Source organism: Sus scrofa, chromosome 3 (genome assembly GCF_000003025.6).
Source record: "Sus scrofa isolate TJ Tabasco breed Duroc chromosome 3, Sscrofa11.1, whole genome shotgun sequence".
Classification (NCBI taxonomy): domain Eukaryota; kingdom Metazoa; phylum Chordata; class Mammalia; order Artiodactyla; family Suidae; genus Sus; species Sus scrofa.
In genome coordinates, this window is record NC_010445.4 from 17,969,371 (window position 1) to 18,087,261 (window position 117,891).

At 53.8% G+C, this 117,891-nt stretch overlaps 9 protein-coding genes across 13 annotated transcripts; 8 read left to right on the forward strand and 1 right to left on the reverse strand.

Annotated features, from left to right (window-relative positions):
* SPN (sialophorin) lies at positions 9,361 to 12,852 on the forward strand. The gene is made up of 2 exons (XM_005655097.3): positions 9,361 to 9,491; positions 9,890 to 12,852. The coding sequence occupies exons 1-2, from the start codon at positions 9,376 to 9,378 to the stop codon at positions 11,163 to 11,165; spliced, it is 1,392 nt and encodes a 463-aa protein (XP_005655154.3). The 5' UTR covers positions 9,361 to 9,375; the 3' UTR covers positions 11,166 to 12,852.
* QPRT (quinolinate phosphoribosyltransferase) lies at positions 17,853 to 32,342 on the forward strand. The gene is made up of 4 exons (XM_003354556.4): positions 17,853 to 17,937; positions 29,492 to 30,027; positions 31,397 to 31,528; positions 31,600 to 32,342. The coding sequence occupies exons 1-4, from the start codon at positions 17,925 to 17,927 to the stop codon at positions 31,816 to 31,818; spliced, it is 900 nt and encodes a 299-aa protein (XP_003354604.1). The 5' UTR covers positions 17,853 to 17,924; the 3' UTR covers positions 31,819 to 32,342.
* C3H16orf54 (chromosome 3 C16orf54 homolog) lies at positions 42,032 to 44,911 on the reverse strand. 2 transcript variants are annotated; one of them, XM_003354555.4, is made up of 2 exons: positions 44,757 to 44,911; positions 42,032 to 44,008 (listed from the first exon to the last, which is right to left on the reverse strand). In XM_003354555.4, exon 2 carries the CDS (start codon positions 44,006 to 44,008, stop codon positions 43,343 to 43,345), a length of 666 nt encoding a protein of 221 aa, XP_003354603.1. In that variant the 5' UTR covers positions 44,757 to 44,911; the 3' UTR covers positions 42,032 to 43,342. The 2 variants fall into 2 exon arrangements, with proteins under 2 accessions (XP_003354603.1, XP_005655153.2); XM_005655096.3 differs by having other exon boundaries at positions 44,232 to 44,909.
* ZG16 (zymogen granule protein 16) lies at positions 49,496 to 50,131 on the forward strand. The gene is given in 2 exon segments (XM_021088371.1): positions 49,496 to 49,557; positions 49,729 to 50,131. Coding segments are annotated over 2 exon segments (378 nt in total). The 3' UTR covers positions 50,045 to 50,131.
* On the forward strand, positions 53,734 to 72,362 carry KIF22 (kinesin family member 22). The gene is given in 14 exon segments (NM_001243019.1): positions 53,734 to 53,826; positions 63,128 to 63,323; positions 65,529 to 65,656; positions 65,742 to 65,896; positions 66,108 to 66,317; positions 66,399 to 66,629; positions 66,767 to 66,920; positions 67,045 to 67,180; positions 69,380 to 69,548; positions 70,061 to 70,229; positions 71,000 to 71,067; positions 71,783 to 71,995; positions 72,075 to 72,134; positions 72,223 to 72,362. Coding segments are annotated over 14 exon segments (1,992 nt in total). The 5' UTR covers positions 53,734 to 53,771; the 3' UTR covers positions 72,271 to 72,362.
* Positions 73,662 to 78,161, forward strand: MAZ (MYC associated zinc finger protein). Its single transcript, XM_003354553.4, is given in 7 exon segments — positions 73,662 to 73,704; positions 73,707 to 73,867; positions 73,941 to 74,797; positions 75,223 to 75,286; positions 75,565 to 75,736; positions 76,546 to 76,770; positions 77,067 to 78,161. Coding segments are annotated over 6 exon segments (1,485 nt in total). The 5' UTR covers positions 73,662 to 73,676; the 3' UTR covers positions 76,749 to 76,770; positions 77,067 to 78,161.
* PRRT2 (proline rich transmembrane protein 2) lies at positions 79,244 to 83,111 on the forward strand. Of its 3 annotated transcripts, XM_021086428.1 has the most exons (4): positions 79,244 to 79,442; positions 80,135 to 81,111; positions 81,524 to 81,656; positions 81,837 to 83,111. In XM_021086428.1, exons 2-4 carry the CDS (start codon positions 80,203 to 80,205, stop codon positions 81,845 to 81,847), a joined length of 1,053 nt encoding a protein of 350 aa, XP_020942087.1. In that variant the 5' UTR covers positions 79,244 to 79,442; positions 80,135 to 80,202; the 3' UTR covers positions 81,848 to 83,111. The 3 variants fall into 3 exon arrangements, with proteins under 3 accessions (XP_020942087.1, XP_020942085.1, XP_020942086.1); XM_021086427.1 differs by having other exon boundaries at positions 79,269 to 79,442; positions 81,524 to 83,111; XM_021086426.1 differs by having other exon boundaries at positions 79,265 to 79,442; positions 80,135 to 83,111.
* On the forward strand, positions 83,309 to 87,550 carry PAGR1 (PAXIP1 associated glutamate rich protein 1). Its single transcript, XM_013987719.2, has 3 exons — positions 83,309 to 84,266; positions 84,429 to 84,511; positions 87,131 to 87,550. The coding sequence occupies exons 1-3, from the start codon at positions 83,785 to 83,787 to the stop codon at positions 87,328 to 87,330; spliced, it is 765 nt and encodes a 254-aa protein (XP_013843173.1). The 5' UTR covers positions 83,309 to 83,784; the 3' UTR covers positions 87,331 to 87,550.
* On the forward strand, positions 87,178 to 111,799 carry MVP (major vault protein). 2 transcript variants are annotated; one of them, XM_021086425.1, is made up of 16 exons: positions 87,312 to 87,983; positions 89,123 to 89,289; positions 94,841 to 94,987; positions 95,154 to 95,349; positions 100,489 to 100,612; positions 100,720 to 100,851; positions 101,763 to 101,857; positions 102,120 to 102,356; positions 104,716 to 104,997; positions 106,612 to 106,856; positions 106,933 to 107,130; positions 108,352 to 108,738; positions 109,720 to 109,836; positions 110,018 to 110,144; positions 110,640 to 110,828; positions 111,499 to 111,799. In XM_021086425.1, the coding sequence occupies exons 3-16, from the start codon at positions 94,863 to 94,865 to the stop codon at positions 111,745 to 111,747; spliced, it is 2,703 nt and encodes a 900-aa protein (XP_020942084.1). In that variant the 5' UTR covers positions 87,312 to 87,983; positions 89,123 to 89,289; positions 94,841 to 94,862; the 3' UTR covers positions 111,748 to 111,799. The 2 variants fall into 2 exon arrangements, with proteins under 2 accessions (XP_020942083.1, XP_020942084.1); XM_021086424.1 differs by lacking the exon at positions 89,123 to 89,289 and having other exon boundaries at positions 87,178 to 87,983; positions 111,499 to 111,794.

The following is a 117,891-nucleotide window of genomic DNA, read 5'->3' on the forward strand; positions in this document are numbered from 1 at the left end:
CAGCTGTGGTGTAGGTTGCACCTGTGGCTGGGGTCTGATTCCCTGGCCTGGGAACTCCATACGCCGTGAGATGGCCAAAAAGAAGAAAAAAGAAAGAAAAAAACCCCAAAAAACAAAATCACGTCTTTGCTGGTCAATACCTGGGCAGCCATGCCCCAGCGTTCAAAATCCAGTATTTTGACTCTTCCCACCTGTGGCTTTGCAAATCACGCGGCTCTGCCCTGTCTCTGAGTGTGGGATTCCCAGGAGACTTCCACACCCAACCTTGAACTACTAATTCTCTAGCTCTTCTCAAAGCTCAGCTGAGGAACAACCTAGAGCTTCAGAGCCTGAACGGACACCAGTTAAATCCTCTACATATTCTAAATTAGAGCCCTGGGGGGGGTTCCCATGATAGCTCTGTGGTAACGAACCCAACACGTATCCATGAGGACATGGGTTTGATCCCTGGGTTAAGGATCCGTGGGTTAAGGATCCGGTGTTGCTGGGGCTGTGGTGTAGGCCGGCAGCAACAGCTCTGATTCAACCCCTAGCCCAGGAATTTCCATATGTCATGGGTGTGGCCCTAAAAAAGAAGACCAAAAAAAAATATGTATATATAGCCCTGGATCAAATTAGAACAACAGAAGCCCACACAGATGATTCTAAAGGAGTTCAAAAAGATTTGAACTAGGACCTGGTTTTGAATGCTGATTCCACCCCTTGTCAGCTGTGTGATCTTAGGCAAGTCGCTTAATCTCTCTGAGCCACCATGATCGTCTCTGTAACTGAAGTAACACCCATCTCACATGTCAGTGCTGATCCTCTTCTCTTAATCAGCACCCACTCTTTTTTTTTTTTTTTTTTTTTTTTTATCTTTTTAGGGCTGCACCCACGACATATGAAGATTCCCAGGCTAGGGATCCGGCCATAACAACAGCGGATCCAAACTGCATCTGCAACTGACACCATAGCTCATGGCAACGCTGGATCCTTAACCCACTGAGCGAGGCCAGGGATCGAACCTGCATCCTCATGGATACTAGTCAGATCTGTTTCCACTGAGCCACAATGGGAACCCCTAGCACCCGCTCTTGAGGTGAGCTCATCCAGACTCGTGGCTTTAAACACCATCCGTGTGCTGATGGCCCCCAAATTTACACCTTCAGTGTGGGACTCTGCTCTGAGATCCTTACTTGCTCCCAGAAGCTCATGGAGAATTCTTACCTGAAACCTCCACTCAGGTGTCTTATGGGCATATCAGACTTAGCGTGTCCTCAAGTCAACTCTTTATCTTCTCCCCCAAACCTGTCCCATCCCCAGTGTCCCCATATCAGTAAGTGACAATTGGCTCTTACGGTTAGTTGGGCCAAAGCCTTGGTGTTGTCAGGGCCCCTATCTCGTTCCCCTACATCCAATATGGCGTTCCCATTGTGGCTCAGAGGAAATGAGCCCAACGAGTATCCATGAGGATGCGGGTTCGATCCCTGTCCTCACTCAGTGGGTCAAGGATCCAGCATTGCCATGAGCGGTGGTGTAGGTCACAGACGCAGCTCGGATCCCTTGTTGCTGTGGCTGTGGTATAGACCAATAGCTGTAACTCTGATTGGACCCCTAGCCTGGGAACTTCCATATGCTGCAGGCACAACCCTAAAATTAAAAAAAAAAAAAAGAGTAAAAAAGGTCAGGAAAATGGACTCAGAAGTGTGCCCAAGTGCACATGGTCATGGCATGGGGTCGCCTTCAGGCTAGTCTGTCTGCCTTCAAGGCCCAGACTCCTGTCTGACATGTTGTCTGTGGGCCTGTACACCCACCACATCAACCCGCATCAGGGAGGGTCTCACATGAAAGTTACTTTTATGAATGAGGGCCAGGAAAACTCTGGGCTCTTCTGAGCAGCTACTGTGTTTCTTCCTTTGTGACTAAGAGAATTCATCATGTGACTTTTCCCTTTGGGAGTCAGCCCTGGAAGCTCAGAGTCAGATGTGGCCTTGGGAGTTCCTATTGTAGCTCAGTGGTTAACGAACCCGACTAAGAACCATGAGGCTGCAGGTTCGATCCCTGGCCTCGCTCTGTGGATTAAGGATCCGGTGTTGCCGTGAGCTGTGGTGTAGGGCACAGACATGGCTGGGATCCCAAGTTGCTGTGGCTGTAATGCAGGCTGGCAGCTGTAGCTCTGTTTCGACCCCTAGCCTGGGATCCTCCATATGCCATGGGTTCGGCCCTAAAAAGTGAGATCATAGAGAAATGGGGGGTGGGGGAGGTGTTTTGTTCTTTTTTTTTTTTTCCCAGCTGCAGCCCCTGCATACAGAAGTCCCTGGTCCTGAGCCAGGGCTCAGCCCCACACCATAGCAGTGACAATGATGGATCTTTGACCCACTGCACCACCAGGGAACCCCAAGTGAGATCATATGGTATTTGTCTTTATCAGATTTATTTCACTTAGCATAATGCCCTCAAGTTCCAGCCATGTTGTCACAAATGGCAAGATTGCCTTTTTATTTTTTGGCCTTTTTTTTTTAGGGCTGTATCCATGGCATATGGAAATTCCCAGGCTAGGGGCTGAATTGGAGCTGCAGCTGCAGGCTACACCACAGCCACAGCAACGCAGGATCCGAGCCAGGTCTGCAACCTACACCACCACTCACAGCAACGCCAGATCTTTAACCCACTGAGCAAAACCAGGGATGGAACCCGCATCCTCATGGATACTAGTCAGATTCATTTCCACTGTGCCACAATGGGAACTCCCAAGAGTCCTTTTCTACTTGCTGGGTGGGATGCTGCCAGATTCCTGGGTCATTTAATAAAGCCCATTCGATCTGCAAATATACTCAGCTGCATCGTGTTAACAGGTCGCTGACACTGTTCTCAGTGCGTCCCATGTCCTTGCTCACTGAATCCTCAGGAGGAGGCTCATCTTTCTTACGGATCAGCAACCTGAAGCACAGGAAGGTAACTTTGGTTGTCCAAGGTCACACAGTCAGTGCCTGAGTCTGGGTGGGGCCCCAGGAAGTCTGGCCCCAGAGGTCCCTCCTTCAACCACTGTGCCACCACACATGACAACTTAGACCAAAAATGACCATGGAGAACTATTACCGGCAGCAGCAAAACCCACTTTATTTAGAGAGTTCCTGTCATGGCTCAGTGGTTAACAAACCCGACTAGTATCCATGAGGACATGGGTTCAATCCCTAGCCTCACTCAGTGAGTAAAGGATCTGGCATTGCCATGAGCTGTGGTGTAGGTTGCAGACGCGGCTTGGATCTGGCGTTGCTGTGGCTGTGGTGTAGGCCGGCAGCTACAGCTCTGATTCAACCCCTAGCCTGGGAACCTCCATACACATGGGTGCGGCCCCAAAACGACAAAAGACAAAACACAACACAACACACAAGTTTAGTTAGAGTTACAAAGGGCCTAAAAAGAGGGATGGAGCTGACCTGGGAAGTGAGACAGGGCCGGTGGGTCAAATGCGCTCCTCTTGGAACCGGCAGCCAGTGGGTTAATTATAGGCCTGATGGACACACCAAGAAACAGCAGAATTAGAAGGTCCCTGGTGGCTCAGTGGGTTAAAGATCTGACGTTGCACAGCAGTGGTTCAGGTCGATTCTATCCTTGGCCCGGGAACTTCCACATGTCACAGGCATGGCCAAAAAAAGAGAGAAAGAATTAGCAGAATTAGCATACTGTTGAGGGAAGTGGACCCACCCAAGAACCAAGACTAGAATTAAATTAAAAGTGTACCCGAAAGATGTTACCAGAATCCGGGTTCTTGTTCACAGAGCCGAAGACTGAGCTTTGCCGACACGCAGGCAGTGAGCGAGCAAAAGTCTCTACTACAGGAAAGCAAAGAGCTCCCAGCACAGACACTGGGAAAGGGAGGAAGAGTCCCCCTCTCTATTGTCCTATAGGGGTTTCTATCCCTTAAAGCTAGGGTACCAACATGGGGTCCAAGAAAGATGTGTGTTTCTCCCATTGGCCTTGTCCAGTTGCCTATGTCAGTCCTTGTCCAATAGGGGTTTCAGGGGCGGAAATGCTCCATAAGTTTTATGGTTTCTTTGCTCTTCTCTTCTTTAGACTGAGAGTCGCCAGCCTTTCATCCTTTTCTATCAGTTGAGAAGTGGGTTAGAAATTAATGTCCATCTGGGCATAGGTACACTCCCTATGGTAAACCAGGCCTGTGGGGATGCTACTCCCTGGAGCCCTTAAGCCACAGACGTTAATCAATGGCCCTACCAAAGAATGCGTCGAAACCCAGGCTCCTACACTTACTGCCTGAGTTATTATCCTGCCTCAAAAGGACTAAAAAATGGTTCCTTCCCAAGACCACGACTTGCGAGGGAAAAGGGAGCAGTAATGCCATTTGTGATAAACACTCTGTGCTTCTAATATGCATCACTTTGATAAAAATTAAGAAGCCATTATGTTCAGTGATAGATTAGTGCATAAACATCTCTCTGACCAGATGGAAGCTCCCGGCGGTGGGGTGGGATGGGGGAGGGCTGCCTGACCAGTCAGTCCTGCTCCTGGAGAAGGTTGTGGATGGCGGGAGAGGGCCCCCTGCTTTGGAGGCTCGATGGGAGGGTCGGAGGGTCACAACTCATTTCTGGAGTTCCCGTCGTGGCCCAGTGGTGAATGAACCTGACTAGTTTGTATCCATGAGGACGCGGGGTCGATCCCTGGCCTTGCTCAGTGGGTTAAGGATCCAGCGTTGCCCTGAGCTGTGGAGGAGGTCACAGACGTGACTCAGATCCCGCGTGGCTGTGGCTGTGGTGTAGGCTGGCACCTACAGCTCCAGTTCCACCCCTAGCCTGGGAATCTCCATATGCCATGGGTGGGGCCCTAAAAAGACCAAAAAAAAAAAAAAAAACCACCCAAAAAAACCCTCATTTCTTTTTTAAAATTGTAGCCCTGCTCCTGGTCTGCACTTCCCAGCCCTGCTCCCACCCCCGATTTTTCTAGGGCACTTCTCACCTAATATACTGTGTCATTTACTTTCTTCTTTTGTTTTGTCTTCCTGCCCCCAGTACGGCGTAAGCCTCTAGGAAAACATGGGTGTGCATCTGTTTGCTGCTGCACCAGCGAAATTGCTTGGTAGGTGCTCCGTGATGTTTATGGGCGAATGAGGAGTTCCCTGGCTGGGAGAGGGAAGCAGGCGTCAGACTGAAGGATGTGCCCTTGAGGTCAAGGAGGCCAGAAAGGGCCAGGCACGGGTGGGGTGCACTGGGGGTGTCTGAATCTGTGGGGGTTCCATCGAGCCCACAGACTTCCAGGAAGTCTCTCCCAAGGTCAGCAGAGGTCAGCAGGTGTTCTGTGAAGATATTTCTCCCTCCCCAGGGTTTGGCTTTTTCAGCTCTGACCTGCAGGTCTTTGAGGGGCTGTTTCCAGGCAGACATCAGAGCAGACAGGAGTCCTCCCTGCCCCTAAGCCCAGGCCAGGGAAGCCTCAGCAAGGGGTTTGGGGCGCCAGAGCTGCATCACCTTCTGTCTTTGTGGCCTTGGGTCAGTTATGTCATGTTTCTGCCTCCGTTTCTTCAGCTGTAAATAGGGATAATAATAGGGAGTTCCTGTTGCAGCTCAGGGGGTTAAGAACCCAACTACTATCCATGAGGATGCCAGTTCGATCCCTGCCCTCGCTCAGGGGGTCAGAGGTACTGGCGTTATCATGAGCTGCAGTGTAGGTGGCAGACATGGCTCGGATCCTGCATGGCTGTGGCTGTGGTTGTGGCCGGTGATTCGACCCCAAGCCTGGGAACGTCCATATGCTGCAGGTGTGGCCCTAATAAATAAATAGCCAGGCAGAGCCATATTGAGAAGCTAACATTTGGGCCATTTCAATATTTGGGTGTGAAGAGCCTTAGATGGCACAAAGACGCCAAGCCTCAGATTCTCCAGGGACCACCTGGAAGCCTGAGGGGCAGGAGGAGAGGGAACGGGGGCAGTAGGGAGGGGCAGATCAGGGTGGCCTTGCTGTCCATGGGCTTTTTCTCCGAGTGGAGTGAGAGGGAGCTGTGTCAGGGTTTAGAGCCGTCTCAGGGGAGGGATGTGACCAGATATTTGATCCTGGTTCCTCTGGCTTCTCTGTGGCTGAGAGCCCAAAGGCAATGAGGAAAGACAAGGCTTAGGTGCTTAGACAGGAGGTGGGGGCATGGGGGGGCACGGGGGGGTAGCAGTGAAGGTGGAAAAGAGTATTCAGATTCTGATTCTTTCTTTTCTTTTTTTCTTTTTTGTCTTTTTAGGGCTGCACCCACAGCATATGGAGGTTCCTAGGCTAGGGGTCCAATTGGAGTTACAGCTACCGGCCTACACCACAGCCACAGCAACTCGGGATCCGAGCCTCGTCTTCGACCTATACCACAGCTCAAGGCAATGCCTGATTCTTAATCCACTGAGCGATGCCAGGGATCGAACCCACATCCTCACGGATGCTAGCTAAGATGGGAACTCCCTTTGCTCACTTTCTATGTTGTGAGCCACACAGTGGGAAGTCCCCTCTGCTCACTTTTTAAAACAATTTTTTTTTTTCTTTTTTGACCGCCCCTCAGTATCCGGAGTTCCTGGGCCAGGGATCAGATCTGAGCCAAAGTTGTGACTTAAGCTACAGCTGTGATAATGCCAGATCCTTAACCCACTGTGCTGGGTTGAGGGTCCAACCTTCATCCCAGCGCTCTCAAGACACTGTGGATCCGTTGTACCACAGCTGGAACTCCAGATTTTTTTTTTTTCTTTTTTTTGTCCTTTTAGGGCAACACCTTTGGCATATGGAAGTTCTCAGGCCAGGGTTCAAGTCAGAGCTGCAGCTGCAGCTGCAGCCTAAGCCACAGCCCAGTGACGGCAACACTGGATCCAAACCACATCTGTGAACTATATCGCAGCTTGTGGCAATGCCAGATCCTTAACCCACTGAGCAAGGGCAGAAATCAAATCTGCATTCTCACAAGACAGCGTCAGGTCCTTGACCCCCTGAGCCATGATGGGAACTCCCCACTTCAGTGATCTTTTTTTTTTAAAGGTTGAGAAATTGGGTATCTTTACGCAGTCTTACAACATTTTTGTTTATTTTTTTGAATTAAAAAAATTTATGTTGGACTTCCCGTTGTGGCTCAGTGGTAACAAACCCGACTAGTATCCATGAGGACGCAGGTTCAATTCCTGGCCTTGTTCAGTGGGTTAAGGATCTGGCATTGCCATGAGCTGTGGTGTAGGTCACAGATGCGGCTTGGATCTGGTGTTGCTGTGGCTGTGGCAGAGGCTGGGAGCTGCAGCTGCAGCTGCAATTCAACCCCTAACCTGGGAACTTCCATATCCCGCAGACACGTCCCTAAAAAGACAACAACAAAAATCCATTTAGGAGTTCGATGGTGGCTCAGTGGGTTAAGGATCCAGTGTTGTCACTGCTGTGTCTCAGGTTGCTGCATGGGTTCGACTGCTGGCCTGGAACTTTTGCATGCTACTTGTGCAGCCAAAAAAAAATTTTTTTTAAACCTCCAATTACTTTGCAGCCAATTACTTCTATGTTTCTTTCTTTCTCTCTTTCTTTCTTTTCTTTCTTTTGGTCTTTTTGTCTTTTTAGGGTAGCACCCACTGCATATGGAGGTTCCCAGGCAAGGGGTCCAATCGGAGCTGTAGCCACAGCAACGCAGGATCTGAGCCACATCTACGACCTACACCACAGCTCACGGCAATGCCGGATCCTTAACCCACTGAGCGAGGCCAGAGATCAAACCCGTGTCCTCATGGATGTTAGTCAGGTTCCTTAACCACCGAGGCACAACGGAAACCCCTACTCCTACATTTCTGTTTGCAGGAGCAAAATGTTGAAACAACGTAATGTCTGACAATGGAAAGGTTTCCTCCCTCCCTCCCTTCTCTCCTTCCTTCCTTCTTTCCTATTGTTCCGTTTTTTTAAAAAAAAAGTGTGGAGCAGTATGCATGATAAAACCTAATACTAGCCTATACATGTATATGAGAACAATGTCTAGTCACTTATGATGGAGCACGATGATGTGAGATAAAAGAATGTACACATGTACGTGTAACTGGATCACCGTGCTGTACAGTAGAAAAAAAATAATAACGTATTGGGGAAAAAAAAGAATATGCCTGTGTATATGCATCCAGACTTATCGTTACTAGGGCATAGCTGGCGGTGGTGGTAGAGGAGCTTTGTCACTTTTCAATTCCTGCCTGTTGGGAAAGCCAATCCACCGCAGCCCTGAGCAGCCCTGCACACTCCTGCTCCTCTGCCAGCAAGGCACGGTCCCAGATGCTCTCTATTCAGGGGGTTGCTCAAGATTGTGTTCGCAGTGAGTAACTCTGAGGATGAAGTAACGTCTCCTTTTGGGACAAAGAGCAGGCTTGCTAACCACCTCCTCGAAAAGAGGAAAATTCTCCAAGCTCAGCTGCCGTGCAAACCCCTCGCCGTCACCCCTGTGGGACTCAGAGGCAAGAGGAACTGAAGCAGACACGGTGCTTCTGCTGCTTGCTTAGCCATGAGGCGCGGATGCCTGCGTCTCTGACCTAGGAATCGCACATCTTTGTCGGACTAACTCTTAGCTCATGAGTTCGGTTCGATCCCGGGCTGTGACATTGGCTTCTTTTAATCATCTCTCACGGACATGTATTATTACTTTTGTGACATAATCGGTTTTGATTTTTTTCGAGAAAGGCAGAATACAAAACAAAAAACCACACACGTACCGAAAGCCCAAGCTTACACGTTCAACGAAAGTGAGAAAAGAACAACTATCCAAGGCAGAAACTAAAGAACTCCCTACCCAGACGTACCCAAAGAAACGTGGTAATACCTCAGTAGATACCTTTCCAGACTGTCATCAGTGTTGACTCCCACATTTTTATTAGTCTTCTGCAAAAATAAGATCGTAGCGTATAGCGTGCTTAAGAACCACTTCGATTTAGTCAGGCATCCCATGACTGGGGGCCACTGTGGTGACACCAGCCCACTCCAGCTTCTCGAGAAGTCAAGAGCCCACCAGGATTTTCCTACAACCTGCGAAGGCTTTCACTGCCCCCAGCCAGAGGGAGGGAGTTCCTCGCACCCTGGTACTTCCTGGGAGCTCTTGGGGCAGAAAAAGTGCTAGCCTTGGGTCCTGGCCTAACAGCTTGGGGACCACAAATGCAAAGGAAACCACCTTCCCCTCCCAGCTCCTCCTCCGCACCCCCCATTCTCAACCACACAGTTCCACCCCTCCACCCACTCTCACCCCTATCCCAGCTTCACCCTCTGCTATCACATTTCCCAACTGAGAACGAGGAACCCCATTCCAGATCCCACCCACCATTCCCACCTGCCCCAGAGTCCCCCACCATCTCAGACCCTGAAAAAGCGATGCCTTGCTCATAGCCCGCCAATGTAGGAGCAGGAGGGTGGGGCAGGATGCTGGGGTGGGTGGAGCCAGGGCCATTTCCTTTCCCCCTGGGGCCCTGGCCACCAGTCTTGCCCCAGCTTCAAGAGGAGTTGGAGCAGCCTGGCCGCAACCTCGCCCTTATCAGGTGAGCTGGTAAGGGGTGTGATTTGGTGGAGCAGCAGCCCCAGTGCACCTGGGGATGTGCTTCTGGCTTGAAAAAGACCTTGATGGATAATGGAAAAGGAGACTGTGGAGCCACTGAGGCTGCCCACGGTTGGGACAGGTGGGGAGGGGGTGGCCTTTGCTGGAGCACAAGCTGCCAAGGCAGGCTGAGGGGACCTAGGGAGAGAGTTGATGGGGGAACCGCCAGCATCTTGTACTTTCTGATACGAGTACAAGCAGGGGTGGAAAAAGCCGTTGAACCGCAGAGTTCGGCCTGGCAGTTGGCAGGGAAGTGGGCAAGGGCGGGGAGAGGGCCTGGCTAGGTCCTCCCCCCACCCCAGGTTCTTATGTGTTCTCTTTCTCCGGTTTCCCCACCCTCAGGTCCCAACTCCTGCTCATGCCTGTCGCCTTGAAAATGATCCCGCTTTTCCTCTTCTTTGGGAGCGTCTGGGCCCCAGTGGCAAGCCTAGAGCTTCCAGAGAGCACGACTGCTTTGCAGATGTCTGAACCCGCAAGGTCCCCTTTTCCTTTGGTCTCTGTCTCTGGGACCCCCGAAATCAACTCAGAAGCATCCAGTCTTTCAACAACTGAGCTCCCTGAGGAAAGTAACAGCCCTGGGCATCAGATCTTCCTGCCTTCCTCAACTCCCTACCCAGCTGAAGAGGTGTCCTCCCCCGGGATTTCCATTGCTGCCAGCAGTGGCCTTCCTCTCCCCAGGTCAGTACTCTCCCAGGAAGTTTCCACCAACAGGAAATCCATGCTCCTGGAGATCTCTGATGCAGCCAATACACCTGCTGTCTCAGGAATGAGCTCCCTGGGGTTGCACACTGTGACTGGTAAAACCATGACCACCAGCTCTCTGGAGACCTCTGATGGGACCAGTGGACCTCCTGTCACCACGGCAACCAGCTCTCTGGAGACCTCTGATGGGACCAGTGGACCTCCTAATACCACGGCAACCAGCTCTCTGGTGGCCTCCAGTGGAACCACTGGACCCCCTGTCATCATGGCAACTAGGTCTTCGAAGACCTCCGTTGTGACCCGTGGACCCCCTGTCACCATTGAAACTGGCTTGCTAACGACTTCCAAGGGGACCAGTGGACCCCCTGTCACCAGGGAGACCTCTATGAAGACCACTGACCCCATCTTTGGGGTAGGAATATCCACCGTAGACACAAGCAGTAGCTCCCCCCAAAATTCAGGTCAGAGGACAAATGGCACCATGCTGGTAGCCGTGCTTGTGGCCCTGCTGGTGGTCATTGTCCTCGTGGTACTACTCCTGCTATGGCGCCAGCGGCAGAAGCGGAAGACAGGAGTCCTGACACTAAGCAGAGGTGGAAACCGCAATGGGGTCGTAGATGCCTGGGCTGGGCGAGCCCAGGTGTCCGATGAGGAGGCCATGTCACCAGAGGGAGCATCTGGGGGCAACAAGGACTCTGGGGCTCCCCAGGGGGAGGGGCCTGGCCAGCGACCCACGCTCACCACTTTCTTTGGGAAACGGAAGTCTCGCCAGGGCTCCTTGGCGCTGGAGGAGATAAAGGCTGGGTCAGCCGCCAAGCTGAAGGGTGAGGAGGAGCCGCTGGTGGGCAGCGAGGATGGGGCTGCGGACGCCTCTGCTTCTGATGGGCCAGAAGCCAGAGAGGCGGGGGCCGCTTAGGGCTTCATGACAAGGATGGAAGCCAGAGTCACTCCCTCTTTCATCACCCTCCCTCCTACCGTTACATCCAACTTCACTGTCACCCAGCTTTTTCACCCAGCACCCTTTGGATGTGCACGCAGCATCTTCACTCTGAGTCTTCATTCGGCTTCTTGGCCCTGGATCATCCCGCCAGCATCTGCACTCAGCACCTAGACCAGGGCTGGCACCCACTGAACGCCTGTAGACAGAATGAGCAAAGCTTGAATGAGCAAAGCTTCCTCGTGGACCTCACTGCTCCCCATCACAGTTTCTCTATGTTTTTGTCCTCGACCCCAGCTGAGTCTCCCTAATCCCAAACTTTTTGGACCTTGGATTTTTCAGAGGATGCTCCAGGGATCCCAGAGTCTGGGAAGATGACAGAAAAAGCAACCCAGGAAACTCCTCCTTAGGATGACTCTGGAAAGTACACTCGGCCCCACAGACTAGAACAGTTGACCCTTCTTTTGACTCTGCGCCCAGGAGCGCTGTGCCGGGCCAGCCTGGAACACGGGCTGGGTTGGTGTCATCGGGCTGCGCTCTCGGGTGCGTGTGTGACAGCCCCTGGACTCTAGGCTGGCCCACTGTCCAAGCCGCCACACTCTCCCTCACCTCTGGCCTGAGACAGCCAGAGGCTTCAGCTGTTTCCCCTCCCCCTCGGAGGTGAGAAGAATTTCAGGGCAGGTGTCATTCTTAGAAGTCTCAGCATCTGTGTGGGTCCCCGTATGAGGGCGGTTTGCGCGAGCGAGCGAGCGGGAGAGGCGAGGAATCCGTGATGTTTGTGAAGGGCGGGGGTGAGGACAGGGGCGGGGGTGGGGGCGAGGGCAGGAAGGGCTGCAGAGGCTGAGGAGATGCCACCCTTGTTGCTGCCGAGGCATAGGCGCCCTCATCTTTGCTCAGATTGGGCAGAGGTAGATTGAACTCCGCCTGTGGCCGGCCCTGAGGGGAAAGACCGCATGCGTGACGACTGAGTGTGGTTCCTCAGCTCAGCCACTCGGTCATCTCTTCCTCAAAGACCCCCCCCCCAGCCCCCGCACACACCCCCCCCCGGCCCCCGGCCCTGTTCCAACACTCGCAGGAGACCCAGGGCGGGTCTTGCTGATGCTGTTACAGGTTGGATGTGTTTGCATCTCCTCTTCCATCCTCCAAGGGAGTCAGTCAGAGTGAGACGTGACAGGCCCCCAGGGGATGGCCAGGAGGGGACAAAGCCTAACTGAGCCATCTCTCTGGGACCAGCCCAGGACAGAGCACCGGGCGCCTCCTGGACCGGAGGCCACGGACCAGAGGCTGTTGGTATTTCCCCAGGGCAAAGAGGAAATGTGCAAAGAGGAAGTTGTTGAGTCAGAGAGCAGACACATTGACCTGCAAAAGGAGCCGCCAAGGGCCGCGTGTGAGTGTGCCGGCCAGGTGGCCTGGAATGGAAGGGACATGGGGAGACAGGGAAAGGGCCTGGGGGGGGGGTTCCCGTTCACGGGGTGGGGGAGGAGAGGGATGGGGAGAGAAGGAGCGGAAAGTGGCCACGGATCTGCCAGGAGTTGGGCCACCTCTGCCCGGTCTGTGGGGGACGGGCTGATAGGGTAAGAGTGATTTTTACTTTATTCACCCTCTTCTGTAGTATCCAAATTTTATATATCCATTCCTTTTACAATAAAAAAAAAAAACAAAGGAACAAAAAGGTGTTCACTGGTGGGTGGGGTGTCGGGTTTGAGGAAGCTGGAAGGAAGGTTAGAGCCACGCCGTGAAGGGCCCCACTCTCTCCTCTGGCCTCCGTCCCCAGGTGCCTGGTCCAGCTGATTCTCCCTGCATGGTCCCTGGGAGCCCTCTCGTCTCTCTAGGCCCCCATCCCGCCTGGCCTGGGTCCTGCTGAGACTGCCCTTTCGCTTTCCTGACCCCTGACCCTTCCACCCTTCGCCTGTGTTGGTCCCAATGACCCGTGTAAAAGGCTACTCTGTCCAGATGAACTATGCACCCCCTAAGGCTGTCAGGGGGCGCCCATCTTCCTTAGCATGGAGTATAATACCCCTTCAAGATCTGGCCCTGGAGTTCCTGTTGTGGCTCAGTGGGTTAAGAAGCTGACTGGTATCCCTGAGGAGGGTCGGATCCCTGGCCTCACTCAGTGGGTTAAGGACCCGGCATTGCTGTGAGCTGTAGCATAGGTCACAGATGCAGCTTGGATCCTGCGTTCTTGTGGCTGTGGCGTAGGCCTGCAGGTGTAGCTCCGATTGGACCCCTAGCCTGGGAACCTCCATATGCCGCGGGTGCAGCCTTAAAAAGGAAAAAAAAAATTTTTTAATAAAATACTAATTTTATCCAAATAGTAAAATCACATTTTTTCCTCTTTTGCCAATGTTAATTGCCAGCACATTCTCGTCTCTCTTACACACACAACCATATGCAGCATATCATTCTTCATCTTATATTTTAAAATGCATGTTTCCATTTGACTTTCAAAGTGCACATTACGCTCATGGTTACAAATATAGCTCTGTCATCCCAAATGCAAATTCCAGATGGAAGAAGATTTTGGATGGGGAAATTTTTGAGAAATCTATTTATTCACTTTGCAGCTAGGAAAGGGGCTGCAAAGCCTGGATCCAAGGACATTCCATTTCTGAAAATGGACATTTATACCTCATTTTCCTCTACATCCCTATTTCTGCCCCTGTTCTGGGGAGGTTTGGGGTTGAGGCATTAGCCATCAGAAACCCCGGGGTACAGCTTCAGCTTATGTGGAGACTGCAGCTTGGATCTGCTCCCAGGCTGGGGAGCTCCAGGTGCTGAGGGGTAGCCGAAAATGAAAAAGAAAAGAAAAGAAAAAGAAACCCAGGGTACTTTGTAGACCATCTATTTGTCCCCAGCAGTGAGCTGCCAATGGGTGCTTGTGTGCCTTAGTCCCCTGGGATGCTCAGCACCTGCCTGCCCAGTGAGGGGCGTCATGACAGCCTAGCCGGACCATGAACTGCCGGCCAGTGAGGGCGCTGCGTACTCACCCTTGGGTCTGCGCATGCCTGAAGCCAGCCCACTGCCCTCTCGACTCACCACGTACACATCTGGACTTCCCGCCAAACTCCTCCCCCACTGTCAAAATGCAGCTCCAATGTCCCTGCCTTTTTGATGCTGCCTTTGCTGCCTCCATCTCAAACAGATATGGTGGTCTTTCTCCTACTCTCCTACAGCGCCTGCTGTGACAGCAGGAACAACTGGAATCACGTGATGATGTCTCTCATTCATTAGAGTGTAGCGCCACCAAGTACACATGTCATCTTTGTGGCTCCAAGTCCAGAGCCTGGCATGTCTACCTACTGTGTGTTTACTGACTGGAGGGGTAAATGAATTACCACGCAAACAAATGATGGTTTTCAAGTAAACGTATGGAGGGATCAAGTCTGTTTTTTGAATGAAACTGGGCTCCAGGAGGATGGCCCGAAGGCCGTGTGGCCCCAGATGAGAACAGTAGTCTAGTTCCAGTTCGATGTGGTGGGAGTCTGGCCTAAGGCGAAAGAAGGGGTCAGGTTTGAAATATATTTATTCAGAGAATAAAAATTTTAGAACTAATTGACTGTTGAGGTGGGGGGGGGAGAATGAGGTTAGACTCCAGGGTTTCTATCTAGGGAGGCTGAGGAGATGCTGATATCATTATGTGGAAATCCAGAGAGATGAGCAGTTTTAGGGGAAAACGTGAGTTCATTTTTAGAACTGTGAGGAGGGACATTAGAAGTAGAGACTGGGGGAGTTCCTGTCCTGGCGCAGTGGTTAACAAATCCGACTAGGAACCATGAGGTTGCAGGTTCGATCCCTGCCCTTGCTCAGTGGGTTAAGGATCCGGCGTTGCTATGAGCTGTGGTGTAGGTCGCAGATGCGGCTCAGATCCCGTGTTGCTGTGGCTCTGGCATAGGCTGGTGGCTACAGCTCCAATTCGACCCCTAGCCTGGGAACCTCCATATGCCGCGGGAGCGGCCCAAAGAAATGGCAAAAAGACCAAAAAAAAAAAAAAAGAAGAAGTAGAGACTGGGGACTTCTCATTGTGGTGCAGTGGAAATTAATCCAACTAGTATCTGTGAGGATTTGGGTTCGATCCCCGGCCTCGCTCAGTGGTTTGGGGACCTGGCATAGCTGTGAGCTGTGGTGTAGTGTGCACACACGGCTTGGATCCCACCTTGCTGTGGCTGTGGCATAGGCCAGATTTGGCTCCTAGCCTGGGACCCTCCATATGCCACAGGTGTGGCCCTAAAAAGCAAAATAATGTAATATAATATAATATAATATAATATAGTGGCATTGATGAATAAATGTATAAACCCTTTATCATTCACTGTGTAGAGTGAGAAAGGGAGAGAGCTGTAGAGAATCTTAGTGTGTTAGTTAGGGTAGCAACCAACCTTCAAATTTCAGGGGTATAACTCAAGAGAAGCTTTTTCCTTGCTTATGTAACAATTTAATGTTGGCATTTGGAGGGTGACCTTCCATGAGGTCATTCAGGGACCCAGGCTCCTTCCATCTTGTGGCTCTGACATTCCTAGGGAGGATCATGGGAGGACTTTCACAGGCAGGTCTGGAAGTGGCATGTATCACTTTTGCTCACTTTCCATTGGACATAACTCAGTCACATGGTGGCCTCCATGCAAAGGAGGCTGGGAAATGTAGTTTAGCTGTGTGCCCAGAAGGAAAGAGAAATAGTCCCACCACACATAGGGGCCACCACAATTCAAGGGCTGCCTGTAGGAAGAAAGACCTGCAGGAGATGGAAAAGAGCCTTTAAGAGAGAAACCAGGAGGTCACAGATGCAGCTTGGATCCTGTTTTGCTGTGGCTGCGGTGTAGGCCAGAGGTTGTAGCTCCGAATCGACCCTTATCCTGGAAACTTCCATATGCCGTGAGTGTGGCCCTAAAAAGCAAAAAAAAAAGAGAGAGAGAGAGAGAGAAACTAGGAGGGAGTTCTCTTGTGGCACAGTGGGTTAAGGATCTGGCATTGTCACTGCAGCGGCTCGGGTTGCTGCTATGGCGTGGGCTTGATCCCTGACCAGGGAACTTCCACATGCTGCAAGTGCAGCCTAAAAGAAGGGGTGGTGAGGGAGAGAGAGCGGAGAGAGGAGAGAAAGAGAAAGAGAGAGAAACCAAGAAAATGACATCTAGAGAAAAGAGGGAAAACTCAATCTTTTTTTTTGTTTGTTTGTTTTTTTTTTGTTTTGTTTTGTTTTTTAGGACTGCACTTGCGGCATATGGAAGTTCCCAGGCTAGGGGTCTAATTGGAGCTACACCTGTTGGCCTACATCACAGCCACAGCAACGCCAGATCCTTAACCCACTGAGCGAGCCCAGGGATCGAACTTGCAATCTCATAGTTCCTAGTTGGATATGTTTCTGCTGGGCCATGACGGGAACTCCGAGAACTCTTTTGAAGAAGGGCTGTCAGAAGCTGGCCTGGACCAGAGGGCCGAGGTGCACGATGGAGCTTAAGAGTGAGGCCTCCTTCAGTTTTGTGCCTCAGGGCCTTTGCTTGCCTCACTGGAGTTCCAGTCCTGGCGGGGTCACCTATTGCAGGGAAGAGGGAGAAGGCCTGGAAAAGGCCCCGGTTTGTAATCAGCGGTCCCAGCAACTTTTGTAACAAGTTCCAACACAAGTTCCGACAGAGCCCCCAGCACTTCTGGGACAAGAACTTGCCTGAAGTCCCAGTCCAATGATCTGGTTTTCCTCTTCAAAAGCCTGACTCTGATCTGCCCCGGGGCCCTTTGAAGTAGTACCTTGGGAAGAGGGAAGGGAAGGGAAGTGGATGTTTGCTGAGTTTCTACTCTGTCGCAGGCAGAGTTTTCTCACTTGATTCTCAGTTGAAGCCTTGAGGTTGGTATTGTTCCATTTTACAGCTCAGGAAACAGAGGAGGTGCAGCAAAAGATACAGAGGTATTTGATAGAAAGATAGAAGCAGGATTTCCCCAAGTGTTCAAAAAAACTGTCCAGGGACTTTCTGTTGTGGCTCAGCAGGTTAAGAATCCGACTAGGAACCATGAGGTTGTGGGTTTGATCCCTGGCCTTGTTCAGTGGGTTAAGGATCCGGTGTTGCTGTGAGCTGTGGTGTAGGTTGCAGACGTGGCTCAGATCCCCTGTTGCCGTGGCCCTGGCTTAGGCCGGCGGCTACAGCTCTGATTCGACCCCTAGCCTGGGAACCTCCATATGCCACGGGAGCAGCCCTGGAAAAGGCAAAAAGACAAAAAAAAAAAAAAAAAAAAAAAAAAAAAAGAATCCGACTAGTATCCATGAGGATGAAGGTTCGATCCCTGGCCTCACTCAGTGGGTTAAGGATCTAAATTGCTGCAAGCTCGGGCCTAGGCCACAGATGTGGCCTTGCCGTGGCTGAGGCCGGCAGCTGCAGCTCTGATTGGACCCCAAGCCTGGGCCTTTCCACATGCCACAGGTGTAGCCCCTAAAAAAACAAAAACAAACTAACACAAAGCTGTCCCACCTTCCCAGGGAGCACACCCTGGGACAGGGCGGTGGCGGGGGGTCGGTGAGTGGAGAGAGAACGGGGCCTGCGCTTGGAGGATGGACTCTGCCTTCGGTAACTGGAGGCGGGAGGGCGCCCCAGCGAGCGGCGGGAGGGCAGGTCAATCTCGGCGGGGCCGGTCAGCCCGGCCCCTCCCTCCCCTCCTGCCGGCAGCCCCACCCCCACCCCGCCCCCAGCCCCAGCCCCAGCCGCTCCAAACACTGGAGCAGCAGCAGACGCGCCATTCGGGCAGCTCCGCGCTATCATGGACCCTGAAGGTAAAGGACCCTCTCAGGCCTCCCCCGCCCCCAACCCGGGTCCCGGCAGCACCCCCCTTTGGCCCCGTCTCCTGCCCATCCCCCACCTCCCATCTCCTCTCCTTCCTCAGCACCCCCCTCCTCCCCGGCTCCCTCCAACCCCTCTGAACCCAAGCCCTCCTTCCCCCTCCGTCCTCCAAAGGCCTCTTCTCACTCTTCTTTGTCCATCTGCATCGGGTCGCCAGGTGAGCTCCGGAGAAGAAAGGGGCTTGTGCCCCTGGATAGGTCTGGAGTCACCTGGAAAGGGGACACATCTCCTGGGGGTTGGGGAGCTGAAGGGCTGAAGGGGCCGGGGCCGCGGGAGGCTGGACCCGGCGCAACTCTGGACTTTGCCACTTAACTAGCAGCTAGAGCTAGAGCCAGGCCAAGTCCTGCCCCATCCGCCGCGGGGGCAGGGGGAAGGGGACCCGAGTCCTGGGCGGGGGGAAGGAGGCTGGATGCAGGATGATAGGGGCCAGGCCCTGGGGTCAAAAGCCTCGCCCGTTTGAGGAGTTCCCGCTGTAGTGGCAGCCTCTTGGGAGTGCTGAGACACAGGTTTGATCCCAAGCTGGCACAGTAGGTTAAGAATCTGGCGTTGCTGCATCTGCGGCTTAGATTGTAACTGTGGTTCAGGTGTGATCCCTGGCCCGGGAACTCCATATGCTGGGGAGCAGCCAAAAAAGAAAAAAAAAAGGGAAAGAAAGCAAGAAAAAGGAGTTCCCGTCGTGGCGCAGTGGTTAACGAATCCGACTAGGAACCATGAGGTTGCGGGTTCGGTCCCTGCCCTTGCTCAGTGGGTTAACGATCCGGCGTTGCCGTGAGCTGTGGTGTAGGTTGCAGACACGGCTCGGATCCCGCGTTGCTGTGGCTCTGGCGTAGGCCGGTGGCTACAGCTCCGATTCAACCCCTAGCCTGGGAACCTCCATATGCCGTGGGAGCGGCCCAAAGAAATAGCAACAACAACAACAACAAAAAAGACAAAAGACAAAAGACAAAAAAAAAAAAAAAAAAGAAAGCAAGAAAAAGAAAAAGCTCCTGTTTGCATCTGAGCTCCACCAGGAACAGATTGTGTGACCTTGAGCAAGTCATCTGTTGTTCCAGAGCCGCATTTTCTTGCATCTGCAAAATGACATAATAGCTCCCTGTTCACCCGGTTGGGGGTGGGGGTGGGACAAATGACACCAGCACCAGCGTGGAGGGCTCTTTGCAGTTTCACTGTCCCCTCCCCAGGCTTCTCCTTCCCCAGCTCTGACCTCCCTCCCCTGGTCCAGGGCTTCTGCTAGCACCACACGTGCCTCCTTGGCTGTGGAACCAGCTGTGGGAGGTCTAGACCACTTTTGTGGGGGGGGTTTTTTGTATTTTGTCTTTTTAGGGATGCACCCATGGCATATGGAAGTTCCCAGGCTAGGGGTCCAATTGGAGCTGTAGCCTCCAGCCAGAGCCACAGCCACAGCAACTTGGGATCCGAGCTGCGTCTGTGACGTACGCCATAGATCACAGCAATGCTGGATCCTTAACCCACTGAGAGAGGCCAGGGATCGAACCTGCGTCCTCATGGATGCTAGTCTGATTCGTTTCCGCTGAGCCACGATGGGAACTCCCCCAATAGCCTCACAGTTGCTGTGACCTATGGATTTCCCTCCCTGGAGTCACCGGAGCCTCTTTTTCTGTTCCCATCTCCCTGCAGGTGGTGGTCAGTGGGTGGTGGGGGCCTGGCTTCTTCTGCCCGGCAGCCTTCAGGCACGTGATGGGGTGACATGGATGTTTACCTCTGGACTAAGCAGGAAGGTGCAGGAATGAAGCCCAGAGGGAGTAGTTGAGACAAGAGGGTGAGGCAAAGGCTAGGGAAGGAGGGGTGAGGACAGAGTTGGGTAGGAGCAGATGGCAAGCTGGTGGCCAAGGTGTGAGGGGGTGGGGCCAGGGCTGGAGCAGCAGGTCTAGGGGTGCGGGTGCAGGTGGTGGTCCCCTTACAGATGCCCTCCCCTTAGACTTGACCCCTGCTTAGTGCTTTCTTGCCCAGGCTGTTGCACCAGCTTCATGGCTTACATCTTTCAAAACCCCTAGGCATCGTTTAAATATTATACCATCATTTAAACATTATACTTAAAAGTGCACATTTGGAGTTCCCATTGTGGCTACGTTGTGGTTACAAACCCAACTAATATCCATGAGGATGCGGGTTTGATCCCCGGCCCCACTCAGTGGGTTAAGGATCCAGCATTGCTGTGAGCTGCAGTGTAGGTCGCAGACTCTGGCTTTGCTGTGGCTTTGGCCTAGGCCAGCAGCTGCAGCTCCAATTCAACCCCTAGCCTGAGAACTTCCATATGCTGTGGTGCGGCCCTAAAAAAGCCAAGAAAAAAAAAAAAAAAGGTGCATTTTGTTTGTGTGACTTCTGATCCAAAGTTTTATGGCTTGGAGTTCCTGTTGTGGCACAGCGGAAACAAATCCGACTAGTAACCATGAGGACGCAGGTTCGATCCCTGGCCCTGCTCAATGGGTTAAGAATCTGGCGTTGCCGTGAGTTGTGGTGTAGGTCACTGACATGGTTTGGGATCCTGTGTTGCTGTGGCTGTGGTGTAGGCGGGCAGCTGTAGCTCCGATTCAGCTCCTAGCCTGGGAACCTCCATATGCCTCGGGTGCAAAAAAAAAAAAAAAAAAAAAAAAAGTTTTATGGCTTTACTGGCATCCTCTGGTGGCTCAACAGGTTAAAGATCCAGTGTTGTCATTCTGTGGTGTGGGTTGATCCCTGGCCTGGGAACTTCTGCATGCCGGGGGCAAGGCCAAAATTTTTTTTACGAGTTTTCCATAGCTGATTGAAGGAGACCCTCATTGTTTTCTGTCTTTCTGTCTTTCAAGACCTGCTCCTTAAGTGGTCTCTCTCTCTTTTTTTTTTTTTGTCCTTTTTAGGGCTGCACCCAAGGCATATGGAGGTTCCCAGGCTAAAGGTCTCATTGGAGTCACAGCTGCCAGCCTACGCCAGAGCCACAGCAACACGGGATCCGAGCTGCGTCTGCGACAGGTCACAGCAACGCCGGATCCTTAACCCCCTGAGCAAGGTCAGGGATCGAACCTGCAACCTCATGGTTCCTAGTCAGATTCATTAACCACGGAACCACGACGGGAACTCCTCAGAGCCAGCCTTTCTGAGCCTTCTCTTATTGCTCGTATCTTAATGACAGGTCAACTCTCCTCGCTCTGAAACCCTAGAGATCATTTACCCCTTGTGTGATGGGCAATCTCCTTGGGCTCTATTCGGAGGTCATTTCTCCTCTCAAGGGAGAGAAGGGGAAAAGAAAAGAATATTCAGCTGGAAGCTTCAGTGCTCACCAGCCTCTGTCTCCATCTGGTGTTTGCCAAACAGATCAAGAAATGAATAAATGGGAGAACAAAGCTGCCAGAGTCAGATCCCTGGGTTTAAAGGCACCTGGCGGGTCATTGGCTGCGGCTTTACATGACTCACCCCATTCTCTCCTCATCCGCAGCCCTGTGATTTCCTCGTGAAACTAACTTTCAGAGAGGTTAGGGAATTGCCTAAGGGTTGCCCAGCATATGGGCGCTGAAACTGAGATTTGAACCAGTCCAGGGGCAGAACGCTGGAACCCTGGGTGTGGCTTGTAGAACTTTGTGAATATTGATTAATAAACATATACATTTAAAATATAATTTAATGCTCAGTGTAGTGATGTGGGCTAAGTGAGGGGACTCTGGAGCCAGCCTGCCTGGGGGGTGATGGTCCTGACTCCATGTTTCCCATCTGTGCGAACTTTGGGCGAGTTACCTGCCTTTTCAGTGCCTCAGTTTCCTTATCTGTAAAATGGGGATAATAAGAGTCCCCACTTCGTGAGGGTTGTTGTGAGGATTAAATGTGTTAATATATATAAAATGCTTGGAACAGTGCCTGGGAAGGACCATCAAAGTATTAGCTGTTTATTACACAGGATGTCTCTCCAGATTCTATTATAGACAAATGGTAGCAGGCAGCACCGTTTTAGCAAAAACTTACAGGGAGTTCCTGCTGTGGCGCAGCGGGTTAGGGATCAGTGTTGCTGCAGCTGTGGCGGAGCAGCTGCAGCTCAGATTTTGATTGCTGGCCCCAGGGACCTTCCATACACTGCAGGTACAGCCAAAAAAGAAAAGGAAAAAAAAAAAAAAGAGGTAAACTTATCAAAGCAAAACCTTGAAAACTATGTCTATCTATTGAAGTTAATTTTTTTTTCCTGTAAATTGGGGAAAACCATCATTACTTGCTATTAGCTGGAACACTGTGTCAGCCTCATATACATGTCACTGTTGCTGCAAGCACAGGTTACACATGGTTACACACCAAATTAAGAACAAAAACTCGTGATACTTGTTTTGGGTGCATTTGCAGAAGCTGCCTTTGTGCCCATCCATCAAAGGCATCAACAAGGATTTATTAAATGACTGAAGGAAAGATACAGGGAAAGAAAGATACAGGGGGAGTTCCCATCATGGCCCAGTGGTTAATGAATCTGACTAGGAACCATGAGGTTGCGGGTTCGATCCCTGACCTTGTTCAGTGGGTTAAGGATCCAGCGTTGCCATGAGCTGTGGTGTAGGTTGCAGACGTGGCTTGGATCCCGAGTTGCTGTGGCTCTGGTGTAGGCCAGCAGCTACATCTCCAATTTGACCCCTAGCCTGGGAACCTCCATATGCCGCAGGAGAGGCCCTAAAAAAGACAAAAAAAAAAAGATACAGGGATGAAAGCTCTGCTTCTGGCCCCGTCCCTTCACATGTGGAGCCACTGTTTAGTTAGGGCAACATAGAGACACAGGCAAAATCAGTCAGCAATCCAGATTGCTAGAGTGCCAGTTGAGGTATGGGAGGCATCTTCAAAGATTATGCCAGAATCCGTGGGTTTTCTTGTTGATGTTCTTCAGGGCTGCACCTGAGGCACATGGGGGTTCCCAGGCTAAGGCTCAAATCAGAGCTGTTGCTGCCGGCCTACACCACAGCCACAGCAACACCAGATCCGAGCCGTGTCTGCCACCTACGCTGCAGCTCATGCCAACACCGGATCCTTAGCCCCCTGATCGAGGCTAGGGATCAAACCCCCATCCTTACATATCCTAGTCGGGTTTGTTAACCCCTGAGCCATGACGGGAACTCCCAGCATCTTCAGTTTATCTGTACCTTTTGTTGTTCGGCTGCACCCATGACGTACAGCGCCAGGGATCGAAGCTGTGCCACAGCAGTGGCAACACCAGATCCTCAGCCCCTGGAGTCACCAGGGAACTCCTATCTGTATCGTTTTACCTCCTTTGTAAAGAGAGACATGCAGGCAGTTCCCCTAGATGCTTTGGATCCCTTCAAAACCAGAGAGGCCAATGTTAATAAAATTCTAGAAAAACCAATTAAGAAAGTATGGCCTTGAGAGATCATAGTTACACCCCACAAGAGAACACTGTAATCTCCGAAGTCTAGGCCTTTGGAGAGCGTTTTTACATATGACAACGGCAAAGATAAAAAGGGGACCAGCTGTTACAGTTGTTTCCTCTGTGCAGAAGCTTCTCCTTGGGCAGCTGCAAAAACAGCCCTGCACCACCCCCACCCTCAGTTCCTTTCAGCATCAGTGGCTAATCAGGAGAGCCCTTCTTTTCTTTCTTTTTTTGTTTTTTTTTTTCTGTCTTTTGTCTTTTTCCACAGCATATGGAAGTTCCCAGGCTAGGGGGGGGTCACATCAGAACTGCAGCCACCAGCCTACACCACAGCCACAGCCACTCGGGATCCAAGCCGCATCCTCGATCTACACCACAGCTCAAGGCAACGCCAGATCCTTAACCCACTGAGCGAGGCCAGGGATCGAACCCTCGTCCTCATGGATGCTAGTTGGGTTCGCTAACCGCTGAGCCACTAGGGGAACTCCAAGAGCCCTTATTTTTGAAACTTCCCCCAGGCTTGCCTTTTATTGGAAATGCATGCGAGTCGGTGCCTAAAGCAAACCAGATGTATTTATTTATTTTTCACAAATGGAACATGGAGCTTTATTTCTTTTTGGTGAACGTTTCTGCCTCTCCAATGGGGGATCAGGACCGAAGACTTGAAAAGGATGCAAGAGAGCTAACGCCTGCTGGTGGAGGCGGTGTGGTTCTAAAACTACCCCTCTGGGGACCGGAAAGACCAGGGCCCATGCTGATCATTTTCTAGCTCTGCTTTTTAGGTAATTTCCCTTTGTGTTTCTCTGTTTCTTTCTTTCTTTTTTTGGCCTGCGGAAGTTCTGGGGCCAGTGATCCAACCTGCGCCACAGCAGTAACCTGAACCACAGCAGCGACAATGCCAGATTCCCAACCACTAGGCCACCAGGGAACTCCTCCCCTTTGCCATTTCTGAGCCTTGGTTTTCTGCCATGAAGCCTTGGTCTCTACCCTGAAGAAGAGCAGGTAGGATTTGTGACAGTGGATAGTAAGTACTCTGCATCTGTAGGCACCAAGGTATGGCAGCTTTTTTTTTTTTTTTTTTTGTCTTTTTAGCACCGCACCTGCGGCATATGGAGGTTCCCAGGCAAAGGGTCCAATCGGAGCTGTAGCCGCCAGCCTACGCCACAGCCACAGCAACACAGGATCCAAGCCGCATGTGCGACCTACACCGCAGGTCACGGCAACACCGAATCCTTAACCTTGTATGGTAGCTCTTAGTCTCTTCCTGCGCTTCAGAAGCTCTCAGCTCTGCTACAAATTACAGCTGTTACCGGAGGGAATTCCCATTGTAGCACAGTGGAAACCAATCAGACTAGGATCCATGAGGATGTGGGTTCGATCCCTGACTTCCCTCAGTGGGCTAAGGATCCGGCGTTGCTGTGAGCTGTGGTGGAGGTCAAAACTGTAGCTGTAGGCTGGCAGCTGTAGCTCTGATTCAGCCCCTAGCCTGGGAATTTCCACATGCCATGGGTGCAGCCCTAAAAGGACAAACCCCTGGCTCTACCTCTTCTTAGCTGCCAAGTCTGGTATATTCTACCTCAGAAAGAATGCTCCCGTTTGCCCCTGCTCTCTCTTCCTCTCATTACCGCCCAATGCAGGGCTTCATCACCCTTCATCTGGGCCCGTTGCCCCAGCCTCCATCTGCCTCCCAACCCCTCTCCAGTTGGTGGTCGAAGTGACCTTTCTAGAACAAAATCACCACCGCACCATTCCCTTGCTTAAAACTCTGTCCAGGAGTTCCCGTCGTGGCGCAGTGGTTAACAAATCCGACTAGGAACCATCAGGTTGCGGGTTCGATTCCTGGTCTCGCTCAGTGGGTTAAGGATCTGGCGTTGCCGTGAGCTGTGGTGTGGGTCACAGATGTGGCTCGGATCCCATGTTGCTGTGGCTCTGGTGTAGGCCAGTGGCTACAGCTCCAATTTGACCCCTAGCCTGGGAACCTCCATGTGCTGGGGGATCGGCCCTAGAAAAGGCAGAAAGACAAAAAAAAAAAAAAAAAAAAAAAAAAAATTCTGTCCAGATGCCTTAGCTTATTAGTTTAGTCTTTTTTTTTTTTTCCTACCCTGGCCTCCCCTCGTGACATTTCTCCCCTGAATCCTCCTCAGCGCCCCCCGCCCCCCCAACCCATCGCCTCTCTGTTTTCTTGCTTTTGAACCTTGAACACTCACTCTTTCAGTCCGAAATGTCTTGTCCTTCCTCCTCCTCCTCCTCACCTCCCCACCTCTGCTGGCAAACATTACTCATCCTTCAAGGCCACTAAACCTACCCCGTTTCTCAGGGACGTTTAGTCATTTCTTCCTCTTTCTCCCACGACTCTTGGGAAACGCTTTGGGCACCCTGTCGATAAACACGCCTCCTATGTGCCCGCTGGTGCTCTCGAGGGCTTTGCAGATATTCACTTCCTTAATTTTCACCACGAGCCTCTGAGGCTAGGACCAGTGTGAAGCTGGGACACCGAAGGGCCCCCGCAAGGTTGCGTCCCTTGCCCAAGATCACTCAGCTAAAGGTGACAAGAGGCAGTGCTGGGACCCAGCTCGAGTGGCCCCTTTCACTGTATGGCCTCTCTGCTTAGATAGGTACCATCAAACATTTTGCATTAAACTGAAAAATATGGGCGTTCCCGCTGTGACACAGTGGGTTAAGACTCCAGTTGCAGGAGTTCCTGTCGCGGTGCAGCGGTTAACGAACCCAACAAGTATCCATGAGGTTGCGGGTTTAATCTCTGGCCTTGGTCAGTGGGCTAAGGGTCTGGAGTTGCTGGGAGCTGTGGTGTAGGTCGCAGATGTGGCTCGGATCTGGCGTGGCTGTGGTGTAGGCTGGCAGCTCTAGCTCCAATGGGACCCCTAGCCTGGAAACCTCTATATGCCTTGGGTGCGGCCCAGAAAAAAAAAGAATGCAACTGCAGCAGCTCGGGTTGCTGCAGAGGTGAGGGTTTGGTCCTTTACCTGGTGCAGTGGGTTAAAGGATCTGGCTGTGGCTCAGATTTGGTCACTGGCCCGGGAACTTCTATATGCTGCAGGTTCGGCCATTAAAAAAAAAGTAAACTAAACAATATGAAATTGCCAATATTTGACATTGACCTGTGCAAGCAGCACATGTGTCTGGGTCAGAATGCTCGGCACTTGGGTTGCAGCAGAAAACTCAGTGGAGGAGTTCCCCTTGTGGTGCAGCAGAAACAAATCCAACTAGGAAGCATGAGGACGCAGGTTCGATCCCTGGCCTCGCTCAGTGGGTTAAGGATCCGGCATTGCAGTGAGCCGTGGTGAAGGTCAAAGACGCGGCTCAGATCCTGAGTTGCTGTGGCTGTGGTGTAGGCCGGCAGCTACAGCTCCAATTGCACCCCTGGCCTGGGAACCTCCATATGCCTCGGGTGTGGCCCTAAAAAGCAAAAAGAAAACTCAGTGGACCTCGTGGCCCCAGAGAGGAAACGCCAGCAGAGGATGACATGGAGGGTAGGACAGGAGCTGGGGGAGCATGCGACCTGATGTAGGGGGTCTGTGACAGCCCCCTCCTAGGAGTGAGGTCTAAGATGGCCTGAAGAGGAGTGAGAGGTGAAGGGGGAGTCTGGGGTGAGGGTGAGGGAAGGGACTTCCAGGCAGAAGCACAACCCTGGGACAGCAAAAGCAAAGCCCTACAAGCTAAGAGAAAGAACTGCCCACTCCTGCACCCAATGATTCATACCTGGTACAGAGCAGGTGCTCAACAAAGATTTGTCCAAAGAATAAATTAAAAATGGATAGAAGTCGAGAGAGTTGCTAATACAATGAAAGTGAGCTTTCTTTTTTTAAAAGTGATTCAAATTCACTTTATTGTTTGTTTTGTTTTCATCTTTTTAGGGCCACACCTGCTGCATATGGAAGTTCCCAGGCTAGGGGTTGAATTGGAGCTATAGCCACTGGCCTACACCACAGCCACAGCAACGTGGGATCCGAGCCGGGTCTGCGACCTCCACCACAACTCCTGGCAATACCAGATCCTTAACCCACTGATCAAGGCCAGGGATCAAACCCGTGTCCTCAAGGACACTAGTGGGTTCGTTACCACTGAGCCATGACAGGAACTCCTCAAATTCACTTTAAAAAGCAAACATTGGAATTCCTGCCATGGCTCAGCGGAAACAAATTTGACTAGTATCTACATCCATGAGGATGCAGGTTCGATCCCCAGCCTGGCTCAGTGGGTTAAGGATCCAGTGTTGCCATGAGCTGTGGTGTAGGTCTCAGATGCAGTTCAGATCTGATGTGGCTGTGGCTCTGGCATAGGCCAGTGGCTATAGCTCAGATTCAACCCTTCGCCTGAGAACCTCCATATGCCACAGGTGTGGCCATAAAAAGACCAACAATAATAATAACAAATAAGCAAAGATCACTACACCTGGTCTGAATGGCTGGAGAGGGGCGGGGGCTGGTCTGTGAATGGTGGAGGAGGAGACTCCATCTTTGTTCCTATCCCCGACTTTGTTCCTAGCACCTGACCAGGGCACAGCTGGCTCCGATTGAGGACTGGAAGTCACTTGGGGGCAGTTGTGGGACAGAAGGTGGGGAAGGAGGGGCAGGTGCAATCCCTGAGGTCTGTGGCTGAGGGCGGGGCGGCAGGTTCTTGGCCTTGGGGAAGAAGGGTTGGACAAAAAAGGCCTGCTTCTGAGAACAGAGCAATCCAGAATGTCTGGCCTTAACTTAAACTTGGAGCTAAAGTGGGGGAAACAAGACAAAGCTTAAACAAAACCCCCTCACAGGCTGCCTAACCCTCTCTTCCCCAGGAGGCCAAATCCTTCTACGACCCGCTCCTGAGGCTGCAGATCTGCCCTTGCCCGACAGATGGCGATGTTGCACCGTGCCTGAGCTCAGCCTCCGCGGTCACCCCATTCATTTCAACAGGCCCAGGGGCCCCCCTGGACCACCTTGTCTATATCGCTTCTTTTACAGACAAAGGGTGTAGAGAAATGACAGTTTTTAGAAACATCAGGTGAGGGAGGGGTCTTCAAGCTGGAGGGCAAAGATGGAAGGACAGATGGCCACAAGGCCTGGCGGATCTCGCTCTGCCATCAATTTGCTGTGTGACCTCAGCAGACTTGTTTTCCTCTCTGGTCCTCAGTCTTCACATCTGTAAAGAGCTGAACTTCTGGTTTTAAAATTCTTGGAGCTATGGAGATGACTGGGATGGAAAAGATAGATTCTCCTGGGGGCTTCTCCTAGTAAACGAAGGATGTTTGGGAGTTCCCGTTGTGGCTCAGTGGAAATGAATCCCACTAGTATCCAAGAGGATGTGGGTTCAATCCCTGGCCTCACTCAATGGGTTAAGGATCCGGCATTGCCATGAGCTTCGGTGTAAGTCGCAGATGCGGCTTGGATCCCTCCCTATTTGTGGCCGTGGCTGTGGTGTAGACTGGCAGCTGTAGCCTGGGAACTTTGACCCCTAGCCTGGGAACTTCCATATGTCACATCTGCGGCCCAAAAAAGCAAAAAGCAAAACAAAAAAACCTTACACTTACATGCAAGGCAAACAGAAAGGCTGCAGAGTGACTTTCAGGCAGCTGGATTTTCTCTTCTAGTTGGTGAATAGCTGTTGATCCAGCACTAGGTTTAGCAGATAAAATATAGGACATTCAATTAAATTTGACTTTCAGATAACTGACAGATAATTTTTAAGATTAAGTAGGTTTTAGGAGTTCCCATCATGGTGCAGTGGAAATGAATCCGACTAGGAACCATGAGGTTTCGGGTTTAATCCCTGGCTTTGCTCAGTGGGTTAAGGATCTGGCGTTGCTGTGAACTGTGGTGTAGGTCGCAGATGCAGCTCGGATCTGTCGTGGCTGTGGCTCTAGCGCAGGCTGGCAGCTACAGGTCCGATTAGACCTCTAGCCTGGAAACCTCCATATGCTGTGGGTGCGGCCCCAAAAGGAAGAAAAAAAAATTATGTTTTAGGAGTTCCCTGGTGGCTTGGTGGGTTAAGGATTTGGCATTGTCTTTGCTGTGGTTCTGGTCACTGCTGTGGTGCAGGTTCAAACCCATGCCGTGAGTGCGGCCAAAAACAATGTTTTTTCTTTGTCTTTTTAGGGCAGCCAGAATGTAACATTCTTCTCTCTCTTTCCCTCCCAGGCCTGGCACTCCTGCTGCCTCCTGCCACTCTGGCCACCCTGGCAGACAGCTGGCTCCGCGAGGACTGCCCGGGTCTCAACCCCGTGGCCTTGGTCACGGGGGCAGCCCCCTCACAGGCAGTGCTGTGGGCCAAGTCCCCCGGGGTACTGGCTGGGAGGCCCTTCTTTGATGCCATCTTTGCCCAAGTCAACTGCCAGGTCTCCTGGTTCCTCCCGGAGGGATCCAAGCTGGTGCCTGTGGCCAAGGTGGCCGAGGTCCAGGGCCCAGCCCATTGCCTGCTGCTGGGGGAGCGGGTGGCCCTTAATATGCTGGCCCGCTGCAGTGGTGTCGCCAGCGCTGCCGCCACCGCTGTGGAGACTGCCAGGGGGACCGGCTGGGCCGGGCACGTGGCAGGCACGAGGAAGACCACGCCCGGCTTCCGGCTGGTGGAGAAGTATGGGCTCCTCGTGGGCGGGGCCACCTCCCACAGGTACGACCTGGGGGGGCTGGTGATGGTGAAGGACAACCACGTCGTGGCGGCTGGTGGCGTCGAACAGGTGTCTGTCTATCCAGCTGAGCCCCTACCCTGGCCCTGCTCCAAACCCCCATTACAGCCCTTCCCCTCTTCCAGGGACACCCCCGGCCACTCCTTGGTGAACAGTGATGGCCTGGGGGTTGGGGGATGCAACAGTCCTTGACCCCTCAGCACTTCCCTCTGGAAAATGAGGGGTTGCTTCGTCACCAGCGTTTTGAGGGCAGGTGTGATGTCGCAGGCAAAGGACCAGCTACTGGGAACTCAGTGTTGATTACTCCACGAGCTTGGGCAGGTCGCTCTAACTCTCTGAGTCTGTTTGTCATCCATAGAAATGTTCTCAAAGACCCTTCCAGGCTTTTTTTTTTTTTAGGGCCTCACCCGCGGCATAAGGAGGTTCCCAGGCTAGGGGTTGATTCAGAGCTGTAGCCACTGGCCTACGCCACAGCCATAGCAACGCAGGATCTGAGCCGCATCTGCGACCTACACCAGAGTTCACGGCAACGCTGGATCCTTAACCCACTGAGCAAGGCCAGGGATGGAACCTGTGTCCTCATAGATGCTAGTCAGATTCGCTAACCACTGAGCCATGATGGGAACTCTAACCCTTCCAGTCTTAATATTCTGAGACCATTGAACTCATGTCCAAATGTTGAATATTGCTGAAATTGGCCATTTGGGGAGTTCCCGTTGTGGCTCAGAGGATTAAGAACCCGGCTAGTATCCATGAAGGTTCGGGTTCAATCCCTGGCCTTGCTCAGTGGGCTAAGGATCTGGCATTGCCACAAGCGGCAGTGAAGGTCCCGGATGTGGCTCCGATCCAGCATTGCTGTGGCTGTTGCTATGGCATGGGCCGGCAGCTGCATTTCTAATTCGACTCCTAGCCTGGGAACTTCCATATGCTGCAGGTGCAGCCCTGAAAAAAAAAAAAAAGAAAAAAAAAGAAAAAATTGGCCATTTGGGGAACCCACAAAAATGGTAATTTCACCTGGTTTCACCTAATATGCAGGAAGCCATTTCAATGCCTGGTTTTCTCATGAACCCCAAACTCGTTATCCATCTGGAGCCTTCTGCTTTTTTTTTTTTTTTTTTTTTTTGGTCTTTTTGTTTTTTAGGGCTGTACCTGTAGCATATGGGCATATGGAGGTTCCCAGGCTAGGGATTTAATCAGAGCTGCAGCTGCCGGCCTACACCACAGCTCACAGCAATGCCAGATCCTTAACCCATTGAGCGAGGCCAGGAATCGAACCCGCAACCTCATGGTTCCTGGTCAGATTCGTTTCCACTGCGCCATGACGGGAACTCCGATCTGGAGCCCTCTGAATGCCAGTCCCAGCTCACTTGGTCCTGGCCAGGTGCCACCCATTCTCACTCTCACCCTCGGGGCCTGACAGGCGGTGCAGGGGGCCCGGCGGGCAGCCAACTTCGCCCTGAAGGTGGAGGTGGAGTGCAGCAGCCTGCAGGAGGCTCTGGAGGCGGCCGAGGCAGGAGCTGACCTTGTCTTGCTGGACAACTTCAGGCCTGAGGTGAGGCGGGGTCTGCTTCCTGGGAAGGGGCTGTTGGGGGCTCTCACCTCTCCCTGGCTTGTGTCCCGCAGGAGCTGCACCCCACGGCCGCGGCGCTGAAGGCTCAGTTCCCGACCGTGGGCGTGGAGGCCAGCGGGGGCGTCACCCTGGACAACCTCCCTCAGTTCTGTGGGCCCCACATCGATGTCATCTCTCTGGGGATGCTAACCCAGGCAGCCCCAGCCCTGGATTTCTCCCTCAAGCTGTTTGCCGAAGGGACCACTCCAGTGCCCTACGCGCGCAAGTCCTAAAGCCGAGGAAGATACACTGGCAGCGGGATAACACGGTTTCAGGGGACCCTCAACGTTTCACATCTCCAAGTCCAGTGGCCATTAGGACACTCTCAGTATTAGTCTGCACTAAGGTCCGGCTCTGCCACATACTGCTTGTGTGACCTCAATGACTGACTTTACCTCTACTGACCTCAGTTTCCTAATCTGTAAAATGGGTCGAATCAATCTCATGGATTTCTTGGGCTGATAATTAACACAGAGAAAGTGCTCAGTATATGTTAGAAATGACCACCGGTTTGAAGCTATGCTACACCCCCACCCACCCCCCGCCCACACACTACCTTCTCTGAAGTCATCATTACTCAATGGTGTCTAATGATCGCTGTCAGCCAGGTATCGGTTGTCACGTGGCCCTTGTGGCCCATGCGTGCCACTTTGTAGATACAACGTGATCACAGTCTATGTGAAAATAAATCCCAAAGAACTCTTTCAACAAGTATCAAATGGAAATTGCACGTGATAAAAAGAAAGCATTGGTTTGACAATTTTCTTTTTTTTTTTTTTTTGCTTTTTAGGGCTGCACCTGCGGCATATGGAGGTTCCCAGGCTAGGGGTCTAAACGGAGCTACAGCTGCCAGCCTACACCACAGCCACAGCAATGCCAGATCCAAGCTGCATCTGTGACCTACACCACAGCTCACGGCAACATTGGATCCTTTACCCACTGAGCGAGGCCAGGGATCGAACCCTCAGCCTCATGGTTCCGAGTCGGATTCATTTCCACTGCGCCATGAAGGGAACTCCAACAGTTTTCTTTTTGAGTGATCATATGTGTATTTCACAGTCAATGGCATCTTAGACTTGAGGACATAGGGCATCGGATCTGATATTCAGCTGGACTGTTACACCTGGTTGGTGCCCTTGTGGGACTGGTTACCAAGCACTCCACCCCTCACCTCTGGCTACTGTCACCACCTCTTTGGTTGAAGGTAAGAATGTATTCATGCCTCACTTCTGGGGTCCCCAACAGACTTCACAACTCATCTTTCCCAAAATGAACCCCCTATTTGGCATTGAAGACTTTTTTTTTCCCCAAGGCTGCAGGTGTGGCATATGAAAGTTCCCAGGCTAGGGGTCAAATTGGAGCTGGAGCTGGAGCCTATGCCACAGCCACAGCAATGCCAGATCCGGAGCCGAGTCTGTGACCTACACTCGAGCTCACAGCAACACTGAATCCTTAACCCACTGAGCGAGGCCAGAGCTCGAACCTGCGTCCTCATGGATACTAGTTGGGTTCATTTCCACTGAGCCACAATGGGAACTCCCTGAAGGCCTTTTAGCGTTGGGTTCCATGGGGATGCCATTCATTGGGAGAGGAACAGAGCAGCCGGGGCCAGAGCAAAGGTCAGTTAGAGAGAAAGGGAGGGGCTGGGTGGGGGTCCGTGTTCAAATGTCAACTTCCTTCTGTGCTAAGTCAGGACTCTGAGGTCTAAGCAGAGGATGTAAATCCATCCCCCCAAACACACATGCACACACCTGAAGTCTTGCCTACCTGAGCGGACACTCCCACCCTCCCCTCCGACCTTCCGAGTGGCTCTGGGAGGAACGCCAGCCTGAGGGCACCCAAGGTGGCCCCCAAGGTAACTCCTCCTGGGAGAGCTTCAGTTTGGAAGCTGCCTCTCCCCTTCTAGAACTCATTCTCAGAGTTCCTATTGTGGCTCATCAGGGTAAGGACCCAACGTAGTGTCCGCGAGGATATGGGTTCGATCCCTGGCCTCGATCAGTGGGTTAACGATCAGATGCAGCTAGGATCCGTGTCGCTGTGGTTCTGGCGTAGGCTGGCAGCTGCAGCTCTGTTTCAATCCCTAGTTTCCATATGCGACTGTAAAAAGAAAAAGGGGGGAAAAAAAAGGAAAGAACAGAACCCACTCTCTTCTTTTCCCTTTGCCAAGAGGGGAGAAAAATGGGTCCATCCACAGAGTCTCCTTCTCCAGGGAGATCCAGGGGCCCTGGTCGATCTTGAGGGAGCTATTTGACCCCTTTGCCCCTTTCTCAACCCTGGAGGAGACCAGCAATGTGGGATCCGGACCACTTCTGCCACTTACACCACAGCTCACGGCTATGCCAGATCCTTAACCCACTGAGCAAGGCCAGGGATTGAACCCACATCCTCAGGGGTCCTAGTTGGGTTTGTTAACCGCTGAGTCACAAAGGGAACTCCTAGCTTATCTCAAATTTAAAAGCTCCACACCAGCCAAGACCCTCATCAGTGAGCACCAAACATGTGCCAAGGACCTGAGCACATGGCGGAAATTCTTCTAGTGGAGATGCTGGCAGAAGCGCACACTGCCGGGAGTTCCTATTGTGGCCCAGTGGGTTAAGAATCCGGTATTGCGGGAAGCTGTGGCGTAGGTTGCAGATATGGCTCAGATTCCCCTTGCTGTGGCTGTGGTCAGGCTGGCGGCTGCAGCTCTGATTCAAACCCTAGACTGGAAACTTCCAGATGCCGGATGCCTGTGTGGCCCTAAAAAGACAAAAAATGAAAAAAAAGAAAAAGAAAACATCTCCCAAGCTGAGTCTCAAACTCACCCTGGAGCCCAGAAACGAAACAGCCCTACGGGCTGATCCTAGATCTGAGTGCTAGGAGGGGATTCCAGTGGAAAAGAAAACAGATCCTGCGCAGGCAAAAGCAATCCATGCCCTCCTTACAGGGGATGGATTTCCGGGCAGTGGAGGCTGCATGAGCAAAGCTTCAGAGGTGGGAAATGGCTTGGATGTTTTGGTGTAAGGTTTGAAGCTGGGATCAGGGGAGGAAAGATGACTAGGAGCTGGGCTGGGGCCAGACCACAAAATGTTAGGTCAGAGGACTTGGCTTCTGTCCCGAAAACAATCAGATGGAAGCTGGAAAGTGAGATAAGCCTATTTGCAGGAAGATCTATTTGAGGGGCCAGAGAGACCTAGCAAGCAGCCTGAGAGGAGGCTGATGCAGCCACTCAGAGGGCTCCAGTGTGCATCGTGGCAATGGGTTGGCAAGAAGGGCAGTCAGCCAGGAAAACAGCATCTGAAAAGGCTCAGAGAGCATATGGAGCCCGATGGGTTCAGGGCGGTAGGAAGAGTTGAGTGTGGCTGTGGTGGGGGAGGGGAGGGTGGCGATGGGGCAGGGGTGGGGGTGAAGGGCAGAAGAAGGATCTCACATTTCCCCTGGGACTAGGCTTGGATGCTTTCCCCAGGCTGCCTCCCCTCCAGGGTAAAGCTCACGCCCTTTAGAGCAAATGTGTCCATCAGTTGTGCCCGGTATACAACACATGATCCATGCTGGCTGGTGGGCAAGAAGGGAATACATATTTGATTGAGTGTCCTTGCCCAGTACGTGTTGGTCTTTTTCTCAGTTAATGCTCGTGGGGGCCGGGGTGTTAGCATCTCCATTTTAGTCACAAGGAAACAGGTTTTATGAAGTTAAAAATGCTGCTTGGGGTCGTAGATCAATAAAGTGATAGGGCAGGATTCAAAATAATATTTGTTGAACACCTACTATGTGCCAGACCCTCTTCTAGGTACTGGATATACAACAATGAGTAAACAGTGAAAATCCCTGTCCTCATGGAGTTTATATTCTAGAGGGGCTGTCTCTGCAGCTGGAGGGGGTGGGGATAGACAATGAAAAAAACCCCTAAAAATGCTGTCAAATCCCCTTATGGCCACCAGAGGGCACTGCAACCACACTAGTTCTATTCTCTGATTCCCTCTCCCTTCCAGGTTCCAAACATACTAGCCTATGAATGCTAAGTGTAGCCTCTGCTCCAGACTGAAGGCTGAGAAGGAGTGGGCAGCAGTCCTTTCTTCCACCCACTTTTCCAGCTTAATCTCGCCGTCAGATCCCCATTCAACCACCCAAGGTATTTCAGTGACTTTCAACGCCCCCTGTAGTCCAGAGAGCCATCATTAAGACTCAGGCGAATGGGGAGTTCCCATCATGGCGCGGTGGTTAACAAATCCGACTAGGAGCCATGAGGTTGCGGGTTCGATCCTTGGCCTTGCTCAGTGGGTGAAGGATCCGGCATTGCCATGAGCTGTGGTGTAGGTCGCAGACACGGCTCGGATCCTGCGTTGCTGTGGCTCTGGCATAGGCTGGTGGCTACAGCTCCGATTTGACCCCTAGCCTGGGAACCTCCATATGCTACAGAAGCGGCCCAAGAAATGGCAAAAAGACAAAAAAAAAAAAAAAAAAAAAAAAGACTCAGGTGAATGGGTTTACTCAGCAACACCCTACTAATACTTACCTTCTGCCCATGCACTCCCCTTCCAGCTACCCATCCCCCCCCATCCCCTCCACCCACCCATCTCCTGGGGCTCTCAGTCTAGAGGGTGGAGGAAGGCGGGAGGTCAAACCAGGCTGGCAGAGAGTCCATGAACTCGGTGGGCATGAGTTTCAGTGCACCAAGGCCAGTGAAAGCTGAAAGCATTTAAAAAAGGGCAAGACATTATTAGCAAACCAAACTGTATCTGAAAACAATTCAACGCTGGATCTTTAAAAAATCCCACTGTGCTATTATGTGGTATGGACACATCTATTAATTTATTGCTAGCCCTTCAAGACAGTAGGGTAGGTAAAATTCCATAAATGTTTCAGGACCTCTGTACTTTGCTCTCGTCACTTCCTGAGTGATAGAACATTTTGGCCATAACTCAGTAAGTAACTGCTTTTAAGACTTGCTCTCGGGGAGTTCCCATCGTGGCACAGCGGAAACGAATCCAACTAAGAACCATAAGATTGCAGGTTCGCTCCCTGGCCTCGCTCAGTGGGTTAAGGATCCGGTGTTGCCGTGAGCTGTGGTGTAGGTCCCAGACACGGCTTGGATCCCACGCTGCTGTGGCTGTGGTGTAGGCGGGCGGCTACAACTCTGATTGGACCCTAACCTGGAAACCTCCATATGCTGCAGGTGCAGCCCTAAAATAAAGGCTTGTTTTCAGAGGCGCTAAGTAACTCAGTTTGTAAGACCAAACTACAAAGATCTGCAGAGACGCTGACCGTGAGGCCGTGAATAACATCCCCATTCATCGCTGTGAGCATCGCATAACCCACATAATGTGGGCTTTCTTTCCTTCGGGTAGGTGGTGCTCTGTAGATCCCTAGATCGAGTACAGCACACTTAGAAAATGACCAGAGCCAGAGAGACTCAGATATAGCTCTAGTTTGCTGGGTCACTGGGTAACCCATTTCCCTCCCAGCTCTTGAGCTAAAGTTTTCAGAAGACTTAGCACCAACAAAGAGCTATTCCATGCGTCACTGGCTGCTGCTGTTGCTGCTGCTTCTTTTGCTTTTTAGGGCTGCACCGACGGCATATGGAAGTTCCCAGGCTTGGGGTCAAGTCGGAGTTGCAGCTGCCAGCCTACGCCACAGCCACAGCAACTCAGGATCCAAGCCTCGTCTTCCACCTACACCCCAGCTCACGGCAACACTGGACCCCTGACCCACTGAGCAAGGGCAGGGATTGAACCCACATCCTCATGGATACTAGCCAGATTTGTTTCTACTGTGCCACAATGGGCACTCCCCACTTGCATCATAATATTTGGCTGCTTTTTAACCAAAGCGAATTCTTTTTTGGAATGCTACATCAGTATATAAAGATCAATGTGAATTTCTTTCTTTTTTTTTTTTTTTTTGGTTGTGCCCATGGCATGCAAAAGTTCCCAGCCCAGGAATCAAATGCACACCACAACAGTGACCAGTGACTTGAGCCTCAGCAGTGACAGTTCCAGAGCCTTAGCTACTAGGCCGCCACGAAGCTCTCAGTGCTGGTTTCTTTCTTTCTTTCTTTTTGTCTTTTGTCTTTTCAGGGCCGCACCAGTGGCATATGGAGGTTCCCAGGCTAGGGGTCTAATCGGAGCTATAGCTGTCGGCCTATACCACAGCCACAGCAACTCAGGCTCCGAGCTGCATCTGCAACCTACACCACAGCTCATGGCAACACCGGATCCTTAACCCACTGAGCGAGGCCAGGGATCGAACCCACAACCTCATGGTTCCTAGTTGGATTTGTTTCTGCTGTGCCACAACGGGAACTCCTCTTTCCTTTTTTTAATGGCCACACATGTGGCACATGAAAGTTCCCAAGGGTGAAAACGGAGCTGCAGCCGAGGCCTATGCCACAGCCAAGGCAACACTGGATCCAAGACACATCTACAACCTACTTTATAGCTTGCGGAAATGCCAGATCCTTAACCCACTGAGCAAGGCCAGGGATCAAATCCGAATCCTCATAGACGCAACGTTGGATCCTTAACCCAATGAGCCCCAGTGGGAACTCCTCAACACTGATTCCACCCCTCCCTTTTTTTTTTAGGGTCACATCTAGGACATATGGAATTTCCCAGGCTAGGGGTCAATTGGAGCTGCAGCTGCCAGCCTATGCCACAGCCGTAGCAACGCCAGATCCGAGCCACGTCTGAGACCTACACTGCAGCTCATGCAACGCTGTATCCCACTGGGCAGGGCCAGGAATGGAATCTGTGTCCTCATGGGTACTTGTCAGTTTCTTTACTGCGCTGAGTCACAGCAGGAACTCCTCAATGCTGACTTCTTAAAGTCTGGATAAAAATCACGCTTGCCACATTAAAAAAAACAAAAATCAAACCCCCTTCACTATAATCTCACCAAGAACCAAAAGTATCTTATTTGTATTTTTGGCACAATTTGCTTTGTTTTTTCTCAGAATGTGAGGAGCCAGAAGGGAAATTCATTGAGATTTGTCAGCTTTTTAGGTAAAGGATTGTACTAACATATTTTTTATATTATTGGTATAGGAATTACCCAAATGGATGGAAAATTTCAAGAGCTAGACCAACCTTTGCATTAAAAAAATTCCAATCTAATTAATTCTAATGGATGAAAAGTCCATAAGGGAAAAGATAGAAGAGGCAAAAGAATTGTTTCTGTGACCTGAGGCAATCATTCAGTGCTTTGTGTACAATAATTAAAATAGAACCACAGCAGTTCCCATTGTGGGGGAGCAGAAACAAATCCAACTAGGAACCATGAGGTTGTGGGTTCGATCCCTGGCTTCACTCAATGGGTTAAGGATCCAGCATTGCCGTAAGCTGTGGTGTAGGTCACAGATGAGGCTCGGATCCTGCATTGCTGTGGCTGTGGTATAGGCCGGCAGTTGCAGCTCTGATTCTGGTCTACCCCTGGCCTGGGAACCTCCATATGCCTTGGGTGTGGCCCTAAAAAAAAAAACAAAACCAAAACCAAAAAACTTCAGGTTATGATTTGGGGGTAAAGCGGTTTCTTTTTTCTTTTTAGGGCCATACCCTTGGCATATTCCCAGGCTAGGGGTAGATCAAAGCTGCAGCTGCTAGCCTGCGCCACAGTCACAGCAACGCAGGATCTGAGCCAAATCTGGAACCTACGCCTCAGGTTGCAGCAACACCGGATCCTTAGCCCACTGAGCGAGGCCAGGGATGGAACCCACATCCTCAAGGACACTAGATCAAGTTCTTCACCTGCTGAGCCACAACAGAAACTCCAGAAAGCAGTTTCTGGAGAGTCCTGGAAGGGTATAGAAGCCTGCGGCAGGTTGCAGAGTGACAGGGAGATGAGAAATGTACACTGCTAGGACAGACAGCTCTTTCCAGAAGGTTAGCTGTGAAGATCTGAACTCGGTTATAGAGGAAATTGTTTGGGGGGGGGCTGGGTGTTGTGAATGATATCACCTGACCAGCATCTCGCTGCCGTGAAACATCCAGAAACGCTGCACAAAATCAAGCAAACGTCTTTTGCAACGTACAGCTGGGTTTCAAGAAACTAAGGGGAACCCCCAGAGCCACAGATGAAGAGGAAATTGAAAACCAGGGTGAGGGAGCTGATGCATAGTTGTTGGTCTCGGTAAAGGAAAGGGCTTGGGTTTATATCCATCTATTTTGTCTTCTGCTTTTTTTTTTTTTTTTTTTTTGTCTTTTTGTCTTTTTGCCTTTTCTAGGGCCGCTCCCATGGCATATGGGAGGTTCCCAGGCTAGGGGTCTAATCAGAGCTGTAGCTGTCAGCCTACACCAGAGCCACAGCAACTCAGGATCCGAGCTGTGTCTGCAACCTACACCACAGCTCATGGCTACGCTGGATCCTCAACCCCACTGAGCAAGGCCGGGGATGGAACCCTCACCCTTGTGGTTCCTAGTCGGATTCGTTTGCACCACACTACTATGGGAACTCCTATTTTGGAGATGAGGCTTTACCTGGGGCCTTAAAAACAGACACTAATATACAGCTCAGCCCCTTAAAAGGTGAGACCCTCAGTGAAAAAGCAGAATAGAAAAAAAAAAAAAAAAGAGCAAACTTGCCATCAGCGAAGGGAGCATAAAAGAAACTTGTGGGTCTCACCCTGAGATCTCAGAATTCATCACCAAAGGAGTTCCCTGGTGGCCTAGCAATTAAGGATCTGGCTTTGTCACTTCTGTGGCTCAGGTTGGATCTCTGGCCCGGGAACTTCTGCATGCTATAGGTAGAGCCCCCTCCTCCCCAAAAAAGCAAACCAAGGTGAGCCCTTATTTAGGTTTGGGGTTCAAATTTACACCATTCTCATAGTCGCAGAAGCCCAAATAAAATGAACAAATAATGTGGTCCAGGGATGGTAATTTCCCTGAAGCATCCTTGGCAGGAGCTAACACAGAAACTCTCTAAGAGACACGTGGATTCCCACTGATATGGCCTTGCTGAAGCTGAGTTCACAGCCCCAGCTTAGAACACATAAGAGGAAGCCATCTGTCACGAAAGGGAGCAGACACAGGCCACCCTAGACCTTGGAACTCCAAACAAGGAGTTATTGAGTAACTCAAAAATGCATTGAGCAAAGGGCCATCCAGGAGGGTTTTTTTTGGTTTTGTTTTTTTGTCTTTTTAGGGCCCCATCCGAGGCATATGGAGGTTCCCAGGCTAGGGGTCCAATCAGAGCTGCAGCTGCCGGCCTACACCACGGCCACAGCAACGCAGGATCCGAGCCACATCTGTGACCTTCATCATAGCTCACCTCAACGCCAGAGCCTTAACCCACTGAGCGAGGCCAGGGATTGAACTGCGTCCTTATGGATGCTAGTCAGATTCGTGCCCCCTGAGCCACGATGGGAATTCCTCCCCAGTGGACCGTTCACACTTCATCGGCAGAGTCCCCATGACCCAGTCCTGTCAGCTGATGGTGACAACAAGAACTGACATATAGTTACTGGCTGGTGAGTGACAGAGATGGGCCAGCAGCCCTGATCTCTCCCTGTCTCAGTTCTGTCTTCCTGTCTTACTTCACCTCCCTCCACCCCCGCTGCTGCCAATAGAGACGGTGAGCCCCAGGGGGCGGGGCCAGGCCTGTTTCCTCCCACCCAGGGCCTGGCTCAGCGGCGGGTGTTCAGCAGACAGGCTGGATGAGTGTACCTGGCAGGGTCGGGGTGGGGGACGCTCCGCCTAGGGGCTTCGAATTGCCTGGCTGCTCCTCCAACCTCTGGGATCCAAGGGGCAAGAGGGGAGGTCCAGGCCCAAGGGCTCCCCAACCCTCCCGAATAGGAAGAGCTGCGTGTTGGCCTCTGCCAACCATAGCATTTCCAGGGTGTGGGTGAACTTGGCGGGGGGCGGGGGAGGGGGCGGTGCTGGAGGGCATTAAGCAGCACAGGATGACTACTCCTGGCCAAGGCTCATGTCAGTCCCAGAACTTCTGGGGGAAGGTCTCAGAGTGGCGCTAGAATATCTAACACTTTCCTAACACTTGCTGATCCATCCATCTGTGTCCTTTTTTTTTTTTTTTTTTGTCTTTTTTGTTGTTGTTGTTGCTATTTCTTGGGCCGCTCCCGCGGCATATGGAGGTTCCCAGGCTAGGGGTTGAATCGGAGCTGTAGCCACCAGCCTACGCCAGAGCCACAGCAACGCAGGATCCGAGCCGCGTCTGCAACCTACACCACAGCTCACGGCAACGCCGGATCATTAACCCACTGAGCAAGTGCAGGGATCGAACCCGCAACCTCATGGTTCCTAGTCGGATTCGTTAACCACTGCGCCACGACGGGAACTTCAACATCTGTGTCCTTTTAACAAAGAAAGAGCAGATCTTAAGGTCAATGCCTCCCCCAGGGAACAATGTCTATGTAGAACTTGATATCTTTGTTTACATTATGTCTATTCACATGTTTTACCTTCTATTTCTGGCAAGGGATATTTGATGTTCCACTGACAGAGTGACACGAAACAGAGGCCTTGTCAAACAAATTTATTAAGAAAACAGTAAACCAATTTAAAGAAAAAAATGTGCAGGTGGTACGCTGATAGGGCAAACAGCCTAACATTCAGGACCCAAGTTTGGGAAGTCAGACCCCAGGGAATGGAAACTCCTTTGCCTCCCCCAACCCATGGCTCCTCGCCCAAAGGGGAGGTCAGCTGATACAGAGACTAGGGCTCCGTTTCTGCGGGGTGGGGCGTTGTAAGTAAGCCCGTCTTGGTGCACATCTGTTTCTCTGGACCACTCCAGCATGCTGGGGTGGAAGATGGCCAGAGGCCCCGTTTGGGGAGCTGCCCTTTCCCGGGAATGTGTCCCTCTCCATACTGGACCAAACCTAGCTCTCCTTGGCCCAGGGCCACCCTCACTGTGAAGGGTAAGATCCAGAGGGCTCATGGGTTGGTGGCCTCAAGAGAGGACACGACACCTGCTGGGCTTTTCAGACTCCAGGCCCCAGCTGCAGGCAAGAGAGGGCCTCTTGGGGAGTTCCTGTTGTGGCTCATCTGTAAGGAATCCGACTAGAAACCATGAGGTTGCGGGTTCGATCCCTGCTCTTGCTCAGCGGGTTAAGGATCCGGCGTTGCCGTGAGCTGTGGTGTAGGTCGCAGATGCGGCTCGGATCTGGTGTGGCTGTGGCTCTGGTGTAGGCCGGTGGCTACAGCTCCGATTGGACCCCTAATCGGCCGCAGGTGCAGCGCTAAAAAGGGGGAAAAAAGAGAGAGAGGGGACCTCTTTTTGCAGGGTGGGGGTGAAAACCACGGTTTGACGGTAATAAGATGCTCTTTTGCCTGGTCTTGAGCTCTCTGTCGGTGTTGTTCTGGAGGGGCGGCGTGGCTCTGGGAAGCTGAATATCTGTCATTTCCTGCTAGCAAGGCTGACACCCGTCATTGCCACACTCGACGAATCTTCAGCATCCATGGTACCCTTCACAACGCGGGCATCTTAGGTGCCTGCTGAAGGAGGGTGGATGTGCTATTTCCTGCCTGTCTGGTACCTTGAGTTCTTAATTCGGAATGTGATTTTGGCAGCTTCAGGCCCAGAGCTGGCCCCAAGTCCAGTTCTCTGTGCCGCAGCCCTTGGCAGCTGAGCAAAGGCCACTCCAAGCTTCTCTGCAGCACAGGCTCCATCCACACCCAGGCTGCCCAGGCCCAGATCCAAAGGAACTGAAACCCCCAAAGTAAACAGCCTGGGAGAGGCATTCTTGCCTGGGGTGGGGATGCCCTCAGGTGTGGGCTCGGGCTCTCAGAAGTCTCAGAGGCCTCTGGGGGCCAGTCCTCCAGGCCCTGGGGGTCAAAAACCCACGCTGGTCCGGCCTTCACGCCTCCAGAAAGCTGAGATCTCCTCCAGGGTGACCCGAGGCTGGAGGCCCCACTCGGGATCAGGGCTTCCTGGCCGCTGCCTCCGGGCCTGGGGGCTCCCCAGGTACCCACTGGCCTCTGGCCTCTGTTCAGGCTCGGCCCAGCTCACCAGGCCTGGGGCGTGGGGCCTCTCTTCCCAGACCTGGGGCCTCCAGAAGGTGCTGCGGGCTGGGGCCTGGGGCGGGGTCTGGGGGACCAAGGAGTTGCGAGGGGAGTTGGGGGCAGGTGGAGCTGTAGCTCGTGCCTCCAAGGTGCCCCCCAAGGTGGGTGGGTCTGGGGCGCGGTCCATCAGCAGGGGGACTGAGGAGCCATACCAGTCCTCCGAGCGCTCTCGGGGGGTGCCTGTGGGTTCGATCCACAGTTCTCCCCCCGGGCGCCAAACCAGGGTGGGCGCGAGGGTCCCCGGGTCTGGGCGGAGGGAGCGGCGGAACAGGCGTTCGGCCAACACGGCTGTGGTCAGGAGGAAGACGGCGGCCAGGGCGGCCAGGACCAGCATGATGGGGACGCAGGGCCCACAGGGCAGCGGGGGCCATGAGGAGGCTGCCAATGCCAGGGGCTCCTCCATGGGCCCGGAGGGCTGCTCTGGCGTCGGAGGCATCTGGAGAGGCAGAGAGAGGAGAGACAGGGCAGGAAGCGTGTGAGACAGGCTTGGCACATCTTGCGGAGGAGGGGGCAGCGGGTGTGCACAGAGTGAGGAGAGAGACAGCGGGGAGCAGGGCTTGGGGACGGCTGGCTGAAGAAACCACCCCAGGCAGACAAAGGAGCCAGGAGGACCCCGAAAGGGCAGGGGGGAGTCAGATGGCCAGAAAGATGGGGCTGACCTGGGTCTGCAGCCAGGCCCTCCTGCTCGGCATCCTCAGCCCCGTCCCTGAAGCCGCACGGTCCTCCCAGATTCCAGGGTGCCTCAGACAAACGTCCAAGGGCCCCAAGGTCTTCGTCCCTCCCCCTGCCGGCCCCACCCCCACCATCTCAGCCCCTTCGGGTCTTCTTAGAAGAGGAAGTTGCTGAGTGAGGAACTGAGAGCCTCCATTCCCAGCTCTGCCCAGCATGTGTGTCCCGCTCCTGGCCACTTTCACCTCCTCCACCTCGGTGGCACCCTGGACGCTCCTTTGCCCTCAAGTCCCTCGGGAGTTGGTCTTGCTCTCTGCAGAGGCTCCCCAGGTTTGCTGTGGTGCCTGGTCTCAGGTGCCACCTCTGCTCCTGTCCCTGCCTCTCCGGCTCTGCCCAGTCTCTGCCCAACTCTGTCTCCCTTGTTTGTCTCGGATGGCCTCTCTCTGGCCCCAGCAACTGCCGCCCCCCCACCCCCCGGCCGCATTTGCAGGGGCCTCCTGCCCGTTTCACCTCACCTCCAATGGTCCCTGAGCTCCTGGCTCTCCCTCAGAGCCACCCGTGCCTGTGTGAGCGGAGGACGCCGGGCAGTTGCCTTAGATGAGGGCGGAAGGGAGGGCACCACCTGTTGCTGGGCAACTGTGCCCTGGATCCCCCAGCCACCCCCGCGGAGCGTTTCCAAGGCAACCTGGGGGGATGTGGTCACCGCTGTGGGGAGGTGTTTCCTGGCAAGAGGTGGGGCCGGAATGGGCAGCGGCTCTGTGAACTCAGTGTCACCCCATAGTCAGGTCCCTGGCCCCAGGACATCTGCCTGGAAGCCAGGAAAGAGAGACAGCCCATCCAGGCCACCAAGGTGCCTCGTTCTGCCTGCTCGCATGGGGGTGCCCTGTTCCTGCCCCGCACAGTCAGCCCCACCAAATCCACTCCTGCTCTCTGCCCCCCATGCCCTTGTGCATGCCCCGCTTTCTCCCTGCTTTACATAAACATACATCTCCTTGTCTTCAAGCCTTTTAGCCACAATTTTGGTTGGAAAATGTCTGTGAGATAAGGCTTGGGTAGCAAAATATCAAGCCTCTAGGAAGGATGTAGGCTAGAAAAACATGCTTAGGGAGTTAAGAACCCAACTAGGATCCATGAGGATGCGGGTTCCATCCCCGGCCTTGCTCAGTGGGTTAAGGATCCAGCATTGCTGTGAGCTGTGGTGTAGGTCACAGACAAGACTCAGATCTGGCGTTGCTGTGGCTTATGGTCGGCTGGCAGCTGTAGCTCCAATTTGATGCCTAGCCTGGGAACTTCTATACGCCACGGGTGCGGCCCTAAGAAAAGCAAAACAACCAAAAAAAAAAAAAAAAAACCATGCGTAGGCCTATCTCCAAGACCCTGAACATTTGCCATCTCAGCTCCTTTCTCCTGGCGCTAAAGGTCGAAGGAGCTGGGGCCGGGGTGGGAGGAAGAGCATCCGAGCCTGGATTGGAGGCCTTTCAGAGATGATCTCCTTCCACTCACTCCCTGACAAGTGACCAGTAAGCCCCGAATTAGGGAGGTGTTGTGCCCTAAGTCACACATGTCAGAGGACAGGGGATGCATAGACATGAATTATTCATCTGGCAAATAACCTCTACATAGCACCGGTATTCCTAGGTATTACTTTTTTTTTTTTCTTTTTAGGGCTGCGCCTGCGGCACATGGAGGTTCCCAGGCTAGGGGTCAAATCAGAGCTACAGCTGCCAGCCTACGCCACAGCCACAGCAACGCCAGAACCAAGCTGTGTGTGCGACCTACAGCACATCTCCTGGCAACACCGGATCCTTAAGCCACTGAGCAAGGCCAGGGATCGAACCCGCATCCTCATGGATCCTAGTCAGATTCGTTTCTGCTGAGTCACGATGGGAACTCCAATATTTTTTTTAAATTGGGTGTTCGTTGAGTTTAGGCTTAGGTTTCAATCCTTTTTTTCTTTCTTTCTGTTTTGGTATTCATATTTTGTTGTGCAAAATGACAGCCAGAGAATGTAAAAGGCTACCAAAAATATGTGGCTGTGTAAATGTCTCTCAAAAGAGGGTCACAGGAGTTCCCGTCAAGGCGCAGTGGTTAACGAATCTGACTAGGAACCATGAGGTTGCGGGTTCGATCCCTGGCCTTGCTCAGTGGGTTAAGGAACCGGTGCTGCTGTGAGCTGTGGTGTAGGCCGGCGGCTGCAGCTCTGATTTGATCCTTAGCCTGGGAACCTCCATATGCCGCAGGAACGGCCCTAGAAAAGGCAAAACAGAAGAAGAAGAAAAAAAAAGAGTCACAAGGGCAGCCTGACTCAGATTGCTCCATCCTAGTGGTTTGGAGGGAAGGACCAGAAGGAGCACAAAGGGGCCGGGGGTGGGAGTAGGAGGAAGGGTTCGTCCCAAGGCTCTGTGTCTTGTGACATCTGCAGAAACGTGATGAGATCAGATTTTGATGAGATTATAAGCCTTAAAATAAAACCTGAACGTAATATCACTGCAGTGGACACTTACAAATGGCTAAGGTGGTAAATGTCCCCTCATGGATGCCAATTGGGTTCTTAACCCAATGAGCCACGAGGGGAACACTTCCACTGTTGCACTTTCTTTTCTTTTTTTTTTTTGGTCTTTTTGCCATTTCTTGGGCCTCTTCCCACGGCATATGGAGGTTCCCAGGCTAGGGGTCGAATCGGAGCTGTAGCTGCCGGCCTACGCCAGAGCCACAGCAATGCAGGATCCGAGCTGTGTCTTCGACCTACACCACAGCTCACGGCAACGCCGGATCCTTAACCCACTGAGCAAGGCCAGGGATCGAACCCACAACCTCATGGTTCCTAGTCAGATTCGTTAACCACTGCGCCATGACGGGAACTCCCACTGCTGCACTTTCTACATGTGGCAAGACTGGCCGGCCAAACTTACTTTATTATTATTTCTATTGAGCTATCCTTCGCATACTATACATTTCACGCTTTTACTTTGTACCCTTCAGTGGTTTTTAGTGTAGTCACAAGGATGTGCAACCATCACCACTGTCTAATTTCAAAACTTTTTCATTACCCCAGGAGGAAACCTGTACCCATTCCTTCCTCCTGCCAGCCTCCGGTAACCACGACCTGCTTTCTCTCGCTACGAGTTTGTCGATTCTGGACATTGCATAGAAATGCAGCCATATGATTTGCGGCCTTTTGTGTCTTGCATCTTTCACAGAGCGTAATGTTTTCAAGGTTCATCCATGCTATAGCATGCATCAATACTTCATTCCTTTTTTTTATAGCTGAATAAATATTATCCCAGCATATGGATAGATATTTTCCCCACTATCCCAAAGCAGAGCATTTTTTTTTTTGTCTTTTTGTCATTTTAGGGCCACACCTGCGGCATATGGGGGTTTCCAGGCGAGGGGTCGAATCAGAGCTACAGCTCTGGCCTATACCACAGCCACAGCAACGCAGGATCCGAGCCGCGTCTGCGACCCACACCACAGCTCATGGCAGCACCGGATCCTTAACCCACTGAGCAAGGCCAGGGAGTGAACCTGCAACCTCATGGTTCCTAGTCGGATTCGTTTCCGATGCACCACGATGGGAACTCCAAAATAGAGCATTTTTACGAGAACTTCTGTAAGCCAAAACAGTGTAAAATGAAGACGCAATCATCTTAGGATACATCTTGCTAACAGATGCACAAAATAAACTGAGATAAAGCACAGATGCTCACAGACACAATTCCTGCAGCCCTGTTTGCCTTGACACTTTCCTCCTGCAGTGACGGAGTGTATCTTCCACTGCTCATCCAGCCTCATTCAAAAGTCTCTGTTCCAGAGTTCCTGTCGTGGCTGGCTTAGTGGTTAACGAACCTGACTAGTATCCACAAGGATGCAGGTTCAATCCCTGGCCTCGCTCAGTGGGTTAAGGAGCCAGCGTTGCTGTGAGCTGTCGTGTAGATCACAAACGCGGCTCGGATCTCGTGTTGCTGTGGCTGTGGCGTAGGCCAGCGGCTACAGCTCTGAGTCAACCCCTAGCCTGGGAACCTCCATATGCCGAGGGTGTGGCCCTAAACACACACACACACACACACACACACACACACACACACACACACACACACACACACACACACACACACACACAAAGTCTCTGTTCCTCACAAGCTACTCTTCGCAGCCATAACTGACTCTGTGTCCTTCCTCTAAGTGCCTCGAAGTTTACCGAGTACATTTTTCTGTCTCATTTAATCGTCTAAAATAACACTTTGAGGAATTCCTTGGTGGCTTAGCCATTAAGGATTCAGCATTGTCACTGCTGTGGCTCAGGTCATTGTGGTGGCACATGTTTGATCCCTGGCTTGGGAACTTCCCTTTTTTCTTCTTTTTCTTTTTAGGGCCACACCCATAGCCTAGGGAAGTTCCCAGGCTAGGGGTTGAATTGGAGCTGTTGCTGCCGGCCTACGCCAGAGCCACAGCAATGGCAGATCTGAACCCCGTCTTCGACCTACACCACAGCTCGCAGCAACACTGGATCCTTAACCCACTGAGCAAGGTCGGGGATCGAACCTGCAACCTCATGGTTCCTAGTTGGATTTGTTTCCACTGTGCCATGATGGGAACTCTACTTTTACCAGATTTCTTGATTCCACCTGTGACCAGGGAGCCTTTCCCCAAGGCCTTTGCGCTTAGCTCCTCAAGTTTCTTCTGCTCCCCCTTCTCTTTCTGCTTCAATGCCTAAATCCAGCTCCTTGGCCTGCATCTTGGGCTGCTCCAGGGGCTTCTTCTTGCCATCTTCATGGCCCATATGGCACCTGCCGTGCCTTCCCCAGCCTCCACATGAAGTTTAAATCCCTTCTGGCACCCTCTATTTTTGCTTGACGCCTTTCCCAAAATACATATCCTTTTGCTCCTGGATCTGTGTACCCTGGCACAGCACAGACAAGTGTCTTTCTTCATGGGATGTCCGAAAAATTCCTTTTCTTCTTTTAAGTAGGGAGTAGGGGCCCAGTGGGAGTATAGACTTCAAATTCAAGCTCTGGGGGCTCCCGTGGTAGCTCAGCAGAAACGATTCTGACTAGTACTCATGAAGATGCAGGTTTGATCCCTGGCCTCGCTAGGTGGGTCAAAGGATCCTGTGTTGCTGGGGCTGTGGCGTAGGCCGGTGGCTGCAGCTCCGATTTGACCCCTAGCCTGGGAACCTGCATATGCTGCAGGTGTGGCCCTAAAAAGACCAAAAAAAAACAAAAAAAATCTAGCTCTGATAGTTACTGTCTGGATGACTCTGGGCAAGTCGTCTTCCCTCTGTGAGCCTGTTTGTCAGCAAAATGAGGAGTTGAGGTTCCACGCCTGATCTCCAAGGGCTCATGCAACTCTCACATTGTGTGGAACTGGCAGGACACCTGTCACCCCTGTCACCAGTTTGAAGGTCTCAACGTGGAGGCCAAGAGGCCCTGAATTCTGATCCCCTACTCAGTGTGTCCCTTCCTCCTCTCCTCACCCTGCCCCTAGGCTCCAGGTGCGCTGCGGCAAGGTGTGGAGCGACTATGTGGGTGGCACTCAGGGGGACCTGGAGGAGCTCTTTCTTTACCCGGAGGAGTCGGTGGTCCAGGTGTCTGGCAAATACAGCTCCTACCTGAGGAAGCTGGTCTTTGTGACTGACAAGTTCCACTTCCTAGCTTTTGGGAAAGACACAGGCACGAGTTTCAATGCTGTCCCCTTGGACCCCAACACTGTGCTACGATTCATCAGTGGCTGAGCTGGGAGCCTTATTGATGCCATTGGCCTGCACTGGGACTCCTACTCCAGGGACTACGAGAACTGCTGAGTTACACGGCACCCCTGCAAGGGGGGGGTGTGGGAACCCCGAGATCACCAACCACCATCTACATGTCTCAATAAAGAAAAATACATGGACATGGCTAAAGCTGGTGTGTGGTGGGGCGTCTGCAGCTGGGATCCACCCCCGGACTCTACGTATGGATGCGTGAATCTCCTTTTTGGCTACTGGTCAGATGTCAACCCAGGGAAGAGTGGGAGGATAAAGGAGAGAGGTATACACATCCTGGGTTTTGGGGCTCCCATCATGGTGCATCGGAAACGAATCTGACTAGGAACCATGAGGTTGCGGGTTCGATCCCTGGCCTTGCTCAGTGGGTTAAGGGTCCACTGTTGCTGTGAGCTGTGGTGCAGATCACAGATGTGGCTCAGAGCCCACGTGGCTGTGGTGTAGGCCGGCGGCTACAGCTCCGATTGGACCCCTAGCCTGGGAACCTCCATGTGTGCCACGGGTTTGGCCCTGAAAAAGCCAAAAAAAGAATTCTGGGTTTTTCTTCACAATTTATCAAGAGGAGGTAAGATTCTGGCCTGTAGCCCAGTTCTCTTTTCAAGTGTTGACCCAAACTCGAGTTCTGAGGCCAAGAAGGCCTAGTTGTGGATAATGACTTGAACCACATCAGTTCCACTCTCCGGCCCTTGTTTTCCCCTCGAGACAGTGCCTCGCCACCAAAAGGCACCTCACTCCCCTGACCTTAACCCACTGGCTGCACGTGGGTGGCCTGGGCCATCTTCCTTTGTTCTTTCCCAGAACTCACCTGAGTCCCAAAGTTTAGCCTAAGTTCCTGCCAAGGACTCTGCCTATTACTGCGGCTTTCCCACCTTTACCCACAAGCGCTGGGGTCCTTGCTCAGCTCTTTGAGAACCGAGGTTCTTTCCTTAGGAAGTCACCATCTCCTCAACAGCTTCTACTCTGCCAGCCCCATCCTTAAAAAAGGCATTCGGGAGTTCCCGTCTTGGCGCAGTGGTTAACGAATCCGACTAGGAACCATGAGGTTGCGGGTTCGATCCCTGGCTTTGCTCAGTGGGTTAAGGATCCGGTATTGCCGTGAGCTGTGGTGCAGGTTGCAGACGCGGCTCGGATCATGCATTGCTGTGGCTCTGGTGTAGGCTGGTGGCTACGGCTCCGATTAGACCCCTAGCCTGGGAATCTCCATATGCCGCAGGAGCAGCCCAAGAAATAGCAAAAAGACCAAAAAAAAAAAAAAAAAAAAGGCATTCCAAGGAGGGTGGAGATTTCCATCATGGGTTGCCATGAACACAGGGGGTTGGCTGGGGCGACTGGACATATATATAAAAGAAAATTTGTTGTAAAGAATTGGCTTATGCAGCTGTGGAGCCTGGCTAGGCAAATCTGAAATCTGTATGGAAGCCCAGCAATCTGGAAACTTCTGGGCAGGAAGAGATGCTACAGTCTACAGATGAAATTTCTTCTTCCTCAGGGAAACCTCAGTTTGGCACCTCCCCCCACCAAGATTAATTTATTAGGTTATAAAAATCTATACTCTTAGTACAGTTTGACTTCTGTTTTGTTTTGGCTGGGCCCATGGCATGCATAAGTTTCTGTGCCTGGGATCGAACCAGAGCCACAGCTGTAACCAGAGCCACAGCAGTGACAACAGTGATAACCTGCTGAGCCACAAGGGAAGTCAGACTTTATTATTTTAGATTCCACCTATAAATGATACCATGCAGTATCAGTTTTGCTCTCAAGACTTGTAATTGACTAGATAAGGAATATCCAGGATAATGTCACTTATTTAAAGTCAAAGGCCTGTAGACAGTCACCAGGTCTACAAAATATCTTCACAGCAATACCTAGATCAGTTTAATGAAATACTATACTATAGTTTAGCCCAAGAGACACATGAACTACCTGTTGCACCTGATTAAACCTAAGAGGGCTGAGGTGGGGATTCTGGATAATGACAGGGAGTAAAGGAGTTTGCTGACCAGTCAGGTAAATGGATTACTGAGTAATAGTGGGAACCTCACTGTCAAAGGTCAGAATGAGTTGACAGTGTACTGCACAGGGACTTAGGAAACTGAAGTTCTAGCTCTGCTCAGGTATATGACCTCAGCCAAATCTCTTAACCTCTTTAGATTTCAATTATCCCACCCCCCCCTTTTTTTTTTTGCCTTTGCCGCTCCCACGGCATATGGAGGTTCCCAGGCTAGGGGTCGAATCGGCACTCTAGCCGCCAGCCTACGCCAGAGCCACAGCAACATGGGATCCGAGCTGAGTCTGCAACCTACACCACAGCTCACGGCAACGCTGGATCCTTAACCCACTGAGCAAGGCCAGGGACCGAACCGGCAACCTCATGGTTCCTAGTTGGATTCGCTAACCACTGCGCCACAAGAACTCCTCAATTACCCCTTTGTAAAATAAGCTTAATTTGGTCAAATGCTCTCTAAAGCCTGTCACACCTAGAAATCTGAATTCTGGACTTCCTTTGTGCCACAGTGGGTTAAGGATCCCACATTGTTACTGCTGTGACCAGAGCAATGCATTAATAAATATTTTCAACTTGTATTTATTTCTAACACAGTAAATGTGGATTGATAAAAATCAGAAGATATTTGGGGTCTCAATTTTTAAGAATGTAAAGGGATTTCAAGGCCCTCCCCAAAATATTAGAACCAGTGGTCCAATATTTGTTTTGTTTAGTTTATTATAGTTTGACATAATGTCTAAACCAGGGCCTTACCAGGAGCTCAAAGATGGGATGGTCACGCCTGGTTAAGCTCCAGAAGGGATAGGGAACTATTTTACAGATGACTGAACTCGTAGGACATGGGCGAAGTTGACTAACAGATTGAGCATGACTTTCACGCCCACTCCGCCGCCTAGAGCTCTGTTACAAAGGAAGGGACATCCCAGCTGGGATCCTCAGCTCAGGCATGTGACATAAAGGGACACACATGTCACCTGGCCTCTGCACCTCATATAGTGGCTTTGGAATCAGCAGGACCTAACTGTCCACAACCCAGCCAGCAGGGTCCTGATCTAAATAAGTGACCAGACGTTAAAGCACCGTTGACTGGCCCCCCGAGGTCAAGTCCGGAAAGCCACAAAAGGATCCCCTCCCACCAAGCTCGAGAATCAAATTCTGAGGCAAGAAAGTGTAAAACTGAAGATCACTACCAGTCGTTTAGAATAATCCCATGCCCATGCATCTTTCTTATCCCTATAGTGTGCCATATTCTGCCACGAAAACAGCGAAAACTGTATTTAGTTCAGAGAAATTTTCGGATAAATCGATTAACTATCTCGGAACACCGTCTGCTTGATTTCGTACCAAAAGTCGCAGTTTGAGAGGGGAAAAAAACAAAAAACAAAAAACAAAAAAACCGAGGCGAAATGTCTACACCTAAGATAAATCTACGCCTCGAAACCCAGAAGGTAAAAAGAGCCGGGGGCTGGCGACGCTCACCAGCACCCCCGACGGCCACTGTCGCAAACGCCTCCGGCGGCAGCGGAGTTTGCGCGGGAGGGCCTGCCCGACGTCAACGGCCGGGGAGCGGATGCGCGCGCATGCGTTCTCGGCCCAGGGAAACTTTCTTGCAGAACCCGGAGGCGAGCCCTAGAGGGCGGGATAGCGGCGAGGCACTAGAAGGGGCTTCCGGCGGCAAGTAGCCGTGATTGGTGGAGCCCAGGAGAGGGGGCGGGGCAGTGAGAAATTCGAACAGAGAGGCGGGCCCAAGGAGGGAGTGGAATGGACGCGGGGCTCCCGGCGCGGAGGCGACGCGAGATGGCGGCGGCGACCTCGGGTACTCGAGCCTGGGCAGGGCGGGGTGCCAGAGTCTGGAGCTTTGTGGGGCGACGCGTCCCAGTCGGGTCCGGGCCCCGCGAGTAGTCCGGGAGACGCCGGAATGGCGCGGCAGCGGGGAGGGGAAAGTGGGAGTGTGGAAGTCTCAGGCTGGTGCCTTCTCACTGTTTCCTGCTCTCGGCGCGGATCAATAGACCGGGGTTGAGACCCAGTTCCGGTGCACTTTTGAGCCTAGCGCCTTTTTCCTCAGGGAGCTTTAGTTTTGTCTGTGAAGTGGGGACAGTGACCCATCTGAGAAGATTACATGAGTAAGCGAGCGAAAAATAGCTACTACTCCAACTGTAAGGACAAAAGAAAGGGAGCTGGATGCGTCTTTGGGGAAAGAGCCCGTGTGTGACATGTTGTTTGGGTGCGGGGAGATCCCTCAGAGAGGCAAGAGTTTCAGACAGGCTGCAGCTGGGTGTGAATTGTTGGCATAAGATGTGCTGAGATCACCGAAAAGGGAAAGAAGGGGTTGTTTCCTTTCCCTCCAGCCGTGGAAGTCAGTACTCTTTTTAGGGTTGGGAAGGCTTTTAGGACATTCAGAATCTTGCTCTCTGCTCTCTTCTTGTAGACTGAATTCTGGTTAGTGATTATAGCGGGTACCACGGATATTTGAGTCTCTTACTGTTTGTCAGGCCCCGTGGAGAAACAAACCTATTTAGTAGAATGTCAAACACATGTTGCAGCCTTGCTTGGTGCCAGGCACAGCTGGAAACACTTTATGCTGATGAATTATTTAATCTCCTCAATGCGGTGAGGTGGGTCTGTTACTGCCTTGTGTTTTTGGTTTTTTTTTTACTTTTTTTTTATTACTCAAATGAATTTATCACATCTGTAGTTGTATAATGATCATAACAATCTGATTTCACAGGATTTCCATCCCACAGCCCAAGCACATCCCCCCACCCCCCAAACTGTCTCCTCCAGAGACCATACGTTTTTCAATGTCTGTGCGTCAGCATCTGTTCTGCAAAGAAGTTCAGTCTGTCCTTTTTTCAGATTCCACATGTCAGTGAAAGCATTTGATGTTGGTGTCTCATTGTATGGCTGACTTCACTTAGCATGATAGTTTCTAGGTCCATCTATGTTGCTAAAAATGCCGGTATTTCATTCTTTTTAATGGCTGAGTCATATTCCATTGTGTATATGTACCACATCTTGATCCACTCCTCTGTCGATGGACATTTAGGTTGTTTCCATGTCTTGGCTATTGTAAATGGTGCTGCAATGAACATCGGAGTCCATGTGTCTTTGGGAGTCGTGGTTTTCTCTGGATAGATGCCCAGGAGTGAGATTGCTGGATCAAATGGTAGTTCCATGTTTAGTTTTCTGAGGAATCTCCATACTGCTTTCCACCGTGGTTGCACCAATTTACAATCCCACCAACAGTGTACTAGGGTTCCTTTTTCTCCACACCCTCTCCAGCACTTATTGTTTGTAGACGTTTTGAGGATGGCCATTCTGGCTGGTGTAAGGTGGTACCTCAGAGTGGTTTTGATTTGCATTTCTCTAATAATGAGTGATGTTGAACATCTTTGCATGTGTTTCTCGGCCATCTGTATGTCTTCTCTGAAGAACTGTCTGTTTAGATCTTCTGCCCATTTTTGGATGGGGTTGTTTGTTTTTTGGTATGGAGCTGCAGAAGTTGTTTGTAAATTTTGGAGATCAATTCCTTGTCAGTTGATTCACTTGCAAAGATTTTCTCCCATTCTGTGGGTTGTCTTTTCATTTTGTTTAGGGTTTCCTTTGCTGTGCAGAAACTTTTAAGTTTGATTGGGCCCCATTTGTTTATTTTTGTTTTTATTGTCAATACTCTAAGAGGTGGATCTGAGAAGATGTTGCTGTCTTTTACGTCAGAGAGTGTTTGGCCTATGTTTTCCTCTAAGAGTTTTATAGTGTCTGGTCTTATATCTAGGTCTTTAATCCATTTGGAGTTTATTTTTGTGTATGGTGTCAGGGGAGTGTTCTCATTTCATTCTTTTCCATGCGGCTGTCCAGTTTTCCCAGCACCACTTATTGAACAAGCTGTCCTTTCTCCATTGTCTATCCTTGCCTCCTTTGTCATAGATTAGTTGGCTGTAGGTGCGTGTTACTGTCTTGTTTTACAGATGAAGAAACTGAGCCATAGATGAGTTTAAAATCTTGCTTAGGGAGCCCCCACTGTGGATTAGTGGTAATGAACCTGATTAGTATCCATGAGGACGTGGGCTTGTGGGTTTGATCCCTGGCCTCGCTCAGTGGGTTAGGGATCCTGCGTTGCCAGAAGCTGTGGTGTAGGTCGAAGATGCTGCTTGGATCCTGCGTTGCTGTGGCTCTGGTGTAGGCCAGCAGCTACAGCTCCAATTGGACCCCTGGCCTGGAACTTCCATATGCCGCACGTGCAGCCCTATAAAAGCAAAAAGCAAAAAAAAAACCAAAAAAGCAAAAAACTTGCTCAAAGTTGGGAGTTTCCACTGTGGCGCAGCAGGATCAAGGTTGTCTTTGCAGCAGCTCCGGCTGCTTCAGAGCAACAGGTTCGATCACCCGCCTGTGCAGTGGGTTAAGGATCCAGCATTGTTGCACCTGTGGCTATGATTCCATCCCTGGCCTGGGAACTTACATATGACACTGGGCTGCCAAAAAAAAAAAGGGCAAAAAAAACCTTGCTTAACGTTAACACACAAACCCAACTGGTATCCATGAGTACGCGGCTTCGATCCCTGGCCTCGCTCAGTGGGTTAAGGGTCTGGCGTTGCCGTGAGCTGTGGTGTAGGCCTCCAGCTGTAGCTCTGATTCGAGCCCTAGCCTGGGAACTTTCATATGCCCTGGGTGCAGCCCTAAAAAACAAAACAAAAAAAATTATGCCCAGCACATGATATTTACTCTGTCTGAGCACAACCTCCCCTCACCCTTCCAAGATCTACTGTGTCTGGTACATAGTAGTTTTCATAAAAATGCTTGAATATAGAGTTCCCGTTGTGGCTTAGTGGTAATGAACCTGACTATATCCATGAGGATGCAGGTTCGATCCCTGGCCTTGCTCAGTGGGTTAAGGATCTTGCGTTGCTGCGAGCTGTGGTGTAGGTTGAAGATGTGGCTTGGATCCCATGTTGCTGTGACTGTGGTGTAGGCCAGCAGCTGCAGCTCCAATTTGACCCCTAGCCTGGGAACCTCCATATGCTGCAGGTGCAGCCCTAAAAAGACCAAGAAATGAGAATAAAAATTACTTGAATGAATATTGTCACTTCCCTAGAGAAGCTTATAGTCTGTTTCAGTAGATAGTCATGTAAATATATTGAAAAGCAATAAGAGATATGTATAAGCTGCTATAGGGAGTGCAGAATCTAAGATAAACCCTTGGTTATTCTAGGAAGACTACATTAGGGAAATGAGAGTTGAGGTGAATTTCAAAGGTTGGCGTTTGCCAGGCCTTGGTGGGACCAAAAGACCACCAAATGATCGATTTATTTATGAGGTAAAAAGAGGCCAAAGACGCTCTCTTTGGCACAATTTCCTCATCAGTAAAAGAAAAAAGCTGAGTGGAAGTTGGGAATTATGGGAGAGGGGAAAATTAAAAGAAATCAGTGCTAGCTTCACCCGACCTCAAAGTTGCTTTCATGATGAAAGGGGCAGACTCTTGGACTGTCGGCAGCTGTGTGCCTGTGCCTCTCTTTCCCTGGACTCTGAGCTTTGGAGCATGAGTGCCAATGTTCTATGTTCGGTCCTTCATCAAATCTTAGTTTGTTCAGCAAATACTCTCTAAGAGCCTACTCTGTGCCAGATATTGGGAATGTAAAGGTGGGCCCAGTAAGACTTATTTTCACTGAGTTCATAGTTAAATGGAGAAGGCAGACACATAGGCAGTTATGGTGAAGTGTCATGAGTGCTTGGAGAGGCTCACCTAACAGAGCCTTTGGGGCAGTCATTTTACAAGGGAAGGGTTTTTGTTTGTTTGTTTGTTTTTGCCTTTTTGAGGGCAGCACCCGCAGCACATGGAGGTACCTAGGGTAGAGGGCAGTTGGAGCCACAGCCACAGCCACACCAGATTCAAGCTGCCTCTGCGACCTACACCACAGCTTTTGGCAACGCCAGATCCTTAACTCACTGAGTGAAGCCAGGGATCGAACCCGAAACCTCATGGTTCCTGGTCAGATTCGTTTCCACTGCAGCACGACGGGAACTCCTACAAGGGCAGGTTTTTAAGAGGAAGTAAGATGTAAGGGTTTACCTCAGTCCCTGGAGGCAGGGAGGTAAGAAGATACCCCAGGGAGAGGATAGCGGGTGCGAAGCCCCACAGATGCGAGAGAACTTAGCCTGTTGCAGAAACTGAAGGAAATGCATCACAGGGAGAGAATGATTTGGAAGGAAGTGAAACAAGGAGACCAGTTGGGATGCTCTCTCTCTCTCGAGATGATGATGATGGCCTTGGCGAAGATTGTGCAGTGAGGACGGGGAGGAGTGGACTCATTAAAAAAGTAGAATCGACAGATGTTAATAAAAGCCCAATGTGGGAAACGAGAGAGAAGAAATTAAGACAGACTTTCCCATCTTTGGTTCCATTTATTTATGTTAGCACAGAAGGAAGATGGAGTTGCAGACAGATGGGGAAGGGATTCTGTTTAAGATGAGTTTAGAGTTCTCTTGTGGCGCATCGGATTAAGGATCTGGCGTTGTCACTGTAGTGGCTTGGGTTCAGTCCCTGGCCTGAAGTTCCAAATGCCAGAAATAAATAAATAAATAAAATATGGTTGGAATTTGAATTACTTGAACCGCGTAAGAGGAGATATCAGGGCAGCAGCAAGGAATGTGGATCCAATGCTCAGGAGAGAGCTCTGGTGGGGGGTGTGTGTGTCAATTAGAAGTCCTCAGATTTGAGGTGGTAATTGAAGCCAAGAGAGCCGGTGACGGTGACCATGAAATTAATTACGAGTGGTTCTCAACTGGGGGCAGTTTTGTTCCCCATGGGGCCACCTGTGATGTCTGGGGATATTTTGGGTGGTTACAATGCTGTTCTAAGCACTTCTACATAAATTACCTTATTTACTGCCTTAACTACCCAACAAGTAGTTATTTTTATTTATTCCCAACTTTATAGGTGGGGAAATTGAGGCACAGGAATAGAAAGTCATTCCCAGGGTGGGGGCAGGGGAAATGCTGCTACTGGTATAGTGTTTAGCACAAACTCCTTTGTGTTAAACTTCCTGCAATGTACAGGACAGCCCCACCACAAAGACATATCCAGCCCCAAATATCAATAGGACAGAAACTGAGCAACCCTGATCTAGAGAGAGGACACGGGGAGCCTAGGAACCACATTTAAGGCTGGCAGAAGCTGAGAAGTGAATAGAGGGCTGGTGGGGACCTGGAAGCTTACAAAAAATTATACTTCATTAAGGAAAGCAGATCAAGGGTGTTGAATACTTCTGGGAAGTCAAACAGGATGGGGACTGAGCTTGTCTTTTGGACTTAGCAGTAAGGAGGTCATTAAGTGACCCTACTGAATGGTGTGGGCAGAAGTGAGCTGCTGCCTTGAAGGGCCTGTGTAAGGGGAGAGAGAATGTAATGATGACAGTAACAACAGCTGACCCATGCTGAGTACTTACTGCTGGTACTGTGCTAAACATTATATGTACATTATTTCTTTTGACTCATAGCGGTATGAGGGTAGATACTGTTATTTTTATAAAAAGAAACTGAGGCTGGAAGAGGTTCGGAAACCTTCCCAAGGTCACACAGCTACTAAGTGGAATTTGTCTCCAAGGCCCATGGGGATACAAAGATGAAGGGGTTGAGAAGGCCCAGAGAGTCACATAATGAACTTTGGAGTTAGCCCTTCATTTGAAGCTCAGTCCGTGGGCAAGCCAGCAAACCTATCTGTACTGAGGTTTCCTCACTGGGAAAATGGGGGAAGATAAAATAAAACCCTTACTAATGTAGCATTGAGAACTATGTCTAGATACTTACATCGCAACACAACAATGGGAGGAAAAAGTATGTATACATGTATATGTAACTTGGTCCCCGTGCTGTACAGTGGGAAAAAAATAAAATCAGATTTTTTAATAGGAAAAAAAAAAACAAAACACCTTACTGAGCTTTTACCAAGTACAATGCTGTTCTAAGCACTTCTACATAAATTACCTTATCTACTGCCTTAACTACCCAACAAGTAGTTATTTTTATTTATTCCCAACTTTATAGGTGGGGAAATTGAGGCACAGGAATAGAAAGTCATTCCCAGGTTATTTAGTTAGTTGTAGGTATCAGAGCTGGGATTTGAGTCCAGACCATCTTCCCTTGACTTTTTTCTTTTTTTTTTTTTTTTTTGTCTTTTTGCCATTTTTCTTGGGCTGCTCCCGCGGCATATGGAGGTTCCCAGGCTAGGGGTCCAATCGGAGCTGTATCCACTGGCCTATGCCAGAGCCACAGCAACGTGGGATCCGAGCCGCGTCTGCAACCTACACCACAGCTCACGGCAACGCCGGATCCTTAACCCACTGAGCAAGGGCAGGGACCGAACCCGCAACCTCATGGTTCCTAGTCGGATTCGTTAACCACTGCGCCACGACGGGAACTCCCCCTTGACTTTTTTCTAATCTTGAATTACTACCAACCTACTATGTACTAGTTTCTCTGTTGACATTTTACATGTTACTTCTTTTCATCCTCATTAAGCTCCAGGCCCACCCCACCCCAAGGAAAGTGGGGCACATGGATGTTAAGTCCCTTGCCCAGAGTCACACGCTAATATATGTTAGAGCTGGAATTGAAATGCAGCTCTGTTTAACCAGAGTCTCTACTCTCTGCATCACCAGACTTCCCCTTCACCCTGTACCATCACTGAACTTCCTTAAGTCCTTCCATAGCTGCCGTCTTTCTCTGTTCTCACACACTCACAAACCCCTGGGAAAGACGGGCAAGGAGAGGCTCCTGCACACATTCTTGATAAAAGTCAGTCAGCGTCCTTGCTTCTTAGTTTTCTTATCCGCACAGGTGCCCCTGCAGGTTTCTACTTACTTGCTCCTGACTTTCTGGATTGCTGGGAGGGTCAAATGAAAGCTAGATGCCTGAGTGCTTTGGAAACCTTAAAGTGAGAAATGGTGTTATTGGCTTCATTTGTCCCATGAAGGAACAGAGGCCCAGTTTTTGGAACAGCCATCAGCTTGTGGTTATACCTTACTTATGCGTAAGAGTCTTCCCAGGGGTAGTCTGTCCACCTTTTTGTCCTGCTGTCTCTGTGTTGGCCACATATACCAGCCTCTTGCCTTATATGAGGCCTCTGGTCCCCACAACCAGCTGCTACCACCAGCACAAACAAGAGAGTCAGAGATACTGAGAACTTTCCCATTTGGTCATGATAGGTAATACAGCATCCTCATTGAAAGCAGGGTTTTGGAGGTGATGAGATGGAGGGGTGAATTCTGCTGTTAGCCAAGGGCTGTAGTGTAGTATCCTCCAGGGTAAAATAGAGTAATACCCTCCTCATAAAGCTTCAGCTCATTCAATCCTCACAGAAATAGAGGTATCCCCCGACTTTTTAAAAAAGTTTTATCTTAACTGCATTTTCTGATGATAAAAATAATTCATAATCTCCCTTCCCTCCAAATGATTGAGATTTAATTATGGGAAGCAAACTAAACAGAAAGCTTACAATAGAGAAGGACTGACTGTCAGTGCCTTTTACAAACCGAGCTAGGACAGAAAGGGACTGGGGGCTGCCTCTTAACCTTATCCCTCCCAAAGATGTCCACAGTGTCATCATTATTATTTTAATGCACGCATTACAGCCTTACGGATCTGGGTAATATAGAACATAAACCCACATACTCCCCCATCAAGAGAAAACCATCAAGGGAGTTCCCATTGTGGTTCAGTTGGTTAAGAACCCAACTAGTATCCATGAGGATGTGGGCTGGATCCCTGGCCTTGCTCAGTGGGTTAAGGATCCAGTGTTGCCGCTGCAGCATAAGTTGCAGGTGCAGCTCGGATCTGGTGTTGCTGTGGCACAGGCTGGCAGCTGCAGATCCAATTTGATTTGACTCTAGCTGGGGGACTTCCATATGCCATGGATGCGGCCCTAAAAAGAAAAAAAGAGAAAACCACTATTAACAGTTCGGGGCATGTGTATGTGTGTCTGTACTTATTTGTATGTATTATAAACTGCAGGTGAGAAATAGAGACACAGAAAAGTCAGGCAGTTCATTGACTGGTTTTTGATGGGGGCACATGTCAACTCTCAATCCCAGAACAACCCGTGAGGTCCTGGTCTGCTCTACCTTGACAGTTTAATTGTGTCACAGCAGCAGCAGCAGCAGCAGCAGCAGCATAAGCAGCATAGCATCACCCCAGAGTTGCTAGAAATACAGAGTCGTAGGCGTCACTCCAGGGAATGAAGCCAAATCCCTATTTTAACTAGATCTTCCAGGTTATTTGTGTACACGTTGCAGTCTGCATCCCACTGGGCCTACTTATAGAGCAGGGTAGGAACTGAGGCCAGGCTTGGGGACACCCACAGCATGGCCAGGATGGAAAGCGCTTTCCCCCAAATGAGCTGTGGCCCCCGCCCTCCCAATGGTATCCCAGGCCCCAGCTCCAGGCCTCCTTCCCTGCCCTGTTGTTAAGGTTACAGGGGTCTCTGGTCCATTTTGATGCTGGGGTTTTGTTCTGCTTCTAGGCTCTACTTATAGGTCTTTTGAGGAGCAAAAAGCAAACAGGCAAAATGTAGGTTATGGTACAAGATAAAGTAATAGCCTCATGGCCGCAGGCACAAAACACTGAGGTGCTGGGAAGAGTAGCTGCACCACTGAGCATCTTCATTGGTAAAATGGGACTAACAGAACAGACTAATGTGCCTCTCAGGGACAGCCTGAAGATTAAAGCGTGCCTAGAGGTAGTCGGTGCTTCGTAAATGTTAATGTTTGCTAAGTACTGGATCTGGTTCCCAGTCCCGGCCTGTGTATAATCTTTCTCCGCCAACCCCCCACCACATTGCCTGAGACCCTGTATTTGATTCATCTTTTTCTTTCGTCTGCCCTTCTGTGCTCACCCCACTGACAGAACCCACACAGAGTCCTGCTTCACCAGTTCTCCAAGGGGGTGGCGCTTTCACACCCCCGAGCTCTTGCCCATGCCTTTCCTTCTGCCTGGAAAGCTTGGCAGTGACCCTGCTCGTCCTAAAGGGGTCAGCTAAATTAACTACCTCCTCCTCTGAGACTCCTACCCTTACCTCTCAGCAAAGCTTCCACCCTACTTATGCCGAAAACTTGTCTTCTTTCTTCCAGGAGCCGGTCGCTGTCGGCTTAGCAAGGTGGGAGCCGGCCGGCGCCCGCCTCCGGCTCGAGTGAGGGTAGCTGTGCGACTGCGGCCATTTGTGGATGGAACAGCTGGAGAAAATGATCCCCCCTGTGTACGGGGCCTGGACAGCTGTTCGCTAGAGATTGCCAACTGGAGGAACCACCAGGAGACTCTCAAATACCAGTAAGCTTCAGGCCCCTCTCCCTTCTGTCCCTCTCTCTCCTAGGCCCGCTCACACCATCCCCTGCCCGGGTCGTTCTCAGACCCTCCTCCTCAGGATCCTCCTTCCTCAGCACAGCTTTGTTTGCCACACCTTCGCTTATTCATTCAGGACATGTTCAGGGGTGTCTACTGTGATGGGTCCTCTGTGGGATACTGTGGGCAAAGACTGGAGGCTGAATCAGACACACTTTATTGTTCCTAATCCTACGGGGGGCAATAGGCACAAATGGAGAAGGTGCAGCAAAGCTGAGCAGGGGAGCCCCATCTTGGGTCTTAGGGAGGTGTAGGAAGGGCTGGGGGAACAGACCAGCTAGCTAACCCAGACAGTCGGAGAAGTCCACCCAGGTTTGGGGACAGAACTCAAAAGGGCAGCTCCTTTTTTTTTTTGGCGGCCCTGCGGCATATGGAGTTCCCAGGCCAGGGATCAGATCCAAACTGCAGTAGTGACCTGAGCTAACAATGTCAGATCCTTAACCCACTGCTGGGCTGGGGATCAAACCTGTGTCCCAGTGCTCCCAAGACACCACTGATCCTATTGCACCACAGTGGGATCTCCGAGAGCAGCTACTTTAAAATTCCCTTGGAGGTTTAAAGTTCAGGCTCCTTGGCCTATCCTTCTAGGCCAGGGGATGGCAAACTACGGTTCACAGGTCAAATCTGCCAGGAGTCTTTTTGTAAATAAGGCCTTGTTGGAACACAGCCACACTCATTTATTTACATATTGTCTAAGGCTGCTTTCCACTGACTACAATGGCAGAGTTGAGTAGTTGTGAAAGGAACCTTTGTCCATGGAGCCCAAAATATTTACTCTCTGGCTCTCTATGGGAAAGTTTGCCAATTCTGTTCTAGGTCCTTGATGATTTGGCCTCAGTTTCTTTCCAGCCTCATCCTCCAACACCTGCTACACTCCACTAACATTGATGCCTGCCACGACCTCTGCCACAGCTTCTTCATCAGAAGGCAGTGCTACAGTGCGTGGACTACATGCGGGTTGAGTCTCATCTAGTCATAAGCCGCAGGGGTTCCCATTGTGGCGCAGCGGAAATGAATCCAACTAGTATCCATGATGATGCGGGTTCGCTCCCTGGCCTTGCTCAGTGGGTTAAGGATCTGGGATTGCTGTGAGCTGTGGTGTAGGTTACAGACATGGCTTGGATCCGATGTGGCTGTGGCTGTGGCGTAGGCCAGTGGCTACAGCTCCGATTTGACCCCTAGCCTGGGAACTTCCACATGCTACATGTCCGGCCCTAAAAAGACAAAAAAAAAGTGGGGGGGGGGAGGTGGGTGCAGCATCTTTTCTTAACTCTGTTACAGTGTGTAAATACCAGTATGTATATTCACTGTGGTGTGAAAAAGATTGGGAAGCCTTTGTCTTTGCTACAGTCTCTTATGTGCTTCCCCCCCCCCCCGCCCTCCCCGTCCCCTTCAGCTGCACCTGTGGCATGCAAAAGTTCCCAGGCCAGGGACTGAATCCTTGCTACAGCAGTAACCAGACACAGCAGTGACAGTGTCAGATCCTTAACTGGTTGAGCCACCAGGGAACTCCCTGTGTGTTCTTCTTTTTTCTTTTTTGGTCTTTTTAGGGCCACACCCACAGCATATAGAAGTTCCCAGGCTAGGTGTCAAATCAGAGCTGTAGCTGCCGGCCTACACCACAGGCACAGCAACTCGGGACCCAAGCTGTGTCTGCAACCTACACCACAGCTCATGCCGTATCCTTAACTCACTAAGAGAGGCTAGGGATTAAACCCACATCCTCATGGATACTAGTCGGGTTCGTTATTGCTGAGCTATGACGGGAACTCCTCTGTGTGCTATTCTTGATACTTAGAATATCTTTCTCTTCTCTCTCTGGCAAAGTCCTCCCTCCCGAGGCAGGATCAGTTATTCCTTCTAGTGCCCTCTCATCTTCGTTTCATGAATCACAGCAAAGTATGGGTGCCTATCTGTCTTGACTAGCAGACTGCACAACTCCACAGAGCAGGGACGTCACCTCTGTTTCTACACCGATACAGAGACTGGGATGGAACAGGTGCTCAGTTGGTGCTTTCTTAGGTTTTTGCGCAAGAAAAAGGGTGGAGACGCTTAAATCCGAGCCACTTTTATCCCCTAGGTCTGGATGAGAATGGAACCTGCACTAATTCCCTTCTTTCTTCCTGCCTGCAGGTTTGATGCCTTCTATGGGGAGAGGAGTTCTCAGCAGGACGTCTATGGAGGATCAGTGCAGCCCATCCTGAGGCACTTGCTGGAAGGGCAGAATGCCAGTGTGCTTGCCTATGGGCCCACAGGGGCAGGTGAGCAAGCCTGATACAGCCAGGGGTCAGAAAGGACTCGGGAGTCAGGAGGAAAATCTCACACCTCTTTCCACTCCTTCCCCAGGGAAGACGCACACAATGCTGGGCAGCCCAGAGCAACCTGGGGTGATCCCCCGCGCTCTCATGGACCTCCTGCAGCTCACAAGGGAGGAGGGTGCTGAGGGCCGGCCATGGGCTCTCTCTGTCACTATGTCCTACTTAGAGATCTACCAGGAAAAGGTGAGGCTCTTTTCTGATCGAGGAAGGAAGAGACAAAGGGTTAAATCAGACTTAGTTGTAGAACCTGCAGCTCTGCTCTAGCAAGGAGGTGTAAGATCTGGAAAGACAGACATCAGGGTAGCAGATGGCACAACTCTGACGTTCCAGCAGAGAAAGAGGAGACTCATCCCCAGGAAGTAAGCAGCCTGTAACTGGAGAATTGCTCAAACAGGTTTTGGACCTCTTGGAACCTTCATCAGGAGACCTGGTAATCCGAGAAGACTGCCGAGGCAACATCCTGATTCCAGGCCTCACACAGAAGCCCATCACTAGCTTCGCTGATTTTGAGCAGCACTTCCTACCAGCCAGTCGGAATCGGACTGTAGGAGCCACCCGGCTCAATCAGCGCTCTTCCCGCAGTCACGCCGTGCTCCTGGTCAAGGCGAGGCCCGCTGTCCAGGGTGAGGACCTGGGGAAGCCCCGGAGCCTGAGCTAATCTGAGGCCCTTGCTTTTATCCCTCAGGTGGATCAGCGGGAACGGCTGGCTCCATTTCGACAGCGAGAGGGGAAACTCTACCTGATCGACTTGGCCGGCTCAGAGGACAACCGGCGCACAGGCAACAAGGGCCTGCGGCTGAAGGAGAGCGGAGCCATCAACGCCTCCCTCTTTGTACTGGGCAAGGTGGTGGATGCGCTGAACCAGGGCCTCCCTCGTGTGCCCTACCGGGACAGCAAGCTCACTCGCCTCTTACAGGTCAGGCCTCCCATCTCGGGCAAAAGTGGCTAGGGGACGGGCTTCTCAGACCTGCCAGGGTGTTGGAGAACGGTGGTCCTGGCAGAGGATGGGGGGGTCATCTGACCCACCCATCCAGCCCCATCCCCATCCCTCAGGACTCTCTGGGTGGCTCAGCCCACAGCATCCTCATCGCCAACATTGCCCCTGAGAGACGCTTCTACCTAGACACGGTCTCTGCACTCAACTTTGCAGCCAGATCCAAGGAGGTGATCAACCGGCCTTTTACCAATGAGCGCTTACAGCTTCATGGTGAGGACCGGGACCGGGAGGAGTGGAAAGGCTGAGTTTGGACAATTGGGGAATTTGCCGAACTCACCAAGATCAGCATAGAGGCTGACACCCCCTCTCCCTCCACCTCACCATCTTCCCCTAGTCTTGGCACCTATTAAACTGTCTCAGAAAGAACTGCTAGGCCCATCAGAGGCAAAGAGAGCCCGAGGCCCGGAGGAAGAGGAAAGTGGAAGTCCTGAACCCCCAGCAGCTCCAGCCTCTGCCTTCCAGAAACTCAGGTGAGCAGAGAGGGAGGGTTCTTATGTAGATTCCCCTTATGTCTGGATTGGGTGTGCAGTAGCAGTGGGTTTAGCCTGTAAGATCCTTGAGCTGTGAACTTGGGCTTCCACCGGATTCACCCCAAATCCTACTTTATTGAATTCACTGAAGTGCTAAGATCTCCAGCCTTGATGCTGCTGCCAGAGGCCCTAAGGAGGCCTCCAGGCACTCCTCCCCCCACCTCCCCCCCACCATCCTGCTTTCCATTTTCCAACTCCTTTAGGCAGTCAACAAAAATCTCATATTTTGCCACCAGTATTCCAAGGATGAGCACTTTTGCTTCTGGCTCAAGGAGTAAATGAGGATCAGGTCTTTCAGGTCCCAAGGATGAAGAGAAATGTCTCGCTGAGATTCAGTCTGTGTGTTAAGAGTCCAGCCTTTCTGTGACCTTCCATGGGTTTAGTTGCCGTCCTAACTTTTCCCTGCTTCCACCCTCAATCCAATCAAAACATCTATTTTCTTTTTTCTTTTTTAATGGCTGCACCCGTGGCATATTGAAGTTCCCCAGGCCAGGGATTGAATCCTAGCTGCAGCTTCTACCTACGCTCTTGTGGCGACACTGGATCCTTTAACCCACTGCACCTGGCCAGGGATCGAACCTGCACCTTCACAGTGACCCCAGCCACTGCAGTAGGATTCTTAACCCACTGCACCATAGTGGGAACTCCCCAAACAAAGCCTCTAAATTAAGTCATTTCTGTGTGTGGCCTCCCCAGTTCTGACAGCCCCACCTCATGGCCCAGCAGCCACTAATATTCAGGCCCCCCCATGTTTAGTGGTCTTGCTTTCTATGTCTGGCCACTTGGCCCTCCCTAACTCCAAAGAACGAGTTGCAGTTTGAACTCTGCCATCTTTCTACTCCTAGCCCACATAGAGCCTCTCTAAATTGTATAAGTTTGAAGACTACTGAACAGAGGTGACCTGAGGAGGCCAAGGATTAGTGCTTATGCTGCCTCGGGGGCTATAGTAGTTAAGGATGGCATACACAAAAAGATGCCTGGTGGAGTTCCCCTTGTGGTGCAGCAGTTAAGAAACCCGACTAGTATCCATGAGGACTTGGGTTCTATCCTTGGTCTCACTCAATGTGTTAAGGATCCAGCATTGCCATGAGCTGTGGTGTAGGTTGCAGATGTGGCTCAGATCCCGTGTTGCTGTGGCTGTGAGCGTAGGCTGGCAGGTGCAGCTCTGATTGTACCCCTACCCTGGGAACCTCCATATACTCCATGGGTGCAGCCCTAAAAAAGCCAAAAAAAAAAAAAAAAAAAGGTGCCTAGGTTCTTGTGTTCACTGACAACCTTAGCTTGTGATCTTGTCTTTCTCATGCCATTTATTGGCAGTCCCCTCTCCCATGTATCCAAATTCGGAGAAGCACACACACCCACGCATCTATGTTACCTGTGAACAGGCAAGGTCTCTGCCAGAAAGGCTCAGAGATGGGGCACATCAGACCTGGACAACCCCTGACGCCGGGGCTCACGGTTTAGCCGAGGAAGCAAGCTGGGAATCAGTATGTGATGCAAGGTTGACAGCAGACAGTAAGGAAGGTGGACCCTCCTGTTCTGTGAGATCCAGCAAGGAAGAAAGACCTTCATCTACATTTTCTGATCCTGCTCCTCTTGGCACTTGCTCACAAAGAACAGAGCAGTCTCTGTCCTGGAGGAGCTAGTTCACAGTGTAGGAAAGAAGATACACAGTCAAGCTGGGCATCAGGGGAAAGGTGGCTGACGTTGATAATCGAGGTCAGATGTGAGGGGGATTCCAGACAGAAGGACCGGATGTGAGGCATTACCATGCTCGGATTAAGGCAGGCCACTGTTTGAAGAGGGCTTTCCTGCTGCCCACAGGAGGGAGGCTTGGCATTTGAGATCTTCAGGGGCTTTGAAAGCCCTGTTGAAGATGACCTCCTCGGTGAAGCTTTCACCGATTCCTCCTCCACATGCACAGGCGCACGGCCCTTGCTGACACCTAATCAATCACAGTCAGACAGTGAGCGCCACTGCACCCAGAGAGTCTGGATGACTTGTTCAGGCTTGCCCAGCAAGTTAACACTAGGGTTCTGGAACCATAGCGTATACCATGTTAAGGCATGATGAGGAGAATCCTGCTGCTACAGAGGGCAGTAAAGAGAGGAGGGTGAGGAGTCAACTTTGTCTGCTCAGCCCCCTGCAGAAGCTGAGTAGCATGGACCCAGCTATGCTGGAGCGCCTCCTGAGCTTGGACCGTCTGCTGGGCTCCCAGGGGAGCCAGGGGACCCCTCTGCTGAGCACCCCGAAGCGAGAGCGGATGGTGCTCATGAAGACAGTGGAGGAGAAGGACTTGGAAATTGAGGTAAGTGTTGGGGGTTGGGGCTGGGACTCCTCCTGGCCTTGAGAAGCAATCTGAGGATCTTCAGGTAGGGAAGGACACTGAAAAGCTGGACCAGCACCCTGTTTTTACCCAACACTGGAATCCTTTCGTTCTTGAATGTCCTTCGCATGGCTGAACTTTGAAAAATAATTGAGATCAGATGTGAGGAGACGAGAGGGCAAAAAATTCCAGGTAAAAGAAACAGATGCAAGACACTGCCATTCCCTAAAACTCAGTTCACATTAAGTTAGGACTCTGCTTGAACAATCCTTCAGTATTTCCCAAAGAGGCTGATTCCACCGCTAGGCAGCCTTGATCATTAGAAAGCTCTTAATTACATCAGGCTCCACTGTCTCCTGGTAGTTTCTCCCAATGGTCCTCACCCAGCCCCTTTAGGGCCTCAGAGCCCTGCACACTCGCATCCCTAATCCGCTGCCCTTCAAACTGCCCCAAAGTTGGTTCTGGGTCCTATCTCTCCCAATCCTTTCTAACAGAGGCTTAAGATGAAGCAAAAAGAACTGGAAGCCAAGGTGCTGGCCCAGGAGGCTGCAGACCCAAAGGAAAAAGAGAATTACTCTCCTACCACGCTCAGACCTCTTGCCCGCCGCACAGTCACAGTGGCGAAGCCCCTCAAAAGAGCTGTGGTGATGCCCTTACAACTGAGTAAGTTTGGCTCTGGGGGCCAGGAAGACCCAGATAATTGAAGGGAGTTATTGTTTGGGGCAGCTGACCTCATGTCACTCATGTCCTCACACAATACACCAACCCCAGGGAAAGGAAGAGGGATCTGAAGTAGATCTGGGTGCTCTGCCCTCCAGCATTTAGTACAGTGGGGTAGACTGACAAATGCGTGATTGATTATTCTGCAAGACCAACGGAGGTTACTTTCTCCCTTTTTTGCTTTTTAGGGCCACACCCACAGCATACAGAAGTTCTCAGGCTAGGAGTCAAATCGGAGCTGCAGCTGCTAGCCTACACCACAGCCACAGCAACAGGGGATTCAAGCCACGTCTGCGAACTACACCACAGCTCAGGGCAATGCCGGATCCTTAACCCACTGAGTAGGACCAGGGATGGAACCCAAATCCTCATAGATACTAGCCAGATTCATTAGTGCTGAGCCACAACAGGAACTCCTGAGGTTACTTTCAAATATAAGAATGGGATGGTCATGCAGAGAAGTTCTATTGTGGCGCAGCAGGTTAGGGATACAGCATTGTCAGTGCAGCAGCTTGGGTTCCTCCTGTGGCGTGGGTTTAATCCCTGGCCCAGGAACCTCCACATGCCATGTGTGGCAAAAAAAACAACCCAACAAAAGAGAGTTAACTGGGGTTGAGGTGACTTGGGGAATCAGAAATCGAAGAACCAAATGGCTACCAGGGGGCCAAAAAGTAGCCTCGGCCGTGACTCCAGTTCACAATTCTTGCTTTCAGTTCAGGAGCAGGCAGCATCCCCAAATGCTGAGATCCACATCTTGAAGAAGAAAGGCCGGAAGAGAAAGGTGAGAGTAGCTGAAGCCTTAGGCTACATACACCTACATAGATCCCAGGGGAAGTAACAGGTGGTGAGCTTCGGTGGGAAGAGGGCTGGCCAGAGGGTTACTTGGTCTGTTTGAACCCTTGTCAGCTGTTTACAGCTCTTCCAAGTCGCTTCCCCTCTGGATGCAGCATGCCTCACAGGGCATTTCAGATGAAATGCAGTGAGATGAGTTTATCTAGCAGGATGGGTGTCCCTCACTTGTTACCTTTCTTCCTGGTGTCCCTCACCGTCAGTTGATAGCTACTTACTAGGTACAGTGTGTAGCCTGGGTCTTGCCCTCTACAAACTGCAGAGCCCACTTAGGGAAAGAGCCTAAACACTGGAAGACCTACCTAAAAACTGGGGTGACACTGGGGGGTTATCATTTCTTGAGCACCTTCTATGTGCTTATTCTTTTTAGAGATGAAGGCCCAGATTTAAGAGCTTGCTATGTATTTTACATTCATGAACTCATCTGATCATCACAGCAACTCTTTCACAAGTTGGATAAAATGAGAATCAGCCCAGAGAGTGGCCAGAGGGAAGGGTTCGGGGAATGGCAACTGAACAGGAGGGAAAGAGAGGCTGGGGAGGGCGGGGAGGTAGCTGCTGTTAGGCTTCTATCCTTGCAGAGTCCAAAGCAGTTTACCGCTGCAGGCTGAACAGCACTCTGTTGTCACTCACCTCCTGCCTAATAGCTGGAGTCCCTGGATGCCTCAGAGCCCGAGGAGAAGGCTGAGGATTGCTGGGAGCTACAGATCAGCCCGGAGCTACTGGCCCATGGGCGCCAAAAAATATTAGATCTGCTGAATGAAGGCTCAGCCCGGGATCTACGCAGCCTGCAGCGCATTGGCCAAAAGAAGGCCCAGCTCATCGTGGGCTGGAGGGAGCTCCATGGCCCCTTCAGCCAGGTAATGGCCCAGGGGGGAGTGGGGGTGGGAGGAGCCTGGCACTCCCTCGGCCCCTTCTCCATCACGGCTGTCCTGCCAGGTGGAGGACCTGGAACGCGTGGAGGGCATCTCCAGCAAACAGATGGAGTCGTTCCTGAAGGTGAGCTCACGGCTGAGCCCTTCCTCCCCTGGCCTGTGCCCGTCTCGGCCCTGACGCTGCTGCTCTCCCCTCCCCTCCTGTGTTGCAGGCGAACATCCTGGGTCTCGCCGCGGGCCAGCGCTGCGGCCCCTCCTGACTGCCAGCTCCCCTCTTCACTTTGCTTTTTTTTTTTTTTTTTTAAATCCTTGTGTAACCCACTTTCGTGTAAATACAGTTGTCATTCCTTTGCTTCAGCCTGATTCTTGGGGCTGCGGGGGTGGGGCCCGGGTATCACTGCCTTTGGGCCGGGCCACAGGCGCCGCGGGCTAACTTCTTTGGGCGCCATCTTTGGGAAAACACGAAGCAGCGCAGGATTGTAAATAAACCGCTGGAGAGAGGAGGCAGAAAGGACGGTGGCCGAGAGGAAACAAAAAGCTCCCGCGAAAACCCGAGGACGACGACCGTTAGGCGGGCGCGCGCTTAGCGATTGACCCCGCCCCGTTCGTACCCCTGGCGCGCGCTCCCCTATTCTCCCGCTCGGCAACGACGGCGAGTTTGCGCGCGTGCGCGCGAAATAACGGCCGCTGGCGGAGGGAGAAGGGGGGTGGAATCTTTGAGGGGGGGAAGAGAAGCCGCCCCGTCTCCCGCGCGCCCACCACCTGCGCCATCGTCAGCCAATCAGCGGCCGTCTCAGGGGTCTCGCGCTTGGGGCGACTCCGGCTGCCGGGTGGCTCCCCCGTCCCTCCTCCCGCCAGAGTCCCTCTCGTACCTTCCCCCTCCCGCTGGCCTCGCGCGCGCTCGCGCTCGCGCCCGCTCCAGCCTCTTGTGTGTCCTCGCGCCCCCCGCCCGCCCTCCCCGCGCGCAGTGTGCTCCGCTCCCCCACCCTCCTCCTCCTCCCCCCTCCCGCCCGCCCCGCGCGCCTCCTCCCCGGGTTCCCCCTCCCCCACCGCCGCCTCCTCCTCCTCCCGCCCCAGGGTGAGCGCGAGCCACCTCCCTCCCTCCCTCCGCCATGGATCCCGGCAACTGGAGCAGCTTCATCTTCCAGGTAACAACCCCCTCCCCCCGCCCCCACCCCCCTTCCCACACCCCTCCCGCCCGCCCTCCCTCCCGTCCCACCCCCCCCTCCGCGCGCCCGGTGCGCGCGCAGCTGTCCCCCTCCCTCCCTCGCGCCCTCCCCCGCCCTCCCCGAGGCGCCGGCTGGGCGCGCGCGCGGCGGGGCCGAGGCTGCTCCCTCGCTCCCCCCACCCCGCCCCGCCAGGCTCCAACCGCCGCCGCCGCCGCCGCCGCCCGGGCCCCCGCCCCCGGCCCCCGGCCCCGCGGGGCCTCCCGCCCCCACCCAGGGGGCGTCGCCGCCGCCGTCGCCGCCGCGTTCCGCGGCCCGCCAGGCGCCCTCCTTCCCTCCCTCCCGCCGGCCGGGGTGCGCGGGCGGCGGGGCGGCCCGCGGGCCATGCGTTCGGCGCGGCCCAGCCCGGCCGGCCGGGGGCGGCGCCCCGAGCCCGGGCCCCGCGCGGCCCGCGCCCCCGGCCCCCGCTGAGCCCCGGGGGCCCCGCCGTGGCCGAGGCCATGTTCCCCGTGTTCCCTTGCACGCTGCTGGCCCCCCCTTCCCCGTGCTGGGCCTGGACTCCCGGGGGGTGGGCGGCCTCATGAACTCCTTCCCGCCACCTCAGGGTCACGCCCAGAACCCCCTGCAGGTCGGGGCTGAGCTCCAGTCCCGCTTCTTTGCCTCCCAGGGCTGCGCCCAGAGTCCATTCCAGGTGAGTAGGGGCCGGCCGGGCCGGGAGGGCGCCGACTCGCGGCCGCGGCCCACACGGCGCCTTGTCTTCGCAGGCCGCGCCGGCGCCCCCACCCACGCCCCAGGCCCCGGCGGCCGAGCCCCTCCAGGTGGACTTGCTCCCGGTTCTCGCCGCCGCCCAGGAGTCCGCCGCGGCCGCGGCCGCCGCTGCTGCCGCCGCCGCCGCCGCCGCCGTTGCTGCTGCGCCCCCGGCCCCGGCCGCCGCCTCCACTGTGGACACAGCGGCTCTGAAGCAGCCCCCGGCGCCCCCTCCGCCGCCCCCGCCAGTGTCGGCGCCCGCCGCGGAGGCCGCGCCCCCTGTCTCTGCCGCCACCATCGCCGCAGCCGCGGCCACCGCCGTCGTAGCCCCAACCTCGACGGTCGCCGTGGCCCCGGTTGCATCTGCCTTGGAGAAGAAGACAAAGAGCAAGGGGCCCTACATCTGTGCTCTGTGCGCTAAGGAGTTCAAGAACGGCTACAACCTCCGGAGGCACGAGGCCATCCACACGGGAGCCAAAGCCGGCCGGGTCCCCTCGGGTGCTATGAAGATGCCCACCATGGTGCCCCTGAGCCTCCTGAGCGTGCCCCAGTTGAGCGGGGCAGGCGGGGGAGGGGGAGAAGCTGGTGCCGGCGGCGGAGCGGCCGCAGTGGCCGCCGGCGGCGTGGTCACCACGACCGCCTCGGGAAAGCGCATCCGGAAGAACCACGCCTGCGAGATGTGCGGCAAGGCCTTCCGCGACGTCTACCACCTGAACCGACACAAGCTGTCGCACTCGGACGAGAAGCCCTACCAGTGCCCGGTGTGCCAGCAGCGCTTCAAGCGCAAGGACCGCATGAGCTACCACGTGCGCTCACATGACGGCGCTGTGCACAAGCCCTACAACTGCTCCCACTGTGGCAAGAGCTTCTCCCGGTGTGCACAGGGCCTCGGCCGCCCACTGGGCGGGCGGGTGGGGAGGGAGGGCCGGCCTGCGATGGAGGTGGCCTGGCCTTGGCTGGTTGGGAGGGAGGGTGGCTTCCGAGGAGGAGGACAGGGAGCCACTCCCTGGGAGGAGGGAGAAAAGCCTCTCCTGGTTACCAGGGAGCAGGGGGTGGTACTTAGCAGAGGAGGTGGGTCCTTGGGTTGTAGGAGAGCTTCGCGTGGGAGGAGGACCAGGCAGCCCTGCGCGCGCGAGAGGAGGGATCTCCTGCCTGCCTGCCCGGGACTCTGAAGCCCTGGGCTTGAGAGGCATTGCAGGGACCTACGGAGAGGCCTGATGTACTAACAAGTTAGGCAGACGGGGTGGGGGGGCACCTCCACACTCAAGACCCCTAACCCCAGCCCCCACGTATCCCCAGGCCGGATCACCTCAACAGTCACGTCAGACAAGTGCACTCAACAGAACGGCCCTTCAAATGTGAGGTAGGAAGCCCGCCCCCCACCCCCGTCCTGGTTTTCATGATTTTGATCCTCATTGTAGTTGTCTGAGTTCAGCCTCTCAGACCCCCTTTTTCTCTCTCTTCTTTTTGCTTTTTCACTCCATTTTCTCATCCCTTCTTCAAGGCCTGGTCATCTCACTCCCATTTCCTACAGATCAAAGGTCCCCAAGGCTCTGATTCCTTTAACCTCTTGCCCCCCTCTCCCCACTCCCCAAAGCTTTAACTCTCCTGACACCCCCCACGCCCCTCCCCCCTCCCCAGAAATGTGAGGCAGCTTTTGCTACGAAGGATCGGCTGCGGGCCCACACAGTACGACACGAGGAGAAGGTGCCATGTCATGTGTGTGGCAAGATGTTGAGCTCGGCTTATATTTCGGACCACATGAAGGTTCACAGCCAGGGCCCTCACCATGTCTGTGAGCTCTGCAACAAAGGTACATGCTGAGAGATGTCGGGAGGGCCAGGGACAAAGGGTGGGTACAAAACCAGAGGCCCCTCCACAGACGTGGGTTAAAGGTGCTGTAGGCAAGAGCTCGTGGCATTTAGAGCCCTTTAGGGAGCAAACGAAGCACCATTGGGACAACTGCACATCACTAAGTTCTACGAGGTCATGGCTGGAGGAGATGATCTACCAGAAAGAGTCAACTTCTGGGTGTGTGTGGGGAGGCGGGGGCGGGAGGACATGACTGCTCTGGGCAAGGAGTGGTCAAGAGAGCCAGTTCCCAAGGGTCGGAAGGCAGGGTTTCAGCCGTGCAGCCACAAGTTCTTGGCTTCAGCTCCTGGGGTAAGTGGGGTACACTGGCAGGGGGTTAACAAGCCCTCGCCCTGTCCTGGTAGCAGAGCAAGCTGCTCTTAAACAGATTCACTTCTTATACGGAGGAACTGGGCTGAGACAAGATGGGGCCCAGGAGGGAGGGGACACAGCCGTCTCTGCTGAGGGTCAACTCCAAGTGGCTAGGAATCAGTGTCCTGTCACCCTGGGAGAGATCTCCTGGCCACAGAGAGTGGGTTCTGTGGATACCAAGGTCCAAAAGCCAACACCATTCAGCCAGTTTCCAAGCTCAGGGAGGAGCTGTACCCTCTAGTCCCCAGCAGAGTAGTTGGCCCCAGGTTACCCAGGATGTGGTGGGAGGAGGACAGGGCCATCTGAGGAGGGCGTCCCCAGCCCAGGAGAACAACCCCGTCTCTGGGGTCTCCGCCTGGCTGACCCCCATCCCCCCATCCCAATCCACCCCCCCCATAGGCTTCACCACGGCAGCATACCTGCGCATCCACGCGGTGAAGGACCATGGGCTCCAGGCCCCGCGGGCTGACCGCATCCTGTGCAAGCTGTGCAGCGTGCACTGCAAGACCCCTGCCCAGCTGGCCGGCCACATGCAGACCCATCTGGGGGGGGCCGCCCCCCCTGTCCCGGGAGACGCCCCCCAGCCACAGCCCACCTGCTGAGGGGGACCCCCGCACCCACCAGGCAAGGCGCGGGGCATGGCTGGGGGGGTGGGATGGGGTGCGCGGGACAAGGGGGTTCAGAGGGCCCAATAGGGGATCTCAGGAAGGTGAGGGATGCCCATCTGTCCCCCAAGTTAGGGAGACTTCTGGGAGCAGGGAGGGCCCTTTCAGGAGAACTGGGTCAGGCTGCAGGCCGCAACCTCAGGGGACCAGACAGGAAGTGAGCAACGGCTGTGTCCCAGGGGAGGGTGTCTGGAGAGAGGGGCATGGCTCTTGCCATTCAGATCGCACTGTGATCCGGTGTTTCTCACCGTGCAGGTACAGGTGAGGTCTGTCCAATGGCGGCGGCGGCGGCAGCAGCGGCGGCAGCGGCAGCGGCAGCAGTGGCAGCCCCTCCCACAGCTGTGGGCTCCCTCTCGGGGGCCGAGGGGGTGCCTGTGAGCTCTCAGCCACTTCCCTCCCAGCCCTGGTGAGCTCCAAGTTGGTGGGGGGAGAGGGGAGAATGGAGTAAAGTCCCTTGGTACCGTCTCCTCTTCCCTCTTTTTTCCCACCAACTCCTCACTACTTCCCCACCAACCAAGGAGCCTCCTGAAGGAAAGGAGGAAGAAATGTTTTCTTAGGGGAATTCGCTAGGTTTTAACGATTTGTTTCTCCTGCTCCTCTTTTCCCCCTATCAGACCTGACCCCACACACACCTGTTCCCTTGGTTGTGTTGAAGCCCCCTGGACAGTGGGCAGGGGTGGCAGAGGACAGGAGTGGCCACTGCCCTCACCCCCTCTCCTCTCTGCAACCCTCTGCCCTGCCCTTCCAGGGATTTGTGAGCCTTCTCCCTCCACGGTCCTTCTTGCTCTCCTCCTTCCAGTGCCCCCCTACTGTCTGCTGCCCCTCCCTGGGGAGTTGGTGCTTTTTTTTTTTCCAGGGGGGAGGGAGGAGAGGAAGGAGGGAAATCAAGGATTCTGTCCCAGAGAGGGGGGGAGAGGTGTGAGATGTGCGAAGGGGCAGGAACAGGGAAGGCCAAGTTTGTACCTTCGTGACGTGGGGTGGTTTGGGGTCAGGCCCTAAACATCATCCTCTTTGAGAATCTGTCAGGGGAAAACAAGTCAAGGGGAGCAAAAGAAGGAGCCACTAGGGCCAGAGGCAGGACAAGAGATGGAACCTTAGGGGGGCAGGGTAAATGGGGGGATCCAGGGCCTAGAGGTGCTTCCTGGGGGTGGGGGGATGCAGCCGCAGTGTCTCCCCTTCCCTCTTCCACCCCAGCTCCAGCCCTGGTCTTTTCTTTTCATCCCTCTCCCCCACGACTGAAGCTGTGGCCCTGGCCATGTCATCGTGTTCCTGTGTCCCCTGCATGTTCCCCACCCTTCACCCCCTCCTTTTGCGCGGACCCCATTACAATAAATTTTAAATAAAAACCTGTCTCAGACTCCAGTGAATGAATTGCTCTCACCAAGCCCCTTGTGGCCACCCCCAGGGAGACCGTAGGCCTCTTGTCAGTCCCAGTCTGGCTCTGCCCTGTGCAGCTCTGGGGCTTTGGCTCCTCCCTCCCCAGAGGCGGCACAGGTGGCTGCAGTCCAGATAAAGGGTGCGGCTGAGGCTCTCCGTGGAGGGTGAGTTCCAGGACTCCCGGGTCTCTGGGGAATGCCCAGCCTGGACAGGCCCGGAATAGCCCCTGGAGGCTCGAAGAGGCCTGGGTCGGGAACCCAAGCGGTCGCTGGGTGTAAACGCTGCGTTCCCCCATCCAGAGCCCTCACCTGCTGCTCAGACCCCAGCCAAATACCTGCACACCCTTAGGAGGCCCTGAGACGGGATGGTGGATGATGTAGCTGCATAAAGGCTGGGCAGGTCTGAGCCCCAAGCCCTGGAACAATGAGGTTGAGAATAAAAACTCCACTTCCTCTTCATTCTTGGTGTGGTCCAACCCGCTTTTACTCGGGCTCCTCTGCCCCAGCCCCCTCCTGCTGCTCCGGCCCGCCCCCTGCAGCATCTACCCTGCCTGCCCCTTGGAATTCCCTTCCCTGTCCCGGCTCTCACTCTTCCGGGGACCCTTTTCTGGAGCCTTCCAGTACCCACTTCTGCTGCTGCTGTTTCCTTGGAGGTAGAGGGACTTCCCGTTCTGCAGGCTCCCTTCTCTTGGAAACCCCACCCTGCTCATCCTCTGCAGCCTCCCAAGTTTTACTTCGTCTCTCTCCCCTTCTTTCTGCTTCTAGAGGTGCCTCCAGCCGATCCCGCCTGTCTCGCTTGGTCCTGCCTTGCCTCGCAGACCCTTCTCCGTTTCCCCCAACCCCCCGGCCTCTGCCAGGACCCCCGGTGACCGTTGGCGGGAGGGGCCCGGGGCTTGGGAAGGGGGCACCCCCAGGAGGCGCGCGTGGGAAGGGCCGGGGATCGGGCGCGAGTGGTCCCCCGGCCGGTTGCCCAGGTAACGCGGGGCCTGGCACGCGTGTCTCCCTCCGCTGGCCGGGAGGGGCGGGAGGCGTGCAAGGGGCGGGGGCGGTGCGCGGCTGCGAAGCGTAGGGGAGGGGACCTGAGAGGAGGGGAGGGAGAGACGAGCGGAGGGGAGGGGAGACCCGCCGCCTCCCTCCTTCCCTCCCTCCCTCGCTGACTTGCTCCCTCCCGGGCTGCGGCTGCTGCAACCGCGGCGGCGGCGGCGGTGGCGGTGGCGGCGGCAGCAGCGGGAGCAGTCTGGAGGCCGGCGTCGAGGTGAGACGGGGATGGGCTGAGGCTGCGGGGAGGAAGTGGACGGACAGACCGCGGACGCCGGGAGGGCTGTGCGGGAATGCGGGCGCCTGGCGAACTCCGGCTCGTGGTGCTGGGCGCGCCACGCCAGTGGGAGGAGGCGGTGCCGGTCCCCCGGGGGCAAGGGAATCCCTGGGAGAGGGGCTGGGAAGGGGCTCAGAGGAGATGCCCAAGTCCCCCAGGGAGGGGCGGGGGCGTCTGCGCCCCAAACGCGCAGCAGGAAAAGCGCACCGGCTGGGCGCCCACGGAAGGGGGGGAGGACGCAGAGGGAGTGGAACGCCCGTATCGGGTCCTCGCCCAGTCTAGTCTGCCTGTGGGAGTGTATGGGTCTCTGGACAGCTTGTTGATGTGGGGGATGCTGTGGCATCTGCAGGATCCAAGACGCTGGGTCTTGTTGGGTGGATCCAAGAAGAGACCACGGGGAGGGTCCTGTTTACAAAAGGGTTAATCTGCCCAAGGCTCTCCAACCAGAAGGCTGCGCGGAGCACTCTTCCCCAGGGATGTCCCACCCGAAGGCAAAGGAAACCCCAACTTTTCTTCCTTTCCCCAGAGGCAGCCCCAGGCTGGCTGCGAGACAGGAGCATCGCCCTCCTGGGCTGCAGTGCTGAGAGCCACCTCTGCCCTCCTCACACCAAGCCCGTCTCCTCCTCTTCCAGGATTTGCTGCTGTCTCTGCTGCTCCATCCTTCTTCCCACAGCGGCCCTCTCCTCTCTCCTAGCTCAAGATGGCAGCCAGCAGCCCGGAGGTCTCTGAGATGAAAGGGGCAGAGGAGGGTGCCCAGACCCAGGGAGAAGGGCCCGGCCATTCTGAAGATGGAACCGGCCCTCCCCAGGCCCCAGCTGGGGTCCCAGATGAGCCAGAGACCCTGCCGCCAGGCCCAGACATCACTGGGGCCCCTGTGGACTCAGAGCCCGAGGCTGGGCTGGCTCCAGAAACCACAGAGACCCCAACTGGGGCCCCAGAAGCAGCTCAGGCCACAGACCTCAGCGCCAACCCAGGAGGGGAATCAAAGGCCAACTCCAGCCCCGAAGAAACATGCCAAGAGCTAGCATCCAAACCAGAAGTGAGCAAAGAGGCCACTGCAGACCAGGGGACCCACCTGGAACCTGCAGCCCCACTCGAGCCAGCCTCAGAGCCTGCCCCCCAGCTGGACCCCCAGTCAGTCCCTCAGCCAGACCCCCAGCCAGCTTCCCAGCCCACCTCCACGCCAGTCCTTCAGCCAGAGCCACCGACCCAGGAGGACCCCACCCCTGAGGTCCTGACGGAGAGTGGGGGGGAAAAGCAGGAAAATGGGGCTGTGGTTCCCCTGCAGGCTGGGGATGGGGATGGGGAAGAGGGTCCAGCCCCCCATCCTCACTCACCACCCTCAACGAAAACCCCCCCAGCCAATGGGGCTCCACCCCGCGTGCTACAGCAGCTGGTGGAGGAGGATCGAGTAGGAAGGGCTCATGGGGGCCGCCCAGGATCTCCTCGGGGCAGCCTGAGCCGCCACCCTAGTTCCCAGCTGGCAGGGTCTGGGGTGGAGGGGGGTGAAGGCACCCAGAAACCTCGGGACTACATCATCCTCGCCATCCTGTCCTGCTTCTGCCCCATGTGGCCTGTCAACATCGTGGCCTTCGCTTATGCCGTCATGGTGAGCCCCACGGGACCCTGGCCCCGGCCTGCTGTGGCTCCCAGCTTCCTGCCAGGGCTGGGACCAGGCCCCAGGAGGAACCCTGCCTTCCCTCCCCGCCTCTCTGCATGGACCTCACGTCCCAATTCCAGGGCCTTTGCTTGCCTAGCAGCCCCCCCCAGCCCCCCTCCCACCTCAGGACTTCACCTTCTGAGCCCTACCCTTTCTGGTGGGAGGGACCTCCCGACATGTCACACAACCTTACTGACCTGTGCCCTCCCTCCTGCTGCCTCTCCAATCTCCCTCCTCCCTTCACCACTGGCCACCGGCTGACCTGTCTCCTCGGGACGACTCTTGCACCTGCTCCCTGCTGGGCTGGTTTCTCCTGACCTGGGTGGATGCCCACCCCCCCCACCCCTCACCCTAACCCCAGTCCCGGAACAGCCTGCAGCAGGGGGACGTGGATGGTGCCCAGCGTCTGGGTCGCGTGGCCAAGCTCTTAAGCATCGTGGCGCTGGTAGGGGGGGTCCTTATCATCATCGCCTCCTGCGTCATCAACTTGGGCGGTGAGTGGGGGTCTGGGACAGGCCGGGAGGAATGGAAGGGTTGGCAAGGGCAGCTTTACTAACCCCTGCCCCTGCTCTCTCCTGTCTGTCTGTCTTCCCGACTTATTTGTCTCTCCTTGTCTCCCCCTCCCCTCCCCGCCCCGCCCGTCTCTGTCTGTCCCTCCCTCTCCTCTCCCACAGTGTATAAGTGAGGGGCTCTGCCCTGCATTCCAAGACTTTTTTTTCCTGTTGGGAGCTGCCTTGGGCCCATCCTCCCCTTTGGGGGGGAGCCCAATCCATGGCCCAGGCCCGCACCCATAGGGACCAATGGAGCCTGAGCAGCCTTGTTTACAGCTTCTTTCCTGCTCCTGCATCCTGCCAGGCTCCTCTGCCAACCGTAGGCCTCCCTGTTCCCTGCTCTGTGTCCAACCTCCCTGCACTTTTGCCTGCCTCCCCTTCAGCCTCTTGGCTTCCCTACCCCTGCACTTCTGGAAACCTCCCTGCACTTCTGGAAACCTCCTTGCACTTCTGGAAACCTCCCTGACCATCTCCCAGACTCTCTTTGCTCTCAGCCTTCCTGCATCTCTTGCGGCCTTCCTGCACTACACCCTCCCGAGTCCCCTGCACCTCATCCCGGATCTCCATTTCCCAACTTTTTATTGTCTCAGCATCCCCCCCTCCCCCCCCTCCTCTCTTCCTTCCCTTCCTCATTCATCTCCTCTTCCCTCTCCACACCCTCCACCCCCTTCCTCTTCCTGCCTCCTCATCTCCCCTCTGCATCCTCTCCTCCACCCTCCTCCACCGTTTATTCTGCAAAAACTCCAGCACTTAGATCAGGCTGGGGGAGGGGAGCGGTGTCTGGAGAGGGCTCCCTAGCCCGGGCTCGCGACTGTTCTCTGCAGGGACTACCCAGGCCCAGACACCCCCGGGGTGCCTCGGGGTCGCAGAGCTGGCAAGCCGGGCCTCGTTTGTAGATTTGTGCAGGGGTGGCGGGTACTGTTCCGAACAAGCACCTGGTAGAAGGGAGGGGCGAGGCTCTCGAACCCTCCCCGGTCGGCCCGAGCTGACCTGCCCCGCCTGGGCTTTTTAACCCAGTCGGTTTGTTAAAGGCGTCGCGGCTGGAGTCATTCACGTGCTTTGTAACTGTAAGAACAGAAAAAATTGGACCAAAGCTCCCAGCTGCAGGGAGCAAAGAAGGGGCGGAGAGAGCTGCGATTATTTTCTAAGAGGACGAGAGAGGTTTGTTGCACGCGACAGTTCACTGGGGAGGCAGGGTCTGAGCCACAACGCGGTTCGGAGTTGGTTTGGTTTTGGTTTTTTTGTGTTTTTTTTAATATAAAAAAAAGCGTAGGGAAAAAACCTAAAAGTCTTTAAAAAAAAAAAAAAAAAGGATACATCAAACTGATTCTCCCTTTTTGTATGCCGGATGCTGCATGAGTCTGAAACACCAATAAACGGAGACTGCATGATACTCGCCTCCAGCCTCAGTTGGTCCTTACGTGCCTGCGCCGCGGGGCCGGAGGTACAGCCTCCTTTGGGGCACAACCTACTAGGTGATTTGCGCATGCGCCACCCCCGTGGCCATCTTTACTGTGGGCCGAAGCCTATCGTTCCCGAGCGCCTACCTGCGCATGTGCAAGCCTCCCCTTGCTTTCCTCTCCCAAGTAGCTTTGACTAAAGCGGAGCCTCCCGCGCCGTATCTGTGCGCCTGCGTACTTTGACCCTGCGCGGCCCGGGAGGCGGGTCTTAGCTCCAGGTGCGTACGGCCGCTGAGGTGGGGGACCTTCGAGGTGTGGGGAGAGGACGCCGCATCCAGGTGTAGAGCGGCGTAGTGCGGAGGCGAGAAGAGCGGGTCCGCCCGTCTCCGGCCCGGAAAGTGGTTTCTGCCGCTCGCTGGAAACCTCGGAGTACCGGATCTCGATCTGTGGGGGGCGGGGTCCTTGGAGGGGACTGAGCGCCCCCTCCTGGGAACCGGTGGTCTGGTCGCGAGACCGCTGTTGGAGCCTGATTGGTTAGCGAAACAGTCCCCGAACCCCGGGGTGATCCCTTTTTTTGGGAGGGAGTGGAGGGAGGGAGGGGGCGCGGGGGGAATCCCCGGCTTGGTACTCCTGCATCTCCTGGCATCGCTGGGCCCCTTCCCTAGTGGCTTATGTCCCTTGTCCGGGGTCATGGAGACACGGCAGCCACCGCGGCGGCGCCTCTGTCTGAAGAAGGGGAAGTGACCTCCGGCCTCCAGGCTCTGGCCGTGGAGGACACCGGAGGCCCCTCTGCTTCGGCCGATAAAGCCGAGGAAGAGGGGGAAGGAGGCCGGGAGGAGGCCGAACATGAGGGGTCCAGGGCCGAGGAAGTGCAGGGAGAAGCCCCCAGCACTGAGGGGGAAGAGCCCGCCCAGGGAGACTCCGAGGACTGGTGCGTGCCCTGCAGCGATGAAGAGGTGGAGCTGCCTGAGGATGGGCAGCCCTGGATGCCACCTCCCTCCGAAATCCAACGGCTCTATGAACTGCTGGCTGCCCACGGTACCCTGGAGCTTCAGGCAGAGATCCTGCCCCGCCGACCACCTACGCCTGAGGCCCAGAGTGAAGAGGAAAGATCTGATGAGGAACCCGAGGCCAAAGAGGAGGAAGAGGAAAAGTGAGGATTGCTTCCTTGATGCCAGGAGGAAATAGGGAGGGAGGTGGGACCCAGGAGCATGGGAAGTTAGAGGGAGGGGAAGAGCCCGAAGGCCCGGGAGAAGCACCAGTGGAGGTTTGGAAGGATCTCCCTCACCCTCCTCTCTCTCTCCACCTGTCCCAGGCCGCACATGCCCACAGAATTTGATTTTGATGATGAGCCAATGACACCAAAGGACTCCCTGATTGACCGGAGGCGCACCCCAGGTACAGACAAGAGTGGAGAATGGGGGGCGCGGGGGGGCCTCTGTTCCCACTTACTCCGAAAGGGACTCCCTGAAAGAGGTCTTTGAGGCGTTCTCTGATGGCTTAGTGGCAAAGGACCCAGCATTGTCACTGCTTTGGCACAGGTTCGAACCTTGGCCTGGGAACTTCCACATTCCATGGGTGTGGTCAAAAAAAAAAAAAAAAAAAAGGTCTCTGCTTGGTTCCTTGGTAGCTACACAAATCACAGCTTCAGGGGAGAGCGTGCACTCAGTGGTTGCCATCCTTCCAGTCTAGGTGGTACCCAATTTTCTTTTAAAAGATTATCACAGGTAATTCTATCATATTTCCCATTCCTTTGGTCTCATTTCCCCCCCACCCCCATCCCAGAAGTCCGAGTCTTCTTGGTCATTATCTAGCTCCACATCCCTATGCTACTGCGTACACCTCCTAATCTGACCTAGCTTCCCATGCCTAGAGTTTACCGTCAGAGCCATTCTCTCTCTCTCTCTTGTGTGTGTGTGTGTTTAGGGCTGCATCTGCGGCATATGGAGGTTCCCAGGCTAGGGGTCAAATCAGAGCTATAGCTGCTGGCCTACACCACAGCCACAGCAACATGAGATCTAAGCCACATCTGGGACCTACACCACGGCTCATGGCAACACCGGATCCTTAGCCCACTGAGTGGGGCCAGGGATCGAACCCGAATCCTCATGGATACTAGTCAGGTTCGTTAACCTCTGAGCCAAGACGGGAACTCCTCTCAGAGCCATTCTTGATTTCTCTTTCTTTCTTTTTTTTTTTTTTTTTTTGTCTTTTGTCTTTTTTTGTTGTTGTTGTTGTTGTTATTGTTGTTATTTCTTGGGCCGCTCCCGCGGCATATGGAGGGTCCCAGGCTAGGGGTCTAATGGGAGCTGTAGCCGCCAGCCTATGCCAGAGCCACAGCAACGCGGGATCCGAGCCGCGCCTGCAACCTACACCACAGCTCACGGCAACGCCGGATCGTTAACCCGCTGAGCAAGGGCAGGGATTGAACCCGCAACCTCATGGTTCCTAGTCGGATTTGTTAACCACTGCGCCACGACGGGAACTCCCGATTTCTCTTTCTTTTATGTCAACATTCAAACCAGCAGCAAGTCTTGTTAGGTCTGCCTCCACATTTCCAAATTCAGCTACTAGTCTCTGTCTTTAATGTGACACCCTGATCCAAGCCGTCTCTCTTTCAAAACATAAGTCAGCTCAAATCTGTTTTAAATTTTTTTAAATTATTATTATTTTATTTTTAGGGCCTCAAGTGTGGCAAATGGAGGTTTCCAGGCTAGCGGTCCAATTGGAGCTGCAGCCCCTGGCCTACACCACAGCAACACGTGATCCGGCCACATCTGCGACCTACACCACAGCTCACGGCAACACTGGATCCTTAACCCACTGAGCAAGGCCAGGGATCGAACCTGCAACCTCATGGTTCCTAGTAGGATTTGTTGCTGCTGTGCCACGACAGGAACTCCCAATTCTGTTTTAAATTCTCCGAAGGAGGAGTTCCTGCTTGGTGCAGTGGATTAAGAATCTGATTGCAGTGACTTGGTTCACTGGAGAGGGACGGGTTCAATCCTGGGCCTGGTGCTCTGGGTTAAAGGATCGGGCGTAGCCTCAGCTGTGGTTTGGATTCAGTCCCTGAACTTCCATGTGCCATGGCTGCGGCCGTTAAAAAAAAAAGGAGTTCCCATTGTGGCTCATCGGAAATGAACCCAACTAGTATCCACGAGGATGCGGGTGTGATCCCTGGTCTTGCGCAGTTGGTTAAGGATCCGATGTTGTTGTGAGCTGTGGTGTAGGTCGCAGATGTGGCTTGGATCCCGAATGGCTGTGGCTGTGGTATAGGCTGGCAGCTGTAGCTTTCAACCCCTAGCTTGGGAACTTCCATGTCCTGCACGTGCAGCGGTAAAAAGCAAAAAAAAAAAAAAGTCTTCCAAAGGATTTTATTGCTGGGGTGTAAGAGCTTATCAAAATGAGAATCCAGGAGTTCCCATCGTTGCTCAGTGGTTAATGAACCCAACTCTCATCCATGAGGACACAGTTTCCATCCCTGGCTTTGCTAAGGATCCCAGCATTGCCAAGGCTGTGGTGTCGGCCGGCAGCTACAGCTCTGATTCGACCCCTCGCCTGGGAACCGCCATATACCGTGGGTGCGGCCCTAAAACAATTTAAACAAAGAGAATCCAACACACACACTGTGCCCCCACCAAGGCTTCCATTTAAACAAAGAGATCCGTACCCCTTATCGTGATCTGTGAGTCATTTCTTGGGCCTCATCTTTCCTGTCTCCCCCAGTTCTGCATTTGCCCTTGAGCAGACCTCCCCGTTCCTGCCCTGGGGCTTTTGCACTTGCTGGTGCCTGCCTGGGCTGCTCTTCCTAGGTCTTCACATTACCTGCCCCTTCTCATACGTCCAGCCTTCACGGCCCACCCCATCTGAGGCCCCAGCCCTACACCACAGCCCCTCCAGGACAGGCCTAGAAGTCGCTCTGTTTCCCGAGCTCCTCAAGTGAGTCATAAGATCCCAGGAAGGTCCGGGGCACAGAACCTCAGTCGCGCCCACATTTCTCTCCTTCCCCTTCTGCAGGAAGCTCAGCCCGGAGCCAGAAACGGGAGGCCCGCCTGGACAAGGTCCTCTCGGACATGAAGCGGCACAAGAAGCTGGAGGAGCAGATCCTCCGGACCGGCAGGGACCTCTTCAGCCTGGACGCAGAGGACGCCAGCCCCCCCAGCCCCGCGCTCCGGGCCTCGGGAAGTAGCCTCTTCCCCAGGCAGCGCAAGTACTGAGCGCCTCTGCCTTTAGGGTGCAGAGTCCTGACCTGCTGGCCCTCCCTCCCTACCCCGGGGGCGCTGGGGCACCTGGGAGGAGCAGAGACCCTGCGAACTCCCAACACAGCACCTTACCAGAAAGAGGACATGTGTATGTGTGTGTGTGTTTTCTATGGAACCGTTGTTTGGACACCTGGGCTGAATTTTCTGAATCTAAAATAAAAAAAGAAAAGTAGCAGGTTATCTTCTCTTTAGAGGAGGTACTGCCGCTGGAGCACACGCAGGCCTGGAGAGGCAGAGTCGGACCCACCCTGATGGGAAATGCCAGCCAGAGGGGGGAGAAGCCAACTCAGCACCACCCCCCCCCCCCCCCGCCGCCGCCCTAGGCCTTGGACCCCCTCCTAGTTTCATTCCAGCGCTGCCAGCTGGCTCTGAGGCGGGCATTCCTGAGCACTGAATGAGCTGCAGTGCCTTCAGCTGCAGTGAAAGCCTCCCACAGGAGAGAAACAAACCCAAAAAACTCAACGAGAACCAGCTGCAAGGGCCCTTTAAATGCCCAAGCCCCACCCCTGCGCCTGGCCTGCCCTGCCGGGAAGTGATCCCTAGGGCTGGGTGAAGGCGGCTCCCTCTCCGAGCTGAGGCGTCAGCTGCAGCCAGCCACACTTCTGGATGTAAGTACTCCGTCCTGGCTCCCAAAGCCCCAAACCAGCTGGCGGGCCCTTGTCCCCCACCCCCAAGACCTCTCCCTAGCTCTGTCCTGCCTTCGCCGACTCGCGTGGGCTGGGGCAGGTGGCTTTAGAACTAGAGCCGGGAGAAGGTGGGTGGAGGCTTGGCCTTGGGAGATACCGCTGGCCTTGTTTTTTCGGGCTTCTGAAGGCAAAAGGCAACTCATCTGACCCCTCGCCAAACCCCATCTCAGGCCTCTCGGACTTTGAGCTCCCACATCCGCAGTAGGGGCAGGGGAAGCTTCACGGGTCCGTTCACACCCCCTCCTGGACTGAGACTGGTCCCTGCTGTCCTCATCTTTTCCCTCCCCCTGGGGACCTGGGCTCTGGTCGCTCCCCTTGAGCTCTTAGAACGCGCCCCCCGTGGAGGTTCCTCAACCCTGCAAACGCTGAGGTTTCCACCACTACCCCCCTCGGCTCTGCGCACGGCGGGCCTTGCAGTTCATTTGAGAGGTCGTCGGCAGAGTAATCTTCAGATAGGCTTGATTTCTAGAAGGCATAGATGAGGAAGGTGCTTTTTCCTCTTCGGGACAGGGAAGTGAAAACAGGCAGCTCTTTTGGACCTGCCAGCCCAGTGACTCTGGAGACCTCAGAAGCATGGAGCGTTGGGGGATGGTAGTTGAGGCAGGTGCCCCGTTTTCTCTTCCTGTTTGGGTGGGCCCTTAGAATTTATGGGGGGGGGTGTCGCAAAGGGTGCCAGGTGACTCCTAGAAACTTTTGCCTGTCTCCACCCTTGGCACCTAGTACACCCACCACCCTCCCCGGAGGTGAGGCTCTCTGGCCAGGGCAGCTCTCTAAAGCCATGAGCAGGCAGGACAGCCCCTGGGAATGGCTGGCCCAGAGGCCAGAGGGCCCTAAAGTAACCCAGGCCTCCTTGTTGGGTGCTGCCCTCCCAGGTTGCAGAGAAGGCTCACCTTTGATCTGCACTGGCACTGTCGCCTGGAGACCTCCCAGCTCCACCCAGGTCCTTGTCAGAATCTTAGCCACATTTATGTCTGCCTGAGAAGCCATGCTACTTCCTCGGGTGGAATTCTGGCTCCCTCCTTGATCGTTGTGTGATCCTGAGCAAGTGCCTTAATTTCTAGGTCCTTGCCGAGGATTAAACAAGCCAATTAAAAGCATTTGGGAATTCCCTAGTGCCTCGCCAGGTTAAGGATCCGGCTCTGGTTATAGCTGTCTCGCTGGTTCAATCCCTGGCCCAGGAACTTCCACATGCCCCGGGCGCAGCCAAAAAAAAAAAGCATTTAATATGGTGAGTGGCACAGATTAAGTTCTCAATAAGTGAGAGCCGTTATTTGGGGGGCACTTGCCAAAGATAGAAATTCTGGAGTCTCTCTCCTGGAAGCCTTAGCCCAGTGGGTTTGAAGTGAGGCCTGCTGGGAAGCAATACTCCCAGCTGAGTCCTGTGATTGGGTGATTGTAGAAAACATTGATCTGGATCAGGGGGTTCTGAAGCCTGGTTCCTGGGTCATTTCCAATCTAGCCAATCCTCGCCTTCAATGACTGGCATTAATTGGAAGCATCTGGGAGGCAGGCTAGACATAGGCCCAGAAAGGAATTCCCTTTGTGGCCCAGCGGTTAATGAGCCCATCTAGGATCCATGAGGATGCGGGTTCAATCCCTGGCCCCGTTCAGTGGGTTAAGGATCTGACGTTGCCGTGAGCTGTGGTGGAGGTTGCAGACAAGGCTCAGATCCGGTGTTGCTGTGGCTGTGGTGTAGGCTGGCAGCTGCAGCTCTGATTCCACCCCCAGCCTGAGAGCCTCCATGTGCCAAGGGAGCAGCCCTAAAAAGCGAAAAAAAAAAAAAAAAAAGAAATAGGACCAGAGGTAGACTGAGCTGGCAGAGCTTTTCTGTTTCCAGAATAAGCTGCTGTTCCTGCAAAGTCACCCGGTTGGACTGGAGTTGAGAGATTTTCCTAGGAAGTGCCTAAAACTTTGTCCCTGAAAGTAGTGATTTATGTGAGACATTCTTGGGAATTTTCGCCCTGATCTCCCACAGCAGGAAATATTTGCCCTAAATTGAGAAGCTCTCAGGTGAAAATGGCCCCTCTGCTGTCCCTGAGTAAGTAAGTGTGACTCTGTCATCCTCTAAACAAAGCCTAGAATGTCTCAGATCAATGAAGGGAAAGGGCGAAGATAAGGTCCTGTTTGTGCCCAGTTTCCTGTGCATTTTCTCAAACCTAAACTTGAGAGAGGTGATGGTGCCAAGACTGTCCCCAGCTTCGCTTCCAACTTCAGACCTGCCTGGACCGAGAGCCCAGGGCTTGGGACAAGGGGACCTGTGTTGGCCGAGGGCTACTTGGACCTGGGGGCGAGGAGCTAGAGGAGATAATACTTGAACCTCTCTGCTTTTGAGGACAGGCTGCCATCCGAGTTCATCTTCCATCTCCCACCTCCCAGCCACGCTTTGTTGAGCCCCTCCCTCCCGTGCATTAGACCTGCTCCAGTTTCTAACCTCGTTGACCCCAGGAAACAATCACTTGTATTTCCATTTCGTTCTAGGAGCGTAAGGCTAACCCTAACCCTAACCCAAGTGGCCCACGATGGTGTGGGCAGCGGCGGCGCTCTGCCCTTGCTCTGTATTGGAGTCCCTAGGAGCTCGCTTTGAAATATAGTGGTGTCTGAACCCCACCCCAGACCAATTAAATCAATCCCCAGAGATGGGTGGTTTGAAAAGATCTCCAGGTGATTCCAATGTAAGCCAGAGTGGAGAGGCTATTTTAGACCAGAGCTGCTTATATCTTAAGCCCAAATTGTTGGGGCTCTAGTTAAAATGCTAACTGAGTCAGCAGCTCGGGGTTGGGGGAGCTTCTCAGGGCTGGAGAGGATTCTAGGATTCCAGGATCCCAAGATTCTGTGTTATTAACAAGCTTCCAGGCAATATTCGGACCCCTCTTCACTGCAGGCCAAGACAGGGTGCGGCTGGTCCCATGGGCATCTGCTGTTTAAGATTCACCATGTCCACCCCTCCTACTGACCCTGAGACCCTCTGCTCTGGAATGACTTAGGACTCATTTGTTTCATTTTTCTGTAGCATGTTTACTTTTGAGCCCAAACAAGTCCAGAGTTGCCTCTTAACTATTCTCCTTCCACTGGCAGTTTTGTTTTCTGTTCATCAGACCGTTCGCCCCTCCCTCCTTTGTGTGTGGGCTGCAGCAGGGGAGCCACTGGTCTCTGAGATGTTGGGTGAAAGTTGAAAGAGAGTTGGTTCTCGCCGGAGCCTCATGATCCATGACAGCCAATGGGATCTGTGAAGGCTGGACGCGAACCCAGAGAGCAGACTAGGGGGCAGATCTCAGAAGCAGATGCTGAGGGGAGGCCTCGGTGAATTTAGGGAGTGGGGGCCAAACTCAGAGCTGGGCCTTCCAGAGGTCAACGGAATCCTTAATCACTGTCTTTTATGGGCCCTGGTATATCGGAAACCACATGCTCTAACTGTAGGCGTCATCTGATGAACCACAGAAGTCTAAATCTGTGACTTGTCGTGAACATGCTGCCTGAGTCAGGTGATTTCCCTGGATCCTCTGAGAGGCCCTCTCATGAGGCTCACTTCGGGGATGGCGAGATTAAAAAGGCAAAAGGCCTACTCCTGGGTGAACGTGGGTGGCAGGCACAGCTGTAGGGCTGGGTGGGTGGGGGGTCAGGGAGGTAAGACAGGGTCCTGGCAGCTACGGAAACAAGGGTAGTTGCCCAGGGCTTGGCCTCAGAATGTGGCAAGAGCCCAGCCTGATCGTTAAGGATGAGTCTCAGCTGAGTCACGGAGCTGGGCGAGGCTCTCGGGCCCCCTGACTGGGCCCAGCTGGGGTGACAGATGGTCAAGCGGCCTCAGCTACAGGGGGCGAGGGATCATCCCAAAGAGCAATTGGAGGCCGTCCGCTGAGCCTGCCTCCCAGCCTCGTGGGGCCTTCTAGAGTTCAAATCTTCCCTGCGGGGCCTCACAGAGCCCTGTCCACACCTCCGTCTGCAGCCCTAGCTCTTCCTCTCCCCCCCATCTGGCTTTCTGGCCAGGCTCCCACTCCGTAGAGAACCAGGAAGAGGCTGCACTTGGCTGTCAGAGGCCCCTTTGCTATTCTAGCCCCGCAGCTGACCCAACACTGGCCACTTTCCTGATTGGTAAACAAGTCAGGGTTAAGGCTGAGATGCCAGGTGGGATCTTGAGCCTCTGGTGTTAGGTCACGTCCTCCAATGGGATAGGGAAGCTGGGCCTTGACTGCGAGCCACACACACTGCTGAGAGCCAGGCTCTGTTCCAAGCCTGTTGATTAACTCAGTCCTTGTTTCTCTGGATGCCTTATCCACCCCTAGATTATAGACCCGGAAATGGGCATAGAAAGGCAGGGGACTTGTCTAAGATCACCTATCCAATAAGGGTTAGAACCAAGATCCTAACTGTCCTGGCCCCCGGGGGCTCTTGTTGGGGGCCCTGTCCCAGGGAGTGGGAGCAGAGCAGAGCCAGGAGAGGAGAAATCCCACCCCTTGGATTTTCAAACACTACCTGAAATCAACAGAAGAGGGCGCTCTGATGTTTAGGAAAGTTCAGGGACAGTAACTTCAGCAACAGGCAACAGAAAAGCAGCCAGTCAAACCCCATGCCAAGTTGCAAGAAAATGAGGAGCAGGATAATATCCCTCCGATGTGGAAAGTGTACCGAGAAAACAGATCAAAACTGTAACCTCTCTTGGCGTTCCCATCATAGCTCAGTGGTTAACGAATCTGACTAGGAACATGAGGTTGCAGGTTCAATCCCTGGACTCGCTCAGTGGGTGAAGGATCCGGCGTTGCCGTGAGCTGTGGTGTAGGTCGCAGACGCGGCTCGGATCCCGCGTTGCTGTGGCTGGCGTCGGCCGGCGGCTACAGCTCTGATTGGACCCCTCGCCTGGGAACCTCCATATGCCGTACGAGCAGCCCAAGAAAATGGCAAAAGACGAAAAACAAAAACCAAAAAAAAAAAAACCCTGTAACCTCTCTCAAAACGAGGGAAGACATTAGGAAACCATACAAGGCAGGGAAGCAGCAAGTCAGAAGTGTCAGTGAGCTCAGGCCCCCTGGCTGGCTCCGTGGCCCTAATCATTGCACCGTGCTGCCGCTGGAGTCGGGCCCAGCAGTTCCATCAGGATTCTTGTCCAGATGGTACCACTGCCTTGCTGTATGGTCTTGAATGACTCCTTGTCCCTACCTGCGACTCAGCTCCTTAGTTGTACACTGTCTAACATGGGCTCAACCATCCACATCGGATGATGTAAATTAAACTTCCTTCCTCAGTCACACTGGCCATGTTTCCAGAGCTCAGGAGCTGCGTGTGGTCCAGTCCAGAGGCAGCACAGATTAAAAGTAGGTCTGTCACTGTAGAAAGCTCTATCGGATGAGTTCGGAGGTTTTAAACAGGAGCCACACAGGTGATGTAAGAACAGTGGCCCAGGTGTAAGACAACAGGGAGTGGTGGGGACTGTGGTTAATTCAGCAGGAAAGCTTGTGTCCCATCTAAAGGGCACAGCTGCCACTTGCCTCTGGCCACTTGGCCGCGTGGAGATGCAGGGCCTGGCTCCTCATTCTTCAGGAGGAGCAAGAATTGGGAGTTTATGAAAACTCACAATTTCTAAACCAAAGAAATTTTACAGATTGTGCAGATCAAATCAAACTCTTGGGCCTTGCCCTGGTTTTGGCCTTTTGGGGCTCCTGTCTTTCCTTCCTGTGCCAGGCCACAACCCCGCCCCCTCCTCCTCACTTCCCACTTCTCACCCAGGTTGGAAGCTGGATGAATGGTGGAGTAGGTGAGGTACCACTCCTTTCTGGTAGTGGTTTCAAAACTGTTGGACCAGAGCCTCAGAGGGCAAGGCTTTGAGGTGCCTAGTAAACTTGTGCGACTCCGGAGGACATGCCCAAAGTTCAAGGCGTCCTGGAGGCAGGGATGGGGTTTAGATGGGTGATGTGACATTCCCAAACCGGCCAAGCACTGGATGTAACAACCCCCCCCCAACCCCCAGGATTCAGAAGCAGGTAGGATGGTGGTGGATGGAAGGCAATCCTCACTGACTCCCTTCCTCCCTACCCATGAGAGCGGGGAGTCACGAGTGGCCACAGATCAGAGAGAACTGGGGAGGAAAGGATGAGAATACATGGGTGTTTCTAATCTGGTGGAGTCTATGGGAGCATCCATTCCATCAGGGATTCCTTCCTTGAGAGGTGGTCATGTCTGAACAGTTCATCTCAGGGTTGCTTAAAGCCCGAGGGAGGGCTGCAGGCAAAGGTCATGCACATATTCTTGGGCTGTGGGCTAATGTCTGCACGCAGCTGGGACCCTCAGGAGCCCCTGAAATAAAGGCACCTGCCCCTGGAGGAACCAGGGAGCTGCTCAGGGCCTCTGCTCCCCACCAGGCTGGGGGAGACCCCCAGCACCACCCTACCAGAGGCTGGCCACTTCTCCCAGCTCAGCGCGCCTCTGACTCCCACACTATAAGGTTGGAGGTTGGGAAAGTTTGGATCTAAAGCCCCTTCCAGTGCTGCAGGAAGCTTGGGCGAAGTCAGATGCATGGGAGTGAGGGGAAGGAGCTGGCCGAGAAGACTGGGCCTCTGTGGTTAACCGCGTCAAGCATCTCTTGGCGGGGATGAGGTCTGGAGGGGCTGTGGTGCCCTGGGTGGGACGAATGGAGGAGGTGGGAGCGGGAACAGTGAAGAAGGACGGATCATCTGAGCTGGAGGAGGAAGGGCCCGTTCCCCTAGCCCCAGCCAGTCAGCACGCCAGCCTCATCCCAAGCCTCCTGTATTCATCTCTTGTTTTCTCCCCACCTCTCTATGGGGAGACAGACAGGTGAGCTCAGGAGTCACCATGGCAACTGAAGAGTCCATCATCCGCATCCCACCGTACCACTACATCCACGTGCTGGACCAGAACAGCAACGTGTCCCGCGTGGAGGTTGGACCGAAGACTTACATCCGGCAGGACAATGAGAGGTTGGTGTTGGGACTGGGCTGCGGGGACGCCTGGGGGTCTGCCATGATCATCCGTCGCCTCCTTCCTGGTCCTAAGCAGGACTGGCCCTGGCTTTTGTGACAGGGAGCTTGCTCTCCCATTCGCTGCTTCCTTTGGGTCCTCACACTGCTTCCTACCATCCAACAGGATCCTGTTTGCCCCCGTGCGCATGGTGACTATCCCCCCACGCCACTACTGCACCGTGGCCAACCCGGTGTCCCGGGACGCCCAGGGCTCTGTGCAGTGTGACGTCACAGGGCAAGTACGGCTCCGCCACGCTGACCTGGAGATCCGGCTGGCCCAGGACCCTTTCCCCCTGTACCCAGGGGAGGTGCTGGAAAAGGTACCTGGCTCGCCTCCCCGACACCCACTCTGCCTGTCCTGCCACCTTGTCCCAGGGCTCAGCACTACTTTCTGGGGTGGTGTGGGATCAGGGGGTGATGTTGGCTGGTTCTCACTGGGGGCAGAATCGACTGGATGGCCCTCCTCTCACACTCCCCAAACCGCATCCCCCCTCACCCCTGCACATGCCCAGACAAGCCTCTCTTGTCAACCCATCCCGCCACCTAATCTTCCAGGCTCCCCAACCTGCCTGAAGCTCCCTGCCTGTCTGGCACTAAGTGACTTCTGCCAAGAGTAAGCATTTCATTCCCTCAAACAGTGCCAGACACTGGTGGGTGGTGGTAGCAATGGTGGAGCAGGTGAGGCCCAGGCTCAGATGCCCTCATCCACGCGGTCCTTAGGTCCTGGATCTGAGGAAGAGGACACCCCACCTCCATTTCCAGAACATTCTCCTTCTTTCACCTCCTTGCTGGTTCCCCCCCCACCTTGGTCTTTTTAGGGCTGTACCTGCGACATATGGAAATTTTCAGGCTAGGTGTTAAATCAGAGCTGCAGCCGCCAGCCTGTGCCACAGCCACAACACGTGGAATCTGAGCCATGTCTGCAACCTACCAGATCTGCCAAGAGTAAGCACAACCATGCTGGATCCTTAACCCACTGAGCGAGGCCAGGGATCGAACCTGAGTCTCACGGATATTAGTGAGCCAGGACGGGAACTCTGTCTTCCTTGCTCTTTTATACCCTTTCAGTCTGGGTCCCGCAGAATAGCATGACCCCGGGGGGCTGGGAGGCGTTCCCGGCCGCTCTGATGCAGGCACCTTGGGGAAAATATGCGAGGAGGTGGCAAGTGACTCAGATGATGAGGATGGTGACCCTTAAGGAGTCCGAGTGAAGGGTGGAGGGGAATTCTTTGTCCTCTTCTTGCAACTTGTGGGGAGGTCTCAAACCACGGCAAGTGAAACCGCCCTGTCCAGGTTCCACCTTAGACAAACCAAATCCCCCCTGGGGTGGGGGATGCGGTGGGGGTTGGTCAGCCACCACCGTTTAAAAGCTCCCTGAGTTCCCCTTGTGGCACAGTGGTAAGGAACCCGATGAGTATCCATGCATGAGGACATGGGTTCGATCCCTGGCCCCACTCAGTGGGTTAAGGATCCAGCGTTGCCATGAGCTGGGGCATAGGTCAGAGATGTGGCTCAAATCTGGTGTTGCTATGGTGGCCCTAAGAAAAAGAAAAAGGAAAAAAGAAAAAAAAGAAAAAAGCTCCCTAGGGTGGAGAGAAAGTGGTCCCTATTCCTGCCTCTTCGACCTTTGCTTCCCCGGCAGCCCCATCGGACAGCAGCTCATTCCCAGGTCCCGGGTGCTCCAGGCCAGGAGCGCAGGGCCTTCCCTTTCTCCGAGCCCCGTGCCACTGAGATCTTCCTCTTCTATCAGAAAGTGGGCCCTCACCCTCCTTCAAGGCACTGGCCTCTACCTGTACCACTTCCTCTCCCTTTCCTGAGGTGGCACCTGGCTTGAGCCTGCCTTCCCCCACTGTCCCAGGAGCCTCAGGAGTGTCGCTGTCATGACCCTGTCAACATCTTAGCTCTTTTTCTTTTTTTGGTCTTTTTAGAGCCCCTCCCATGTCCTATGGAATTTTCCAGGTTAGGAGTCGAATCAGAGTGGCAGCTGCCAGCCTATGCCACAGCCACAGCCACATCAGATCCAAGCTGCATCTGCGACCTACACCACAGCTCACAACAACGCCAGATCCTTAACCCACTGAGCGAGGCCAGGGATCGAACCCGCATCCTCATGGATACTGGTCCGGTTCTTAACCCACTGAGCCACAGCGGGAAATCTGACACCTTGGCTCTCTTCACCTCAGCTGACTCTCTCTCCTCTTCTGCTTCCACTCCGCCCAGTGCTCTGTCCACTCGGGACTTGGTCAGTTCTGCCCCCACCTGCCGCTCCTCCAAGATTAAACCCCGGCGCCACCCTTCCCATGCGTCTCGCTTTCCTAGCCTTTCTGCAAGGCCTTGGAAGCCCGTTTCCTCTCCCAGCCCTCAGATTCTCTTCCTGGTCCCTCCCCAGCCCAGCTGAACCTTGTCACTTTAGCACATGCTCTTCGTGCACTGGACCCATGCCCAGGCCTGGATCCGTGCCACCTCCACCTGCCCTGGCTGTCCTCATACCCGGGGGGGGGGGGGAGGGGGTCCTAGCCATGTGGGCAGATCCACTGCAACAGTATTACAAGGAGCTGGTGGATTAAGTGGCTCATTCCAACTGAAGTCCTGCTCATTCCTTCTCTTCTTCCCAACCAGCTCCCCCTACCCACCCTTCCCCATATGGCTCTTGATACTTAGATTCTCCATTCTCTTCCTATGTTCTGTCCCCTCACTCTCTGACAGCTTGGCCACCTTACTTAGAAATCGAGGCCACCTGGAAGGATCTAGGTCCTTCCTTTACTTTAATACCTACGCATATCTCCTTTTTACCTGTGGGGCCTCTGGAAAGTTCCCCTCCATCGGCAGACCCCGCCAGATGCATCGTTCTATCTTTTAAGATTTTTTTTTTCTTCTTGTGTCTTTTTAGGGCCACACCCGCAGCATATGGAGGTTCCTAGGCGAGGGGTCCAATCAGAGTTGCAGCTGCCGGCCTACACCACAGCCACAGCAACTTGGGAATCAAGCCACATCTTCAACCTACACCACAGCTCACAGCAAGGCTGGATCCTTAACCCGCTGAGCGAGGCCAGGGATCAAACCGACATCCTCATGGATACTGGTCGGGTTTGTTAACCACTGAGCTACCACGTGAACTTTTCTTTTTTCTTTTTTTTTTTTTTTAAGTCTCCCCCCTGTCCTCTCTGCCTTCAGGTTCTGTCCTGAGTATCCTGTGTGCCACTTTTTTTCATAGCCTTGGTCACTTCATCCATATTGAACCCTCCCAGCTCTGAACCTTAGCTGGGAGTTCCAGACTGTGAATCCCCCAGCTGCCTAGAGGCAGCCCCCTCCAGGATATCTGCAGTCACCTCATACTGGGCATCCGAACCTAACCCTTGCCGTTTCACCCCCAAATCTGCTCTCCCATGTTCCCAGTCTCACTTAGTGATACTCCTGGCTGCCTCGTCACTTGAGCTGGAAGCCTCTTCCAACGTGAGGGACAAACTTGCTGCCATATCTGTCTCCTTCCAGGAGACCAGTTAGGAAGACCTCTCATCCAGGTGAGAGGCATTGGTAGCTAAGGGAGGGCGCTCACGGGGATAAAGACAGACGGACCTGGACAGTTCCCTGGCTCAGGGGGTTAAGGATCCGGCATTGCCGTGTGGTGTAGGTCGCAGACACAGCTCAGATCTGGCGTGGCTGTGGCATAGGCCGGTGGCTGCAGCTCTGATTTGACCCCTAGCCTGAGAACCTCCATATGCTGCAGGTGTGGCCCTAAAAAAAAAAAAAAAAGACAAAAAGACCAAACCAAAAACCCATCTGGATTCTCATTGGACAGACAAGAAGTGATGGAGTAGATGTGTGACAGGAGGTGATGCAATAGAGTAGATGCAATGCATGTTCTTTCCAGGTTGTTCCTCCTCCTCTATCAGCACCTTGATAGCAAAAGCCAGCTTTTCCTTGGCGCCCCAGTTCAACTGCTACCCTCTGACAGCCTCTCCTAACTTCTTCATCTGAACCTCTGAAATCTCTCTCTCTCGACACGGTCCACAGTGTGCTCGGAGGCAATGGTCTACGATTGTGTGTCATCACCCACTGGAACTTAAACCCCACGACGATGGGATGTCCTGCCCCCAGCACAAGCTGCCCAGTGCCACGCTCATGGGCGGTGTCCAGGGAAAGGCTTGTCCCGGCAGTAATCCTCCAGCTCTGCCTCTCTCCAACCCAGGGTGCGGTCAGTGGGTGGAGTGGAGTTATATGACCTTCTCCTCCTGGGTCCGCTCTAGTTGGAGTAAGGAGCGGCGGGTCGCCTTCACGAAAGGTTGAAGTTCAAATCCTGATTCTCTTCCTTACTAGTTGTGTTGGCCTTGGTCGTGTACCTTAGCCTCTGTGAGCCGCTTTCCTCGCTCTCCTGCTTCCCTCAGATCCAAGATCAAGGGAGATCTTATTTGTAGAAACATTTGTACAAACATGTTTTTGTTTGTCTTTTTGCCTTTTCTAGGGCCGCTCCCGCAGCACATGGAGGTTCCCAGGCTAGGGGTTGAATCAGAGCTGCAGCTGCCGGCCTACGCCAGAGCCACAGCAACACCAGATCCAAGATGCATCTGGGACCGACCCCACAGCTCACGGCAACGCCGGCTCCTTAACCCACTGAGCAAGGCCAGGGATCAAACCCGCAACCTCATGGTTCCTGGTTGGATTTGTTAACCACTGCGCCATGACGGGAGCTCCTGTACAAACTTAAGAGGTTTGGCTGCTTGTTGCCAGGTCCCTCTTCCTGATGGAAGGAGACGTGATGGCTGGAGTACAGGGGCTGTCTTGTGACCATCAGGCAACCTTGAAAACAAAGCCGCATGCTTAAAAGGTTCCACCTCCTCATGCTTCCTAGAGAGCCACATCCATCGTTGATCTGTGCTCTTACTGTCTTTATGGGTTTTTTTGTTTTGTTTTTGGGTATCTTTGCTTTCTAGGGCCGCCCCCAAGGGCATATGAAGGTTCCCAGGCTACAGTACAGCCACAGCAACGCTAGATCCGAGCTGTGTCTGAGACCTACGCCACAGCTCATGGCAACGCCAGTTCCTTAACCCACTGAGCGAGGCCAGGGTTGGAACCTGTGTCCTCATGGATACTAGTCAGATTCATGTCCCCTGAGCCACGACAGGAACTCCCCACTGTCTTTGTTTTATTCTGTGGATCTCACTGGGCCATGAGACATTCACTTCCTCACCTTTCCAGGTGGGTTTCCTCCATCATCCATCGCGCCCGCTCCCCCCGTTTCCTGCCTAGATTTCAAGTTCACAGCAAGGTCTGAGCTCTTCCTGCAGAGGGAAGGTGTGGCCTTGGCTCTTCAGACCGGGTGTCTTTGGGGCCACCCCTACATTCCGCTCCAAGTCTTATTTTGAGACATGGAGAGATTTGATGCTGGGGACTTTGACCTTGAAAGGATCAGGTGAGACTCCAGGGTCTGCATACGCCATGGCCCCCCCTTTCCGTTTTAGGACATCACCCCACTGCAGGTGGTTCTGCCCAACACCGCCCTCCACCTTAAGGCGCTGCTGGATTTTGAGGATAAGAACGGAGACAAGGTGGTGGCCGGAGATGAGTGGCTGTTTGAGGGACCCGGTAAGTTTTTTCTTACTGAGCCGGGCTCGGGGTCAGAGGCTTCCTGCCTTCCCATGACAGCCCCGATGGCTTCGATCTTCAGCTTCCACGTCGTCTTCCCTTCCCAGGCACGTATGTTCCCCGGAAGGAGGTGGAGGTGGTGCAGATCATTCAGGCCTCCGTCATCAAGCAGAACCAGGCCCTGCGGCTGAAGGCCCGCAAGGAATGCTGGGACCGGGACGGCAAGGAGAGGGTGACAGGTGGGGTTTTGGAGGGGCGCCGATGTGGGTGGGGCAGGCCGTGTGCCCCGACTGCAGGGGAAGTGGGGAAGGTTGGGGAAGCTGCTCGCAGCCTGGAGGAAGTGCTTCCTGGTGTCTCTAATAAGCTGTTGGGGGCTGCCCCCTGCTGCTTCCCCCACCCACCGCCCTCACCCGCCTGTTGCTCCACCCTGGCCCTGATTCTGTGACCACAATCATGTTGACATGGCTTTGCCTTCCTCCTACCCTTGGCTGGGAGCTGGGAGCGGCAGCCGTGTCTCTTCCCACATCAACAGAGCAGGTGTCCACGTACAGGAGCAACGGTGCTTGACAAATGTGATGTATTAACCAAAGTCTTGACAAAGGCCGTGCTTACTCTGCGCCGGGTGTGGTTCAAATGTTTTGCAAATGGTGGTAACTTCCTTATGCTTCCAACCACCCTGAGGCCCCACGATTCCCATCTGCCATATGGCATAGCCACAGCTTGGGCGCTTGGAAGGGCCTTTTTTTTTTTTTTTTTTTAGGTTGGTTTTCTTCTGCCCTCAAAAAAGAAGGAATAGGAGCTCCCGTTGTGGCTCATCAGATTAAGAACCTGACTAGTATCCATGAGGATGTGGGTTTGATCCCTGGCCTTGCTCAGTGGGTTAAGGAGCTGGCGTTGCCCATGGCTGCAACATAGGCCAGCAGCTGCAGTTCCAGTTCAAACCCTAGCCTGGGAACCTCCCTATGCCAGGGGCTCAGTCCTAAAAAGACCAAAAAAAAAAAAATCCTGCCAGGCCTTTGAGCCTGGGAGCAATGACATTTGAAAATGGCCTGTGAGGTCCTGTGGGTCCCCTGTTGTCTAGGCTGCGGGAGGGGGCAGCTGGGGAGCAGGCTGGGTGACCTTTGACCCTTGCCTCTCCGCCCTGGCCCAGGAGAAGAATGGCTGGTCCGCTCCGTGGGTGCCTATCTCCCAGCAGTGTTTGAGGAGGTTCTGGATGTGGTGAATGCTGTGATCCTCACAGAAAAGGTTTGTGCTCTGGGGGTGGGGGGCACCTCGGGGTAGGAGCTTCTCAGGGTGGCAGAGAACAGTGGCAGGTGATGTGAAAAATAGGAGTTAATCCCAGGTCGCCTGACAGTGTTTAGGGAGTCCTCCTGGGTCGGTAGACACTGTCACTCAGACCTGGAGCATTCAGCGGCCAGTGGGGTCCCCAGATCCCCCGAGGAATTGGAAGTGGGTTTCCCCAACCTCCACCCCCACCCCACCAACCGGCCGCGATCCTGCTCTACAGACAGCCCTGCACCTCCGGGCCCGGCAGAACTTCCGAGACTTGCGGGGAGTGGTGCGCCGCACGGGGGAGGAGTGGCTGGTGACTGTGCAGGACACGGAGGCCCACGTGCCAGATGTCTATGAGGAGGTGGTAGGCGTCGTGGCCATCACCACCCTAGGCCCCCACAACTACTGCGTGATCCTCGACCCCGTCGGACCAGATGGCAAGAACCAGCTGGGGCAAAAGCGTGTGGTCAAGGTGAGTGCCAGCGCCCCGGGTTGGGCCTAGGCCCCGGGCCTGCTCCCCGCACCCCCCTCCCGCCCCCAGTCTGCTTTGGAGAACCACCAAGCTTGTTTTGGCTCCCTCTGGACACACTTGGCTCTGTCGCTTGAGACGCCGTGTCACTGATGCTCCGGCAGTTCCCAACCTCGGGTTCCGCACGGCCTCTCCCGGGAGCGCCTCCCTCCAAGCCCAGAACCCGTCTCACCTCCCTCTGTTCCAGAAGCTTAGTCATCCTGAGTAAAACCAGTCTCTCGGCTTCCCCTTTCCCCATCCTCCCCGTTCTCCTGTCTCTGGACTGTGTGTGGGACAGCGGAGGGGGGCAGAGCGTCCCTGGGACGACTGTACATAGTTAAGGCTTCGCGAGCCACGTGGTTTCTGTGGCAACCACTCAGCTTGGCTGTTGTACCATGAAAGCAGCGTAGACAGGCTTGTAAACAAAACAGTGCTGCTGCGTTCCCATAACATGGTATGTGCAAAAACAGGCAGTGGAAGAAGTCCCTTCGTGGTTCAGTGGGTTAAGGGTCTGGCGTTGCCCCAGCTGTAGCACAGGCCGCAGCTGTGTTGTGGGTTCAGTCCCTGGCCCGGGAACTTCCACATGGCCATGGGTGCAGGCCCCCCAACCCCCCGCAAAAAACAAACAAAAAAGGAAAACAGGAGGTGGAAAACAATAGAAACCACCCAAATGTCAATTGATGAATGGATTAAAAATAGGGAGTTCCCGTCGCGGCGCAGTGGTTAACGAATCCGACTAGGAACCACGAGGTTGCGGGTTCGGTCCCTGCCCTTGCTCAGTGGGTTAACGATCCGGCGTTGCCATGAGCTGTGGTGTAGGTTGCAGACTCGGCTCGGATCCTGTGTTGCTGTGGCTCTGGCGTAGGCCAGTGGCTACAGCTCCAATTCGACCCCTAGCCTGGGAACCTCCATATGCCGCGGGAGCGGCCCAAAGAAATAGGAAAAAGACAAAAAAAAAAAAAAAAAAAAAAGGTATATCCATACAGTGGATATCAATCAGAAGAATGATAATCTTTCTGGGGTTAAGGGTGCCCATGTTCTTAAAATAAGGCAAACTTGTAAAAAAAATTAAAAAATGAAGTTCTTGGAGTTCCCATCATGGCTCACTGGTTAACGAACCCGACTAGCATCCATGAGGACTGGGGTTTGATCCCTGGCCTCACTCAGTGGGTTAAGGATCCAGCGTTGCCGTGAGCTGTGGTGTAGGTTGCAGACGCAGCTCGGATCTGGTGTTGCTGCGGCCCTGGCGTAGGCTGGTGGCTACAACTCCGATTGGACCCCTGGCCTGGGATCCTCCATACGCTGTGAGTGCGGCCCTAAAAAGACAAAAAAAAAAAAAAAAAGAAAGAAAACAAGTTCTGAGATGTGCTACAAGATGGGGTAAGCTTGAAAGCATTGTGCTGGGGCAGTAGAAGCCGGACATAAAAGACCACATACTGCCTGATGCCATTTATATGAAATGCCCAGAATAGGTCAATCCATTAAGACACAAAATAGATTACTGGGCGGGATAGGCAGTAACTGCGACTGGGTGTAGGGTTTCTTTTCAGGATGATGATCTGGGATTTGGGGGTAGTGATTTTGGGCAACTCTGCATATACCAGAGCAACTGGATTACAGACTTGCTTTTTATTGTTTTTTTGTCTTTTTAGGGCCGCCCCCGCGGCATATGGAGGTTCTCAGGCTAGGGGTTGAATCGGAGCTACAGCTGCCAGCCTACACCACAGCCACAGCAACTGGATTACTGGATTTGTTTTTTACACATACATATAAAATCAGGCAGCAGGTCAGGAGTTCTGTTGTGGCGCAGTGCGATCAGTGGCGTCTCAGGTCCAATCCCCAGCCCCCACAGTGGGTTAAGGATCCAGTGTTGCCGCAGCTATGGCTCCGATCCAATCCCTGGCCCGAAACACCATATGCTGTGGGGTGGCCAGAAAAGAAAAGGGAAGAGAAAAAAAAGGAAGCAAGTCAGATTTGGCCCAAAGATCGGAGATCACCAACTGTGGGCTGCGCCATCCCAAGGAAACAGAACATGGGAGAACTAAAGCAATGATAGGTTCATTTTTAACTCTTGAAACTGCTAGAACCCAGACCTTGACAGTTTCAAGACTTTTTCAAGGGCAAGTTTCAACCAGCTCTATGGGCATTTGTAGAGAGCCTCGCAATCCAGATAATGACTTGGGGGAGGGGGTGGGGGGGTTGCTCTTAGGGGGCTCCCACCCACAACACAAGCCCACGGCCCCATGGGGCCACCAGGAGGTCCCATTAGAGGCTACCACAGCCGTGGGTGGCAACTGCTCCTGACCCCACTTCTCCCCACTAGGGAGAGAAGTCTTTCTTCCTCCAGCCAGGAGAGAAGCTGGAACGAGGCATCCAGAAGGTGTATGTGCTGTCGGAACAGCAGGGGCTGCTGCTGAGGGCCCTGCAGCCCCTGGAGGAGGGGGAGGACGAGGAGAAGGTCTCCCACCAGGCTGGGGACCGCTGGCTCATCCGAGGACCCCTCGAGTACGTGCCATCCGCCAAGGTGGAGGTGGTGGAAGAGCGTCAGGCCATCCCCCTGGATGAGAACGAGGGCATCTACGTGCAGGACGTCAAGACCGGAAGGGTAACAGCTGAGGGGTGGGCATGGTCACTGCTGTGCGGCCATGGTGGTAGCTTGGTTTAGGGGAGTGGGTGATGCTGCCAGGGAGGTGCAGATTGGAGATGACAAAAGGACTCACAGCACTGCTAGCAGCATCCATGCCAGCTGGCTGCTAAATATGAGGGCACTCCGTAGAATTTTAGCCTTGCCTTAAATATCTAATTTCAAAAGTTAAGAATTCCCGGCGTTTCCGTCGTGGCTTAGTGGTTAACAAATCTGATGAAGAACCATGAGGTTGCGGGTTCGATCCCTGGCCTTGCTCAGTGGGTTAAGGATCTGGCATTGCTGTGAGCTGTGGTGTGGGTCGCAGACACAGCTCGGATCTGGAGTTGCTGTGGCTCTGGCTTAGGCCGGCGGCTATAGCTCCGATTGGACCCCTAGCCTGGGAACCTCCATATGCTGTGGGAGTGGCCCTAGAAAAGGCAAAAAGACCAAACAAAACAAAACAAAAAAATTAAGAATTCCCAAGCAAGAGGATGATCCAGAGTTTAGTATGGGGACTCAGTTCCCAGTACAGATCTGGCCTTGGGCATAAAGGTCTGACTGGGGTGTGGACAATGAGACCCGACCTCCCTCCTGTGTCATTATCCTGGTGGAATCCATCCTCTTTGCCCCTCACCTGAAACCTTGATCTTGGTTTGACCTCAGACCATACCTCCAACCTCTCATAAGAATCCAACCTAGGGAGTTCCCGTCATGGCTCAGTGGTTAACGAATCCAACTAGGAACCATGAGGTTGCGGGTTCGATCCCTGGCCTTGCTCAGTGGGTTAAGGATCCGGCGTTGCCGTGAGCTGTGGTGTAGGTTGCAGACGAGGCTCAGATCTGGCATTGCTATGGCTCTGGCGTAGGCCGGTGGCTACAGCTCCGATTAGACCCCTAGCCTGGGAACCTCCATATGCCGGGGGGAGCGGCCCAAGAAATGGCAAAAACACACACACACACACACACACACACAAAATGCAACCTGGGAGTTCCTACTGTGATGCAGCAGGTTAAGGATCTGGTGTGGTTTCTGAAATAGCAAGGGCTCAATCCCTGGCCCAGTGCCGTGGGTTCAGGATCTGGCGTTGGCCACAACTGTGGCTCAGATTTAGCCCCTGTCTGGGGAACGTCCATGTGCTGTGGGTGTGGCCAAAAAAGAAAAAAATCCGACTTTGAGGTTATTGCTCAGAATCCTGGGGAGTCGGTACACTACCTCTTCCCTAGGATTGCATCTGTCCCTGTGATGCCCTCCAAGCTGCCCCCATGAAAGCAAGTGCCAGAAGAAGTATCGGGAACTTGCCATATGCCAGGTTCTCAGCACTAGGACATATGAAATGTCATTCATTCCTCACCCCTATGAGGTCCCACTATGGGGTGCATTTTGCAAACGAGGAGCTGAGGCACCAAGTGAAAAACAGCTGCCCACGGTGAGGGAGCCCCCAGAGGGCGAACGTGAACGCAGCCTCGTTTCAGAGGCCATGTTCAACCAGGATGCTGTCCTACCTCCTGGACCAGTCCCGCGTCGGGGCTGCCGGCCGGGTCTCCTTCGCTCTTCCCTTGGCGGGTGACGTCCCGCCTCGTCTTCTCTCCCGAGGTGCGTGCGGTGATCGGGAGCACCTACATGCTGACCCAGGACGAGGTTCTGTGGGAGAAGGAGCTGCCTCCGGGGGTGGAGGAGCTGCTGCTCAAGGGGCAGGACCCTCTGGCCGACAGGGGCGAGAAGGACACGGCCAGGAGCCAGCAGCCCTCCGCTCCCCGGAACAAGACCCGCGTGGTCAGCTACCGCGTGCCCCACAACGCGGCCGTGCAGGTGTACGACTACCGCGAGAAGAGAGCTCGGTGAGCAGCGCGCCGGGGCTGGGGCCCTGGGGGGTGGGGGGCTCTCCCCGCCTCTGACGCCAGGCTCCCTCTGCAGCGTGGTCTTCGGGCCAGAGCTGGTGTCGCTGGGGCCCGAGGAGCAGTTCACCGTGTTGTCCCTCTCGGCCGGGCGGCCCAAGCGTCCCCACGCCCGCCGCGCGCTCTGCCTGCTGCTGGGGCCTGACTTCTTCACCGACGTCATCACCATTGAAACTGCGGACCATGCCAGGCTCCAGCTGCAGCTTGCCTACAACTGGTAAGGTCGGGGGTCGGGAGGGAGGCTAGGGCACTGGCTGGTGCCACCCTGGGGGACCCCTCAAGAGGAGAGATGCCACCTCGAGTGCTGGGCGTCTGACTCCATGTGTGTCAAGGGGAGACCCAGGGTTTTGCGCAGAGCCAGTCTGATGCCCAAGGAGGTGGGGTGCCAGGGAAGATGTGGGCTCACCTGGGAGCAGGATTAGGGGGACCAGCGTGATTTCAGCCAAACACATAACTACGTGGTTTTTAAAAGATGAATCGCTTAATCAGGCCAAGAGTTCCCTCTGTGGCTTGGTGGTAATGAACCCAACTAGTAACCATGAGGATGCGAGTCTGATCCCTGGCCCTGCTCAGTGGGCTAAGGATCCGGTGTTGCCATGAGCTGTGGAGTAAGTCGCAGACGCGGCTCAGATCTGGCATGGCTGTGGCTGTGGCTTAGGCCGGCAGCTACAGCTCCGATGATACTGCTAACCTGGGAATCTCCACATGCCTCGGGTATGGCCCTAAAAAAAAAAAGAGAAAGGAGAAAGAAAAAATCAGACCCAGCTGATGGGATCAGCCTGTGGTCAAGAGCAAGTGCATCCCAGCCCTGCCACTTGCTAGCTGTGGGCGTGGGCAAGTTTGTGGTGCTTTGCTCCATTTCCCAGTCTGTAAAATGACCATAACGACATGACCGTCCACTTCACGGGGCTGTGGAAAGGATGCTGTGAGAATCGGCACAGTGACCCGTATGGAGATATAGAGCTCAAATGTGATTCGAGATGGGGGAGATGGTTAGATGCAGAAGCAGGGCTTGACAGCTCCCAAGCACACGTTCCTCCCCTCCTGGCTGAGCAGCCAGGACCGTGACAAAGGCCGCCAGGCACTGATATCTTTGGGGGCACTGCAGCGGGAGCACTGAAGGCACAGACCCTGGAGCCACACTGCCTGAGTCTGGCTTTCTGGCTGGGCACCTGCTGTGTGACTGAGGGTCTGTCGCTTAACATCTCTGGACCTCTATTTCCTTGTCTGTACATTGGGGATAATGCTCGATTGCTCCTCACAGGGTGGCTGAGCGAGTTAAATGGGAACTTGCAAGTGTCTTAGGCGCTGATTAGCATTGCCTGTCATGAGACCCTGCCCAACCCCAGAACGCGAGTGTCAGCCAGGTCCTGTGTGAAGGTGAGAGTTGTTCCCTGGAGGAAAACGGCTTCCCTGCTTTGGGCTTCTTTGCTCACAGGCACTTTGAGCTGAGTGACCGGAAGGACCCCCAAGAGGCGGCCAGGCTTTTCTCAGTGCCTGACTTTGTGGGTGACGCCTGCAAGGCCATCGCGTCCCGGGTGCGGGGAGCCGTGGCCTCCGTCACCTTTGATGACTTCCATAAGAACTCGGCCCGCATCATTCGCACGGCTGTCTTCGGCTTTGAGATCCCGGAAACCAAGGGGCCAGACAGCACGGCCCTGCCCCAGCCCCGGGACCGGGCCGTCTTCCCCCAGAACGGGCTGGTGGTCAGCAGTGTGGATGTGCAGTCGGTGGAGCCCGTGGACCAGAGGACCCGGGACGCCTTGCAGCGCAGCGTCCAGCTGGCCATCGAGATTACCACCAACTCACAGGAGGCAGCTGCCAAGTGAGTCAGCCCCTGGGGTCAGCCCCTTGGGCCCAACCTCTCCAGGGTCCCCGTCTGGGCACCCCCGACGTCAGTCTGCCATCCTCCTCGCCTGGGCCCCTTAACGTGGAGAGATGCTACCCCCGCTTCTGCGGCATCTCGCCATTGCTTGGGCTGGAGCCCAGGTTCATTTCTGTGACCTTGGATCCAGCCCTGCCTCCCCCACCTCACCTTCCGGCGTTCTCCCCAGGCCCACGTGCTCCAGGCCCACCAGCTCCTTTCTGCCGCTTAAATGCATAGCTGCATTGCCACCTTAAGGCCTTCTGCACTGGCTGTTCCTCTACCCAGAATGTTTTTCCTGGGAGTTCCCAGTGGCGCAGTGGTTAACGAATCCGACTAGGAACTATGAGGTTGCCAGTTCGATCCCTGGCCTCACTCAGTGGGTTAAGGATCCGGTGTTGCTGTGAGCTGTGGTGTTGGTTGCAGACCTGGCTCGGATCCTGTGTTGCTGTGGCTCTAGTGTAGGTTGGTGGCTACAGTTCCGACTAGACCCCTAGCTGGGGAACCTCCATGTGCTGTGGGTGCAGCCCTAGAAAAGACAAAAAGATAAAAAAAAAGTTCTTCCTGACTTCAGGGCAGGCTCCTCCTTCTGGCCTCCAAAGGTCACCTCCTAGGACAGCCCTTTTCTTTGCACCCCGACTGAAGCAGCGGCCTCCTTGCTCAGTCATGTTGTATCGCCCGTTTTCCAGAAGCTTGTCACTGGCTGAAATCGTCCTCCTTGACTTGCTTTTTTCCCCACTGGGAGGTAAAGTGTGCAAAAAGCAGGGGCCTCGCACGGCCACGTGCCCCTGTGCCTAGAGTCGCACCTGGCACTCAGTGCGCATGCCGCTGTCTCATTTTGAGTGTGGACGGCCTCCCCTGGGCCAGTGGTCCCTGTTCCTGGAGCTCCCGTTCCAGCTCTGGCCACATCCCTGCAGCTTACCTGTCCCCTCTCCCACCCAGGCACGAAGCTCAGAGACTAGAACAGGAAGCCCGCGGCCGGCTTGAAAGGCAGAAGATCTTAGACCAGGCAGAAGCCGAAAAAGCACGCAGGGACCTCTTAGAGCTGGAGGCCCTGAGGTGGGTGCAGAAGACGAAGACGGCGGCGGCAGAGGGTCTTGGAAAAGCAGCTGTCGGGTGGGGGGTGGGATGCAGCCTGTGTGCGCATGCGCACCTGCCACCTCGGACTTGGCGGGTGGGCAGGTGGGGAGAGCAGGGCTGGGCTGCCTCCTGGATCTCCCTGACTCTGCGCCGCCTCCAGCACTGCGGTGGAGAGCACCGGGACCGCCAAGGCAGAGGCCGAATCCCGTGCAGAGGCGGCGCGCATCGAGGGCGAAGGCTCCGTGCTGCAGGCCAAGCTGAAGGCAGAGGCCTTGGCCATTGAGACGGTGAGTAGGGGCGGGACCCGTGGAGATGCCTTGGCCTGGAGGCGGCCTGATCACTGCAGTGCCTGAAGCCCTGTAGGGTACCAAGTACCCTGACCAGAAAACCCTGTTCAAATACGTTGTGGCTTACGAGCCCGTTGCCTTATTTTGATTCACTTAAAACCTGCTTCGAAGATAAGGATGGTGGTTATACCCATCTTACTGATAGGCTGGTACGTATGGCCCAGCTTTGTGCTAGGTCTTGCCTATGTTTTACAGGCACGATCTTATTTAATCCTTGAAATTCCACTACGGGTAGGAGAATCATCACCAGGTTAGAGGAGGGAGCCGAGGCTTGGATTCAGGGGCTCCCAGGGGTCCCTGGCATAGCTGGGGTTTACCCCTAACCGGTGATGAGTTTGCGGCTCCATCCTCTCTGTCTGAATTCCTGTAGTCTTGCTGGCTACATCCAGGGGCCACATGCTCAAAAGAATGCTGGGATTTTTTCCCCCCTTCCAGGAGGCCGAGCTCCAGCGAGTAAAGAAGGTGCGAGAACTTGAGCTGGTCTATGCCCGGGCCCAGCTGGAGCTGGAGGTGAGCAAGGCCCAGCAGCTGGCCGAGGTGGAGGTGAAGAAGTTCAGGCAGATGACGGAGGCCCTGGGCCCCAGCACCATCAGGGACCTCGCTGTGGCAGGGCCAGAGATGCAGGTGAGAGTGGGGGAGAGCGTGGCTGGGTGGTGGGGGGTGTGTCTTGGGACCAAATACGGAACCAAGAAGGCAGAGCCAGGGTGGCAAACGCAAGATCTAGAGAGACGTTGGGGACAGAGGGGTGTACGGGGGGGTGGTGACTGGATTGTCCTGTGTCCAGTGTCATTCAGGTGTGATGCCCTCTCAGGCACTGTCCTAGATTGAGCAGTGAGCAGAAGCTCCTGTGGGGACAGTAAACAGATGGGACATCCGTCTGTGACAAGCAGGGTGATAGGGTGAAGGGGGAGGCGACGCTTCAGGTCATCTGGGTGAGGAGGGTCCCTCAAGAGGGGATACGAGAGTGCTCTGTAGAGTCGACGGGGGCTTCCCAGGAGAGGGTTCAAGTGCAAAGAATGAGACTTGATACATTTTAAAGAGAAAAACCTGGATGGCTGCCACCAGGCAGATGCAGGGGTGAGCTCCTGGAGGCAACAGCGGGCAGGGCCAGAGCTCACGGCCCTCGAGGCTCCCTTTGTGTTCCTTGCTTGTCACCCATGACTCCTGTGAGGATGGCTTGGGCAGCAGCCGCAGTGTCAGACCAGAGCGCGTGGCAGCCCACCCTGGGGAGGCTCCCCGGGGGTGAGGGAAGGGGCTAGGGTCTGTCTTCTCACCTGCCTTTTGCTCCTTCCAGGTAAAACTGCTCCAGAGCCTGGGCTTAAAATCAACCCTCATCACAGACGGCTCCACTCCCATCAACCTCTTCAATACAGCCTTTGGGCTGCTGGGGCTCGGGTCTGAGGCCCCGGCCCCAGCCCCAGCCCCAGCCCCGGCCCCTGCCCCTGCCAGGAAGGCAGCCGGAGCGCCCATCACCCAGGAGGGCCTGCTTCCCCCTCCCACTCCCATTCCTTCGGTTCTCCAAGGCAACCAGATTGTGCCTTAGCTCAGTCCGGCACTGACAAATAAAACTGATACCTCAGGGCATTTAAACCCTCTTTTGTTGCCTGAAATCTGTATCACAAGGGAGCTTAATGGGGCTGGGGAATCGATCCCCCTGAAATCCATCCCCCTCATAGTTACTAGAAGCTACCCTCATCTGTCACGTGGAGGGGAAACTGAGGCAGGGAGAAGACTTTGCCAAAGCCATGCTGATGGGAACGTGGGTCCTGCGTCTCACTTGGCTGCCAGCTCATCCTTTTTGGTGGTCAACTTTCCTAGGCACCAACTCCGGGGAGTCGATGCCACAGGTGAGAGGATGGGTCTGTACCCCTCTGGGATGGCTTCTGCACTAGCAACGTCTCTTCTCACTGCCAGTTCTTCTGGGAGCCCCATTGGGCGGGAAAATTCCCGAGTCTGTAACCCTACGGCTGTGAGTGTGTCCATCTCACCTCCAGCACTTGGGAGGCCGGGCGCCACCTGCTGGTCGAACCGCACACGGCGCCTGTGCAGCTGTCTCTTCTCACAGGGGGGCGTCAGATGCGGGAGGCAGATAGCGCTGTAGAAACTGGAGCGCCTGCCTGGGCTTCTGGTATGGGCTCTTCGGAGCATCAAGGGGGTGCTGCCCCCCTTCTCGCCCTCCCCTGCAGCCAGGGAGGAATTATTTGGGGGAAGGATCCAGACCCAATCAGTCCGGGCACACAAGCGGAGGCTGCGAGGTGCCCCAGCACTCGGGCCCAGAGCTGTAGGTGCCTGGCCTTCTGAGAAGTCAGAAGATCCCGGGGTGGAGAGAGGCTTGGGTTTAATAGCGGTGTGACGAGAGAACCCAACCTCCCGATCTCTCTTTCTTGTCTGAAATGGGCCAGCCATTCCCCTACTGAGCAGGGTTGATGCTTTTTTAGGGGGGGCTTATTCCTTTGCCCCATGAGCTCTTGTCTCCTTCCAAGTTGAGTGGCATTAATGACCAGTGGCTCTGCTTAAGGCTGAGCTGGCTGGGGCTGGGGGCTGTCGAATGAACAGGCAAGGGAGTCAGCTCATTCACCCTTGCTTCCTACCTCTCACCTTAAGAGAGGTGACTCATTTAAAGCTCTTCAGGAGTTCCCGTCTCGGCTCTCAGCGACAATGAACCCAGCTAGTATCCATGAGGATGCAGGTTCGATCCCTGGTCCTTGCTCAGTGGGTTAAGGATCCGGCAATGCCATGAGCTGTAGGATGCAGACGGGGCTTGGATCCCGAGTGCCTGTGGTGTAGGCTGGCAGCTGCAGCTGTGTTTTGACCCCTAACCTGGGAACCTCCATATACCTCGGGTGTGGCCCTAAAAAGTAAAAGAAAAAAACCCTCTCTTCATACCTGGCACATGCTAGTAGGTGCTGTGTTGGCACTGTTTATAGCCAGGGGCCTCTGGGGATAAGTGACAGCAGGTAAGGTGCCCATGGAGGGTAAGTTCTTTCTCAGCCTTGGCTTGCGTGGCCATCCCTTGACCTCGGCATTACTAATAACCACGCCGCCTCTGCAACTTCAACTCCTGCTGCCTCATCCTCGCCTCCTGACAACCATTCCTCTAACTCCAGGCTTCAGTGACCTTGACCTCAAAACCCTTTCTCCATGTCCATCATCCCACCCTGCCCCTTTCATTTCAGTCCTGCAGGGACTTTGTTGTCTATCATGTAATGCTCTAACTCACACCCTCCCTCACACGTCACCTCTCCCTTCCCCGGTGACACTTGGTGGAAAAAGCCCCATCCTGACTTCAACCAGCTACCACCCCCTCCACCCACCTGATCAGCTGCGGGTGCCTGGAGGCGGAACACCCCACGTACAGACTGATTTCGTTTGAAACTCGTGGCAACAAATCAAGAGACGTAACAGTCTCCGCCTCGGCTTGTCTAGCTGGTGGGAGATTCCCTTCAGAGCAACTGTTCACACCTCCTCTCCTCTCCACCTCCCACACCCCTGCCCACTTGCTCTCACCTCTTTGAGAAAATAGAAGTGCACTGGGCAGCAAGGCCCTTTGCAGCATCAAATCTAACAAATGAACCCACCACCCCATCTGGACTCCAGCCTCCCTCCTGGTCCCACAGAGGACTCGTCCGCTGAGCCCAGCTCGCCCCCTTCCCCCCAAGTCCTTGAGTCCATCCCCCACCTGTTTCTCCCATTCTCCTGGATCCTTGCCACCCAACTGTAAACACCTTCTGCTCCCCACCCCGTGGACACCCACTCCTTAGCGCTAGCTTCCCCGCAGCTGGTTCCTCCTTCGCAGCGCAAGTTCTCAGTTTGTGGTCATCACCTCTCATCTCCCCAAACTACTCCACTGAGCTTCGTGGAAAATGTTCTGCTCAGCCTCACCAGTGAGGTGCCTGTTTCCAAACCCAGCTGTTCAGTCCTCTCATTCAGCCTCGCCCATCTATGGGGAACTTGGCCACCCCTCTTCCGCCCTGGGCTCCCGGGACCTAGCCTGTTCCACTTTCCTTGCCACCTCGCTGGCCATGCCTCATTTTCCTCGGCCACCTCTGCTTTCTCTGTTCAGCTACTAAGTCGTGACTCACTCTGAGCCTTGTTCTTACTCAGCTGTATGCTCGGCCAGTCTCCTGACTTTAGAGTCCAAATCCAGTTCTCCAGGAGCCCTGATCTCACCCCGCAGGTCAAACTCATTTCTGTCAATGACTTGATCCAGGTAGATCTCCAGGGCCATGGGGCGTGGCCACCTGACCCTCTAGCCAATGAAATGCAGAGGAGGTGACATCACCATCCTTTTTCCTTTTCCATGTTATCGAGCAATACTCAAATACTGGCCTGGGTCCCAGAGAAAAATAGCACTAATCAGCGCCACAGCAGACCCGCAGTAGACATGCAGCAGGAGGGAGAAAGGTTTGCTGTAGTAAGTGACTGAGATTCGGGGTTTGGGGGTGGGGACTGTTACCAGAGCATCATCTAGCCTAGCCTGACTACATGTACCTCACAAGGCTGTCAAACCCAATAAGGGAATAGAAGCTACTCTTTATTACTATTTTTTTGTCTTTTTGCCTTTTCTAGGGCTGCTCCCATGGCAGATGGAGGTTCCCAGGCTAGGGTCAGATCAGAACTGTTGCTACTGGCCTATGCCACAGCCACAGAAACAAGGGATCTAAGCCGCATCTGCAACCTACACCAAAGCTCACGGCAGTGCCGAATCCTTAACCCACTGAGCAAGGCCAGGGATCGAACCCGCAACCTCATGGTTCCTAGTCGGATTCGTTAACCGCTGCACCACGACGGGAACTCCAGAAGCTGCTCTTTAAACTGTGTGCATGAAGACAGGCTTTCACTGTCTCCCCAGCACAGACTGTATGGTCGGGGAGACGAGATACACCTCTGATAGGAAAACAGGCCTTGCTAGAAACACTGCGGAGATCCTGCTCATGCTGGAGCCAGATTCTTTTTTTTCTTTTTGTCTTTTTAGGGCTGCACCCAGGGCATATGGAGGTTCCCAGGCTAGGGGTCCAATTGGAGCTGTAGCTGCTGGCCTACACCGCAGCCACAGCATCGCAAGATCTGAGCCGCGTCTGCAACCTACATGACAGCTCTTGGCAACACCAGATCTTTAACCCACTGCGGCAGGCCAGGGATCGAACCCGCATCCTCATGGATACTAGTCAGGTTCATTACCCCTGAGCCACAGTGGGAACTCCCAGGAGCTGGATTCTAAGTCTGTCCCTAAATTAACCCCTAAACTGCCTATTAAATACAGAATGGCATATCTCTGATGAAGATCAATAGGGCCTGTTTTCCCTAGCACTAGAGAAAATGAGTTTTCTTTGGTTGAATACCAAATAAACTAATTAAGTACTTCTTGTATAAGAAAATCTCTTTTTTTAGGGCCACACCTGTGGCATATGGAGGTTCCCAGGCTAGGGGTCAAATCGGAGCCGCAGCTGCCAGCCTACACCACAGCCACGGAAACACAGGATCCGAGTCGCATCTGCACCCTATACCTCACAGAAGTTCCCAGGCCAGAGATTGAACGCACACCACAGCAGTGACAATGCCGGATCCTTAACTGCCGAGCCACTTGGAAACTCTGCATGATTTTTTCTTGACTGCTTCTCCCTGTCTCCGCGTGCGCGAGCGCCCTCCCTTTCCAGATTAGCGACTGTTTTGAATCTGCCCTTTGGAACTCAGGGAAGGTCAAGGAGGCTGAACAAACCCTATTTCCTATGAACAAGGAACAGGGGACACAGAAAGGACTTGGGCCTGGGAGCCCCACAAGGGTCCTGCTCACCTTTCGTTAGCAGCCCGGCACACATACACGATGAATTTTAAAAGATGAAATACACGTTGATGGGAGAATTTCTATGACAGACGCAGAAGCGATGAATAGCAGTGGTTGCCTCTGGGGAGAACGGGAAGCTTAAGGTGGCAGGAGACATCGTCATGCTTTTGTAAATAATACGTGCGGCTTACCTATTTTTGCAGGTGACTAATTTACCTATTGAGAGGTTCCTTCAGCGCCCCCATGTGGCCCTCAGGTGAAGTCCAAACGCTTTCCTGGGTTCCTGCAGCAGCTGCTGGCTCCACCCCACCTCTCCTCTGCTCTCTGGGCCCCCACCCCCAGCCCTGGGTGTTCCAGCCACATCGATCTGCTTCCCAGCAACTGCCAGGGGTGCTGTGCTCTTCTGCTCCCTCAGCTGAGAATCCATCCTCTCCTCCGCATTAACCCTTCCCACCCCAATTACTACCAGCTTTCTAGCGACACAGAAAGGGCTACAGGCTTTCTACCCCCATCCCCCAACAACGAGCTATTCAAGAGGGCTGAGAAGCAGGTGGCTTCAGGGGCCCCCCTTCCCACCGAATCCCCCTGGGCGTAGTGCAGTTGAGGCTTAATACACGTCTGATCAATTTCAGCTCTCAGACTGGCGGGCCCCTTGGCTAAGCTTTATAAGATAAAATATGTATTATCTGCATAGAACACCCAGCACAGGGTCTGGCATATGGGATGCTCGATATAGCCTTAAAAAGAAAGCTGGTGCCAGACAGCTTTCTGCTCAGATGGCAGGGGTTAGATGCCCAGAACATCGTCTCCTGTGTAGGTGCCCCACACTGTTTGAGAGACCAGTGATTCTTTTTTTTTTTTCGTCTTTTTGCCATTTCTTGGGCCACTCCCCCGGCATATGGAGGTTCCCAGGCTAGGGGTCGAATCAGAGCCATAGCCGCTGGCCTACACCAGAGCCACAGCAATGCCAGATCTGAGCCGCGTCTGCAACCTACACCACAGCTCAGGGCAACACCGGATCGTTAACCCACTGAGCAAGGGCAGGGATCGAACCTGCAACCTCATGGTTCCTAGTTGGATTCGTTAACCTCTGCACCACGACGGGAACCCTGATTCTTGATGTACTTGGGAAAAATCAACAATCATCTGCAGTGAGGGGAGTTCGGATCATGGCTCAGCGGAAACGAAACCCGAGTAGTATCCACGGGGATGGGAGTTCAATCCCTGGCCTCGCTCAGTGGGTCAGGGATCTGGTGTTGCCATGAGCTGTGGTGTGAATTGCAGATGTGGCTTGGATCGCACGTTGCTATGGCTGTGCTGTAGGCTGGCAGCTGCAGCTCCAATTTGACCCCTAGCAGCCTGGGACCTCCCATATGCCGAAGGTCTGGCCCTAAAAAGCAAAAAAAAAAAAAAAAAAAAAAATCATCTGGAGTTTATAAAAAGTTGCAGACTTCTGGCCTATCCCTAGAATTTCCAACTCTGAAGGTCTGGCACAGGGTCCAAGAAGCTGAATTTTCAGGTTTCTGCTGTAGCACAGGATTGGCAGCGTCTAGGGAGTGCTGGGACGAAGATGCCATCCCTGGCACAGTGGGTTAAGGATCTGGCATTGTTGCAGCTGTGGCTTGGGTTGCAACTGTGGCTTGGATCTGATCCCTGGCCCAGGAATCTATATGCTGCAGGGCGGTCAAAAAAGGGGGAAAAAAAGTAGCTGAATTGTCAAGAAATCTTCCACAGGCGGTCTAAGGGCCACACTCTGAGAAACCAGGCAATCTACTTGTGAATATTTATTTTTTAAACTAAAAAAATTTTGTCTTTTTAGGGCCGCACCCATGGCATATGGAGGTTCCCAGGCTAGGGGTCAAATCAGAGCTGTAGCCACTGGCCTACACACAGCCACAGCAA

Coding starts and splice junctions, on each gene's coding strand:
- SPN (XM_005655097.3), top strand. CDS start 9,376: ATGCTGGGGTGGGTGGAGCCAGGGCCATTTCCTTTCCCCCTGGGGCCC. Junction 9,492..9,889: donor CGCAACCTCGCCCTTATCAG/GTGAGCTGGTAA, acceptor CCCCACCCTCAG/GTCCCAACTCCTGCTCATGC.
- QPRT (XM_003354556.4), top strand. Junction 30,028..31,396: donor CGGCTGGTGGCGTCGAACAG/GTGTCTGTCTAT, acceptor GGGGCCTGACAG/GCGGTGCAGGGGGCCCGGCG. Junction 31,529..31,599: donor TGGACAACTTCAGGCCTGAG/GTGAGGCGGGGT, acceptor TGTGTCCCGCAG/GAGCTGCACCCCACGGCCGC.
- C3H16orf54 (XM_005655096.3), bottom strand. CDS start 44,459: ATGCTGGGCAGAGCTGGGAATGGAGGCTCTCAGTTCCTCACTCAGCAA. Junction 44,009..44,231: donor GGGCCTGGCTGCAGACCCAG/GTCAGCCCCATC, acceptor CTGCCTCTCCAG/ATGCCTCCGACGCCAGAGCA.
- PRRT2 (XM_021086426.1), top strand. CDS start 80,203: ATGGCAGCCAGCAGCCCGGAGGTCTCTGAGATGAAAGGGGCAGAGGAG.
- PAGR1 (XM_013987719.2), top strand. CDS start 83,785: ATGTCCCTTGTCCGGGGTCATGGAGACACGGCAGCCACCGCGGCGGCG. Junction 84,267..84,428: donor AAAGAGGAGGAAGAGGAAAA/GTGAGGATTGCT, acceptor CACCTGTCCCAG/GCCGCACATGCCCACAGAAT. Junction 84,512..87,130: donor TGACCGGAGGCGCACCCCAG/GTACAGACAAGA, acceptor CCCCTTCTGCAG/GAAGCTCAGCCCGGAGCCAG.
- MVP (XM_021086424.1), top strand. CDS start 94,863: ATGGCAACTGAAGAGTCCATCATCCGCATCCCACCGTACCACTACATC. Junction 94,988..95,153: donor ATCCGGCAGGACAATGAGAG/GTTGGTGTTGGG, acceptor ACCATCCAACAG/GATCCTGTTTGCCCCCGTGC. Junction 107,131..108,351: donor CTGCAGCTTGCCTACAACTG/GTAAGGTCGGGG, acceptor CTTTGCTCACAG/GCACTTTGAGCTGAGTGACC.